This window comes from Stegostoma tigrinum, chromosome 8 (genome assembly GCF_030684315.1).
Source record: "Stegostoma tigrinum isolate sSteTig4 chromosome 8, sSteTig4.hap1, whole genome shotgun sequence".
NCBI classification, from domain to species: Eukaryota; Metazoa; Chordata; class Chondrichthyes; order Orectolobiformes; family Stegostomatidae; genus Stegostoma; species Stegostoma tigrinum.
In genome coordinates this window covers 45,381,583-45,493,908 of record NC_081361.1, presented here as the reverse complement: position 1 = coordinate 45,493,908, position 112,326 = coordinate 45,381,583, and the positions used below count along the sequence as shown (strand labels likewise).

At 41.0% G+C, this 112,326-nt stretch overlaps 1 protein-coding gene across 1 annotated transcript; it reads right to left on the bottom strand.

The window, feature by feature from the left end:
• Positions 1-14,340: 14,340 nt before the first annotated feature.
• On the bottom strand, positions 14,341-81,683 carry LOC125456316 (laminin subunit gamma-1-like). Its single transcript, XM_048539346.2, has 23 exons — positions 81,354-81,683; positions 61,645-61,833; positions 58,745-58,865; positions 57,002-57,100; positions 55,732-55,868; positions 53,417-53,539; positions 50,141-50,330; positions 49,535-49,647; positions 48,080-48,301; positions 43,919-44,086; positions 42,130-42,363; positions 40,890-41,065; positions 38,225-38,381; positions 37,203-37,408; positions 34,141-34,217; positions 33,881-34,018; positions 30,433-30,577; positions 28,905-29,054; positions 26,562-26,676; positions 25,246-25,445; positions 21,284-21,442; positions 16,787-16,886; positions 14,341-14,595 (listed from the first exon to the last, which is right to left on the bottom strand). The coding sequence occupies exons 1-23, from the start codon at positions 81,454-81,456 to the stop codon at positions 14,342-14,344; spliced, it is 3,576 nt and encodes a 1,191-aa protein (XP_048395303.2). The 5' UTR covers positions 81,457-81,683; the 3' UTR covers position 14,341.
• Positions 81,684-112,326: the final 30,643 nt, after the last annotated feature.

Sequence of the window (112,326 nt, the reverse complement as noted above, 5' to 3'; positions counted from 1 at the left end):
CACATTCCTGGAGCTCAGAAGTCAAACTTACTTGTTTTTGCAGCCTCGTCCAACTATTGCCTGCACAGCTGGAAGCTGAACCTGTCAATCATACTGACTTCCAAATAGCAAACTTATCAGAGCTACAATTCAAACTGGTTGAAATAGAAAATTAACAACATGTAGGTGATTGTGGACTTCCTAGTTTTTCATGTGCTACCTGAACCAAATCCAACCCAGCACCTCCAGCTCTCCCACTGGGTCAACAAGTTAAAATTCCACTGGATAACAAAATGTGAGGCTGGATGAACACAGCAGGCCAAGCAGCATCTCAGGAGCACAAAAGATGACGTTTCGGGCCTAGACCCTTCATCAGAGAGGGGGATGGGGAGAGGGAACTGGAATAAATAGGGAGAGAGGGGGAGGTGGATTCAAAGACGGAGAGAAAAGAAGATAGGGAGAGACGACAGTGTAGGTGAGGAGGTAGGGAGGGGATAGGTCAATCCAGGGAAGACGGACAGGACAAGGAGGCGGGATGAGGTGGTAGATAGGAAATGGAGATGCGGCTTGAGGTGGGAGGAAGGGATGGGTGAGAGAAAGAACAGGTTAGGGAAGCAGAGACAGGCTAGGCTGGTTTTGTGATGCAGTGGGGGGAGGGGGCGAGATGGGCTGGTTTTGTGATGCACTGGGGGGAGGGGACAAACTGGGCTGGTTTTGTGATGCAGTGGGAGGAGGGGAAGAACTGGGCTGGTTTTGGGATGCAGTGGGGGAAGGGGAGATTTTGAAGTTTGTGAAGTCCACATTGATACCATTGGGCTGCAGGGTTCCCAAGCGGAATATGAGTTGCTGTTCTTGCAACCTTCGGGTGGCATCAATGTGGCACTGCAGGAGCCCCATGATGGACATGTCATCTGAGGAACGGGAGGAGGAGTTAAAATGGTTTGCGACTGGGAGGTGCAGTTCTTTGTTGCGAAGCGAGCGGAGGCGTTCTGCAAAGGCTTGGGGACGGCTTTGCAGAACACCCCCGCTCGGTTCGCAACAAACAACTGCACCGCCCAGTCGCAAACCATTTTAACTCCCCCTCCCGTTCCTCAGACGACATGTCCATCATGGGCCTCCTGCAGTGCCACAATGATGCCACCCGAAGGTTGCAAGAACAGCAACTCATATTCCGCTTGGGAACCCTGCAGCCCAATGGTATCAATGTGGACTTCACAAGCTTCAAAATCTCCCCTTCCCCCACTGCATCCCAAAACCAGCCCAGTTCTTCCCCTCCCTCCACTGCATCCCAAAACCAGCCTAGCCTGTCTCTGCTTCCCTAACCTGTTCTTCCTCTCACCCATCCCTTCCTCCCACCTCAAGCCGCACCTCCATTTCCTACTTACCACCTCATCCCGCCTCCTTGACCTGTCCGTCTTTCCTGGACTGACCTATCCCCTCCCTACCTCCTCACCTGCACTCTCCTCTCTACCTATCTTCTTTTCTCTCCATCTTTGAATCCGCCTCCCCCTCTGTCCCTATTTATTCCAGTTCCCTCTCCCCATCCCCCTACTGATGAAGGGCCTAGGCCCGATATGTCAGCTTTTGTGCTCCTGAGGTGCTGCTTGGCCTGCTCTGTTCATCCAGCTCCACACTTTGTTATCTTGGATTCTCCAGCATCTGCAGTTCCCATTATCACTGATAAAATTCCACTGGGCTCACTTTTATCATAGCGAAGGTGCATATCGCATATTGGTTTCAAACTAAAGCCTGGCAGAAGTACATTTAAAAAGATTAACATGCTTCGGTTTTCTCGTGACTCTTAAACAAGAAATTTCACAATTAAGTTGTATTCTGATCTAAGGTGCTGATTTATATATGTTTTAGTATCATTTAGTTTTGGGTTTGAAATAATAACATCTGAATTTTGTCTGTATGGATGAAATGATTCATAACTGATTTTAAAACGCATACTGGTTTGAAAAAAAAGTCATGACTGCAGAAATACTGACAAGTTAATTATCAAACCCTTTCATACACACGGACTAAAACCCCCATGCCACTAGTTTAAAATCCAATGACTGAAAGAAATAGTATTAACATATAGCAAACTTTGCTTTAATTGGCACCTTATGAACCGGCATACTCAATAAATCAACAAAAATTATATACCTGAAATCCCAAGCTTTTACTGAATTACCATGATGTCTGAGTTTTCAGTTGAGGGTGCGAGTGAGAAGGCTTTCTGCTGGTAAATTTTATTTAAGGCAAAGTTGCTTTATTAAAGTGGTTTATGCTGTAAATAAAGTGATGCGTATACCCTGCATTACATTTCTATTTCCTAGTTTTTGCATTGATTATGTGGATCTTTTGATCAACTGCAATATTTGATCAACCAGCATACTCCTGGTCCTATTGATGCTAGTTAATAAAACGTTTATTGTATATTTATAACTTCTACATGTTACATCGCAGCTGGGCTTCGAAAGACTCTTGTGTGGAGGCCAAACACTGATACCCATGAAAAGCACAATCAACAACGATATGTGCACCAGAATTGTAACAGAGTAGACAATCAGGATGGTGAAAATGCAAATTAATTGCTTGTTCAGATTGGAAGGCCCTCTTTAATACCATATAGCTGTCCAGGTATTCAGAATGATTCTGTGCACTGTGTGCAGCACACAGTAGCAGAGAGAATAGATGTGCAACAAGAGAAAGGTGTTGAATGCTTTGCTCTCCAGAAAAGGAGCTAGAAAGCGCCAACAAAGGAGACACCACACTCAAGGATGACCAGAACATCTTGATTCAGACGCAGTTCTGTTAAAGTGAGGTGATGATGGAATACAAATTCTGAATTCTGTGTGATACACAGGCCCACAATCATTAATCTATCACTTTCGTGAAGGCACATTGCTATTCTTTAACTCTGAGTGCACATTTCTTCACAAGGCAAAGGATCACCAGCAGGAAACAGGTAAAAGTTAAGAAGAAGAGACAACAGAGTGGTGAAATGATCATGAAACATTTAAGTTGCACTAGAGCATCAATGTTAGATTCACAGATGAATTCCCCAGTGTAATTAAACATTCCTTATTTTCATTTTTTTGACTATTCCTACATGATGCTCCTTCTGTGGCAGGCTGCTCACATCTCTGCTCTGACTGCTCAAATTCTTTTGACACTGTCTTCTGAATTTGGGAAGTCAGAAGAATCCTGTCAAATACAGTCCACCTGTAACTTTACAGAGCTAAACTAAACCTTCAGGACAGGAGTAACCTCTGATGCTGTGACCGAATGATTACTAAAGGGTAAGAATTACAATGGCTTCCAGCCATTCCACACTTTCCTACTTCTATGTCAGCTTTCTCCACCTTCTGTCACAAGGCCGGCCTGTATTTCTTGGCTAGCCAGGAACTAGAGAGCATTTTGCTGCATTTCAGTGAGATACCAAATGGCCAAGGTAAGACTTCTCTCCATCCTGACAGTGCAAGCCATTGGTTAATGTTCTCGACTGGCAAACACTTCTGATGCTCCCCAAAGAGGCTGTGTTTTCCTTGAATGTAGGTATCAATATGAAGGCCTGAAACATTGTGGTTATCATGCTACTGAAGGACTTCTCTGATCTCTCCCCAATCATGTAGTGCTGCAGACATGTTCACACATCCAGAATAATCCCTGACCTCCAGCATCTGCATCCATTTGAGCAGAGTTTGGGGAATGTCCTGCACCCTCTAACTGAGCCTCTCCCTGCCTACTGCAGCATGCTTTCACATGAGTCTTATCTACCTGTATTGGCAGTCCCACCTAACTCTATCTTTCTGAACAGAGGGTGGGTGTGCTTGAGTCCTATAAGACCAAAAGAAATCAGGAAAGGAGTAAGCCATTTGGCCCCTCAAGCCTGCTCTACCATTCAATAGGATCATGGTGAATCTGACATTTCTCATATCCACTTTCTGGCCATTTCTCTGTGCAACCATGCATCATCAGAATGAGTGAACTCCTCAGAGCAGTCTTTGTCTTCCTCCTCCATCACTTTTGAGGGACACTTCAATGGCTCTTGGGAGATGAGAAACATGAATTGGAACATCATTGTGCACATTATTATATTTTATTGCCTGCTAACATTAAAACAACCTGTGTGAGGGTTACACACCAAGTAATGGTATGACATTTAATTCTGCCATCCATCAGGTACGTGGAGCACAGTAATCACCCCACCTCCAATAAGCTGGCCTGCCAAGACCCTGGTAGGTTTTTCAACCATCGAAGAGAGTGCAGTCAAGCCAGATCCATTCATTGCCTCACATCGAAATACACATCAAAAAGGGGTCAAATGAAAAGAGAAAAAATAAACAAATTGGAACTCCTAAAGCAATGGCAAAAAATGGTGGCGACAAACCATAGGTCAGTCATCATTCTTAATGACAAATCATAAGTTACAATTTTAGATGTAGGACAATGTTCAGAACTTTATATCTGATGATAATTAAGTTGGTTTGCAAAATGGAAGAAGGAGTAAAAATATTCTAGTAGATTGCACTTAATTTGTAATTAATAGTTAATCTCTAGAAAACAAAATGAATATACCTAATAATGCACAATGTTAAATAGTTTTGGGTAAAGCAAGCAATGAGAACAATGACCTTGAATACAAAGCTGAACTATTCTAGGACCCAAAAGTAAAAACGTTTTAGCTGCCACTTAGTTTGGTTGACAAAATAATCCAACTTTCGTTTTGCTTTAGCAATACATGTCATACTCTCAACAGAAATAACAAATAGAAAATCTTGTACCAAACTATTCCAAATTGCTGTAATATTTTTCTAAATAATCGAGGCTTTCTGAAACAATATGTTTTCAGAAAATAACCCTTAAGCATTAAAACAAATGTAAACTCTCAGCTGATTTAGCATCTAGTTAAAGAGTATTTCCCCTAATCAGTCATTTATTGTCAGCAGTTAAGAGGCTAAAAGCACACACAGACACACAAAGCAAGATTTATTGCATTAATATTATACCATAAACAAAATTTATGATTTTCCAGCACTTTTACTTGTATGCAAAATAAAGTGAAATCTGCTTCAGGCATTGATAAACAGCAACCATCCTTTGTTCTTATTCAACCAATAGGCAGTGTACCTCTGCCTATAAATAGCCAATAGCCTACTATCCATCTCACACAAGCTCCCATTGTCAGTGTGGTATTGCCATTGAACTGTCTGAGACAAACTAAGGGCAAATCGAACAGGGTAACATTGACCTCCATCACCACGTGGAAAAAACTTATTAAATGGATTAAATCAAAAATGCTAAACTAGTCCATTAAAGTGTAATGTGATAGTTTATTGTGCAACTGTAACAGAGCAAAGAACAAAAAAATCCTACACAAAGCATGTAAAACTGTCAAAGACAACAAATAACCCGTATGAGACTTCTGTTTTGCAGTCTGTGCTCCTGAACCTCAGTGACAGCTTGTGAAATTATGAAGGAATAAAGAGGGTGCACAGTCATTGAAATTGGTCTTAAATATCAGGATACTGCAGATTTTGTTTTTAAAACAGCTAGTAATAAAATTTACTTCCCCAGGGATCACCATGGTCACCACTTTTTCTCATTAATTTCTTATTGTGATGTTCTTGTGACTGTGTAAAGTTCTATTGTCGGTAGTCCTGCGCACAGTCTTGCCCACGTGTCTATTCTTTAATAGTTTAGATTATGAGTAATGGCCAGCCGAGGTTCAATTATCAGTGACATTGTCGGCAAGTCTGATACATCTCAGCAAATCAATAATTAAATATTATAAAATCTGGAAACATGAAATAAAACAGAAAATGTTGGAAACCCTCAATAGGTCAGGCAGCATTTGAGGGGAGCCAAGCAGAATTAGTGGCTTATGTTCACCAATCAGGATTGGAAACTTTGGAGTGGAATCTTAACAGGCTCTCATTGCAGAGCAGTGAGATCCCAAATGATGTTCTTCATTGCTTGCTGAATAGCTTGTTAACAGTTCCACTCACCATGGGCGACAATCTTGCTAAATTCGCGAAACAAACTCACCCGCAATAAACTCGACATAGAAACCACAGCAGGTTCTCAGTGGGATCAACCTGCCATTTGACCCACCAGCGTTGGCAGCATGTACCCTTCAACTATGGACATTGGCACTCCACTTTCAGGGAGGCATTGCCACAACCCAGGCATCCTCCAAGTCACTGGCACTGCACTGTGCAATAGCAGACTGGTCTAGGAGGGCACACCACTGTCCCACAGCCTTTGGCCTCATTGGGCAGTAACTGCACAGGGAAAGGAACCCATTTCACAGATTTTGCCAGGCTGTGTTCCTTTGCTGTCTCAGCACACATTCACTTGGTTTCACTGGCATGCCAGCAGCCTACAGACTTTGCACTGCCTTGCCATGCCTTGCCCTGCCCCATTGGGCACAGTCAGACAACCAGGCAGTGGCCGTGCTGTTCAGTAGCCTGCAGTCAACAGCGTGTGCATCTCACCTTATGTCAGTGTGGCGTGTCACTTCAGTGTCCGAATCACTTGGCTCCCATACTTGTGACAAACACACAGCGTCTGCAGCAGGCTGAACAACATTTCTGTGTAAGAGAAGTGAGGGACAGGGGCCGTGCCCAGCCTGTGAAGAGTTAGGGTGCCAAGTGAATGAGGAATTAAGGTGCCAGGTAGTTGAGGGGTAAGGTGGAAGGTGGATGGGGAGTAGGTGGCAGGTAGGTGAGAGGTTTGAGTAACAAGCAAGCGAGTAGTGCTTAGTGTCTATTTGGGGTTCCAGTCATGGGGTTGAATTTGGGACACACAGAGGGGTCCTCCTGGAGAGTTGTCTCGGGAACCTGGAGGACTTGGAGCCAGGTCAGTTTAAGCTGGGAGGAGGCTCGGTACAAGGGGAGCTATTGGGCAGGGGTGTGTTGTTTGAGTCCAGTGAGGAGACTTTGCTGTCCATGGGGTGTCTGACTTGGGATTCAGGGCCAGGGGTAGTCTGATCTGAACAGGAATCAGGGGGAGTTAGGTCGACTCCAGGCCAAGGATTGTTGAGTGCCCACAAAGAAGTCAGGTGAAACCAACCCTGGGCACTGGGTTGTGGAGCAGGTGGAGGCATTGATTTATTTATTGTCATGTATATTTTGTTACAAAATACAGTGAAAAATATTGTACAGTATTGTCACTCTCTGGTGCCATTATAAAACACTGAAAAATAAACCTAAACGTAGAATATAAAGACAGAAAAATGAAGAAATAGAGGGCCATAATGGGCTATAGGCCTGCTGGCCAGGCACAAGTCCTATTCGCCACGCTACCCCTCTTCTGCACCATCTTACCTCCACCCTCTCCACTGTGAGTCCTCAATGGACCATGCCAATTCAGACGCAACCAATACAACCAGGTGCCACGCCAGTACAAACCTGATTCCATTGCCACCATAATTTCACCTTGGGCCCACCTCACCCATACAGCCACTGCCAATGTCACCGGGATCTTATTTGGCTCGAACCCACCTCTGCTGCCACCTCTATGAAGAGCATTGGACTCAGACGCCACCTGGAACCCAAACACACCTCCAAAGCCATTGTCAAAGGACCATGCTGCTAGGCCTACTCGAGTCCACGCTGGGCTCACTCACTGCTGCCAATGCTGTTGCCATGATTGGGCTGTTCAACTAGAACATTACGGCACGATCATCATGGCCAATTCTCTATCTTAATGGCATATTCCCACTCTCTCTCCATAACCTTTTAATGACTAGAAAGCTACATCTTTTTTTTTAAGTATATTCACTGACTTGGTCTCCTATGGTACAGAATGGAATTGAAGGAGGGACACTGTAGGAGCTGGTTCATGAGACGGGTTTGGTAACAGACAGCAGGGAAACCCACGAGGCCCTGTAGCAGGAATAACTCAACATGACTCAATTTTGGCCAAAAGAAAACAGTAGACTCAACCTAACGTATTTCCCAAGCCAAGCCATTTTCCAACAGATCATCAGCACAGCTTTTTAGAACAAAGCTGTATTCCAAAGTTGAAATCAAAATGCAGAACCTGGTTTTTAAATAATTTTTATTTGAAAATTATCAGGGACGTGAGAGTAATTAATTGTTTGCAAATGAATGGCTTCAAATACTTCAAAATAAAAATGGTTTCAAAGCACAAGTTAATACTGAAATATTTAAATAAGGCATATAGTCTTCATGCAGAAAACACAAGTTAGATTCCAGCAGTGCAACATTAACTATTTGGTTATAAATTAAAGATATTGCTACATATCTGTTACAATTACAGTGAAAATATCATTCAACAGCCGCTTTGTTTTGACATAATGGCTTTAAAAAAGTCTACCCAGTCATTAGAAGGTCCATCTTTGCTGAGAAATTCCTATTTTGGTAAATTAACATAATGAAATTGTTACAATAATATACTGTTCATACCTTTATTTATGTAATTTGATGTGACACTGTATTTTGGCAAACAAACAAAAACACTTCAAATTGGTTTACTGAAAGACTAAACCTTTTTAATGTGACTGAAACATATGAAGAGTGTCCAGCTCTCCAGACTCATAACTACCAAGGTTTTTAATTAATTCAATAACACAAAACTAAGTGATAAGAAAGCATACTGATTGTGCATCTTAAAATAAATAAGAAAATCTCTGAAAATGTCTCACATTTTACCACAAAATATCACAACTTTCCTGAATTTAATTTGCACTGAAAAGTTCCAGCTGCTGATGAGAAAAAGGAACAGTGCTGGAGGAGAAGAATTCCAGCTTTTCCAAGCCTGATACAAAAATAGGACATCAATATCTAACAAATAATTGTTTGTGTGTAAATATCCAGATTTATGCAGCAGAGTTTTATTATTTCCATATGGAATGTGTTCCCACTGAGAGCGTAATCCCTTAGCCATAAAACATGTTTGGACATCCTAAGGGTGTGCATTAGTGCAAAAAAATGCGCATGTTTCTTTTTGTTGCATTGCACAATTGAAAGGCAGTCAGTGAGATAAAGTTGATTCAGATCTCTAGAATCTATTAACAAGTCTCAGAAAATCATACATATCAAACCACCCATGAGAGAGAAATCTTTAAGTGGTCCCTGGTCATTGCATCTGAGGGAAGTGAATAGGAAGTTGGTCTAAACACAAGATGTGAGCTTAGTTCTGTAAAAGGAAATAACCTATTCAAAACCAATGCTAAACAAGACAAAATTAGACAAAGCAAATTATTGTATTTTTGTAAGAAAATATACAACAATCAAGTTGTTCATTTATGATGTCAGTTGTTGAATTTAAAAATTACAAGAGTTTCTTTTGATATTGGCTCAGATCACCGGAAGTGGCTAAATAATTACATTTTGTATTGTGGCTGAATTTATCCGAAGAATTTTAATTAAAAGAATGCAGAATTTTGGTTGGTTTGAGAGGTTAAAGTGTTCAAAATCTGAATCCTAACTCTCAACCTTCTTCAACTAGCACATTTCCAATTTTGATGGAGGTGGGGCTTTGGAGGTGAAACAGATGTTATAATGCAGAAGTTGGTCTTAGATTTTGATTTAAAATGTAACTGTGTCCGGCTGGCTTTCCCTGATTTCTGTAAAACCTGACAGTGAGGGCAAGAGAGGATTGCTGGATCCAGGAGGGAAGGCTATTTTAATTTGTCTGCTGACTTCTGACTATAGGCATTGCTAAATCCTCAAGATTGGCCACTCCATGTGACCTGTCTGATCTCCCCTAAAGCCTCCAGCCTTGTCCACGAGGCTTTCAATTGCCCATATCACACCACCTTAATTCCTGATCTCGCACACACCTCTAATCTTCTAATCCAACTCCCAGCTTCGGATTGCTCAGGTATTAACTCACCTTCACATCCCCACACAACCAAATCCTGGCCTCTGATCCGACATTCTCTCTTTTATCCTCTTTGGTAACAGATTTGGCAAAGGCCTATCTGCTGTTAGCTACATAACCCCCCCAGTTGGTTTAGAACGGAGAAAATAAATTTAATAGGGCATGAATGAAATGCATTCTTCCCAGTTTCCCAATCTTAATCCAGATCCCCTGCTCCTACCTGACCACTAACTAAAATTCCAGCTCTGAAGGAATATTAGCATTCATCACCAAAGAAGGTCATCTGACCCCTTGTACCTATGCTAGGTCATTGAACAAACAATCATTCAATCCATTGCCATGCCACTGCAAATCTTTACATTGCATATAATAATAATTGTGTTTTCTTTCCAAACTATGGCACTGGAAGACAAGCAGGTAGATGTTAAATGACTAAATGTTGTCAAGAGAGGAATAACTCTCAGAACTGTGGATAACAACATTATAAACACGTCTACAAAGTTACTAACATACAATACATTGGTCTATCTCTCTAACCAACCCCTGTTACTTCCCTGCTACTGAAGACTTGTCATATTTTCAGTAGTAAGGATTTAAATAGTTATGACAGCAAGAGGGATATCGTCAGTACCTCAGACTATGAACATCTGGGAGATGGGCTGGACAAAATGTAATGTTAAGCTGTGTGGTGGCAGCACGAGAATATACTACACTTCAGAATTTGATCCACAAAGAAAGCTCAACTCTTTTACAAATGTAATGAATTTGTTTTTTTACTTGTGTACAGAGAAGACAATTTTGGACGTTTAGTTTCTAATCTCTCCATCACTAGAGTCTTCCTCATTATTTCTGCCTTTGCTATAGGTAGTAGTAGATTGAGTTCTTTAATTAATGATTAACTCTACTATCATGATATCATAACACTAGACAGTAAACTAGATGTAATCAGCCATTTTCCATCTTACAATTCTTCTGTTCTAATTGAGTTCAGTGGATAACGTGTGACAGAACACATTTGCATTGATCTTGAAATAACAAGGCATAGAGCTGGATGAACACAGGAGGCCAAGCAGCATCAGAGGAGCAGGAAAGCTGATGTTTCGGGTCTCGACCCGAAACGTCAGCTTTCTTGCTCCTCTGATGCTGCTTGGCCTGCTGTGTACATCCAGCTCTACACCTGTTATCTCAGATTCTCCAGCATCGGTAGTTCCTCCCATCTCTGCATTGATATTTATCCAGCATTGACCTAAACTTTCTAACAAAACATGCGCAGAGCAGTAAAAATAAGCAAAATACAAGAATTTCTATTTGCTTCTGCATATAATAAAGATTTGATAGATAGATACATTCCCAAACAATTGTCCCGATTTGAAACATGCATTACAACATGCCATATGTTCAATCATTTTCTGGTCTGTTTAAATATCTAGAACACAAAACCTGTATGACTTATAGATGATATACTAGCTTTTGGCTAGGGTCAGGCTGAGTTTCCATGTCTGTAATTTATGTTTCATCTCACTATCGAAATAAAGCATTCATTCCTATATCTTCCCACCATATAACCTTGTTTGATATTTATTCATAAATTAGGTTGGAGTTCATGTTGCACAGCATGCAATCCCAGACAATCTGCAGGAAACCAAAGTGAACTGTTTCTTTGCTTTCAAAGAAATAAGGAAACGAAAAGGGAACTACTGGGGCAGTGAATGAAATGCAAAAATAAACATGCCACCAAATCTATCTTTGCATTGGGGATTTAAGATCTCAGAAGGATGCTTGAGGAAATATACCAGCTGAGATTAATGTGCTTAAAATGCTGCCCTTCAATGATTAGTTAGTTTTTATTTGATTTCATAAATTTAAGGAAAAAAAACAAACCTTTTGGATAAAGATTAAAGCAATCAGTCTACACAAGGTTTAAACAGCGAAATTTAAATAAATATGCCCATGTAGGGCAAAACGTTTTCCCCAATTTTCCTCTCTTGCATTTTCTCAACCCGACTCCAATGTTGCTTTTTGGCTGAATTTCATTTGGCAGCAACTTCCTAGGAAAAGTAGATTTCCTGTAATTCACTTAGGGTGGCTACTCTTCCACGTGTTAGTGTGGGCAGGGACCCATGGGGCAATGGCATTAGGCAGCAGATGTTGGCTTTGACAGCAGCATCTACGTCTCATAAAGAATAAAACAAATATGTAAATAGGTAGCAATCAGGAAAGAATATCTTGGATGATTTCTCTTCCTTCCCCTTCCCCTTCATCACCACATCCCAACTAATCTAGCTGGCATCCAGTACAAGTACAGTAGTTTTCTAGCAGTTATTTTGTTTGTCTTTGCTAAATTGGTTTTTAGTACTGGTTACTGTTAGAATTCACAGAGACAACACAATAACAGCAGCCATCTGAGCAGCCAATTCTGTACAAATGATCCGTAGGCCACCAAGAGATCCATACTCATTTCAAGCTAAATATTGACTTTCTGCCAATGTCGAAAGGGGTAGATTCCGAACATTAATGATAGTATCAGAATAAATGCACAGTATGGCACTGAAACAAGCAATACAGCTTTGTATTGCCTTCATACATTGTAGACTCAGCAACAGTAAACTATAGAACATAGAACATAGAAAAGTACAGCACAGTACAGGCCCTTCAACTCATGATGTTGTGCCGTGGAATAATCCTAATCCAAAAATTAAAAAACCTAACCTACATTCCCCTCAATTCACTGCTGTCCATGTGCATGTCCAGCAGTTGCTTAAATGTCACTAATTACTCCGCTTCCACGACTACCACTGGTAAACAATTCCATGTGCTCACAACTCTCTGGGTGAAGAATCTCCATCTGACGTCTCCTCTATACCTTCCTCCTAACACCTTAAAACTATAACCTCTCATGGCAGTCAATCCTGCCCTGGGGAAAAGTCTCTGGCTATCAACTCTATCCATGTATCTCATTACCTTGTACACCTCAATCAGGTCACCTCTCTTCCTCCTTCTCTCCAGAGAGAAAAGTCCGAGCTCAGTCAACCTCTCCTTGTAAGACAAGCCCTCCAGTCCAGGCAGCATCCTGGTAAACCTCCTTTGCACCCTCTCCAAAGCCTCCACATCTTTCCTATAGTAGGGCGACAGGAACTGGACACAATATTCCAAGTGTGGTCTCATCAGGGTTTTGTAGAGCTGCGGCATAACCTCACGGCTCTTAAACTCGACCCCCCGTTAATGAAAGCCAAAACACCATATGCTTTCTTAACAACCTTATCCACCTGGGTAGCAACTTTGAGGGAGCTATGCACTTGAACACCAAGATCCCGCTGTTCCTCCACACTGCCGAGAATCCTGCCTTTAATCCTATATTCAGCATTTAAGTTCAACCTTCCAAAATGCTTCACTTCGCATTTATCCAGGTTGAACTCTATCTGCCATTTCTCAGCACAGCTCTGCATTCTGTCAATGTCTCGCTGAAGCCTGCAATAGTCCTCGATACTATCAACGGCACCTCCAACCTTTGTGTCATCAGCAAACATACTAACCCACCCCTCAACCTCCTCATCCAAGTCATTTACAAAAACTACAAAGAGCAGAGGCCCAAGAACAGAGCCCTGCGGGACACCACTCAGCACTGACCTCCAGGCAGAATACTTACCATCTACAACCACTCTCTGCCTCCTGTCAGCCAACCAATTCTGAATCCAGACAGCCAAATCACCCTGTATCCCATAGCTCCTGATTTTATGAATGAGCCTGCTGTGGGGAACCTTATCAAATGCCTTGCTGAAGTCCATGAACACCACATCCACTGCTCGACCCTCGTCAACCTGTCTCGTGACTTCCTCAAAGAACTCAATAAGATTTGTAAGACATGACCTGCCCCTCACAAAGCCATGCTGACTCCCTTTAATCACGCTATGCTTTTCAAAATAGTCATAAATCCTATCCCTCAGAATACTTTCCAAAATCTTGCTGACCACAGACGTAAGACTGACTGGTCTGTAATTTCCAGGGATTTCCCTATTCCCTTTCTTGAAAAGAGGAACAACATTTGCCTCCCTCCAATCTTCCGGTACAACTCCCGTGGAGAGTGAGGAAGCAAAGATCTTCACCAACCGTAACTTGCAATGCTGCAGCATTTTGTATGTATGAAATATTGAGCATGAATATCTGGCCCAGTTTCTAAAAACGGACTTTATTTATGAAAAAAAAATTATTTTCTTTATTTTGCGACCTAGTTAGACAAAAGTGGGAATAATTGAAGCTAGCACTATAGCAATAGTGCAATGCATGTGACACAGAATAAGTAATGGAAAGGATGTGGTGAAATTTGCATCTAATTCAATCAATTACCAATTTAGAAGTAATTAGTTTTGCAAAGGCTGTTACTGTGTTCACATTCTATCTGTCTGTTTGATGCTGATAAAGTGTTGCATAGAATGCCTTTTGCTGAGGCTTTTTTTCTTAAAACAGAAATTTTTCACAATTAGTTTTAACAGTACAACTTCTGTCAAAAGGTGTCAAGCACTTAGGGCCTTTCGTAGGCTGCAGTGTTGAAGCATCCAGGAGGTAAAGTGTCTCTAATGTTTTCTAGGTTTTTAATAGCTCCACGGATGTCCTCAATATCATGATCATAAGCTGCTATTGCTTCTCTTTGTTCTCTGGCAGCTTCCTGTAATTCTAGTTGCTTTATTTGAAGTTCATTGGTCAATTGGTATTTAGAGATTTGCAAAGAATCTTCTATACGTTGTAACTTAGTCGCATCAATCTCAGCTGCATTACCTGCAAAGAAAGGGCATCAATTTGAACAGAGTTTTCATGACCATAATAGTTAATTAGATGAAAGGACAACTGTGAGGAAGAAAAATATCTGTGAAGTTACAAGTACTTAAGCAATAATAGTGGAGATTATCAAATCCAGATTTCACAGGGTAGTCTTGAACATGCTAAAAATCAGATGTTGAAACATTCTGCAACTTTGAGGCTGTCATCTGCATAAGATCCATGATGGCTTTATTTCATACAGGGTAGCAAGACCAGCATTAAAACTAATCGATACATTTCTGTGTGCCCGTGCTCTGAATCTGCATAACTTGTGTTGAAATTGAACCTCCACAACCAAATTAGCACAGTGCAGCGAAATGCTGGAATTCCTGAGCCTATCCAAAGCTGATGCTGAACACTTTCCCATTTGGATACGGAAAAAATGTCGATGAGAGATTCAGAATGAAACTATTAATGGGCATGTCCTGATCTTGGAATTGCGTCAAAGGCCTGCAGCAGACTGTGCATTGGAATGTGTACAGCAGACATCAGGGCTGAGGCATGTGATTAATCCTGCCCTAGATGGAACGAAAACTCAGGTTCAGGTTTCTAACAGGACATTGTGCAGTGTGTTAAACCTATATGGACACTGCCTCAGTTAGTGACTTATGTTGTATTTTCAGTTAGTGAATCATGCTGCATACTTTTTATATGTAGTGCTACATTTCAGCTTAGTTCATTTTCTATACTCGTTACATATTAGTGAGATATTATCTTCCTTCTGTCAATTCATTTAAGCCTAGCTTTTATGAAAACAAAGACAAACCCACAGAGACTTGGAAATAGATTATCATGCTTCTGACTGCTGGGTTTGGGGGTACAGATTGGAAGTTAAAAACAACATTGTGGTCCCAATTCTGGATTCCCATCCCCATTCCTGGCACACGTAACTTTCAACAGGGCAGGATAACAGCCCAAGTAGTAAGGCTGCACCTTGCAGTCGCAACTTGGCCTGCTCCATTGCAGGGATAGATAGGTCCTAATCCTCTGAAATTATCATGGAGTTGGGTCAGTTTCTAAATGACTCTTGCTTCACAGCTTCCTCGGGGGAGGCAGGAACAAAAGTCTAGATTCTGGAGTATTTAAAAGATAAGATGAAAAGATCATATCTGCACCCTTCCATGCCAACTCATGCCTGCACCCACCCCAAAAGCCCCCTTATGCCCTCCATGGCAATTCATGGCAATTGCATGTTCATTCCCCTCTATACTGGACTAATCAACCCTACAGTAAACATGCTATGTGTTGAACTGAAAAAAAAATTCATACATTTCCTTTAAAAATCTGCCTTTGCTGCAACTACGTGTCCTTCCACCGTACGTTCAATGCCAGAAGCTATAGCGTATGAAATCTCTATCTTATGAAAATAAACATTGAGCAGTTAGCAAAACAGATCACTGAAGGAAAAGCTTATTATAAAATCATAAAACTTTTAATCAGACGTTGATTTCTTTTCTTCCAAACGTATCAAAAATTTTTAAACATTTTATGGGAGCCTGGTCTCTCAGGCAGAGATGCGTAATGAGGCTTATAGCTTCCGTTTTTCATTGTTTGATTCTTTTACCAGGTTGCAGTGTCAGCAGTTTTCAAAAAGCTAATTAGTTCTGCACAGAATGTACAGAGGGTGAATGAATATGGAAGTTCCATGAGTTGGTATGAACGGCTTAGTGGCTATTCGTGGGGGCATGTCTTGCTATTTGGTGTATGAGAGGCCAATAGTAGGCAGGTGGGGTAATGTATCAGCATGGAGCTGGCATGGGTATGTAAGATATGAGGACGAGAGACTTTAAAGTATACCAAATATACAAAAACAATGAGAGTGAAGTCCCAGCAAACCGAAGTGGATGTTTTTAAACTCTACCTTGGCACTCCAATGAAATGTGATATCTGACTCTATCCAACACCTATCCCAATCACTCCCAGAAGTCCCAGGATTAAACTTGGATCTGATCGAGCAGGTTCGATTAAGGTCTTTGGAGCCTTCACCTGTCCCCTCACTAACACCAGTATTGGTAGAGTTTCAAGGATTAAAAAAGTGATGTTTTTCACAAAGTTTTTGATTATTCTTTTTGTTTCCAAGTACCTAACGTACACTGAGCTTTCATTATAGTTACAGAACCTTGTCAATTCTGAACTGTGTCACACTCACCCATAGAAAGCAGTAGGTTGCTTATCAAGTCCATTGTTTTTTTAATGGAATCCTGTGTACTGGCTACATTCATGGTCGCATCGTTTACATTGGCTGCGATCTGGAACAATAAATGGAAGGATAAACACATTGAGCCATGTGATAACAGGTACAGAGTACAACAGCTCCTAATTTGATTAGATGAGCTGTTCTGGTCCATGGGAATGATGAGTGTGATGTTAGCACAATGGGGTTTATGGAAGGAAAGCTAAACTTTGCTTCCTGCTCTTAACCAATATCTGCTACCCACTCCAAATAAAAACTGAGAAAAGCAAAGATAGAGCCAGGTTTCACCATCCAATGTTAAAAATCCTGTGAATAGTTACTGTTTGGGGTCATTCATGAATATTGACGTAACAATGAACACCATCTGTTACAGAATAATCCTCCCATAAGAAATCTTCACCTTAATTCCATCAAAAGGGAAATGTGGGAAATTAAAAAGGTAATTCCAGAGCCTGGGTGCATAAAAATGAAGCTGATATTCCAAAGTAGAACTGAAGGAAGATCAGAGGCACTGTCTTTGATTGACACAGCACACTGTTCAGATGGATGTAAAAGATCCCATGACACTTTTTCACAGAGAAGCAGTGGGGTTATCCCAGTGTCCTTGCTAATATCTATTCCTCAATCAACACCACAGCACATAGACTATCTGGTCATTATCCCATTATTAGCCACATTCAGATTTTGAAAGATATTGATGGAATAGAAATGTTAGACTGTGGTGTTGAGAGAGAAGAAAACAGAAGCAGGACTAAAATGAATAGTAAACACTTTGTATTGGTGTTTACTAAAGAGGAGGATGATGATGAAACATTAATAGAGGCAGTAGATGGATGGTGGCGGTAAAAGTGGTAGGCAGATGTGCTGGAATCACTGGCCATGTCCACATTGAGTGGGCCATCCAGGCTAGGTAAATTTCATCCCAGGCTATTATTTGCAAAGAGAGGATGGAGAAAATGAAGGGCCTTGCCACAATTTACAATCTTCCTTGGATAGCAAGAAAGCACTAGAGGGTTGGAAAGCAGTAAATGTAACACCAATGTTTGAAAACCATGTTAGGTCACTCTAAAATAATCCAAACTCTTCAGTTTAACATCCTGATGTCAGAAATAGGGAAAATGCTTGAGTTCAATATAAAAGAATTAATAGCTGACCGCTAGGAAAACTTTGGCAGAATCATTTCAAGTCAGCATGGATTTACAAAAGGGAAATAATGCTTGAAAATTCATTAGAAGTATTCTTTGAGAATGTAACTGGTGGAGTTGATGAAGACATGTGTGCATTTGGACTTCCAGAAGTCTTTTGACATTGTTTCATGTAAGAGATTAATGTGTAAAATTAAAGTGCAAGGAATTGGAGGTAGTTTATTGAGATGGATAGAAAAGCGGCCGGCAGACAGGAAACAAAGAGTAGGAGTAAATGGTTTTTTTGCCAAATGGCAGTCGATGACTAGTGGGGTGCCGTAAGGATCAGTGCTAGGACCCCAGCTATTCATAAAATATACTTGTGATTTAGATGAGGGAACTAAATGTAATATCTCCAATTTACAGATGGCACAAAGCCTGGTGACAGAATGAGCTGTGAAGAGGAGCAGAGATGCTTCAGTGTGATTTGGACAGGCTGAGTGAATGGGAAAAGCATGGCAGATGAAGTGAAATGTGATAGATTATTATTTGAATGTCTACAAATTGAGAGAGAGAAGTGTGCAACAAGACCTGAATGTCCTCATGCACAAGTTGCTGAAGTGACATATGAGGAAAGATTGAATTGTTTATGATTTTATTTGCTGGAATTCAGAAGGATAGGGGGGAATCTCATAAAAACATAAAATTCTAGAGAATTAGCTTGGTTAGAACCAGGATGTGTGTTCCTGATGGCAGGAGAGTCTACACAAGGCTTCAACAGTCGAAGGATCTAAGGTAAACAATTCAGAATTGAAATGAGGAGAAATTTCTTCACCTAGAGAGTGGTGGGGTTTGTGGACTTCATCATCACAGAAAGTGGTTGAGGCCAAAACATTGAATGTTTCTCAAGAAGAAGTTGGAAGCAACACTTGGAGATAAAGCTATTTAAAGATATGGGGGAGAAACAGGAGCCCACTAATGAGCAGGGTGCACACAGCAGGATTAAAGGGCCAAATGCCCTGCTCCAACTCTGATTTTCTATGTTTCTGTTTCTATGCTTCTACAGTGGGAAGGTTTTAGTGACTAAAACAGATATTTAGCCTGAATAGTTACGCAGGTGGTGAGGGTGAAAATGGTGCTAGAAGTATGATTCTGAAAATTCCCTCTAGCCCCACACCACCACACCCAGTCCCTGCCATTCTCACAAAGAAGAATGAGGATGGCTTGACATTAACACATTCATAGTACATGGAGTTCACTTTGACTGCTCATGTTAAACAGCGCTTCCCTCTACATCTGGTTTTTGCTGGTGGTGTGTGCAAAATATGACTTTTACACTTTAAATCTGATAGAAGAAGGTATAAAATTAATAAAGTCTTTAGAGGGATAGGGTGTCTCTTTCTCAGAAATAAGGTACCTCTATGATCCCAAAACACCTTTTGAAGAGGTCAAATGACCTTTGGGATTGTTAAAGGTCGTCATGAAATTATATAGAACTAGATAAATTTATTAAAACAATGGAGCTGTCAAAAGAGTTGTCAAGGCATTTAAAGCTCTAGTCCTTCAAATATTTGAAGAAACATCTTGATGTTTAAAAAAAAATGGTCATTGCTGTGTCACTCTACCAACGAAATAGGCTTGGGATTTTAGTCTTGCATGACAGATCTTACAATTATTACCCTGTGAATCTGCAGATTTATTGAAAACGTCAAATGCTTGTGAAGTCTTTGAAATGCAACGGTAAATACAGATATTTGTTTGTATACAGTATTAAGTATTTGAAGGAAGTTAATTCAAAAAGTTTTTTTTTATAAACTTAGCTTTTTTTTGAAGTAGTGAATTCACCAAAAGATACTGAGTACATTTAGTTAATCTCAAACTGGTCCATGACATCTGCCCATGTCTTGATATTGGATGGGTTGGGATGGAGGATGTGAAGGAAAAGGTAGTGTGTGAGGCGGCAGCATGGGGTGTTATAATTCAGCACTAAGTTGCTGTAGGAGTTGTAAAGGCCATGGGTTGGATAGCAAGGGCATAGGCTGGTTGGGGTAGTACAGGAGGCCATGAGGGGTGAGTGAAGTCATGATATGAACTGTTAACCTTGACTAATTGGCCTTTTAAAGGACTATATAAAGTTGTTCTTATTGTGATCTGTTATGTCAACATTTCAATGATTTTGGATAAAACTAAGATCTGGGAAGCGCTTGAAACTTCTGACATTGTTGCATTAAAAGTTATGTCTGATTGACATTTTAATAGGAATAAAGGAAAATAGCTCTTGTTTTTCAAAAGAATATTGGTTAATATGAGTTCTATTTTCTCTTAGCAAGGCCACATATGCTATTGTTAGCATATAACTCATTGGTTATTGTCTCATGTGTTATTGTACAAATGATGTATGGACATAACTTGGTATAGACATTATGTAGGGCCTTAGTGTGTGGGTGAGGTTATATGAGGAGTGAAGGCGGAGGATCTAACATATTGTAAAACAGCTAGAATGAAAACCAGAGCATCGAAGATATGCTAACAGTCCACCTCATCATTTGCCTGTCCTGTGATCTCCACTATGCTGGCTTCTGGATTGGTAGACCTGATGTCCTTTACCCGATAGCCATCTTCAGCCCAGATCAATACTTGTATATATTGTGTGTATTTTACCAAGAGACGTTTTTCACAACTTGAGTTACCCTCCCGGGTAGCCAAAATCTAGTACTATGACTGTAATCCACGAGGGGGAGCATTAAGAAGAAAGTCTTCAGCTTCAAAAGATAGATCAAGTAGGACTAACAGGATAACCAACATGTGCCACAATATAACAATAAGCAGGTAGAGCCAATTCCCTGCCCTTACTCTTCGATGACAGAAGTAAATTCTTTTATAGTTATTCTTACTTTCTGGTTTCGATTTTGATATCTTTGCTCCAGTAACTGCTATTCCAGAATGTTAATTTCTTTTATCTATCACACCTTGGTCTTTTCAGCAGGCTGGATACATAATTTGCATTCCTTGCTTTCACCAACTTCCAAAACCACTGCACTTCAGAACGAAGTATATATTTATACTTCCTGCAAAGCAAACCATTGCTTTTGCAATCCAATAATTTCCTTCTAATAGTTTGGTGCTAAAATAGGAAGACTTACATAGTTGTGAATGTTACATTGTCCTTTCCTGAAGTTACATATCTCCCTTTCTTTGGCAGAAACCAATGACTGCCCCACAAGTCAACAATTGGGCAGATTACGGTAAGTATATTTTTAGTGCTACCATTGAAAGAAAAACAAACCTTTCAGTAAATTAGAGTAAGTAGCACCGAAAAAGATCTCACCATCTCTGCCATTGCGGTATCTCCATGCACTGATCTCAGTTTGTTCTCCATGTCTGTCTGCACACGTCCTAGCTGCTCAAACACATCTTGCACGTCTCTATCCAGTAGTCCAACTTCAGTTAGTGTCATATCTGTGTCATCTAAAGATTTCACAGCCATCTGTTAAGAGAATTGGAACAAGAGCACAAGGTCATGCTGAAGTTCATGGTCAACATTAAGATGAGAGATGCTGTTGGACAAAAATTTATTCAGGCTGCAACAAGTGATAATATAAAGCACGGCGACCCATTCAATAGGGTTTTGCAGTGATAAATGATACTGTGCAGAAGAAATGAAAATTAATGCCTTATTACCGTTCACATTTGTAGCAGATATAATTGCTTTTTTTTACTCATTTTTCAAAAAATACAGCTGAATAAATATATGCTCAGGGAATAAACAGGAATTTAAAGATAAGTCACAGACAGAAATGGTTACATATTTTAAGGAGCATGATGGTTCTTGTCCTGCTTTAACCTTGGAACTGTCATCTATGAAATACAACTAGCTAAGATTGAGTAATGCAGATTGTAGGTTGGTTTGACATCCTGGAGTTTTGCCAGATTACTTTCAGTTGCAAGGGAGATATTAAAAGAAAATCCTGTCTGCTGAAGGAGGTGATTTATGCTGAGAAAGAACCACACAAGGCTCAGTGATGAGTATGGCAGTCAAATCGACTGTGAGGGATAGTTCCTTATGCTGTCTTCACCCAATATCCAACATGAAATTTTCTATCAGATTGAACTTGCCTTCCAGCAATTGAAGGATCAGAGATAGTGCTGTTGTAATGACAATCTCACTGGAACTGTAATCCAGATGTCCAGGATATTGGTTCAAATCTCACCACAGTGGGTCAGTTGGTGGAATTTATGTTCAACTATTAAATCTGGATTTTTTTCACTCTATGATGGGATATTGGCATTCCTGACAAAGAACCCTGGGATCTGTTGTAAATTCCCCAACTACCCTTGAACTTTCATACTACATTGCTGCGTTTGGAGTCATACCAAGCAGGAATGGCAACTTTGATTCTCTTAAGGACAGCAGAGTACCAGAGAGGTTTTTAAAGCAATCAAATCTTCTTGATGTTCCAGTTCTGAAGAAGATTCATACTGGACTCAAAACATTAACTCTGTTTCTCTCTCCACAGATGCTGCCAGACCTGATGAGTTTCTACAGCATTCTTTGTGGCTGACTCTAAGCTGCCCTCTGAAATAGCTCAGTAAACCACTGAGTTGTATCAAACTGTTACAAAGTCTGAAGAAAGGAATTAGATGGAATGGATACCCAGGCATTGACCTAGTCACTGGAAGTAACAACAGTAAATGCATCCCTGTCAACCCTGCAAAGTCTACCTTACCTCTCTCTAGGGGCTTGTGCCAAAATTGGGGAAGTTTCACACAAGTTAAACATGCCTCAACTTGACACAGGCATATTCCTAGATCATATCATAAGGACAATGTCGCAGACAACTCGGTCACAATGTTTGAGTATGTCCCATCCCACCAGTATATCAGACTCAGACACAATGGCATAGAGGTTGTTGATTTTCCCACTGACCTGTCTTGTTTTCATTGAAACGTTTCGTCACCATGCAAGGTAACATCATCAGTGAGGCCTCCAATGAAGCGATGTTGTTCTACTCCGCTGGTCTATTATGGCAAATGTCGTTTCTGTTTTTTGTTCTGTGTGGGTTCGTATGCAGAAATGACACTACTCACCATAACGGACCGGACAGTATAAACTCCAAATGGAGTAGAATAACATTGCTTCATCAGGGGCTCCACTGATGATGTCACCTAGCATGGTGATGAAACGTCTGAATGAAAACAGGTCAGCTCAGTGAACAAATCAACAACCTCACCCACAACCCGAGCTACAAATCTTTGCTAAAACCTTAAACAATGGTGTACCATTAGGAGAAAGTTGGCACAGGAGTCCTTGACATTGACTCTAAACATTATGAAATCTCATAACATCAGGTCAGACACGGACAAGAAAATCTCCGACTAAATTACCACTTAATGCCCCACCCTCCCACAGCCAATGAAAACGGTATACCTCCATGTTCAACATCAATTGGAAGAGGCACTGAGGATGAAAAGGGGACAGAACATACTCTGGTTGGGAGATTTCAATGTCCATAACATTCAAGTTGATGAACTTAATGCATTGCAGCAACTAAATGTCTCAAATTAGGTAAAAGTTCCAGATCAGATCTCCAAAGAGCAATCAAAATTCTGAAGAGCAAGAAATTTGGGATCAAAGCGACACCAGAAGCTCAGTGAAACCTATCAAAAATCATAGACCCATTGTACAAGACCTGGACTTCAGAGAATGTCCTGGATGATCAGAGGTGGGGAGTAATCACTAATCTGCCTAAGTCAGGAAACCTCAGCAACTTCAGCAACTGGAGAGGCGTAGCCCTGCTCTCAGCACCCGGCACGGTCTTCATCACTCTGCTACTCCACACATTGGAAGCCAAAGTAGATGGTTCCATTCCTGAAGAATAGGCAGCTTTCTGGAGGGGTTGGTCATGCTGTGAGCAGGTCTTTATGCTGAGAAACATCATGCAGAAGAGCCACTTGTTCATAAATTTAATGATTTCAAGAAGCCTTTTGATAGTATCCATTGGTATCACTCTGGTACGTCACAAGGCAGTGTTCAATTCTGGAGCACTCCATTAACACCTTCAAAGCCTTATACCATGAATCCAGCTGCTGCATCGAGGCCAGCAGTGGCACTATGCACATCATCACTTTAACACCATCATCAGAATACAGCAAGACCACATACTCTGAAATAGCAAGAGCTGCCGATGCTGGAGTCAGAGATAACACAGTGTGGAGCTGAAGGAGCACAGCAGGCCAGGCAGCATCAGCATACTGTATTGGTTTTTGATTTCATCATGAAGAAAACAATAGCCGGTGCTGATGTTGGCATCCCACGGCAATGGAGAGACCTGGATTTGACAGACAAAATGGCTTTGCTGTTGCAGAATCATGTGCGCAGCAAAACACAATCCCAGATCATGAGCAATGTCAAGGCTGGTCTCCTCACCTGCTGTGAGAAGACCAAGGTGAGGATGATTGGATGGTAACAAGGCACATCCCCCTCACTGCATTACCAATCGGTAACAGAAACCTGAGGGTGTCACTCACTTCCCCTCCTTGGAAGTAACCTCCTCAGGGAGGATAATGTACAGATTGATACAAATACAAGGTTCAGCCAAGAAGTATTAATCTCCCAGTGACTCCACAGGGTGTCATCCAGAAACAACAAAGCTGCCTCAAAGCTGTGACTCTCTAAGTCCATTGGAATACCAGCTGCAGCCTATGTCACTATGGCATGGAAGAGAAAGGTGCCACATGTGTGGGATGTCTCTCAACAGTGTTACCAGTACTAGAAGAGAAAAGGTGACAAATGAAGAAGTGTTAGAGAGGACGGGTCAGAGGCACTGACAGAAGTTGTAACAGAGAGATGACTGGGGCTGGGAGGATGTGAATCTTGTCTCCCAGACATATAGCCCTGCCAGAGTGGTAGTGGGATAGACGCTACCAGATAGGAAAAGAAGTATGGGCCTGGCAAAGAAAACCTGGCGAAGTGCATTCAGTGGAGATCTTCAAGAACAGAACACCATACCGAATGCAGCAAAAGCAACATTGAAATGATAAAACTAATGGCAGCTGGTGAAATGATTGGATGACTTTTGTAATCAATAGAATATTAAGTATTCCTTTTGCACTTCTGAAGATTTCCATGAAAGCTGGCAACAACCAAAAGGCTGAATAAGGAGTCAACCAATCATGGACTCAAGATGACACCAAGAAACAATAAGTCGCAAAGCAAATTGATGGCTAAATTTGCTAACTTTTGAATTCATGCTGCTTATAGAGTTGAAAATGAATTTCAACAAATTGTACCTTCAGAACATCAGCAGCAATAATATTTGCTTCGCTTGCTTTCCTCTTTGCCTCATTGGCAGTTGCTCCTGCATTTCCCAGTTGATTCTCAGCCTGGTTAGTTTTCGCATTGGCACCATCAATGGTCTTGATGATATCAGGTATTTTACTCAAAGCATTTTCGGCAGCTGTTTTATTGCTGATCACTCTTGTGTTAAAATCTGCAGTATCAAACCAAACAGTGTCTAATGAGATTGGAATAGTTCACATCATCACACTTAATAAGAACATAATTCAGATCTAATTCAATATTTTACTCAAACAAAAAGAGTCACTGAGTTCATTGAGATTAAATGCTCAATCTTCCCTCTGCTCATCTTGTTTTGTTTTGATAAATTACTTATTTCTGATTTATTTTCATGTATTGCGAGATTTAAGATGCTAGTTTTGGAGAATGGGACATTTTCCAAGCCATGCATCTAATGTCAGCATCAAGCGAACCCACACAATATGTGGCAAATGCCTGTCAGTAATGTATCTTCAGCCCAAATCTCAGACACTTCCCACCAAACATTTTGACTGCCCAGAATACCAATTATGTGAAATTACTGAAATTGCAGAATGGGAAAAAATAGCAGCCAAGAAAGACATTTAATCCATATTGCTACAAATGGAAGATAGCGTTGTGAGTATATGAGTAACAGAAACTATCAGATTGCAATAGCTTTCTCTTTTCCTTTCATTTGGAAAGTGTGGTCCACTTCACACCTGCTGACAGGCTTACACACTTTGGGGTCTGTTGGAGTATCAATTTCTATCCTTATTGTTCTCAATCTCAAACTTCCAAGACTGCTAGCCAAGAGGCAGTGACAGGGATTTTAACACAACACTATCTGTAAAGTGTGGGAGGGGAAGGTGTGTGAGGTTGTGGGGATGTGGTGGCCTCTTGAATTATATCTTTGGAATGAATTCTTCAACTACAGTCTAATCGGAAAATGTGTACAATTGTAGCTTAAGACAATTAGGTTTCTTGTTCTCTCAAGAATACTCAGGATTCTTTCTGGATTTGCTAATTTTTACACATACAATCAACGCTAACCATGATATTTATATTGTCATGAGCATAAGGCTTTTATATGCAGACAGTTGCATTTTGAATGGAGGCAAATCTGTTCTTTATATTTTGAGGCAACTAGGAAATAGCTTACAAGAGAAAAACATGGAATGATGGTTAATTAAATGGCTGACGTAAAACACACAGTAATCTTTTCATGTGGATGAAACAGTTGTTATCCAAATACAATTTTATTCTAAAATTATTAATGCCGGTTACATACCTCTTAAGTTAGCTAAGATACGATCAAATTGCTCCAATGCGGATGTGCCCTTTTTAACAGCATCTTCAGCCAGGTACTTAGCAGCATTTGCTCTGGCATGTAACAAGTCAGCAGACTACAGTGAGAAGAAATTTGTTAACTTTATACAGACAGTAAAAAGTAAACCATAAATTAAACTTATCTGCATGCTTGAGAGAGGATTAAGCTTCAGTAGATATCAAGGCAAAAGTACACAGCAGCAATGTGGAAATGAAGGACAGAGACTGGCAGGAAGGGGGAAACAAGAATAAACCTGAGATAAGAGCAGACTAGCTGTTACAATGATATCAAAAAGACAAAACTAGAGGTTTTGCATCTGAATGTGCACGTCATTCTTGACAAATTAAATTAATTCATAATGCATATTGAGACTAATAAATATGATCCAATGTGGCCGCATGATGATAAGCATTAGATCCTGAATGTTGAGAGTTATATGATAATGATCAAGGTTAGGAAGCCAGGTCATGGTTGGGGAGGAGAGCTCAGTTAATTACGGGTAGTATTGGTGCAAAAGTTACAGATGGACTTGGTTCAGGAGAACGTGATATAAAATTGGTTTGTGCAATCTAACAGGGCTAAACAGGGCAGATGCAGGAAAGAAATTCCCAACGACAGTGAAGTCCAGAACAGTTTAAGGTTACAGGCTAAACCATTTAGGACTGAGATGAGGAGACATTTCTTCACCCAGAGAGTAGTGAGCCTGTGGAATTCACTACTACAGAAAGCGGCCAAGACCAAAACATTGTATGATTTCAAGAAGGAGTTGTATATCACATCCGGGGTTAAAGGGATCAAAGGGTAAGGGGAAAAGCAGGAACCATCCATTAGTTGGATGATCAGTCATTATCATAATGAATGGCAAAACAAAAGGCCCAAATCATCTCCTCCTGCTCCTGTTTGTTTTGTTTTATGTGAAGATGAGGAACAGTAAGGAAAAGAAGAGGCAAGTGGTTATGGTCTACAAACCGCTTAACAGTAAGCACTCATCTGAGTGAATTCTACATCCAAGTTGACAGGGAGAAAAGTGAGTCTAAGACTAGTATTTAAATGTAGACAAAGTCAATTATGTGGGCATGAAAGCTCAGCTAGGTGAAGTGAACTGGAATGCTAGGTTAGGGGATAGATCAATTCATTAGCAGTAGTGTAATGGTAATGTCCATAGACTAGCAATCCAGAATTCCAGGCTAATATTCTGGGAAAATGGTTTTGAATCCCATCATATTAAACAGTGAAATTTCATTCAATAAACATCTGGAATAAAAGACTAGCCTCATGATGACAATTGTTGTAAAAGCCCATCTGGTTCACTAAAGTCCTTTAGGGTTGTAAATCTACCACACTTACCTAGCTTGGCCTACACAAGGAGGAGTGGCACCGCTAATTAAGGATTGGTGTAATAGTTTGAGATGAGCTTGGCCCAGGAGATCAGGGCGCGCAATTGTTTTGGTGAAGATGAGGAATAGTAGTGGAAAGATATCATTAGTGGGTGTGATCCGCAATCCTGCTATCGATATAGGATGAAGTTTGTGAGAAGAAATGTTGGGTGCTTGTGATAAATGGACTGCAATGTGGTTGACTCTAAACTACAATAAATTCTGGCTAAGGCAGCAAAACTACATCCATGGATGAATAAAGAACCAGAAATATATGTTGGGGATTTGGGCTTGGTGATCAATATGATCTGAGATCTATCATTAATGTCAATGATCCACTGCCCTCTGCATCCACATTTTGCCTATCAGGTTCCAAGAGCTTTAAGCAGGAGTGAAAACTTACGAGCTACACCCTTTAATATTCCATATTTCAGTTCTATAATTGCCAGGCACATGCAGAAATGGGGCATTCAGTATAACCATTGCAACAAGTTTGATTGAATAAAACTATAGCTGGTGTGAGAAACTGCCAACGGCTTGAGTTTCCAAAGGTAACCTGAGAGTCAAACAGAGATTTAGTTCTAATCTTTTATCGTGGCTATTCTAACAGAAGACTTACCGCTGTTTAAATGGAATATTTTATTGTTTCAATGTCAATAGCTCATGACCTGCAAGAATATTATTACTTCAATTTACCTCATGAACATGAACACACTATTAACAGCTTTTGTACCTTTAATCCCGGTGAGGGAAACCAGCTGTACAGCCAAGCACAGGTTTTATCACAATATTATCTCATACAGAACAGCACAACCTTTATTTTTTGAACAGTGACATAGTTCTCTGATCAGAGTGAGCAATAATCACACATTAAGCAATCTTCCAGAGTAAATGCTTTCACTTAACAGAGTTGTGGTGAAGAGCTTACCCTTTGCTCTATTTCTCCATTGTCTAAAATTTTCCTGACGTCTCTCTGGAAGTCCATCACATTATTCTTCAATCTTTCATATAATTCAAGTTTTCCATTCAGCTCAAGACCAATGGCACTTTCTTTGAGTTGGAGTTCATTTACTTCAGCCTGAGGGGTATAAACAGATATAAACTTTGCACTTTGATTGCACCAGCAAACCTCAGAATGTTCATTATTATACATCTAAACGTCATCTCTAGCTGTTCTGTAGTTATCCCCAATTTCACAACTACCCTTCGGTCATCTAGGCTCACCTCACAAAGCAAGACAAGATGGACAGGATGAAAGAATCTCATAGAATCCCAACAGTGTGGAAGCAAGCCATTTGGCCCATCAAGTCCACTCTGCCCCTCTAAACAGCATCCCACCAATCCCTGTAATTCCCAAGACTAATCCACCTAGCCTGCACAGAAGAAACCCACAAAGACACAAGGAGAATGTGCAAACTCCACACAGATGTTCACCCAAGGGTGAAATTGAACCCAGGTCCCTGGCACTGTGAGGCAGCAGTGCTGTCCACTGAATGTTTACCACATTTTTGTAGTTACTTGGAAATACAAGGTTTCAATATACACTGAGGTTGTATGAGACATTGGTGAGGCTCTAGCGAGTTGAGAAGATTTGTAGCTCAGGTTGAGGTTCCGGATGTGAGTTTGCTCGCTGAGCTGGAAGGTTAGTTTTCAGACGTTTCGTCACCATTCTAGGCAACATCATCAGTGAGCCTCCGACGAAGCGCTGGTGTTATGTCCCGCTTTCTATTCATCTGGTTAGGTTTCCTTGGGTTGGTGATGTCATTTCCTGCATTGATGATGCCATTTCCTGTTCTTTTTCTCAGGGGATGGTAGATTGGCTCCAAATCAATGTGTTTGTTGATGGAGTTCCGGTTAGAATGCCATGCTTCTAGAAATTCCTAGAAGCATGGCATTCCAACCGGAACTCCATCAACAAACACATTGATTTGGAACCAATCTATCATCCCCTGAGAAGAAGAACAGGAAATGACATCACCAACCCAAGGAAACCTAACCAGATAAATAGAAAGCGGGACATAACACCAGCGCTTCGTCGGAGGCTCACTGATGATGTTACCTAGAATGGTGACGAAATGTCTGAAAACTAAACCTTCCAGCTCAGCGAGCAAACTCACATCCATTAGTGAGGCTCCTTTGGGAGTACTGCGTGCACTGACCTAATGAGCTATTTCAATAATAACAGAGACCCAAGAGCCCCCATCTTAGTTCTATGTAAGGAATTAAGTTCACAATCATAGTTGACGAATGACTATGTAATTATCATAGAGAAATTATGGATATTTATTTTCATTTGCCTTCCAGTATCTACCCTATTGCTTCCAAAGTTAATTGGTACCTCTTTTGTTTGAGATTAAATGTTTCACCAGTTTAAGCGGCCACATAAAATCATAGAACTAATTCTCAGGATCAATCACCTCCCACTTCCAATAAACAGACTTGCAAATATTACTTACCTCAAGGACGTCTATATCAATTGTAGGGAGGTTGTTCAGTTCATTGTAAATCCGCTGAGCCCTCTCACTAACTTTCTGCGCTTTCGCGGTTATTCGGTTTGCTTGTTCATCCAGTTCATCTGCCAGGTCACTGATTTGTTTAGACCTAACAAAACAAAATTTCTTACAGTCATGCTAATAAAATGTACACGCAGTGGAGCTTAATTATATCTTTATACAAAGCATTGCCCCATTAAATAGCCTACTAATACATTAATTTAAATTACACTATTTCTTGGATGATTTAATGAGACAGCTTTCCTTTTCTTGGTTGCATTAGACTTGTCTTCACTCTTATACTTAGACCTTACTGTGTCATATTGTGTTACATCTTGAACTCTATTCACCATCTGCAAATTTTCCAAAGTGGATCGAGGCTGTCTCCATTGCCAGACAAATGTACAACTGCACTGTTTATAGTACTTTTGCCGATAGAGAAACAATTGCAGCTGCTCCTTCCTTAACAATGTTAAATAATTGGCACATTGCTTTATGGTTCCACATGGATTAGAAGACAGCATGGAATACTTAACAGAATAATCAACACATGTTCCATTGGTGATGAACAACATTCAACATATCAGAGTTAAAAAATCAAGCATATGCTGCTCGTCTCAGTTCTATGTGTTTGGACTAGAACCGATTACTGCATTGTAAGTGCCTTGCTCTTCTTACTATCCACAAACAGAACTGTCCTGGCAGACCCAAAGTTTCAGCATGCTCCTGTTTTGTGCTCCTATATCTTATGTTCATATGAGCTTATTTCTTCCTATCAGGACTCTCTTTAATCATCTCTTCTTAAATCACGCAAGGATGTCTGTATCAATTATATTCATGAACCTTTGGTGCTTTATGATGATCTACAAATGTCAGCTTTCTGGGCATTGTCACTTCCTCTTGACTATAGATGTACAATCCCTCTACACATCCGCTCCCCATCAGGACGGTCTGAAGGCTGTCTGCTTCTTCCTTGAAAAGAGGCCTGCACAGTCTCTACCCACCTCCTTCACCTTGTTGGATTCATTCTCACTTTGAACAACTTCTCCTTAAAGTCATCTAATTTTCTCCAAGTCAAACGCGTCACAACGGGCATCGATCCACAGGGTCCCCAGTTATGCCTGTCTCTTTGTGGCGTATTTGTTGTTCAGATCCTACTTGGGTTCCCACCTACAATGCTTTCCCTGATACATCGATGATGTCTTTAAAACCACTTCCTGCTCTCATCTAGAATTGGAAAAATTAATCAGTTTTACTTTCAATCTCCATCCTTCTCTCACCTTCACCTGGTCCATCTCTGACTCTTCCCTTCCTGCCTTTGACTTCACTGTTTCCATTTCTGGCGATAGGTTGTTCCCTGATACTATTACAAAGCCTACTGACTCCCACATTTATCACATGCTGCTTCCCGCAAGGATTCCGTTCCATTCTCCCTGTTTCTCCATCTCTGTCATACCTGTTCTGATGTTTCCACCTTCCATTGCCTTTTTCCTCAACGGGGGATTACCCCTCCCATTGAGGTTGATAGGGCCTTCAGCTGCTGCTGACCCATTTCCCACACGTCTGCTCTCAGCCCTTCCCAGAACAAGGATAGTGTTCCCCTTGTCCTCACTTTTCACTCCACAGTCTCGTAGTCAAAGGATCATTGTGCACCATTTCACCACCTCCAGCAGATGTGACCACCAAACACATAGAACATGGAACAGTACAGAACAATACAGCACAGTACAGGCCCTTCGGCCCTCAATGTTATACTAACCTATTATCCTACTAAGATCAAACTAACCTGCATACTCTACACTTTACTAACATCTTCCCCTCCTCTCCACTGTCAGCATTCTTCAAGGGCTGTTCTCTCTGTAACACACTGGTCCACACCCCAATTGCTCCTAATGCTTCCTCGCTATCCCCAGGGCACCTTCCTATGAAATTGAAGAAGGAGTATCATTACCCATTCACCTCTTCCCTCCTTGCTGCCCAGGACACCAAACACTTTTTCCCCTTCACTTTGAATTCTACAGCGGCCATTCCATCTGGGACACTCTGGCCTAGTGCTCTATCACTCCTAGCACTCACTCGGATACCCATGGCACCTTCGTATGCATTCACAGAAGGTGTAACACTTGCCCATTCACATCCTCCCTGCATGCTGTCCAAACACACTTCCCAGGTGAAGCAATATTTCACTTGTACATCTTTCAATCTAGTCTACTGCATTCACTGCTCACAATGCAGTCTCCTTCACAGTGGTGTTGCCAAACTTAGACAGGGCGACCACTTTGTGGAGCATCTCCACTCTGTCTGTGGGAATGGCCCTAACTTTCCAGTTCCTTGCAGTTTCAATAAAAATCTTGCACTCATACTGATATTTCTGTCCTGGGTCAGCTACAATGTTCCAATGAAGCATGACATAAGCTCACTTGATTTTCTGCTTGAACACTTGCATCCTCGAGGTCTCAATATTGAATGCCTTAACCTCAGAGCCTGGCCACATGACATCTGTTATCTATTTTTCCTATATTCTCTTCCCATTCATTCAATTCACCCTCTTAATTTGTTTGTGTCTTTTTTACTTTGCTGCCAATAGAGAAAAAATGGTTTCTCCCTTTCACTCCTTAATTTATTTCCGTTTTACATCTCTTTTCTCTTCCACCCCCATTAATAACCATTTTGTCTTTTGCACTGGGCTCCCACACTATCTGTTCCCTTTGCCCCTCCTCTGCCTCTGTCAAATATATCAAAAAATAATTTTCCAACACTTTTCAGTTCTAAAAAAGTCATGTTGAACTTGAAACATTAACTCTTTATCGCAACACCTTCTGGTCATGAACCATTTTAACTCCCCCTCCCACTCCCTGGGTGACACGTCCATCCTGAGCCTCCTCCAGTGTCACAATGACACCACCCATAAACTGGAGGAGCAGCGCCTCATATTCCGCCTCGGGAGCTTACAGCCCGATAGCCTAAACGTGGATTTTGCTAGTTTCAAAATCTCCCCAACCCCGGCCTCATCCCACGACCAACTCGCCCTCTCATCTCCATCTCCTTGACCTGACACAACCTGCCCATCTTCTCTCCCATCTATCCACCCATCCCACTTCACTGATCAACCCCCACCACTCCCTACTTGCACTCACCTATTACCATCCCACCTACCCCAGCCCCAACCGTCCTCTCTCCATTTATTCCGGAGCTCCCCTCCCCCTCCCCCATTTCTAATGAATGGTCCCAATCCGAAATGTCAACTTCCCTGCTCCTCTGTTGCTGCCTGGCTTGCAGTGTTCTTCCAGCTCCACACTGTATTATTCCTGACTCCAGCATCTGCAGTTCTTGCTACCTCTCTATTAAACAAGCATTCAGTATTCAAATTAGTGTCCTTAAATGTTTCACATCAAAATTCAGTCTCACTTACTGCTGATTTAGCAGGTTGATGGACTCCATGGTTTTCTGATCATCTTTGATTACCTGGGTAATTAATTCAAGGGCTTCAAACGCTGACTGGTTGGCAGTTCTGCTGAACTGTTCTATGTCATCTGCATCTCTTACATGCCTGAATAAAACAAAGCAAGTGTGAAAACGTTCTTAACTTTTCCATGCTATGATGCTGTGAGATGAAATAAGAATCAGAGAAGTGCTGGAGGGCAGCTTGCAAATAAAAGAAACCACTCTTACTTATCTGCCAGTCTTCGAGCCTCATCTGCTAGAGCCACCAGGTTGTGGCCACCAACAGGACCCGTAGGTAAAGATGGCTGCAAGAAATAACATTGCACATATTTAGTCTGGAAACTAGCTCTCATTTATCCAAACATTTAAAGTTAACAAAACAAAATTCTCTTCTTTCCAAAAAATGCTGAACTATGCTTTCACTGGGAGCAAGCAATCCTTTGTTTCTCCGATAAGCCAATGTTCATTCCTCTTAAACACATTTTCCTGCAGGCTTCCTTCTGTATTAATAAGAATGAAATCCATTCATTCTCTGAAGCTAATCCAGTGCTACATGAGTTAATGATGACAACAGGCTAGCTGACATCAGCAAATTCAGTATAGAACCGGCCTTAAATTTGTTTACAGTCTTGGTATGTGTGACACAGTTTCACAGTAAGCAGTGCAGCATTTCACGTGAAGCTGTGTGTGACTCTTTGACATGTGTTTAGGGGAAGCAGTCTGCAGCATTGTCACATAATTTGATGTCACGTCTCCACAATTTGAGACTGGATTTTACAACCTTGGGGTTGGGGATAGAACGGCTTGCATCTCACAGCTCCTAACCCAACAGCCCCCACCAGAGGAACGTTCACCTGGATACAGGACTTTTAAAAGCCAGCACCAGCGATGAACAGTCTAAACAGACTGAGGATCAGACTCCGAGACAATGGGAACTGCAGATGCTGGAGAATCCGAGATTACAAAGTGTGGAGCTGGATGAACACAGCAGGCCAAGCAGCATCTCGGGAGCATAAAAGCTGATGTTTCGGGCCTAGACCCTTCATCAGAGAGGGGGATGGGGAAAGGATTCTGGAATAAATAGGGAGAGAGGGCGAGGCGGACCGAAGATGGAGAGAAAAGAAGATAGGTGGAGAGGAGAAAATAGGTGGGGAGGTAGGGAGGGGAGAGGTCAGTCCGGGGAAGAAGGACAGGTCAAGGAGGTGGGATGAGGTTAGTAGGTAGGAAATGGAGGTGCGGCTTGGGGTGGGAGGAGGGGATGGGTGAGAGGAAGAACAGGTTAGGGAGGCAGGGATGAACTGGGTTGGTTTTGGGATGCAGTGGGGGAAGGGCAGATTTTGAAGCTTGTGAAGTCAACATTGATACCATTGGGCTGCAGGGTTCCCAAGCGGAATATGAGTTGCTGTTCCTGCAACCTTCGGGTGGCATCATTGTGGCACTGCAGGAGGTCCATGATGGACATGTCGTCTGAGGAATGGGAGGGGGAGTTAAAATGGTTCACGACTGGGAGGTGTAGTTGTTTATTGCGAACCGAGCAGAGGTGTTCTGCAAAGCGGTCCCCAAGCCTCCGCTTGGTTTCCCCAATGTAGAGGAAGCCACACTGGGTACAGTGGATACAGTATACAACATTGGCAGATGTGCAGGTGAACATCTGCTTGATATGGAAGGTCATCTTGGGGCCTGGGATGGGGGTGAGGGTGGGGGGGGTGAGGGAAGAGGTGTGGGGGCAAGTGTAGCACTTGCTGCGGTTGCAGGGGAAGGTCCCAGGTGTGTTGGGGTTGGAGGGGAGTGTGGAGCGGAGAAGGGAGTCACGGAGAGAGTGGTCTCTCCATTTGGCAGACAAAGGTGGGGATGGAAAAATGTCTTGGGTGGTGGGGTCAGATTGTAGATGGCGTAAGTGTCAGAGGATGATGCGTAGTATCCGGAGGTTGGTGGGGTGGTGTGTGAGGACGAGGGGGATCCTCTGGGGGCGGTTGTGGCGGGGGCGGGGTGTGAGGGATGTGTTGCGGGACATGTGGGAGACGTGGTCAAGGGCGTTCTCGACCACTGCAGGGGGAAAGTTGCGGTCCTTGAAGAACTTGGACATCTGGGATGTGCGGGAGTGGAATGCCTCATCCTGGGAGCAGATGCAGCGGAGGCGAAGGAATTGGGAATAGGGGATGGAATTTTTGCAGGAGGGTGGGTGGGATGAGGTATATTCTAGGTAGCTGTGGGAGTTGGTGGGCTTGAAATGGACATCAGTTTCTAGCTGGTTGTTCTGCACCTACACAGGCCCTAAAGCCCACCTCTTCCTCCGTTACATTGATGACTGTAACGGCGCCACCTCTTGCTCCCCGGAGGAGCTCGAACAGTTCATCCACTTCACCAACACTTCCAATCTCAACCTCAAGTTCACCTGAGCCATCTCCAACACATCCTTCACCTTCCTGGACCTCTCAGTCTCCATCTCAGGTAAGATGGAGATGATCTGACCCTTCAGGACTGTTGGCCAATCAGATTGGCAGGCACACTTACAGTCTCAGCAATGCCAGTTCACAGTAGTGGGAGCGAGCAGTGCCGCAAAGAAAATCATGCCATCTACACCCATGTAAGTCCCAAGCAGGGATGGCACCTCGGGAGGGGAGCAGGAGGTTTGAGCAACAGGGTTAAAGCCAGAAAGGGAGGTACAAAGTGAGTTAAAATCATAGCGGAAAGCACTTCTAATGATCAGAGGCAACTCCCCAGCTCTCAGCAGATGTAATCCCTTCCCTCCCTGCTTTTTCAACAATCATAATTGGGCAATATTTGACTACTTGAGGCCTTTGTATTTAGTGGGTGCCTTACAGGTCTCATCTACATGATGAAGGGAGGTTGGGTATCTGGTGGGCTATCTACCTGATCTATTTTATATGCGCTCCTTCTGAGCACACACACTGCATGGGAACAGAATATCTAGCTATGCACTAACACTCAAATGGCTCAACATGATATGAATTTCAAACATAATTCTTCCATTAAGATTCCATCATAATATAAAACAGTGCAATACCTACAGGCTATGACATTTATGAAATTATATCTCATTCACAGACTGTGTAATAACTAGCATGCCTCACACATTTACCATTGGTATAATGTTCATTAATTATTAGAATTTTAAAATGCCAGGACTGCCCTGGATCTTTCACTACATTGACAAAATTTGTGTCCTTACTGTTGTTCTTTCTATTTTATAAACATGTAGGCTCCTAATTCAGTTTTTAACCTTCAAATTAAAGAAAAAGTGCTCATTTTGACTCATGAGGGCTTACCATTCGGGTCAGTTCTGTCCTGCTTTCCTGGATCTTTGTCCTGACATTGCTGAGCAACTTCTCTGTGTTCCGAATGCGATCTTCATACAATACTGTCAACCTCCGAGTCTCATCAACAGATTTCCCTATATTGTTCAGGCGACTTGTCTCAACACCCAACTTCTTGTTAAGATTTTTCAATTGGTCGAGATTGTTTTCATCATCCACTGTAAAAAGAATTTGATCTTTACTGCTGCGGCCAAATGTTGTTCATTCTTGAGTTTATCTTCTAAAGATCTTCCCATTTCATTTCTTTCTGGTAACTCTAATAGCTCATCTTATTTCCTTTTTCTATCTAGACAAAGAGATCCCTGACGCGATTCGTCTCACATTAGTTGCTCTGAACTTATAAGAGTGTCGTAAGATCACAGCAGCCTGTGAATTCAGCCAGTGAGTACAAGCTGGGTACAACCATACTGGAAAAATGATAGATGTTAAGTGGGTATCAGGATTGGGCTTGGCTGTATTATGTCTTATGGCAAACTAGCTTAGTGAATCTACCAAGGATAAGCTGCTTGAGGCCAACTAATGATTATGAGCACACAAAAATGACTAAAGAAACATCATGCCTCTGTGCTTACTATTCTCTAGCACCACAAACTCCATCACACAGTGATGGTATCTCCAGGGAAAGGCGATTTGTAAAAAAAAACTTTGTTAATAAGGTGAAGCAAAATAAAAACTACCTCCGTGCTAGCTTAAGCTAAAGAAGGATCCAGAGAATTACTCCCGCAAAGTAAGAATCCAAGATGTATTTTCATAAGAAAGTTGACTTGCATTTTCATATATGGCTACAAGGAGATTTGACAGTGCCCTGGAGCAAGTAACTTTTCAATCAAAGAAATCCATTTAGATTGGGATCAAGAAGGGAAAACATAAGGAGACCAAATGATAATGAAGGGGGGGGGAAATTGCTTTATGCTTGTATTTTATTCTAAAAATCTTACAACCTTTAAAGACACCAAGCAAAAATAAGAACTTACTTTCTGTTTTTTTAGCATCAGTTATCATTCTGTTGAGGACTACTGATGTTTTCTTCAATCTTTCATCAAAGTCCTTGTCATTCGATGGATTCCCATTTGTCTTCACTTTTGAAATTAGAATTTCCAGATCTCTAACCACATTCTTATGTTTCATTACCTGAGCAGCAGGAAAAAAAACATAAAAAGCATTTAGTAAGAAACCAAAGAAAAATTCCAACAATCTTCTTAGTATCCAAAATTACAAATCACTAAAACTGAGGTAAAGCTTTCATAATTGTTCTAAACCTCTGAAGGGATGAATGAATGAATGAGTATTTATTGTCATGTGCATTCTACAGTAAAATACAATAAAAAGTTTCCATCGTTGCCATAACCTGGTACCATTTTAATAGTTTAAGAAGAAGAGAAAATGGAAAGACATAGTTTAAATAGAAATCCATCAGTGGGCGAGTTCTGAGCTGGTTTGGAACCATCACTGTCTGAAAAGCAAAAGTAGCCTTAGCCTCAAAGAACCCTAGCCGGTTCTCTCATTAGGGAGAGATGACCAGTGATGAATTTAACCTGAGGGTCATCACACTTCAAGCACAGTGGTGGGACTGCGGAGGTAGGGCCTTCATAGTGACCTCAGCCAATATGAAAATCGCACCCTATCTATTGGCATCACTTCTGCACTCCTAACCAACATGCCTGGGAGGATAATACCAGAGAGAGTTCAGCAATAGCTTTAAGAGGGCTGGCTTCTCATAATATCAGTAGCTGTGAGGGTAGGAAGAGCTGGAGTAATTGTTTAAGGATGAATTGCAGACATTCCATAATCCAGTTCAAGCCCTTTTTGATTTAATGTATCTTCAACTTCAATTCTAAGGGTTGTTTGCATGCCTTCATTTGAAATCTCCAATTTTTGCTGCCTCTAAGTTATAAGGAATTTGCAAACAAGTATAGGAAGAACACAGATAGCATTTTGTTAGAAATAGTAAGATTTTTTTGAAAGTCTCAAATACAAATCACTTTCAATGCACTGTTTTGTAGAGCAATATGGATCATATGCTAACAAAAAATAGCTAACAAGCTCTCCGAGATTTGCCATTTAAACTTCATCTGTGAAATGTTCAAATAAATTGAGGGTGATAAAGTAGGTTGGTTACGCAATCTGAAAGCCTGTACTTTATTTCTCATGAATGGCCTGATAATATATGAATGATTAAGATAATCGATGGAGTGAGAGGGGATAGTTCCCTGTGTTCCTTTGTAAATTGTTTCCTCTGAGACCACAAGAAATGCAAATTCCAAACTTCCAGTTTAGTAATTGAGATTTCACATGTTAATGTTATCATCTTTTCTTTACAAAACCTGTTTCTATCATCTCCTTGTATTTTTCAATTCTTTAATTTCAAAAATATACTTTATACATAGAAAATTCTTTGTATACATACAGTGACACAAAAGCAGACATGTTGGTTTGGGATGCAGAATTGATGCCAACAGAGAAGGTATAATTTTCATATTGGCTGATGTCACTTTGAGGGGTCTACCTCCTCAATCCCACCCCTGTGCTTGAAGTGCCTTCATTTGAAACCTTATATAGCATACTTCCTCAAGTAAGGTGACTGCCAATGTTTAGAATGTGATAATGATGACACCTTTTCAAATAAGCAATACAGTGTCATTTCCTGGAAATATATATTAAAGGGTTCAGAGTGTACTTGTCCTAAAAGCTATAATGAAAAGTAACAAGCAATTCGGAATGCAAGCAGTATGTTGGCATTCATCTCAAGGGGATTTCAGTGCAGTTAATGAAGGTATCCTGCAGTTCTGTAGAGACTTAGTGAGACCCCACTGATGCACTATATCCTTATCAAAGGAAGGATATACTTAACCATAAAGTTTAATGGAGAATCACCAGATTAATCCCTGGGATGGGGAGAATGTCTGATGAGGAGACATTGTTGAAACTGATCCTATATTCTGTAGAGTTTCCAGGAGTGATAGATGATTTCATTGAACCTTAAAAAACTCTTACAGGACATGGCAGGGTAGACATGGGTAGATCGTAGCTGTGTTCCCCCTGACTGGTGACTCTAAAACCAAGGCATAATCTCAAGGTGAAGGGTAGATCTTTGAGAATTGAGATGAGGAGGGATTCCTTCATTAAGAGAATGGAGGATCTGGAATATTCTTCCCCAGAGAACTGTGGCGCATCCATCACTGAGCATGTTAAATACAGAAATCATAGATTTCTGGAGATTATTGACATAAAGGGGTAAGGAATTGGCATTGAGATAGATGATCAGCCATGACCTAACTGAATGGTGAAGCAGGCTCAAGTGGCTGAATGGCTTACTCTTGTTCCCATGTTCCTACATGACTCATTACCAAACAATTCCTCTTTGTTGAGACTTTCACTACATGTTTTCCTATTTGATGCTTTCAGACTAAAAAGGAAACTGGTAAAGAAAAAGTACAGAGGTTCCATGCTTTCATCAGGTCCGAATACTCAGGCTGATTCTCTTTTGTTTATTCAGATTTTGGCCCCAGCATATGTTAATGCGATCATTTGGGATTGCTATAAAAATAGACATAAATTTTGTGAGGAAATTCTGCTCTTACAATTTCAAAACAAAGACCAAGATAGCTTTCCCTTAGCCAGAGGGTATCAGGTACCTACCTTGCTTTTTACTGCTTGATAGCATCTTGGGCATTCCTGGCAGCCTGTGGTGCTATTGTAATAGGTATCCCCTGCACACTGGTTACACTTAGCTCCAAAGACTCCTGACTTGCAATCACATGTTCCATCATCCCTGCACTGTAAGGACCAAGAACCGCTTGGGTCACAGTTACAAGCTGTAAAAATAATATAATCATAACATGAAAATGTACAGCAGGTCTCAGGTTCTTTCATCTCATGATTGTTGCTTAAGTATTGAAACACATTAATCCTTACAAGCAATTCCAGTCTAAGCATCAAATTTCATTCTAGGAAAGATCATTGGACCCATAACGTTAACTCTGCTTTGTCTTCTCAGATGCTGCCAGATCTGCTGAGTTTCTCCAGCAGTTTCTGTTTTTGTGTGAGATTTCTAGCATCCGCAGTTCTTTGTTTTATTTAAACATCAAATCTATTTCTGAGCAGGAGTTCGGGTAGAATTGGGCCTGCACTTTATTGCACAGTTTACTTGAATTCAGGTGGGAGAGCAGCAGAAAAGGTTTGGATGAACTTTTGTTGTTGAGACCGACACTGTTTCATTGCTCTCTCCTTGGTCTTTCTCTTTGCTCATTCCCCACCTCAAATCAAATACCAGGCAACCTCATCAGATTTTCAAACAATTTGAAGTTACCACGACTTCATTGGGCCACCATGTGGAAGGGAGCGGTGACCCTATTGAAGTGATACAAGTGAACACACAATAGGGGAACAGAAGATTTTGCAGCAGCTATATCTTCTTGTTGCTACATGTTGCCCCAGACCAAACTGTCATCATTAATTTAACAGTGAAAACCTGCAACTTTGTGGATATCTACAAAACTGATTTATATCTTTTTTCCTTCCTTGTTTGGAGCTGCAGCAGAAGTCCCATTACAATGCTGTTGGGATTGCGCAACCAGGAACTAAAGGCTTCTATCTCAGCAATGAAAATCCATTGGGACAGCTACAATTCCCAGGGTGAGGAATCCCAAAGCAGCAAACCAGAAAATAATTCTTACTCAGTGTCTCTAAAATACTTTTAATGTAAGCAAAACTAAATTTGTATTTTAGAAACCATTGATAAACATTGAGGACAAATTACAATCTTCTATAATATTGAACTGGATTTGCTTTTTGCAGATTACCTGCGATGAAACTGTAAACTTTATACCATGGAATTTGTCTACATATAGGATATGTGAAGTTCAAAGACAATTCTTACGTTTGCACTTTTCAGCAGGATTGGAGGCAAGTGCATTTCCATAAAAGCCATCTTTGCATCTCTCACAGTGATGTCCTGCAGTATTGTACAGACACCCGCGACATTCCCCAGTCCACCGATCACAATTACTAACTGAATTGGGATCCACATTGTTGTTACATTGGCAAGGTTGACAGGATCTACCAGTCTGTGGGTTACCAAAGTATCCCTCCTCACACATTTCACACCGGTTACCTAGGGAATTTTTATAATAACGTCAAGGAATAGAAGAAACATGCATTAGAGTCTCAAAGTTTACATTAAATAAACAGAAAGCAAATTTCATCAAATTGGTGATATTTTTTCTCATACTGATATACCCTGTCATGTTCAAAAACTAAATGTGAAAACCGGAGAGGCTAATTATTCAGCAAATTGTATAACTAGGTGTCCACTGGAAAAGGGTGTAGTTTGCCAGAATTCAACTTAACAGGAAATGTGGTGTTATGTTTGAATTCTGTGCAGCAATAATGAGAGGAAAAAATTTACTGTGCTAAATTCTGATGAATTTTGATTGGGCAAGGCCTTTTAAGATATCACCAAAACTCAGATAAAGTTAGTTGGTCAAGATCGGAGAGGAAGAGAAGCTAATGGATAGCAAGATACTATGGTTCTTCACACAGGAATGCATGTGATAGTACCTCTTAGACTGAAAAGTCTGAATTCATAATGAACAAAAACATGGCTGGAAAATTTGTTATACTGCTGGAAAAATATCCACTCAGAAATGCCTCATTGTGAAAGGCAGTTCTGAGATCAAAAGTTCCCAGGAAGAAAAAGGAACATGAGTAAGCTCATGGAAGCTAAGAATCACCTTGAACTGGTTCCAGGAAAATAGAATATCTGCACAAAGCAGATGTAAAGTATATTTGTCAAGTGTGTTTTCAGCTGTGTGTAAAGGAGAAGGGGCGTGTTCAGATTTGTGGTTTAAGGTATGAACTGCCTATAAAGATACTAATTCTTCTTTACAATAAAAATCTTAAGCTGTGATATCTTGGGTGATATCATCCTTTCAGCTACTAACTGGGTTTTCACATTTCTTTTCATAAAGTTTTTTTGCACAACGTTATAACATTTAAAAACGTTCTGGGGTATCTTGAACATATGAAAAGTGCTTGGTGAACACTACCACATATTATTTCACTAGATGACAGAGTTAGTATATTTAGTTAGTATATTTACTCAAATTTGCAGTATGCTTTTACATTTAATAGGCCACATGGGGCTACATTATAAATAGTTTCAGACATGATATTGTTAATTCAATATCTTCCATAATGAAAAGAATACTTGATGAATCATAGAAGTTGGAGGAGAATTAAGTCTCCAAAATATGACTTTATGAGGAATTTATAACATTTATAACAATGATTTCCAACATCCTGTAGCTATAGCAAAAACATTGCAGGTTACAAATTAAGCATTGTGTAGGTTAATTCACTGTGCAGAAGATGAAATACAATGAATCAAGACTTATAGTTGTGCAATGAGGCATCTTCTCAAGTAAAGTTTTATTTCAATTTTATTCTGATGTATTTCCAGGGATGCAGGTCATTGGAATGTGGATAATGAAGCTATACTGTACAGTTTTCAATGATGGATGCATTTTCCACAAGTACTCACAAATTTAAACAATTCCAGTAAAAACTGAAAGAGTTAGTTCTAAGTATAAAGCTGCTGAACAGGCCTGTTTCATGTAAAAGTGACAGTGTTGTTTCTTTCCGTTAGTATTATTGCACCCAAGGCTTACCCATTGTTTTTGCTGGACAGCCCACACACAACACCTCTGTTGTTCCCGGTGTCACAGTGCACCCTGCACCTCCTGGACAAGGACAAAGCCTACAGCCTCTTGGTTCAGTAGAATCAGGGTAATAACCATGTGGGCAATTCCTGGGAGGGTCATTGGAGAAGCAGGAACCTGATGAACAACATAGAAGATCACTTTATTAGTATCATGCTCACTCAACACACAGAGATCCAGTTTTTGAAGAATCTACTGATATTGAGCCAACTACCAGTTAGAAGCTTTCAAATGTCCACTGTTCTAAGGGCAATGTTGTTTTTACTGAACTCTAACTTTGCACAAAACTTGTGAATTTTATGCTGTGCTCTCTGGAATTATGTTCATTATCCACTATAAATACTTACTTATCTCCACCTCACATACAATTATATGTTGAACAATGGTATCTCCAATCATCTCAAGTTACTCAATCTCCTGAGATAATGGGAAATGCAGATGCTGGAGAATTCCAAGATAACCAAGTATGAAGCTGGACGAACACAGCAGGCCAAGCAGCATCTCAGGAGCACAAAAGCTGACGTTTCGGGCCTAGACCCTTCATCAGAGACGGGGATGGGATGAGGGTTCTGGAATAAATAGGGAGAGAGGGGGAGGCGGACCGAAGATGGATAAAGGAGAAGATAGATGGAGAGGAGAGTATACGTGGGGAGGTGGGGAGGTGATAGGTCAGTCCAGGGAGGACGGGCAGGTAAAGGAGGCGGGATGAGGTGGTAGGTGAGAAATGGAGGAACGGCTTGAGGTGGGAGGAGGGGATAGGTGAGAGGAAGAACAGGTTAGGGAGGCAGGGACAAGCTGGGCTGGTTTTGTGATGCAGTGGGGACAGGGGACGAGCTGGGCTGGTTTTGGGATGCAGTGGGGAAGGGGGAGATTTTGAAGCTTCTGAAATCCACATTGATACTATTGGGCTGCAGGGTTCCCAAGCGGAGTATGAGTTGCTGTTCCTGCAACCTTCGGGTGGCATCATTGTGGCACTGCAGGAGGCCCCAGGATGGACATGTCATCTGAGGAATGGGAGAGGGAGTTAAAATGGTTTGCGACTGGGAGGTGCAATTGTTTATTGCAAACCGAGCGGAGGTGTTCTGCAAAGCGGTCGCCAAGCCTCCGCTTGGTTTCCCCAATGTAGAGGAAGCCACACCGGGTACAGTGGATACAGTATACTACATGGGCAGATGTGCAGGTGAACATCTGCTTAATATGGAAAGTCATCTTGGGGCCTGGGATGGGGGTGAGGTAGGAGGTGTGGGGCAGGTGAAGCACTTCCTCCGGTTGCAGGGGAAGGTGCCGGGTGTGTTGGGGTTGGAGGGGAGTGTGGAGCGGACAAGTGAGTCACTGAGAGAGTGGTCTCTCCGTTTGGCAGACAAGGGTGGGGATGGAAAAATGTCTTGGGTGGTGGTGTTGGATTGTAGATGGCGGAAGTATCAGGGGATGATGTGTTGTATCTGGAGGTTGGTGGGGTGGTATGTGAGAACGAGGGGGATTCTTTTGGGGCAATTGTTGCGGGGGCAGATGCCAAAAGAACAGTCCCTCTTCCGCACCTACACTGGCCCCAAACCCCACCTCTTACTCCGTTACATTGATGACTGTAACGGCGCCGCATCTTGCTGCCAAGAGGAGCTTGAACAGTTCATCCACTTCACCAACACCTTCCACCCCAACCTCAAATTTACCTGGGCCATCTCCAACACATCCCTCACCTTCCTGGACCTCTCTGTCTCCATCTCTGGCAACCAGCTAGAAACTGATGTCCATTTCAAGTCCACCGACTAGTACAGTTACCTAGAATACACCTCCTCCCACCTACACCCTGCCAAAATTCCATTCCCTATTCCCAATTCCTCCGCCTCCGCCGCATCTGCTCCCAGGATGAGGCATTCCACTCCCGCACATTCCAGATGTCCGTGTTCTTCAAGGACCACAACTTTCCCCCTGCAGTGGTCGAGAACGCCCTTGACCACGTCTCCCGCATTTCCCGCAACACATCCCTCACACCCCGCCTCCTCCACAACCGCCCCCAGAGGATCCCCCTCGTCCTCACATACCACCCCACCAACCTCCGGATACTACGCATCATCCTCCGATACTTCCGCCATCTACAGTCCGACCCCACCACCCAAGACATTTTTCCATCCCCACCCTTGTCTGCCAAACGGAGAGACCACTCTCTCAGTGACTCACTTGTCCACTCCACACTCCCCTTCAACCCCACCACACCCAGCAACTTCCCCTGCAACCGCAGGAAGTGCTATACTTGCCCCCACACCTACTCCCTCACCCCCATCCCAGGCCCCAAGATGACTTTCCACATTAAGCAGATGTTCACCTGCACATCTGCCCATGTAGTATACTGTATCCACTGTACCCGGTGTGGCTTCGTCTACATTGGGGAAACCGAGCGGAAGACTGGGGACCGCTTTGCAGAACACCTCCGCTCGGTTCGCAATAAACAACTGCACCTCCCAGTTGCGAACCAGTTTAACTCCCCCTCCCATTCCTCAGACGACATGTCCATCCTGGGGCCTCCTGCAGTGCCACAATGATGCCACCCAAAGTTTGCAGGAACAGCAACTCATATTCCGCTTGGGAACCCTGCAGCCCAATGGTATCAATGTGGACTTCACCAGCTTCAAAATCTCCCCCTTCCCCCACCGCATCCCAAAACCAGCCCAGCTCCTCCCCTCCCCCACTGCATCACAAAACCAGCTCAGCATGTCCCCGCCTCCCTAACCTGTTCTTCGTCTCACCTATCCCCTCCTCCCACCTCAAGCCGTTCCTCCATTTCCCACCTACCAACCTCATCCCACCCCCTTGACCTGTCCCTCTTCCCCGGACTAACCTATCCCCCCCCCCACCTCCCCACCTATACTCTTCTCTCCACCTATCTTCTCCTCTATCCATCTTCGGTCCGCCTCCCCCTCTCTCCCTACTTATTTCAGAACCCTCTCCCCATCCCCCTTTTCTGATGAAGGGTCTAGGCCCGAAACATCAGCTTTTGTGCTCCTGAGATGCTGCTTGGCCTGCTGTGTTCATCCAGCTCCATACTTTGTTATCTTTACTCAATTTCCTGCATAGGTTTAGCATTTTGCACTTTTCTTATAACTAATGGTGGAATTAAATAAGGGCTGCAGGAAGGTCCAATGCTCACCACTGAAGTTGGCAGCACTCCCACTGAACCAAGCTGGGAGCCCGAGAAGATTCTTGGTTGGCAACGGGAACTCCAATGCCAGGACTCCTGGCTCCATGGGAGATATTGAATTCCAGGACATCCCCTGGTATGGTCGAAGTCCTGTCATCAAGTACTGCCAGCTAATTGGAGGCTTACAAATTTCCATTACATAGGGGCCAACTGCAAGTGGTGACTGGGGCTTCACCACTCATTAAATCCCTGGAGAAGGGTAAGTGGGGGTATGATGGGAGTCACAGTGAGAAAATCACCAGCAGGTGGTTAAGTAGGTTAGAAGAAAGGGCAGGACAGAAGCTCTCAGTGGGTTCTCTCGTTCTAAATTCTAGGCCTGTCGTTCAGACACTATGTTCCCATGATGAAAGGAACCCAGTTACACTTTTCTTGCCAGTCTTCCTACCTGGTGAGTCCATTGACCTGTTGAATTCAGTGGAGAATGAGGGTCTTGAATAGGCATCGTTTGGCGCTTGGGTAAGAAGGCCATCCTCAAACTCTTCCACGCCAGATTTAAATTTTCATTCGAATTTAATTAATTTTAGTTTCTACTTCTTCATTGCTTGTTCATGGATATGGGTGGATGTTTACTGGAGGAGCCACCATTTATTGCCCCATACTTACTTGGCTCCTAAAACATTCACTTCGCCGACCTCACAATTATATCCGGAAGATACAGCTTTCAACAAATGATAGGTAAACAATTTCACTTGATGCTTGAATAATGCTTGTAAAAATTGCCAAACTGTAAACTGCTTTTTTAGTACAGAGGTAAATCTTGAGATCTAATTGGATATGGCATTTCATCTAAATTTTTTTCCATTATTATTTAAACTGCCTCCATTTTCACCCAGCATGCCACAAACCTTGCTACATTGTTGATCCCAACCTGACGTCTCAAGCCATAATCTGAGCTAACATAATGACAAACTCACCAGTTTCTGGGTCACAGGTGCCACTAGAGCTTTGACAGGCACATGGCACACACTTGCTAAAACTTCCAAGTTTGCGTCTTTGCCTTGTGAAGCCTCTTGCACATTTCTCACAGAATCGTCCCTCATAACCTGTTGGACATGTACATTTCTCCACCCACTGAGCAGGACTTCCAGTACCAGGTCGGGCTGTCTGGAGAGACACATTATCGATGTGTCCAGCACCTTTAATACAAAGCATCAAGGTTAAGTCCAGTGTCATGTTACTAAACTGCTGTCTCATTCACTACTGTAACAATAGGAAAAAATAACAAAATTCCATACTTGCTGACTGTAAACTAAATGTCACTTCATTACAATGGTCATATTCATTCAATCCTTTACTCTGCTGTATCTAATGTATCTATAACCAAAAGCAGTTTAAAAATGTCCACCTGTTTAACTGTAGAATAGAATTCAGGGATGCAAAGTATAAGAAAATTTCAAGCCATACTGATGATCGGCCCCAAATAGACAAATTTTCTTTTTCCCATTATACCCATAGACTAGACCCAAAGTGCATTTCACACACAATGGTCTAGAGATGCCTGTATTTTGAGGTTTGTACCTACCACAAGGCCCTAAAAGAGAGACATGCCTGGTAAAGCTGGCAAAAATTAACAGCTGGAAATGCTGCAAGTTAGCAGATCTTTGTGATCTGAGAACTTAACAAACAATGGAACTTGTTTTTAATGGCTTCATTTTCAGATATCACTCATCCCTGTTCAGCACCACCAGCCTGAACCCAACTGAATATAAAGCCTAAGGCCTGTGACTGAAAGTTAATTCAAACAGATCCCCACTGCCTTTAGTATCTTTTGAGCAAGACACAGAAATATTCACACAAGTTTGGATGAAAAACATTTGCACCATTTGAGGCAGTAACAACTGAGCTGGAGTGGTAATGTAGTCCGAATAACTCCTGTTCCTTTACCAAATGAAGTCTGGGGCATTACGTTGCGGCAATGATATGGAAATTCTATAATGACATTCTGAAGTCTTCATTTAGGAATTTTATACTTTTTTTTGTCCAGGGAGAAGCTCGCCTAGGACCGTCACACCTGGTATAACTGAATAAAAACAGCATAGCCTCCTTTGAAAGCAAGTGGACATCCAAGACAGGGAATAAAGGCTAAAATGGAGAAATTCCAAGCCTGCAATTAGTCCAAAAATCAATCATTTATCATATTCTGTCATATTTGCATCAGAACCTTCAGGACACAGATAGGCCTGAGCAGTCACCTACATACCAAACAGAAGCTATGGAATACTTCAGATGATGAACATGGTCAACTTCACTTGAAAGGTGAGCAAGAGAAATATTTCTTCCCCTTTTATCTTATGTTTCTCAGCCTATTTCTTGCTCCATTTCATTTATCTTCTATAAGCTTGGATAAAGTGTATTCTCAGAATGCTTACTTTGCCTGTTATATGAACCACGGATTTTGATGGCCTTGAGGTTGCTGAGCACTCTCTGGAAGTCATAGGAAGTTAAGAATGGTTTCCATCCATACTCCAAACCTTCATGGAGTCTATAAGGCAAAACAGGATTGTTAACATTTTCCCTTCAACCTCCACGGTGCTAATAAACAAAATCAAAATACTCTACCACTAAGAGTCAGTTAGGCAGTTATGTGATACAGTTTGTGTTAATGTGAAGCATTTATCTTGCAGTGCATCATGGGGGTAGGTCTGTCAATAACTAGTTAAATAAGATACTCAATTTATTCAAGTATTTTCTCAAAGCCTATGATAAAGTTGGCTTTTTGGAAAGATAAATCACTGAAAAGTTAACATATCTTGTTAGACAATAATTTTTGGATGCAATGTTAAAATATTTTCATTTAGTACAGATCATGTATGTGACAAATTTAGCATTCATTGGGAGACATAAATCCTGCACAATGTATCCTGAAGATGGAATGATCAACTGCATTAAATCCTTGTTCAGATCAAAAAATGTGTTCCAATTGCAGGTTAACCAAAACAACGGTCAGTTGAACTCAAAGCATCTATTTTATCTACCTGTAGTTGTATGTCTGCTTTGTCGTAGAAGGGATTGGATTATTTTGTGCATTCACTTGAGTAGTCAGTGTCTGACCATCTCCTTCCAGGATCAGATCTTCTACTGATGGGTAGGCACTATTGCTTTCCACGTAGAATGTGAAGGAAAGGTTCTGTCCGTAGCTCAGCACTTGATTTCCCAGGAACTTGGCTAAAGATGGGAAGAGTTGAACATTAGTAAGGACCATGGACACAACCTATCATCCTTTGAAACACAGTTTATTAATTTGAAACAGACCAAAATATTAGCCCTGTCTTTGGCCAATTACCAAACATCAAAGATAAGTTTATTTTCTTAACAACTTCCTTAATTCTTACAAAAAAGCTGAGACATAGATCAATTATCATGGAATTGAAAAAATTGAAGGGCAATTATGTGACTTACTTAATCATTGGTTTCAAAATTTAGATTGTATAATCATTTTATTAAGTTATTTCTTGCAGTTCTTGTGTGTTTCTCTCATTGAGGTTATGTTGACAAGGAACATAGAGATGTGATAGAGATAATGGGAACTGTACACCTGCATTCCGCATGGAGATGGCCTCAAGGCCCTCCGCTTCTTCCTGTCCCGCAGGCCCGACCAGTCCCCCTCCACCGACACTCTCATCCGCCCAGCTGAACTCGTCCTCACACTCAACAACTTCTCTTTTGACTCCTCCCACTTCCTACAGACTAAGGGGGTGGCCATGGGCACCCGCATGGGCCCCAGCTATGCCTGCCTCTTTGTAGGTTACGTGGAACAGTCCCTCTTCCGCACCTACACAGGCCCCAAACCCCACCTCTTCCTCCGGTACATTGATGACTGTATCGGCGCCGCCTCTTGCTCCCCAGAGGAGCTCGAACAGTTCATCCACTTCACCAACACCTTCCACCCCAACCTTCAGTTCACCTGGGCCATCTCCAGCACATCCCTCACCTTCCTGGACCTCTCAGTCTCCATCTCAGGCAACCAGCTTGTAACTGATGTCCATTTCAAGCCCACCGACTCCCACAGCTACCTAGAATACACCTCCTCCCACCCACCCTCCTGCAAAAATTCCATCCCCTATTCCCAATTCCTCCGCCTCCGCCGCATCTGCTCCCACGACAAGACATTCCACTCCCGCACATCCCAGATGTCCAAGTTCTTTAAGGACCGCAACTTTCCCCCCACGGTGATCGAGAACGCCCTTGACCGCGTCTCCCGCATTTCCCGCGACACATCCCTCACACCCCGCCCCCGCCACAACCGCCCCAAGAGGATCCCCCTCGTTCTCACACACCACCCTACCAACCTCCGGATACAACGCATTATCCTCCGACACTTCCGCCATTTACAATCCGACCCCACCACCCAAGACATTTTTCCATCCCCTCCCCTGTCTGCTTTCCGGAGAGACCACTCTCTCCGTGACTCCCTTGTTCGCTCCACACTGCCCTCCAACGCCACCATACCCGGCACCTTCCCCTGCAACCGCAGGAAATGCTACACTTGTCCCCACACCTCCTCCCTCACCCCCATCCCAGGCCCCAAGATGACATTCCACATCAAGCAGAGGTTCACCTGCACATCTGCCAATGTGGTATACTGCATCCACTGTACCCGGTGCGGCTTCCTCTACATTGGGGAAACCAAGCGGAGGCTTGGGGACCGCTTTGCAGAACACCTCCGCTCAGTTCGCAAAAAACAACTGCACCTCCCAGTCGCAAACCATTTCCACTCCCCCTCCCATTCTCTTGATGACATGTCCATCATGGGCCTCCTGCACTGCCACAATGATGCCACCCGAAGGTTGCAGGAACAGCAACTCATATTCCGCCTGGGAACCCTGCAGCCATATGGTATCAATGTGGACTTCACCAGTTTCAAAATCTCCCCTTCCCCTACTGCATCCCTCAACCAGCCCAGTTCGTCCCCTCCCCCCACTGCACCACACAACCAGCCCAGCTCTTCCCCCCCACCCACTGCATCCCAAAACCAGTCCAACCTGTCTCTGCCTCCCTAACCGGTTCTTCCTCTCACCCATCCCTTCCTCCCACCCCAAGCCGCACCCCCCGCTACCTACTAACCTCATCCCACCTCCTTGACCTGTCCGTCTTCCCTGGACTGACCTATCCCCTCCCTACCTCCCCACCTACACTCTCTCCACCTATCTTCTTTACTCTCCATCTTCGGTCCGCCTCCCCCTCTCTCCCTATTTATTCCAGTTCCCTCCCCCCATCCCCCTCTCTGATGAAGGGTCTAGGCCCGAAACGTCAGCTTTTGTGCTCCTGAGATGCTGCTTGGCCTGCTGTGTTCATCCAGCCTCACATTTTATTATCATAGAGATGTGATAGCTGACCAGAATAATTGTGATTGGACGAACAGAAGGGTGAATAATATCAACAATAAGCACATATTATACTCCCTGGATGTTCCATGGGGTTGCAATGTTGTGGTGATGTCAATGTCCCAGAGCATGAAGATTTTTTAAAAATTGGGAATTGCAGAGGCTAATCATTTTTCAAGACTTATTCATAAATTGCCCAAAGAACTAATTCTGAAAATGAAATGATTTCTATTAAAAACATCAAATCTTACATAAAGTTGTTACAGAGATAGTAGGAACTGCTGATGCTGGAGAACCTGAGATAACATGTTGTGAAGCTGGATGAACAGAGCAGGCCAAGCAGCATCAGAGGAGCAGGAAAGTTTGACGTTTCGGTTCGAGACCCTTCTTCAGAAAATCTGAAGAACGGCCTCGACCCGAAACGTCAAACTTTTCTGCTTCTGTGATGCTGCTTGGCCTGCTCTATTCATCCAACTTCACATCGTGTTATCTCTTACATAAAGTTAATGTTTTCCTGAAGTGAAAACATATGACACAGCATCAGAAGAGATCAGTGTCAGTAATTGAGTCAAATTATTAAATATCATATGTTGTAAATGCTCTAAACGCCTGCTAAATCAACAATTTAACCACATATTCCAAATCTTGATTATAAAGCCATGAGTGCTAAGGTAATGACTTGCAAGCCACCTGTGTCTGTATTAAACAGTAATTTCCCAGTTCTTGAAGAGACTCTGAAATGGGCCAGAAACTGTTGAGTCTGAGACAGACAACACTGAAAGTACACTAATTAAAACCAAATGTTAAATTGCTTTCATATGGACAGGACATCAAAACACATGTGGCCAACTTAACATAAATATGAATGAACTTGGAATACCAAAGTGGTGGGCTAATACGTTAATGCCCATAATTATTTTAACTCACCTGGAGCAACAAAGAATATTGGGTATTCATCTTTGGCTTCAACAACAATGTCACGTGATAATGATGACCTCATCAATGGAAGATCGCCACCCCTCCGATGCTGTGCTTTCCAACCTTCATAATCTGCTCACAAGTACAGATCAATAAAAAAACACAAACCTTCATCTAAGATAACAAAGTGTGAAGCTGGATGAACACAGCAGGCCAAGCAGCATCTCAGGAGCACAAAAGCTGACGTTTCGGGTCTAGACCCTTCTAATCACTTACAATTAGCCCTCTAACTTTGAGAAGAACTCCAAATTAGTTGCAATTAGTAAGTTAAACAATGCTACCTTTAAGCTAGAGGAGGGTATCACTCTCTACGACAGTAATACTCAAATGTGGAGGGAGTTCATATCAAATTCTTTGTTCATTACATAATTTTAATATAACAAAGATGGATTTGATAGTGGTGTGCTATGAATTTTATGTGGTAACTGATAGCAATTGTTAAACAGTACTGTTTACTGGCAAATTGGTTGTGTTGGACTATTGGCAATGAAATGCCTTTTAGCCATGTTGTGGTATATTCATTCATCTTCTAAAATATTTCAATTTGGGGTAACTTTTTTTTAGCAATATTCCAAATAAGGAAATGATATGTTTCAGTTGCAGCAGCTTCATCACAGCTAGTGTTAACAGGTAAAGCACATGCAGACTGAAACGAGATTGAAGTTTTATTAGAGTTCTTTGACGATGTAACAAAGTTTGGATAGGGGGACATTATTAGGTGTGCATTTAGATTTACATAAAGCATTTGATAAGGCGCCACATGAAAAATAAGAGTTCCTGGTGCTGGGATGATATATTAGCATGGATAGAGCATTGGCTCACGAATAGGAAAGTGAGTGTCAGGATAAAATGGAGTGTCACATGGATTAATGCTGGCTCTCAACTACTTTCATGCCATATTAATGAGTTGGATGAAGGGACCAGCAACATTGCAATGAAATTTACTGACAATATAAAGGTAGGTAGGAAAGTAAGTTGTGGGGAGTATACAAAGTCTGCAAAAGTATGCAGTTAGTTGGTGATTGGATCACAACGTTGGCACCTGGAGTATAATGAGGGAATGTGTGAGTATGTCCACTTTGGGAGGAGAAATACAACAGAAGAATATTATTTAAATACAGAGGGATTGCAGAATACTGTGTGCAGATGGACTGAGATCCCTTGTTCATAAATTGCATAATATAAACATGAAACTACAGGAAATAACAGGAAGACATATGGAATATTGGCCTTTATTGCAAGGAGGAATGCAAAACAAACATATGGAAGTCTTGCAACAGCTGAACAGTTCATTGGTGAGACCACACTCAGAGTGCAGTTTTTACGCCCATGCTCAAGAAGCTAATGTATTTGCTTTGGAAGCAGATCAGAACAGGTTCATTAGTCAGATGCCTGGGATGAAAGGTTGTCTTACAAGGTAAAGTTGAGCAGTTTAGAATGATACTCTTCAAAATTTATAAGAAAGAGAGATTATTGAAACATAGGATTCGATGGGATAGATGCAGAAATTCTGCAGATTAATTGTAATAAGTGTCCCGTTTAAGACAGAGATGATGAGGAATTCCTTCTTGCAGAGAATCATTAATCTTTGAAATGTTTTCCATGGATCCAATGGAGGCTGGGAATACTTTTAAAGCTGAGCTAAACTGATTTTTGTTGGGCAATGGAGCCCAAGACTAGGCAGGAAAGGAAAGCTAATGCTACTGTCGGATCTGCCATGATCTTATTGACTGACAGGCAAATGCATTGGGCTGAGTGGCCTACGCCTATTACTAATGATCTTATGAAGGTAACACTGCAACATCGACTTATAATTCGATAACTCCTGTGAAGTAACCTCAGGAAGAAATTAACATGCCCCAAAATGCTCTTTCAGCTCTTAAAGGCTATTACCATCGAGTCATGGGAATATCAGAGCTAGAATGAGTAACAAACAAAAGGGACACTGTTAGTTTTTCTTTTTCTAATAAGGGTGCAGACTCCAATCATAGAATCGAACAACATTATTAATGTTTTTCAAACCCGTCTGGCAATAACATGTTATTCCATGATCTTTACAAACAAATCTTTCCAATGGTTTTTCTAATCAGATTACTAAGCAATTCTTTCCATCCTCAGGTTTAATCGTATGGACTGACACCATCATGAGATTTGGTCTATGTTCTCCTACTGTCAATTTGAATGACATTTGAATTAAATTTTTGGTTGATGGCCCCTCACTTATGAATGAAACCTCAGTTCATTATAGCAAGTTGCTGCTGTACCTGTATCAAAGGTAGAGGTGATGCAAGCCTTCCTGTAACCATCTTCCACCTTGCAGACTGACGAATGTCCAAAGCAGAAACATGCTGAGCACCCCATAGGGTTATCTGGATGGAGGTTGTAATAACCTGACTTGCACCTGTAGAAGGGAATCAATTGAGGAGTTATGATGGTTGTCCCCTGTTTATGCCCAGAGGTTACTGACACAATACTCGGATACAGATCCTTTAAATCATTTTGGGGAGGGCTTCGGGGAAGCAGCTATTCTGATGGTCATCCTACAAACATGACCTTAGAGAGTGATTGTTGACAATCTAAACAATTTGCAGTGTGTCGCAGTCAGGCCTTTTTCAGACCAACAACAGCATTTTTAGCGCAGGTCACGTCTTCTCCATTTTCAAATGGCCAACATTCCAAGGGAGGGAAGGAAAATACTTCAAAGGAACTCATAAACTTTGCTTCGTGCACAGATAATACCAATTGTGTGGGGTCTGCTACCAAGTGAGCAGGAGGATGAAATCATGTCCATCAAGCACCATGTTTTGATTCACAGTGTTTTATTGATGCAGGAAGGAAAAGAAAACAAATTCTGCACCCTAGATCCCACTATCTTTCAGATATCCTGCCACCTGTTCCCAGAAACCCATGTGTTGGGAATCAGCCTGTAAAGCAAATGAAGACCCATAGAAAAAGCTTGCGATCCTAAGTTGGTATTAGCCTTGAACAGAAGGACAGCTTACAGAGATACTGCAGCAATCCTGTTCTTCCTGATACTTACCCATGCCCTTCCCACTCCAGGCAGCTTTATCTACAAACCCAGATTGTCTGCCTATAAAATACAGATGACTCCAGCTGCCAAGTATCGGCCAGGGTGGAGGGCATAATTTATACAGATATGGTCTGGGCAATTAGTATACAAATGTTTTCTTTCAATGTCCTCCATTAAAAATTAAACCTGAATAAACACCCAAAGACACAGTTTGCTTAAACTGGCAATAGCAATTAACTATGAAGGTTATAAATGGTGCTATAGTTTAAAAAAATGCACCTATAGGTGCAAGCTCGCAGAAAGAAGGGCTGAAATTACATAGAATAAGGCACGCTATTGAACAAAGATCATCAGTAACACTAATTAGTTTAAAATACTTCAAGTTCTACCGATATCTAAGTACCTTTGATACATTTATCATTATAACTTCAATCACAGTGTATAAAAGCTATAAACCTGAACCAGACAAGTTAATTTCAATATAGTTGTTACAAAAAACTTACCGGTTACAATTTGTCCCTTCTACATTATATTTACAAGTGCATCTTCCTGTTTCAACATCACAGATATCGGTGACACCAGCCATATTACATGTACATCGTCTGTGAATACCAAATAGAATTTCATAATTAATGGTAAACCGTATACCAAGCAGTGATTCACTTCAGAGGGACATTGAAGCAGAGCAGGTGACAAATATTTTCCCTGTAATTTCTTCCGATCCTGTCTAGAAGGCACTAATACTCTTGGATGTAATTCCATTCTTGCTCTTTCTGCAAGATCACAGAAAATCCATTATAATGAAAATATTCAGCTTATGTCTGTGTGTCTTTTTATTTGCCCTTGTCCAGGCTTGGAGCACACTTAAGATAGTATGGTGAGCTGCCTCTTGACAGCTCAGCAACTCCCTTGCCCATTCAGAGGGCAGTTAAGATTCAACTGCAATGCAATGGATCTGAAGTCACATTAAAGTCAGAACATATTTCTGCCACTAAAGTAAATTATTGAAATAAATCCGTTTTTCAGCAATCTAGTGATTTCTAATAGGTGTTAATGAGTACAATATTTCATTTCAGATTTATTAAACAATTTCATCTAAACTACACCAGCAGCCACAGGCAACTCTAAACTCAAATTTCCAGAACATCAGCCTGGGCCTCTGATTACTAGCTTTGTTCTAACATTGCGCTACCATTCTCCCAAAAGATCTACTTTGTGACATACCAAACATTGTGAAAGGATATGAGCTCCTAGCCATAGTTGGGATTTTACTGGCTGGCTTATGCATACCAAAAACAATGACAGTGCTTTTGTTTTTATTCATTCATGGAATGAGGGCATAACTAGGGCTGGGCCAGCATTTATTGCCCAGAGGTCGGCTAAGAATAAACAACATTGCTGTGGGTCTGGAGCTACATGTAGACCAGACCAGGTTAGGATGGCAGTTTCCTTCCCTGAAGGACAATAATGAGCCAAATGGGTTTTTCTAGCCAGCAACAATGGATTCGTAGTCATTTTATTAGACTCTTAATTCCAGATATTTATTGAATTCAAATTGCACCCCCTGCTATGGTGGGATTCAAACTCAGGTCGCCAGAACATTATCTTGGTCGCTGGATTAACAGTCCAGCAATAGTACCACTAGTTCATTGTCTCCCCTCATTGACTCATTGACTTATTGAATGGCTTGTTTCTGCAACATAACATTTTGTTGAAATGCAGAAGTGAAATTATAAGATAGCTTCAAAGTGTTAAAACATGCAAACAAAACAGACATTTCAATCAAACAGTAGATCCATCAGAAAGTGTTGGGAAAACTCAACAGGTTTGGTGGCATCTGTGGAGAGAGAAACAAGAGTCAATGTTTTGAATTTAATATGGCCCTAATTCAGAACAATTCTCTAGATCTTAAGAACAGCCATTGTGGTCTCAAACTGTAACTCTGTTTGTCTCTCCACAGATGCTGCCAGGCCTGCTGAGTTTCTCCAGCACTTTCTGTTTGTATTTCAGATTTGCAGCATCCACAATATTTTGCCTTTATTAGCGGATCCGTCAGCATCTCTACAGGGAAAGTGCCTGCATGAAAGTACGGAATTGACTAGTAATCAACACCCAAAGCACTAGCCTGCCTTTTCTCTTTCCAATACTGATCTCCCAAAATCTTCTGTTCTTTCCAATACAGTTTATGTAATATGTCATCAATATTAGCTGGGGGAGAAAAGAAAATGCCAGTCAGAAGAACTTACTTGCAACCAGTGCTGGATAATGAATAAAAGCCAGGCTGGCATTTCTCACATTTGTCTCCAATTACACCTTCAGGTTTACACCTACATCGACCGTACTCATCACAACTACTACCAGTTGAACCTAAAAGGCAGAGAATATATCAAAGCAAACAGCATTTTACTGAGGGCACAAAATGCAGTTTATATTCAGTTAACAAAATTAGCCACACTTTTACCTTTTTTACCTTTGTGGGTTAAAGGATTTTAGGATCACAATCCATTTTGATCTTCAGGGCAGTCTCCTCCCTTACAGTATAAATGTTTTCCCATTTACTTTAGTATTTCTTCCAAATTGTTTTGATGAATGCAAGATGAAAAGCTTTGACAGAATGTACCTTTTTTCAGCTATTCTCAAATTCTGTACTGACTAATGGCTACTGAAAACATGCTTTTACATGATCATACATGTACAGATATGAAATAGATTAACTTGGTACTGTATGTAATGGTTATCTAGTTAAATGCAAACTCCCAAATAGAGCCCTTGTATGGGGTTACAGTAAGACAAACATCATTCCTGTTTTTCAATGATGCTGTCCATTGTCAACCTAAAAGAGGAATGGGGAATTAAAAGCCAGTGCCTATAGCCGTTGCCTCGCTCATGCTCACATGAAAATATCCAGTTTCCACAACAAGTAAAACACATTTATACAATTTACACAAATACTTATTCATGCAGTGCCATTTTAAAATCATGTTTCACCGGCTGCACCAATTCTCTGAGAGCACTCAAAAAATGCTGTAATCAACAAGCAGAGGAGTAAAATGCAGGGTGGGCGCTGTTAGACGCAAAATCTTGCAGGGCGTACTTAATGAGTAACTTGTATTGTTGTTACTAAGGAAGAGGAAGCTGACAAAATATTTGTAAAAGCAGAGATGCAATAAGTGGGGTGAAAATTAATAGACAGAATGTACTGGAAAGTTTGGCTATGCTCAGAGTGGATAAGTCACCCAGTGTGGATGGCTTACATTCCAGGCTGTTAGATGAAGTAGGATGAAGATAATTAACATGCTTGTCGTAATCTTGCAATCTTCTCTAGATGGAGGGGACGTACCAGAGATTTGGAGAGTGATGAATATGATACTTTTGTCCAACAAAGCTGTAAGATCTTTTCTAGAAACAGGAATTAACAGGTTTAACAGCAATGCCAGTTAAAATTTTAGAAACAATCGTTGGGAAAAGCACTTGGAGAAATTTGAGCTATTGATTTCCAGCAAAGATTTCTAATGGCAAAGTGCATCCGAATACGTGCAACTTGCATACGACTAATTTACTTGAATTTTTTGAAGAGGTAACAGAGAAGGTCAATGAAAGAATGCAATTGATGATTTTTAATTAGAATTTTAAGGAAATGAGTTAGATGCCTTCAAGGCAGAGATCGACAAATGCTTGATCTCAGAAGGAATCAAGGGCTACAGGGAGAGTGCAGGGAAGTGGAGTTGAAATGACCATCAGCCATGATTTAAATGGCAGGGTGGACTTGATGGACCGAATGGCCTTACTTCCACTCCTATGTCTTATGGTCTTATGGTCTTAAGTGAGTGGCAAAATTCCCCGTAAAAGGCTAACTAGCGATATTGAGGGATCACAGAATAAGAGAGTCAGCGCCACTGTGGGTGTAGCATCCTCCTCCTGTGAAGAGGAGCTTTCCCCTCTTTGCAAAAGAAGAGGATGCTGTCCGGGCCATGGTGACAGAGAAAGAAACTGTCATGAGAAGGGTTCAAAATGAATTTGAAAAGAAGCCTGTGATAGATTGTTGGTACTTAAAGTTGACAAGGCACCAGAATTGGATGAGATGCATACAGAGGATGTGGAAGAAAATGAGGATAGAAGTAAAGGAGGTTAAGAGGAGATCTGATCGATATGTAAGAGATTATGACCATTTAAATATGGTAGACAAAGTTGTTTGTGCAAATTGATGGCATAAGTGGCATGAGAGCAAGAGCTACAGGGCGATGTGAGGAAGAGCTTTTTATGATGTGAATGATAATAACCTGAAACTAACTGCCTGCAAGGATAGTAGAAGTGAAGACAATTAATTATTTCAAAAGGAGATGTTGAGGGCAACTCAGGGAAACAAACTTACAGGACTATGGTGCTGGAATAGGGAAGAGCAAGGGGATGCAACTGACAAGTTTTCAAGACAGAGACCCTGTAGGATTTGATGGGCTGAAAGGCCTCCTTGTGTTCTGTAATCTTTCTACCAGTCATGATCTATATCAGATAGTGCTGTGGGATGCTACCTATGTTATCAACATGTGTCCCTCTATCGATATGGTTGAGGAAACCATGTGAACTTTGCAGGCCGCAGACACGAGCACTGTTTGGCCCCAGAGAATCTATACACTCTGCACTGCACTGCTTTGGAGTTGTGCTATGTAAACAAATTATTTTCTCCCAAATTATATGTGCCATTTCTCTTCTGGTGAAAAACATCATTTTTATTGATGTAACTAACTTTGATTGCAAGGTTATTCTTCAATAAGCTAGACTTGGAAACATATATAGTTGCAGCTACAGAAATGGAATACAGTTCCATGACAAAGTGCATCTGAATACTTGACATCATACTCAGGCTTCACATTGCAGCAAAATGAGTGCAGGGAATTCTTAATTGTTTATATTCTCAAACAGACTGACGTCGCCAAATTATCTATGGAGATTGATAACAAATATGAAAGGTAAGGAAAAGAGTCAAGAGCTCAATCTAAATCTTTTAAGTTTGAATATAAATGTCTAAAGATGCAATTCTTCAACTACATTAGCTTAGCCTTAATCCCTTTAGGTCAAACGCTTTGACAGACAGCCCAAACAAGTCTAACATTATTGCAGGGCATGCATTCTATTTTCATGAGCTTACCTAGAGGGTTGCATCTGCAAGGCTGACACTGTCCTCCTGGTCTCAGAGGGTAGTGATTTTCCTTACATTTCTCGCAGTGTACTCCCTCCGTATTGCCAACACAGTTCAAGCAGCGTGTACCACTTCCAGTCTGTTGGTATAGTATGGGATCCCACTCACAACGATAAGCCCTGCGATTACAGTTGCATTCTGTGGCATGACAAAAAACCAGCATGAACAATGGTGTCTGCTAAGACCATTATCATCACTGCTAACTTAGACCGTTATATTTTTCATTTATATTTTAATAATGTCATCATGACAGTATCCATCAAAATGTAAAGCAATTCATTCGCAATAGAGGTCAAAGTTCACTTGACTGATTAAATACAAACATTTCTACTTGCACACGGGTTAGCTATTTTCTTGATATTATTTCAAATGCACAACATTATGTATAATAACTTGCATCTGATCATATAACTCCACACAGAAAAGATTGCGGTCGAATGTGTGACCTTTGACCAGTAATCCCACTGTATTGGCAAATGATCTGGTACAAAATAGTACGTTGCCTAATCATATAAATTTCATATTTAAGAAAATTAAAATTATGACAAATTACAAGCAAAACCCTAGCAGAACACTCCAGAAGTAATGAATTTTAAACATTATATTGAAAGTGAAAGAGGGTGGTCAGCATAAGACATCAGATCAACCTCACAACGAAATGAAATGACTTGGCATCAGCTCAGTTAGATACTCACATATCATTTTATCACAGAACTTACAAACTCAGAATTATTCATATGAAAAGGCTTATTATAAGTTAAAATAGAGTATTGTATCCAAAATGTATAATTTTAGAAACTGCTATTTTGTTTTTATTAAGAAACAACTTACACATTACTTTATCAAGAGTGTTTTATTCAAGTAACTGATTAATGCAATTTTTTTTAAAAGAATGTACAGTTTGTCTAGATAACAGTAATTGCAATTAAACAGTTATTCATTGTATGGAGGACTTTGAGACAATTTAATCATGTAATTAGGTCAATGCAAATATAAGATGGTAGGTAATGGCCTAGTGGTATTATTGCTGGACTGTTAATCTAGAGAGGCACGTAATGTTCTGGGGACTCAGGTGTGAATCCCACCATGGCAGATGGTGGAATCTGAATTCAATAAATATCAGTAAGTAAGAGTCTAATGACGACCATGAATCCATTGTTGATTGTTGGGAAAACTCATTTGGCTCACCAACGCCCTTCAGGGAAGGAAACAGCCATCTTTACCTGGTCTGGCTTCCATGTGACTCCAGACCCAGAGCAATGTGTTTGTCTCTTAACTGCCCTCTGGGCAACTAGAGATGGGCAATAAATGCTGGCCTAGCCAGTGACACTCCTCATCCATGAATTAGAAAAAATTCTTTATTAGATCCTTCTGTATTAGGGTTCAAATCAATCAATTTCCTGTTCCGTCATTGTTAGTCTTTATCCTATGATCAGTCATTCACTTTCTTTTTGGTCCTTAAACAATTACTACCGACACATTTCTCACTTTAGTGCCAGTCATCTATAAGATTGCACTTCGCACTGATCATCATATTGTGTGAGCTCTCTGTTGGAGATCTTGCCCACCTTTTCTCATGGTCGAGCTGTGGTAGAGGAGCACTATTTGGGAGCTGATCGTCAAACAATCCAAATGATATCATCCAACTAGATAGTCGTTAAGGCCAGTTAATATCCTTAATACCATCGGACCAGCATTAATCCTTCTAAATTCTTACACTCTTATATAATGGTCAGGACAGACAAACTGTGCAATGTCTTTGTTGCAGTTTTGGGACACTTTCAGTCAAGAAATAACTGCCTTACATTTGAAACTTAATACGATAAATGTACCGAACATTTCAGATTAGGGAGTTTTTAGCACATGCTATTAAGAGTGCAAAATAATAACCAAAAGGACTGCGGATACTGGCAATCAGAAACAAAAACTGAAATTGCCAGAAAAGAGCAAAAACAAGGTTGCTGGAAAAGCTCAGCAGGTCTGGCAGCATTTGCGAAAGAAATCAGAGATAACCTTTCGGGCCTGGTAACCCTTTCTCAGAACTGAATGGACCCAAAATGCTTAATCTGTCTTCTCCGGGCAGATGCTGCCAGGCCTGCTGAGCTTTTCCAGCAACTTTGTTTTTGCTGTTTCCTTCCCAGCATTTTCTGGTTTTGTTACTATTAACAATGCAGTTTTTTTTTAGTTATCCAATTAACTTACACAGAGATATCATTACATATCCTCCCCCGGAACAGGTGGGACTTTAATCCAGTGGTCACCCAGACCAGGAGTAGGGACACTACCACTGCACTAGTGCAGCTTATGTCAGCAATACTCCAGAAGATGACAGGGTCAAACTAATGTTCAAGGTAACGCCCGCAAGATGAGGAGATGGAAAGGACTGCAGATGCTGGAAGTCAAAGTCGATAAAATGTGGAGCTGGAGGACCACAGCAGGTCCGGACCTGAAACATCGATTGTCCTGCTCCTCAGACATTGTCTGATCTGCTGTTCTTCCCCAGTTCCATATTATATCGAGAGTGCCCACAATGTGGCACTATTTCTCTTCCAAATCAGAAACTCATTGTCATCGCAATATCTTTCACTTTTTCTTGTTTGCCTTCAGTTAGTCCCTTCCCACTTTATCCTTACTCCTCCTGAAGGCACTGCCTCATTTATAGATATAAACCTACTCACAGCATTCATCTTACAGCACCTAAACCATGCAACAATTCCTCACATGTGAAAGTAGGTACCAATGCCAATAAACTATTTGTCATGAGGGAATCAAACCTAAATCCCAGCCTCTACTGACCAACTTGTTGCATATATTTAACATTATGTTAAATCACTTTGTCTTCAATATTCAGGCACATAACACATCGGATTCAATTAACTAAATCTTGCTTCTTTCTAAGGGCTTTCTTTTTATTGATTGATTGATTTATTTATTATCGCGTGAACCCGAGTACAGTGAAAAAACTTTGTTTGCGTGCAGCACAGGCAGATCGTAGTAAGCAAGGATGTAGAGATCAGAGGTTGTAAAAAGACTTAGAGGCACACAGGTTACATTGCACAGGGGGTGCACTAGACAAGATCAGCGTTAGCAAGATCAGCATTATTTGAGACTATAAGTTTGGTTTTAATGATCTGCGTTTTTAAACAGTAACATTTGCAACATTGGTGTGAAGTTCTGACTGATCTTGCTTCAATGTCATTTTTTTATTCATTCATCAGATTTGGGTGTCACTGGCAGGAATAGCATGTATCACCCATCACTAATTACCCTTGACAAGATACTTTGTGCCAGATGTTGATCGATAATTACCATTAATATGGCAATTTTCACTTAGGCATATTATAAAACATCTGAATTTATCGCAATACAAGGTACCATGAGACTTAACCCTTTACTTTGCTAGTACCTTTATTGTACTTAAACTAAGGTGAAAAACTTTGCCCCTCCAACATGACTATCCCAGCATTTATTTCAAAGAGAAGATACTTGGGTAACATTTTTATGGCTCAAACTTTTACAGAATGAACAATGGCGGTTAAGATTTTTTTAACAATTGTAATGAGTAACTTGGTCCAATTAATTAAGTTAAATTTTTTTCAGAACTGTTCAAATGATTTGAGTGATGCATTATCATCAAAACTTTGCTTGGTGCTAATTGCTGTACTATTACCCACAGGCTCAGGAAACAACAAAAACACCAGTTTCTGAGTGATAGAATGCTCATAAATATTGTTGTAAGAAAATCTTTTCCAACTTATTTTTTCCTAATGTTTGCAATTTAAGGGTTGCAGTGACGTACGTCTATTAATGATTGAATTAGTAGTGTTACTCATAGCTGTGATTTGTAGCTTGAAACTTTCAATGGTTTTGTTTTGCATTCTAACACTGTAATATTACCTAAACATTTTATTCTTTATTTAGTATTTGTGTAACACATCACACATCAAAGCTCAGTGATTAAATGTCATCATGCTATTATTTAGCTGGAATCTGGATTTGGTATCTCAATTGACTTGGAAGTAATGCGTTTTGCAGTTTGTGACCCAGCCTTATTGAAAAGCAACCATGCAATGTTTATTGGGCACCTCAATGAGACACGAGACATGTACCATATTGCACACTGTTTAAATTGGACAGATCAGTTCATTAAGCACAAGCACATGCAGACACAAATAATACTCATCAATCTCAGAGCTCTAATTAGTAATTAGCTTCACTTTCTACATGCATTGATTCTCACTGTCCATCTTTAGAATGAATTGCCTGCCTTATGTTACTGACATAACATGGTGTAAAGCTGGATGACCACAGCAGGTCAAGCAGCATCAGAGGAGCAGGAAAGTTGACGTTTCGGGTCAAGACCCTTCTTCAGAAAATTATATTTGTGATACTTGTGTTTGCAGAGTAAGTTAATAACTATTAAGACAAGGAAGCTGCATTCTTATACATCTTTGCAGAGACCACTAAAATAGATCAAAATTACTATGGAGGAGCATGTTAATTGTCATTTGGCACTATTCTTTCAAATTGGTTTCAGTTTTAATACATGGTCCTAATGAAATTTAACCTGGCTTTTGAATTTCTCTAATGTATGATTTTGTGCTGCAAAGAACCAATAGCTAAAGCTTCCCTGCCCCTGGCTACAGCCATTCCCAATTACTTTCTTCAATATTATGACACGGTGGCAAAATTGCCCTAGATGAAGGCACGATTGTCAGTCTCAAATTCCGGTGCTCTGCCAACTTCCTATTGCACCATCAGGCCTTAACCATTCTTCATATCAATATGGCTAGTAATCACCCTCTGCATAAAAGTTGCCTAGATTAAAAAAGTCACTTCACACTTCTGACCCAATTCAGTCTTAGCCTGCATCATTGATTTATTGAAAAGGATCTTACTGTAAGGTTCCCTCAAAAAAATCTGTCAGCTGCCCAGATTGTCTATCTGTCTCCGTCCTATACTTGAAGAATGATCCCCAGTCTCAGGTTCTGGTGAAGTAGATGCAGGGAGGTCTGAGAGACACTTACATCCAAATCTCATTCCTTATCTCAATTCAACTGAATACTTCTTCCTTTCAATAAAACATTTCACAGATATATAATTGGATAAGAATGAATGAATAAGATAGTAGGAAATATTTGACCAAAATGTTGATCAAAGAGATGAGTTTTAAGAATGGCTTGAAGGAGGAAAAGAATGAGGAGGGGTTTTGGGAGGCAGTCCAGACCAAGGTTGATAGAGGATCATTGAGGAGCTTCCTGGAATGAAATTGACTGGGTTCCAAATATACAAAGTATGTTCTGCAATATTATCATGTAGACACTGAAGATACAATATCTTACCAGTCACATTCTGTAAATATATCTTAAAGCTAATCTGAATCTCACTCACAGTAAAATTATTGGGTCAGCTGGTATCAGGAATAAATGTGCTTTAATTTCTAGGTTTGCAAGTTGACAAACTTTCCATCCAATAAAATCTACTACTGTCTCCCAAGTATGTTGATGCATAACACAAAGAAACTAATCTTCAGCATTAGAAGGCCCTTTTATTCATCAGAGGATATGTAATAGCTGGCTTTAACCCTGGATTTAAAGCTGGCTTTAACTGAAAACCGTCCAGTCCTGACGAAGGGTCCAGGCCCAAAACATCAACTGACCTATGCCTCTGATGCTGCCTGACCTGTCGTGTTCCTCCAGCTCCACACTGTATTGACTTTAACTCTGACCATCCAGTTGGTAGCGTAAATGGCCGTATGGAGTTTGCATTCATAATCCTAACGCCTCCCTGAGGGAAAAAATCTGAACTGTGCTTTTGCTATAGGCACTCACCAAAAAGCAATGTGTAACTTCTTTAGAAGAAAAATTTGATTTATACAGCACCTTTAATGTGGCAATATGGCCCATGAGCTGCGCAGGAGAATTATCAAACTTAAAATCAACACAGAGCCACACACGTAACCTGTTTCCGAAAGGTTGGTTAAAGATATAGGCTTGAAAGAATACCTTAAAGGCGGACAGTGTATTAGAGGATCAGAGAGATTTAGGGAGAAAATTCCAAAGCTTTAGACTGAGGAAACTCAGTCAACAAAAACTGAAAAGGGGGATCTGATAGAGCTGGAGCTGCAGCACCACTGGGAGGTAGGGCCAGAGGCAGGTGATGGAGCAGAAGTGTGCTGGGGAGTGGAGAAGCACCAATCTACATCCAAAAGGCAGACTTTGTCCTTAAAACTCTTGCAGTTAATTGCAAGAAGGTGGCAAAAATGTACTATGGTCACACAAGCTTCTATAAGTAAGATGAACCACATACTGTAGCCCATGAATACACATAGAAATACTGCGGAGTACTGCAGAAGATGCAGACATTTGTTAAACATGTAGCAGTAAACAGCTAGCTCGGATCTACAGGGAAATGGTTGGAAATGTAACTGAATCTACCTCATTCAATTTCAAATTGTCAGTTGTTTGCAAAGCAAATATTTTATATATGCCACTGTACATAGAACAACACAAATCATATCACCACATCCAGTTCATCTATTTCTACTACAGCAAAAAAGGGTACCAAATGGTTGGCAAATTGAATTGGTCAAAGTGTTGCAATGGAGACTCCAGACTCCCCAATTTCTCAGATAATTCAAAACAGTGAACAGCTTGAGCACATCCCTTTTATTTGTTGAAAACATGGTCCCTATGTACAAATGCATTTTACTTCTAGCAATCATAAATAAGTCACGATCAATCTATTTTTCTTCCCTTATCTAGTCCTCTCCCACAAATATCCAGGTGTGGATTTTCAAAGTACCACTCAGTTGTGAGGACAGTATTGTGTCTCATTACTTCATGTATAGGCTGCTTCACCCAGGTGATATGTCCACAATACCGGCTTTTAAACAGAAAAGTTAAAAATTTATATCCTGGAATTGTTAAGGAGAAAGGTAACATATCTTTCCCAACGAAAGTTGTATACCTGCAAAGCCTCAAAAATTATTGAGTCCATCAAATGGAATTCACCAGTCGATAAATGGATAATATAAAAAAACTTTAAGTAATCATTAACCACGTAAATGTTTGATTGAAATGACTCCTACTCTGACATTCATCCTATTTTTAACATGGGCGTACAACAGGGCAGCTGTATGGAGATGATGACAAGTTGTATGAAAAAATGTTTACATTTGCCAGTTGCAACATTCAATCTCACAAAGATAAATTCGCATCAGAGTTTACTGCAAAGGTCAGTGGAATCCCTCGCAACGAGTTTAGTTGTAGATCAAAAGCAGTGTTGTGGATGCCCAAAGCACATCCTATGCACGAATAAGTTATTTAGGAGGGACATGTTTTCAGAACAATGGCTCTAATCTGATAGCATGGGAATTGGCACAGCATATAAATCAATTTTAAGAAGGGATTGTGTGAAGGGTCTTCCCTTGGATATTGTGACGACTAGCATGGTTTCATTACTGGATACAATCCCTGTTTAAGATACAGGCTCATTAAATACAGACATAATTACCAGTTAGGAAGTGGCTTATTAGAACATATTAGGCAGATAAAATAATTCAGTTACTTACACTATTGAGTTTTAGATTTTCAATTAAATTCATAGAGTGAGAGGTCAATGAAAATATTGCTCTGAGACGAACTGCTTAATAGTGAACATTGAGAATTCTGAGGCCTCTGTCCCCATTCTGCAATTGTCTAAGTGGTTATGAAATAACAGCACAATTAATTTAACAAACTTGGTCTTACCATTAATTTTAATGGAGGATGGAGCTGCAATAATTAGCCATTTAACTTACTCAGCAACTATCCCTACGGAGCAGTGGAAAAGTCCCATGAAATCATGTCATTGTCATATGTAATGACGCAGTCACATGTGACATCATATCCTAGGATTTCCACTCTATATTAAGGGTTAAAGCCTAGATTTACCATTGTCACTGTTACCATTTTCAGCAATGCCAGCCCCACTGGCCAGCAGTCAGCTTCCACTCAATAACAAAGTCACTAGATTAGGCAAAATAACAGCATGCTTTAGACAGCATGCGTGAGATGCTAAATTCTGAATTTGATGATGATTTGAAATGGATCTGTGTGATGACAGTAACATTTCATTCTCTAACATATGCAGCAAAAGACATTTCATACAATAATAACCCATACATCAGTTTCTGTCCAGTTGGGATGAAAAAAAAATCAAAAGAACTGTGGATACTGGAAATCTGAAACAAAAACAGAAATTGCTGGAAAATCTCAGCAGGTCTGACTGCATCTGTGGAGAGAATTGAACTAATATTTCTGGTTCAATGACCCTTCCACCAGTTCTGAAGCAGGGACACTGGATGCAAAATTTCTGATTTCTCTCCACAGGTGCTGCCAAACTTGCTGAGCTTTGCCAGCGAGTTCTGTTTTTTTTCATATTTCAGTCCAGTGGGAGTTTATTGAAAAGCAGCCTACTCATATGTTATCCTGAGTTTGGTATGTTTCTCCCCAGTTCTTTGCCTGGTAAAGCAAACTTGAATTGTCTGGAATTTAAACTGTTTTTTACGTCCATGAAAGATAACTTTGATTAAATGTTTTGTGTGCTGTAAAATGAAAATTACAAATATTGGCTGAAAATTGGTAATATCCCTAAAAGCTATTTTGCAATGCCAAGGTAGTCAATGAGGTTATTAATGTCCAGAACTCTTTGAGAATTATGCTTTTGCTTAAAGATGACAAAAAGCCCAATAGATAAAGTTAGAAACCCCTATTTAATATGAGAACTTTATGGAAGGAAGTAACAGCAACTCTTAACATACAACAATGTAAGGGTTTTAAGATCCACTCGGATGGACTCATTGGCCGTTGGTTTATTTTCCGACTTTCACCTAAATGTTTTCCGGAGTCAATAACAGTTTACAACCTCAAATTAATGTCAATGAGGCTTGAACTCTTAACTGTCTGGCCCAGAGGAGCAAGCGCTATCAACAGAGTAATTGCTGCAGATTATGTTTTTGAGACTTGTTCTAATTTTCTCCCAGCCCACCAATGGTGTAACTTTTATCTTGAAAGATACAAACAAACCAAATAAATACGGTAATCAGGACTTCTGTGTTGATCAACTGAATGTGGTTGTAAGTAGGTTAATAATGTAATGTTTTATTTTTTACACTTGCAATCATCTAGTTGTACAAGAAAGGATTTGCTTAAGGCATCTGGTTCTTACAAATATGACAAGCTGGAATCAGAGTCAATGCTTGCACTCAATACTTGCAAAAACAAACTACAGCCAAATCTCATGAAATGCTGCAAATGCCCCCTTGCCTTTTTATTCGGGAAGCCTCTGGACTTGTTTCTGCAAGTGATGGCTCTGCTGTAATTATAGGATCCTGCCCTACCTAGTTTCAAAGGCTACTCAGGGGACAGGGCAGCTGCTCAGTCATTACAGGCATGGCTCATTTACTATTCATCCCAGACGTGGTCACTGTTAAGAAGAATAAACAAATTCTGTATGTTTGACTCCAATTGTGCCGACCGCCCAGAGATAATGGGTATCATTACAAATATGTTCAAATGCTTGAATATGTTCATGCAAGAAGATATGCATGAAAGACATTAAATACAACGCATATATTTTAAAAGAATGTCACATGGGTCGCTGTCCTTATGAAGAAGTTTTTCTAATTAGGAAGAGAAAATCCTTCAAAAGTATGTACTATATTCAGTTTACATGTATACTTCCTTACATATCTTTGGCAAACTTGGAAAGACTACTCTCAGTCTTTTCATCTAAGTCATCAATACTGATTGTAAGTAGCTGAGCGCCCAGTACTTGTCCTTATAGAACTCTACTAGTTACAGACAGCTAATATGAAAATGCACGGTTTAGCGCTACTATTTGCTTCCTGTCTGTGAATCAGTCTTCCATTCATGCTAATGTATGAGCCCCAAATCCATAAGTCAATATCTTGAGAATTTATCTTTTATATGGCACGTTACCGAGTGCCTTTTGGAAATCCAAATAAACTACACCTACTCTTTCCCTTTTAGTATACATATTTGAGCAACTCTTAGTGCATTTGTCAAAATAATTTCCTTTTCATTAAGCCATAAAAGAATTTGAAGACAGTGATATATTGTGATAGACAACGTAAGACTTCAGTTATGATTTTAACTTATTCAAAACTCATGCACTTTACATTGAATTAAATGAAGCTAAGTCAGACTTTTGAACTTCAAAGGGGGGCAGAGACATGACTGATACAATGAAAGCCCTATGAGTAAAGTAGATCTGCAAAACCACTTCAAATTAAGTTGCATGTGTAGGACAGAAGGGAAGAAAACAACTTTAAGGTTAATACTAGGAATGCACAATTCACACAAAAATTGATCAAGACAAGAATGAACTTTCTGTTCCAGCAATGAAAATAAAAATCCTGATCCCAGTATATTGATATTGCACAGTGTATCGATTGTCAATAGGATCCCTCCAAATAGGCAGTGTGCGCATTCTCATCCCAAGCTCTTAGCTAGGGTGGCAATACTATCAGCTCAAGTATTCTTGGTCAAAGGTAATAAGAATCATTCCAGAATTTTGATCCCAACCATTGTTCATAATCACTTTATACTGTAGACATCAGCTAAGAACAATAATGACCATGCATAATGACTCGTTCTATAATACCTGTTAAGAACTTTGGAACAGGAATAGACACTCAGGTCCTCGAGCCTGTCTCATCATTAAATTAAATCGCAGCAGACCAATTTTACATCTCCCACCACTTTAATGTTTCAGTCCCATACTTAATTTGCCAACTGAACCCTAAGTAAAGTCATTCAGTCATACAGATTCTTTGGCCCAAACAGGCAATGCTTACCATAATCCCAAACTGAACTAATCCCATCTGCCTGCCGACCCATAACCCTCCAATCATTTCTTACTTGTGTACTTATCCAAGTGTCTTTTACGCATTGTAACTGTACCCACATCCACCACTTCCTCTGGAAATTCATTCCACACATGAACCACTCTCTGTGTAGAGAAAATTCTTCTCATGTCTTTTTTTAATCTTTCTCTGTTCACCTTAAAAATATGCCTCCTGGCTTTGAAATTTCCCACCCTAGGGAAAAGACATGTGCCATTCTCCTTAGCTATACTCCTCCTGATTTTATAATCTCTATAAGTCACCCCTCAAACTCTTATATTCCAGTGAAAAAAGCCCCAGCCTATCCAGCCTCTCCTTAGAACTCAAACCCTCCATTTTGACTGTTACGCTATTTGGGTTTCAAATATCCACATGAAGAAACCTAACCGCTGAAGCAATTGACTTTCATTCTCCAATATTTCTTCTTGTATATTTTATTTGCAGCATGCATGCAATCTTATGTCAGCACATGTTAGTAATCCGAAAAGAGGAAATTGGAAGAAAGAAACTATGATATCTTTCTAATAACATAACGGTTACAGAATAAGATTATAAACAACCAACAGAAATGCATTTGTTTTTCTCTACAGATATATAAATATAACATTGAATGTTTACTTCATGTCTGTTTCCTCAGAGCAATTTGCTGTTGGACATATTATTACCAAAAGATATTCCAGGTGCTTTGATGCTGATTCAGCTTTCAATTCCCAGACTGGTATGTGTCTGGGCGGTTTGTGACCGATGTTGGGATAAGTGAAGAGAAATGTTGCTTACTCAGTTCCAAATCAGCAAGTAGGTTTTGTAAGACATGTTTGGAACTGCTGTTGCGGCCCAGCTACCTGATGTCTACACTATTAGCACCGTCATCACACAGAAAGGAAGGGGAGGATAAAAACAGGGAGGCAGAATAAATATTTTACAATTGTTGTCAAGCCACTGGATTGTTGTGGTCCATATTACCTCACTACTATGGAAATTGCTAAATAATCAGCCACACCCATTGAAAACAACACATTTTCAGCACAATAGTATTGACAATGAAATCACCAAGGAAGGCATGCCATCACTGCCTGTGAATATATAGGTAATCTACAATATTATATATTACATAATATATGAAATACCAGGCCTCCACCTCAATATGTCGAAAGTCAAGAAATTCAGAAATTGAAGTTTGGGCTTTCATAGCCTAGAGTGGACAGCAGAATTACATTGAGTGCCTTCTTTTATGAGCATAGAGTTACAAGTAAATAATTAGCAATTATTAATTTTTTTGGAAACCTTGAGTGCTACATAAAATGGGCATGATCAATTCTCATGCCTAACAGCATGGAGCTCTCTTTCTCCCACATAGAGATTACCTGGCATGTGTCATTTATTGGGTGTGGCTAAGGTTCAGAAACCAAAGCGTCAGCAGTTGTATGCCTTGATTTGCAATTGTTCAGAGCACAACACAATTGGGCTTTAACTGGTCGCACTCCTTTTATCCTTAATTATTTGGAGGGATTTCTATTTAAGTGATTATTTTTGCAGGAGTCACATCTTTGGATTGGAGACCAGTAGTTAGTGATGCAAGAGATTTTCTTGAAAAGAGCTTTAGTATGGATTTTAACTGGCAGGTGGACACATAAGAGGGAGCGAGGGGGGTAGAGATAGCAGCATAACTGACATCAATGAAGTCCGCAAGGGGAGTCTGGACAGTTTTACCATCCCTAAAAGCCAATTGGCTATCTGAAATGCAAATTCTATAGCTAGAACCAAGAGAAGATCAGGAAGCCCATAAAGCAACCAGCCACTTAGGTAAAGTTGTGAAGTCAGATGAATGATGCACAGTCATTTAGGGGTGAGAAAGAGAGCAGAGCTGTGGGGGTAACTGCAACCATGAGGATATCAAAATTGCTACTGGGTACAAACTAAGCCAGTGGTCCCATGCACATTCACCTAGAGTTCATCTATGTCAGGTGGGTCCCTTAACCAGCAGCATGAAAAAAAGTTAACATTGTAATGTAAATTAGTTCAAATTCAACTGCCCTCTGCCTACCTTGTATCAATGACGTGAAGGTACCAATGTTGGACTGGGTTGGACAATGTCAGAAATCACATGACACCAGATCACAGCCCAACAGGTTTATTTGATCACACAAGTTTTCAGAGCCTCAGTCCTTCTTCAGAAGAAGGAGCGGGGCTCTGAAATCTAGTGTTTTCAAATAAACCTGTTGAACTATAACCTGGTATTGTGTAACTCCTTATCTCAAGCAAAGGAGTAAAATTTGCTTAAAGCCAAACAGAGGTACGCATCAAATTCATTCACTAAATTGACTTCACTTAGGTACCTGCATGCCCTTCCATTGTGGTGCATAATTGCATTTCATTGTGCAATGAATTTTACTTATTCTACACATTTTCCTACTTTGTCAGTCAGAAAGGAGTTTATTGTCTTTTGGCCTGTAATGCTCTTCTTCCTTGATTTCTTACTTGAAACCAGGGTTTTATGATCCACCAATTTTTTAATAGAGTATTCAACCAATGATTTGGTGCAAATTGGCTGTGAAGTGTATTTACTGGCAGGAACTTTTGCTTGATAGACCAGAAATGTTCCTGACTAAATACCATTCAATTTAGATAAATTGCAAATATGATAAAAAAAAGTTCACATTCACTGTGAATTTTACAGAATAAGAAAATTGTGATAAATAGCTTCAAAGTTCAGAACTAGGAGGTCTGAAAATGTTCAAACTATGTTCCAGTAATCATATCACTAAGCTTTTCGATAACCTTAAACTACCCTAAGTTTACCTCAAAGACAATTTTATGAACTTCGGTAGAAAATCTGAGATAACAAGGTGTAGAGCTGGATGAACACAACAGGCCAAGTGGCATCTTAGGAGCAGGAAAGCTAACGTTTTGGCCCTAGATCCTTCATCAGAAAATGGGTCTGGACCCAAAACAAGAGCTTCCCTGCTCCTAAGATGCTGCTTGGCCTGCTGTGTTCATCCAGCTCTACACCTTGTTATCTCGGATTCTCCAGCATGTGCAGTTCCTATTATCTCTGATAGAAAAGCCCGTGTTTCTTGTTCATCCCTAGTTTTGTCAGCCACCATCTTGAATTGCTGCTTGAGGTGTATGTACACCCACAATATAATGTACACAGCAAATCTTGTTTAAATCCCTCGTTTCTAAACATTCTAGCACTGAAAATCATTGTGCATATTGTTTTCAATCCAAATCTCAGTGATTTTCCAACATTTGTAAACTCTACCTGTACGAATTTCCTACGCAAGTAATTAAGAGCAAAGCAGAACAGCTAAACAGGTGTCTAGCCAAGCATTAGATTCTCATTTGACTGTCGCTCACATTCATTTGAATTTTCTCAAATATACACCACTGAAATCTAAAAAAAATCCCCAATGTGATGTGAAAAGATAAAAGGGAAAAAAAATTCTGCAATTTCTCTGTAGACCTCTGAGTTTTCAGGAATATGGATATGTGGACACTGAGTAATTTACTGCCGTCTCCAACAGTTCTATTTCATGTGACAACTTTGCCTGGAGTATGCCAAGCTACAGGTTATGGACTCAGCTACATATGAATGCTTTCAGCAATAATTAGTGAACAATAGGTGATATGTCAGGAAGGATAAATTAAATTGGAAAGTTGCATTATATTTTATCTCTTATTTCTCAGATTCATTTTCTTTGATTCCCTTTTGCTATCTTATGTCAATGTGTGGCCTAACTTTGATATTGCTTCTAATTGATCCATAACTTGAGTATCAAGGGATTATTGATTATGGGAGGTAAGGGCAACAATTCTAATCTGCCTTTTCTGTGCCGCACACCGGTTGTGATTACTAGGTAAGAACTAGGGACTGGAACCTTGTGGATTCTCCTAGTTCAGGGGCATTGAGACTAATTGTAACAGTCTAACCAGGATTCACACCCAAGACCACCAACTTGCCAGTTACAAAGCATCAAGTGTGAGTTTGCTCCATATCTTGTCAGATTGGCAAGATTCAACCCTAGTAAGATTACAGAATAGATCATATCCATCTACACAATATATACAATGTAACGAAGCCACATTGTACAGCTCATAATTGTCTGACCGTTGAGTAACAGTCTATAATTTGAATAATGCACATCTGCTAGTCACTAGTCATACATTTAAAAAGGAAATCACAGGTAATTTTGAGACTTTTTTTGATCTAAACTTCTTTCATGTGAATGGCTGACATCAAGCATCGCAGATTGGAACTCCTGGCTTGCTTCTCTTTGAGAGAAATGTTTGAAAAGGCTATTTTCAGAGTCTCTATCAATGTTTGCATCTTTAACTGGTCAAAACACTCTTGAAGATAAACTAATTTATTTGACAAATGGCAGGTAGATCTATTCATAATATTCCACCTTATTTTTAATTTATTCATTTTCTAAACTACTTGAATGAACATTGATGTGACGGGAAACCAGTGCAAAGTTCATGAACTCTGTCCTAGTCGTTTATTACACCTCCAGGCAACTTGCCAGAGTTTTGTAAAGCATTAATGCTTCAGAGCCCAAGCAGCATAACATTAAACATGATCTGTTCAACAGCTGCCCCAGCTCATTTGAAAGGTGCCTGGTGCACTTCATCCCCCATTCGATGTACAGCAGGTGCAAAGGAAGCAGCACTGCTTCACTTTCACAACCAGCTGTATTCAAAAACTGAGAGACGTGGAATGTCTGCATGTTTCTGATCGGATTACCCATCTTTAAGACTTCTCTAGGTAGACTGATGAACCACAAAGATATGGGCTTTCAAGAAATCACTTTGTTTCTGCTGTCTGCTCTCTTGGAGTCATAGAGGAGTAAAAGAGGCATGATGGGATGTCTGAGGCTGTGAATACATCTTCAGTTGTCACTCCCTAAATTAACCACTGGCAGATCAGCTGAGCCAGACAACCTGGGCAGCAGCTAACAAGAAGAACCATCATCGATTGTTTCTCAGTTGGAGGTGAGGCCACCTCAAGGCTGGCAGTTTCTGCAGTCGGTTTTCATGTGGCTGAACAGGTTGATTCTTGGCCTGTTGACTTTACCCATGAGTATTCCAACATTCCAAGGCGCACAACTTAAAATGTTCTGGCTTTGACCACGAAGATGGTGGCACGGAAGGGTTATTTTCCCCAGGCAGGAGAAAGTAGGACAATCTAGTTTTAAGACACCTTTTCTAGCACCACACCCCCATTCCCTGTTTGGGGTGACAGGAAGGTATGCTGAGGACTGTTCAGTCACAAATGCTGCTGTCCAAAGACAGCTCTGTCCCAATGTATATGTCAAATAACCTTCATGAACCTGTTGCCTGTGTGTACAATACTGACCAAGAACTCTCAGGTTCACCAACCTCTATCACAACTGGAGTCAATGGGAATCAGGGGATAAAGTCTCCGCTGTTGGATTCATATTTGGCACAAATGAAGACGGTTGTGATTGTTGGGTGTTAATCATCACAGCTCCTGGACAGCTCTGTGTGAGTTCCTCAGGGCGGTGTCCTAGGCTCAACCACCTTCAGCTACTTCATCAATGACTAAAACGCCATCATAAGGTCCGAGATGGAGACTTTTCCTGATGATTACACAATGTTCAGCACCATTTTGAAACTGCCCATCTCCATATGCAACAACACTTTGAAAAATTCAGGCTTGGGCAGTTAGGTAGCATGCAACATTGATATCATCAGGCAATGACCACTTCAAATAGAGAGACTCTAACCTTTTCCCCATTGCTTCAAATGGCATTCCCATTGCTGAATACCACACTTTCAACACCCTTTGGGTTACCATTGACTAGAAACTGAACTGGACCAGCCAGATAAATAATGTAGCAACAAGAGCAGAGATTTCTGTGGGGAGTAACTCAAATTTACTATTATGAGGGGGCATAATTTTAAGGTGATCGGAGGAAGGTATAGGGGAGATATCAGAGGCAGGTTCTTCACACAGAGAGTGGTGAGTGTGTGGAATGCGCTGCTGGCAGTGCTAGTGGAGTCAGATACTTTAGAAACTTTTAAGCGGCTCTTGGATAGGCACATGGATGGCAGTAAAATGTAGGGTACATTGGTTAGATTGATCTCAGTAGGATAATAGGTTGGCACAACACCATGGGCTGAGGGGCCTGTGCTGTGCTGTACTGCTCTATGTTCTATCTTTTTTAACTCTTAATCCCCAAAGCCTGTCTTCTATCTACTAGGTACATATAAAGGAATAATACCCTCCATTTATCTGGAGTAATGGAGCTCCAAAGACAAACAAGAAGTGATGTCATCCAGGACAAAGCAACCTGTTTGATTGGCACGCAATCCACAATTTTCAAAATTCACTTCATTCATCATTGATGGACAATGATGCCAGTCTGTACTATCTACAAGATATACTGCAGCAACATAGTCAAGGCTTCTCAGACAACAACTTTCAAACATGCAACTGCTATTACCTAGAAAAATAAAGACATCAGATGATCAGAAGCACCACAACCCATAGGCCACATGCCATCCTCAGTTGGAACTGTATCACTATTCCTTCACTATTGCTGGCTCAAAAGTCCTGGAAATGCCTTGCTACCAGCACTGTAGCTGCACTGACACCCTATGGATCGCTGAACTTTCAGAGGGCAGTTCATTAACACTTTTACATTGCAATGAAGGATCACCTAACCAATATGCCCACATCCAAGAACAAATCAAAATCCACCCTGGTCCCATCGTCAGCTCTCTATTGCTACAAGTCTTGACAAATGGACCTAACAGAACTTGTTCATTACTTCATTTAACATAAGTTCTCTCAACGTTCAAATGATTCTGTCTAGTTTGTGATCCGATTTCAGTGATGTGTTGAGCCTCAGTTACAATGAGCTCTTCGAGGTTTCAGCCTTCTTCACCTTCACAGCCAGACTTCCTTTGTCTGTTCTGTCATTGAGGACATTTGGACTGTACTTTGCCGAGCACCTTCCCTCAATCTTGCTGTCATGGGTGTCCCATAGGAGCAAGGAGCTCCCGAAAGCATCACTCAAGCAACCATTGAATTATATAAGCCTCTCCACCATGTCAAAATGGAAATCTAAAGATGGACCAGTGTGCAATTGTGCACTCACAGGCTTGAGTAACATGAAGCCTCAAGCCAGGAGTAGCCCCAGAAAGTGATTCCTGCTCTGCATCTGTCCTAAGAGCAATCCCATCGCCTGCTTTTTTCTGACAGATACATCTACAATTCCTCCTGCTATTCCTCTGCCCACACGAAACCTGTACCCTGATTGAGTTTACTGAGGTTGATAATGCAATAAAAATGAGAGGGGGGAGAGCTTCAAATTCCTTGCAGTGATGATAGCTGACAACCTGCCCTGGATTTCCTGCGTAGATGCAATGCTCAAGAAGGCACACCTCTTCTTTCTCGTGTAGCTTGGAAAATGTGGCATGTCCAAAGGCCCCATACTAACTTCTACAGATGCACAATTGAAAGTAAACTGTCCGGGTGCACAATGACCTGGTATGGCAACTGCTGTGCCCAGGACCGTACGAAACTACAGAAGGTGGCATGCACAGCCCAGACCATCACAGAAGCCAACCTTTCATCTATGGACACCATTTACCAGCTCACTGTAGTGGAAAGGCTGCCTACATCATCAAAAACCCATCACCCCCTGGTAATGACCTCCTACAACCTCCTCCATCAGACAGAAGATACAGAAACCTGAACACATGCACCAGCAGGCTCAGGAACAGTTTCATCCCAGCCTTTATTAGACAATGAATGAACTCACTAGCCTCAAATAATGCTGATCTTGCTAATGTTGATCTCACCTATCGCACACCCTGTGCAATATAACCTATATGCCTCTGTTGAAGTCTTTTTGATCCGTGTACTATGATCCGCCTGCACTGCTCATAAACAAGGCTTTTCATTGTATTTTGCTACACATGGCAATCAATCAATCAATCAATTAATGAGGAAAAAGTAATAGGCCTGGTAATGTAGAGAAGTATGTTGTGACCTGACTAGTCACAGATGAATGATATTTAAAAGACAGTATCAGTGTCTGAGACAGCCCTTCCTTGCAGTGTTTATTAGCCATCCAGCACTGGGCTTGTTCACTTATTCAATTAAAACAGTGTATTGGGCCTCTAACGTTTTGCACATCCAGGAGGTTTTCACCTGCCTGCAATGAGTGTGTACGACTGACAAGATATCCAGTTAAAATGGCAATGGGTAGGAACACTTAAGTGACATGGACACCATAGTCAAATGACTGCTGTTTTGGACATATGGTCATACTCTTGACATTGAGGAGGTACGGTTAGGACCAGAGTTCATGTAATTCAACTCCATATCATTTCAGTAATAATTGGGAAAGCAACGTGTCTGCTTATTTTATACTAAACAACTAATTACACTCCAAGTTTATCTGTTCAGATTTTTCCCTTCTATTTCCTTGCATTTTAGCTCTTCCAGCTCCCAGATACAGAAAATGAGAATCTGGGCCGCTCCCAGTACTGAGTCATGAGGCTCCCTTTCGAGTGTAAAAAGATCCTAAACAATGTAAAATCCTAACATGGAATGACTTCATACTCAGGTTGAATATATTATCAAGCAAGGTCATTGTAAAGCAGAAGGAGTACAGTGACATACTCCTGAACTTTATTTTGTTCACAGATCATTCACAACTCACTCAAGATTTTGAATTTCTAGTTGAAGTACTGAAAGATAAGTATAGAGACCTACCTATATATCTGTTACCATTCCAAACGTAGGTGCCGGACACTGAGGATGCAATAATAATAATAAAGCTGTAACCAACCAGTGCTCTTGAGAAAAATGTATTCATCGTTAACAAAAAGCTTCAATCTCTGCAGCAAGTTAATAATCGACGTTTATTGCAGGAGAGGGAAGGTTGACTCTGAAAGTGTTTAGACTGTCAACTTATATTACTTCTCTGCTTGACTAATTCTGACACATCTAAGAATCCCCTGCAAGCAATCCAATGGCAACCAATGTGAATCAGACATTAACAAGAGCCAAGCCCTCACTAATCAGACATGCCTTACTCCATCATTCAGAACCGAACTTGACTCTTGTGAAATATCAAGCCCTGCCCTGCCTTGCCTACCGTTTCTGGAAAAATGCCAAGCATTTGGAAGATACCAATTCAGAAAAAGGTAAATGCTCCCAATGTTGTCTTTGCTAAAATTTCAAGCCCTGTCTCCTTCAAATATAACAATGAAAATATATTTGAGTAATTGCAGTAACTTACTACCTATCTGTAGAAGTGGCCTTTAAAAGGAGAAACAATTAAGGTTAGTTCAAGAAACAAAGTATTCATACAATACGTGTTCAAATAACATAGGTAGGATTTGGATTCTGGCCAAAATAAGAATTTCTTTTCTTCACTCTTTCATCCTGAGGGCACTGATTCATGTGTAATACGATTCACAGGCATTAGACACCTTTCTCTATCTCACCAAGCAGCCAATATGTGAATGTGGAGAATGAATGCTGACATACGGAGAGGATAACAGTGGATGGGGAGGCAGTATCTCACCTGAACACTGTCAGAAGTAGCTATTCTGCTTTATGCCTTCTCATGTAATGGATATTAAGGTTGTTCTTTTTATTAGTCAGTCTTGGGATGGGGCCATTTATTGGCAAAGCTGACCTTTGGTAGCCACTCTGAGAAGATGATAATGGTGGATCATCTTCAATTTGATCCCATTTAATAGATCACTTGAGCATTTTTCCAAACTTATTCTGGCTTTGTTGGCTGGATCAGCATTTGTTGACCATCCCTAACTGTCCTTGAGAAGGAGGTGGTAAACCGCTGCAGCCTGTTTGCAGTAGGTACATCCACAATATTGTTAGTGAGAAAGCACCAGGATTTTGACCTAATGACAATGAAGGAATGGTAATATATTTCCAAGTCAGAACTGAGAGTCACATAATCTGATGCGGCACAGCGGCCACACACAGGATAAACCGGATAAGAATAGTAAATTTTCCTCTTTGTCAAACTCTACAGTGCCAGTTGAGGTTTGTTTTGAAGAGCTAACAGCTTCATGCTACTCTTTTCTTTTGTCCTTTTGGTGAGATGTTAAATAGAAGGCTTCTCTCCTGCTGCAGGTGGAGCTGACAGATCTATTGACTTTGATTTCATTATCTGAATTATCACCCGAGACTGCCATGGACTGAAATGGCTTTTAAAAAGGACCTAAAACACTAACTTAAACTGGCCACAGGAATCAGCTGACCTACACAGGTTTATCACGTTTCATGAAACCAATATGGTTTAGACAAGAACAAAATACAGAACTGTGCATGCTGGAGAAACAAATAAAACAAAACAGTAATTGCTGGAGAAACACAGTAGTTTCCAGCTCTCAGTTCTGAACAAGGGACTTCCGGCTTGAAATGCCAACCCTGTTTCTCTCCACAGGTGCTGCCAGAGCTGCTGAATTTCTCTTGCAATATCTGTTTTTGTTTGAGTTAGACAAGAGACAGTCTGAGTTATAATTAACATTTTATCAGAAGGCAGTCAAACATCCTCTCAGGGAGAAGTATATAGGCCATCATTTCCTATCTAATTTGCACTGTGATGAGAATCTTCACATGTTGGAGATGAAGTATCGTTTGCAGATGGAAATACAAAAGCGAGCCGTTATTTCAAGAAGGTCTTTCTGTAGCTGAAGGAAGAAAATGGATTTTAGACTGTGGAGCTGGAAGACAGTTACAACACAGAGTGGAAAGAAAAGTCAGGAAACCTAGAACTTTAAAAATAAATACAGCCTTCACTACTGTTGACTGTCCAAAAAGCAAACTGACCAGCCGGGTTTAAGGCTTAAACCTTACAGCTCAAAGACAATCGAAATATTTTAAAGTAGATTCTTCTCTACACTATTCTGTTTTAGGCGTATATGTGCATGTGTGCCCAAAGGCTATAAAACTGATATCACTGCTTTAGATATGTATTGGTTTTTCACAGGTCTGAAGATCTACTATTGCTCTCTTTTAATACAATAGATTACTGTCAATGTCTCCTTACTGCTAGAGCAACAACTAGTTAACAACATTTCCGTTGGAGAAAGATATAGCCACATGCTAAAAGAGTGAGTTAACCTTTGGTTGTGACCATGAGTCATTGAAAAGAGGGGAACTGATTCACCCCTCCTCATCTACTCATTGTAGATCTTCAATATCGTTTGAAAGAAGATTAGGGGAGTTATCCCAGTACTCTGACCAATCGATCGACATCGCAAGAACAGATGATCTGGACACTACCTCGTTATTGTTTGAAGGAGTTTGCTGCGCTTTCTATATTGCAACAGTGACTACATTTCGAAAGTACTTTAGTTGCTAGTAAAGTGCTTTGGGATATTCAAGCATTCATGAAAGACACCATTTAAATACAGGCTTTCCTTTTGGAATTGAACTTGTAAAACAAAATCTTTTGTGTTCCAAATTTTTAAACTTAATTCAAATTTGTACTTCCTGAACAGTGTCCGTACTAGGATTTGTTGCATTATTGATCCGTGTTTATATACTACTACTCCAGTAATGTTACTGCACAACCAGTTACATTTTAATTCCTGATACCTATGGTCTGCATTATTTTGATTTTTTTTTACAAATGTGTATGTTGTTGGCAAAGCTAATGTTTGTTGCTTATTCTGAACTGCCCATAACTTGCGTTGAGATTTTAAAGAGCAGTTATGTGTCAACCATATTGTTGTGGGTTTGGAGTCACATGTCGGACAGAACAGGTGAAAATAAAGCAGATTTTCTTCTTAAAGAGCATTAGTGATCCAGATGGATTTATTCAACAATCATTGAAATTTCCTATAGATGCTATTTTTATAATTGACTTACAGATTCATTAATTGAATTTAAATTCCACCAGCTCCTGTGATGGGATTTAATCCCTTGAACCCTGAACATTAATCTGAATCTCTAGATTACTGGTGGAATGGCATTGCTTTTATACCATCCTATCCACCCATGTAGACTACATTTGCCAAGCAAGTGAGCGGGCTATACAGTGTCATGCATGCTTTAGGTAAAAGACAAAATTAATCAAAGACGTAATTTGCCTGAACAATGCATATTGTGGAATGTACAATTTTACAGCACAGAAGAAGACTCTTTGCATCTGTTCTGTCTGAAAGACCTACGCACTCAGTGCCAGACTCCCAGTCACCTATCCTTTCCAGAACACCTTTTAAAATTTATAAAAGCAAAATACAGTGGATGTTGGAAGTCTGAAACAGAAACAAAAAATGCTGAAGAAACTCAAGAGGTCTGGCAGCTTTCGTGGAGAAAGAAAAATAGAGTTAATGTTTTTAAGTTCATTGTGACTCTTTTTCAGGACTCCAGTATTTTAAATCTTTCTTTTTAAAGAAGTATTGATTTCCCTTTTAAATGATATAATGCATAGCCATAAAAATTCTGCCAAATAAATGCTGAAGCATTTCGATAATCAATGTTATTGATTAGATCACATTTAGAGTACATCCTTGGATCCCTTCATATAGCAATCAAAAAGTGGGGCTGAGATTTCTCAGATAACAAAGTGTGGAGCTGATGGACACAGCAAGCCAAGCAGCATCTTAGGAGCAGAAAAGCTGACGTTTTGGGCCTGAAGGCTCTAGGCTCGAAACGTCAGCTTTTCTGTTCCTAAGATGCTGCTTGGCCTGCTGTGTTCATCCAGCTCTACACTTTGTTATCTCAGATTCTCCAGCATCTGCAATTCCTATTATCTCTGAGATTTCTCAGCTTCTGAACGATGTGGACAATGCAGAGTCAGGTGGGAAAGCATGGCAAAATTCGAAAAATGACATTCTCAAAGTTGAGAAATAAGTGTCCAATTGTGCAAGCAGGTTTTCAACAGTGAAATAAGAATCTCACTGCTAAGAGCCAGGAAGCCTGCTTACATGCACTTACATGTCATTAACACCTAAGCTTCCTTCATGCATATGCAATTCCCTATTCTCCCTTTTGTAAAAGGGAAATTAGACAGCAAGGATTCCTGACAATGGAAAACAGAGGGCATTCCTAGCAGCTCCAGATCACTGCTTGCTTGTCCAGGCTTCCGCTTGGACAACAGTTTCCAAATCTCCATGGGCATTGACACCCTGCAGAACCCCATCTCCAATCCATAGAGCTTGCACCAGCCTCATCAACTTTTCATGGCATATCTCACTCATGTAGAATACAATCCTCCACCTCAAAACTGCACCATGGAGCACACCAGTACCTTTCATTGCTGCTACCAGGGCACTTAGCACACAGGAACAATTTGGGGCATTGAGGACTCAGAGGTTTCATATCACTACCTGTTGGGAATGAGCCATGGTCAGGAACATTCATCCATTGCAACTGGTCCAGGGATTCATGAAAGGTCAGTAAGGGAGCTGCACAGGGATCGTTCAGGGACCCACTTACTCATCAGTTCAGACAGTCAGTCGTGAGGGTTTACTCAATGATAATCAAGGTGGGTTATTGGGGCCATTGCAGTAGTGAGAAGTTGGTGAAGTCAACAATGATGATTGGAAACATCTTCTGCTTCACATTTACTGGGATGCCTCTGCATCCCAGCAGGTTGTTTCCAATTTCCCCAACTTCCCCACCACTACAGCGGCCCTTTTTAACCTATTGTGATCTTCATAGAGCACAGCCAATCAGAGACCATCAGTACAACCAGAAGTGATGACACTGGGAGTAATGTGGGTCCCAGGGTGTAAGGGTGAGTGAGGGTATGAGATAGGGGTCATTGGAAAGAGGGGGGAATGAAAACCGAAGCAAGGACAGAGGGTTGGCTTTCAGTAGGGTTGCCCCTTCCTGATATCGGGTCCCTCGGTGAGCCAATGAACACCGCTGAACAACAGAGCCCCAGACTTTGTTTCTCAGGCTCCCAGCACAATCATATCCTCAGCCACTTTGGGACATTAATTGGTGGCTGGACAGGAAGTCATCCGTGAGTCTTCTATACACCTTAATAAGGCAGGAATGGGGAAGCCAAGCATGGGTCAGGTCAGTCAGGTTCCTTTTAAAGAAAACTGCTGGCTTCTGGGCTGTCTTTCTAATTTACTGATTCACCCCATGCCAATGTGGTCCACCACCATCAGAGCTAATGGCAGGAAGCTGAAGACTCAGGTCCCCATCCTACCTAAGACGTTGACTCCACGATTATGCTACAGGATATTAAAATGTATATGAGATGGAGCAGCCTTGCTGTGCACTAAAGGTCACACAGTGTAATAAGCATCACTGTGTGAGAACATTCACCTTTTTTAGGACCGGGGCAACATGTGTAGATAAAAGGTCTTTACAGGAAAGGTTTCATCATGCAATGAGGAGCTGACCAGCTGCAATCATTCATTGTTTTTTCAGCCAGAGGAGTTGTACAAAATAATCCCAGAAAACTCAACCTGTTGCAGATCAATTGTTCACCACCATTTGATTGGGACGAATCCAGTGAGGAACTTGGTAATACAAGGAGCCTACAGACCTCATGCTGAAAGAAAGAACTAAAGCCAACTGACTGCAAAGCAGAGGTCTACCAGCCTTCCAGGTCCAAGAGAATAGCAAAATCTTTGGAGTGCCTGAATTTGTAAAGGCAGTTCCTTGGGGGAGATAAGGTAGTAGGAAATGTAATCACATGAATCTACAACTTTAATAATGAAAGAAAACGCTTGAGGGGGGAGATGTTGCATCAGTTTGTAAGGGTTTGAAAAGGTCCATAAGGATGAGTGCTACAAGCACCAACCACTACTATGATGTCACATGGACTTGTGGGCAGAACAGATAGGATGTTGAAGTGGTGACACCTAATATCTGTTCCTCCTGAAAGTCACTGTAACACTGTCTATCACATCATTGCAACCCTGCAAGTAGCTGTTAACATGTAATAAACTATTACTTGCTCAATAAAATAGGCACTTTTAGTTAGTTCATTAAATGGCTTTCCTCTCCAACGCTAAACTGAGCGGACCCTGTAGATGACTACACTTAAAGAGGACAGTGTTGACAAACCTACCATATGGTAAAGTGCAGATTCTGTTCAACAGCACAAACAACAGGAGGGACCTCCCAATGGCAATGGTGTCCTATGAACACCCTCACCCTTGTCTCTCAGAGAAACCTACCAGGTTTTCATATGTATCTTGGCCAGCCCCAATTACCCCTTAAAGGCTAGCCAAACGAGATTTGGGAGGAAAATGTCATTAATTAAAAGGTGAGGGACATTATTATACAGCCACAACCAATACAATTGACATGTCGAAACACTTTAAACTGTGCACTGATAAAGAGATTATTTACTCCAAGAACGAGGGAAAGTGCTTCATTCTTTGAGCCCCGACTAGAAATAACAAATGCTATGATACAGCACTCAACATTGAATGTAATATTCAGCAGAGATTTGATTACAAGGCAGCTGAAAGCCCAGAAAATATCCATCTGCGCATCGCAGATCTGCTGCCTCTGTCCATTTCTAAAGGTGGCTTCCGTTCGGGATGATAGGGTACTGAGCTACTCTCTCTCTGACTGGACTGACTGGTTGTGGGTTGCTTTACTATCCTTAATTGCTATCCTTGGTGCCACTGTCTTCCAAAAAAAAGATTGCCTTCTGTTTTTGACACTGATGGTGGGACTTTGAAATAAGTGACAAAATTCGGACCGATCTCTCAGGGTAAGTGTTGAAAAACAAAGCCTTTCACGCAAGAATATACAAAAGCAGCCCTGAAGTTTTAGTGCTCATTAGCAAAATTCCTTGTTACATCCTCAACCACCCTCCACCAAAGGCCTTTTCTTGTAGTCACTCATGGGACATGGACACCACTTGCTGCCCAGCATTTATTGCCCATCTCTAGATGCTCTTGAGGAGGTGATGGTAAGCTGCCTTCTTGAACCAAAGCAGTCCATGTGCTGTCAGTTGACCCACAAAACACTTTGTTTATTGGAAGACCGATTAATGCTTGAGTTTCACCCAGAGACAGTGAAGGAATGGTGATATATTTCTAGGTCAGGAATGTCAGTGGCTTGGAGGGAAACTACAAGGTGGTGGCATTCCCATGTATCTGCTGCTCTTGTCCTTCTAGACGGAAGTGGTCATGGAATGGTGCTATCTGAGGACCTTTGGTGAATTTCTACAATGCATCTTGTAGATAATACACACTGTATCTACTGAGCTTCGGTAGTGAAGTGAGTGGATGCTTATGATGGACAGGATTGGTGAGTCAGGAGATGAATTACCCACTGCAGTATTCCTAGCATCTTGTAGCCACTGAGTTTAACCTTCAGGATGTTGATAGTGGGGAATTCAGTGATGGTAACACCATTGAATGCCAAGGGGTGGTGGTTAAACTGTGTCTTAATGGAGACGGTCATTGCCTGGCATTTGTGTGGTGCAAATGTAACTTGTCACTTGTTAGCCCAAGCCTGAATATTGTCCAAATCTTGTTGCATTTGAACATGGACTGCTTCATTATCTGAGGTGTCATTAGTGTTACTGAACATTGTGCAATCATTGACAAACAACCCCACTTCTAACTTCATGATGGAAGAAAGGTCATTGACGAAGCAGCTGAAGATGGTTGGGTCTCAGACTCTACCCTGAGGAACTCCTGCAGAGATGCCCTGGAGCTGAGATTAATGATTTCCGACAACCACAACCTCTTCCCGTGTACCAGGTATAACTACATTGTGTTTTCATCTTGTCCTTACTTGTGAATTGAAGTGGATTAGGAACCCTGTGAAATCAAAGGTAAATTGCAAGTTAATATTGCTCTAATTGAGTGAATTACATATTAACAATCCACCTCTCTGTGTACACATATCCTAACATGTTGGAATTAAATCTGGAAGTCACAGTTTAAAGTTGGCTTCCCTACCTTCTGTCAGTCTCCTCAGTTTTAAATAACAGCCACTTCCAAACTCAACACATTATGTGTTAAGTTTCATTTCAGTCCTACTGATTTTGTTTGGCAACGCACTATTAGAATTCATCAGTAAGGTATTCAACATGGAGTGAAATGAAAAAGGAAAGAAGTCTGAATAGTTGGATCCGGGAACAATTAGTTTAACTGAAGCTACAGGAGAAATTTTTCAAGTTGCTATTCAAACGTAGTGGATGGCCTGCCCATTACAAGAACTGCCAAGCTGCCACTCCTGTTGATACTTGTTTTATGCAAGGATGGTAAGTTGAAAGTTCATCTCACAAATTTTTAAATACCATACTACAGGCATTTGCATCAGAATGTATCTGCTAAATGTAGGTAGTCTACTGCACAAAACTCACACAAGCGCACTTTGTTTATTGGCTGACAAACTAAGGCTTGGTGTTGAATGTCAGCAGTTTATTCAATTATAGAAAGTAGCACAACGAAGGCCTGTTGCCAGCCAAATAGTGATCTGAGTAGAATTGTAGCTGATGATTTTTCTTTCACTTTTGTCCAAACGCATTGAAGCCAACTGCAATTGACTAACTGTAACCCTGGCTGGAACCCACACAGGCCTGAGCCATGAACTTGTAACCTTCTGATATGCATGCTACAGTACTGCACCAAGCAGCAGCCCATATAGTTGTTATTCTGCCATGTATATCACAGGTTTATAAGTGTGGTGTAAACAAGAGATCTAATAACAGTGTGAGCTGTTAAGCATGTTAAATGTAGCGATAACTTCTTTTTAAGTTGCTGCTTTTTTTCTCACTATTCTTTACTTTCTTGTGTCACATATCACCTCCTGCACTCTACTTGGAATGGAGTGCCAGTTGGAATATAGTGATAAATTCCTTGGACGTTGTGATTTTTGCTGATGAAAGAGCTATGGGCTATGTCTTGCTTGTCCATATTTCCTATTCTTTCTTGAACCATCCAAGTAAGCATGTGAGACCATAACACATCTATGGTGATTTATGGAGCCTAGAATTAGTTAGTTCAATGTTGTCAGTTGTATTAATGAGCCTGATGGCATGAGCATAAACTGGGCAATTCCTATTTACTGATTTGTTTTGCTACAGTTATTAAGAGGAGGAATTTCTCTCCCACCCAATTATACAAACCCAAGACACCAAAAAGGTCACTCTGATTTCATTTATATCAGATTTTGACAATAACTTCACTTTATTCAACAGCAAATAAATCCACTTTTATAATTAGATTTCTAGTAATGGTAGAAGTCGATAGGATAATTTCCTGCCTGGAATCAATCATCATGTCTTTGCAATGTATGATAAGCTATTATAAGTGCTTAATAAACATGTGATACAATCAATATTAGACCCATGTAGAAATTATTCCCAAATTTGTTTAATGGCATTTCAAGTCTGGATGTGGCAATGATCTATAGAAAATAAATACAAACAAGGTGCCTTTAACATCAACACACTACAGGGACATTTCTTTTAGATAATCTTTTGTAAGCTATCAATTGTAAACGCTATTCTTCAAACTCTACTTCTTTCCATCACATGTGACTCATATTAGCTTATGGTTCCAACCAAATATTTTTCTGTACTTGACCCAAGTGACCATTCCACATGTTAAGCAGAGACATTGCAAATCAATGGTTTACCTGAGTTCTCATGTCATCAGAGTCAAGCCTGACATACAAATGACTAGTCTTAGCAATGGCTTGGAAGTCCAGAGAAGCTTGGGGTCCAATACAACGCTGAAGTTGTGGATTGTTTCGTTTATTTTCACACATTGCCAATTAGAGGGGTGAGCCAGCTTGAGAGCAGAGTTGGGTGTGAGACCAAAAACTGTGGCTTCAACTTTCCCAATATTTAATTGGGCAAAATTTCTTCTCATTCAGTGCTGCTCGTCAAACCATCTGTCCAATTAATTATGAACAATGGAGGAACCTGGAGAGGAGATGGTGAGGCACAGTTGAGTGCTTTCATTGGGTATCTGAAATCCAACACTGTACTTCAGGATGGAATCAAAGAACAGCAGGTCAATAAGTAAAAGGAGGGGCTAAGGATACATCTTTGGGGGGCATCAGAGGTACAGATGTGAAGCCATTGCAAGTGATACTCTGGACAGGGTTAGACAGATCTGAATGGCATCAGGCAAGTGGAGAGGCACTGGAGGAAGTTAGAGTGCTCAGCCATCTAGTCAAGAAAGAAGAAGAGGGAAAGTTTGGCTTTGTGACAGTCACATAGGAGATCATTTGTGACATTAGCAAGTACCATTTCTTTGGCTGGGTGGAAACCAGATTGAAGGGATTCAAACTTAGAGATCTGGTTAAAATTGCCATAGATTTCGAAGTTGTAACACAGTCAAGAACATTGTGGAAAAAAAATGTGTTGGGAGGTGGGACATAAGCTTTCAGGGACATTGGACCAAGAGTTGTGTATTTTTAGGAAGTGCGTGAAGGCAGTAGATTAAAGAAAAGAGAGATCTACTATAAGGAAAATACAAAAGACTACGTGAAAGAGAAAAGATTGATGTGTCAATTGGTTCATTTGCTTTGCACACTTTTTAAATTTCTGTTTAAATTTATTTGTCATTTGTTTGCATGAGTATCATGTCTACTCACCTATGATATAACAGGAAATGGGTGTACTCATAACATCATCAGCTTAGTAATGGGAACAGCTCATCAGTTTAACAAGATCTTCTACTGAACTTGTTTTCAGTTGTTATTGAATAGCCTCAGGGCTTTAAATTTGATATATTTAAACAGTGCGTGTGTTCACAATGCAGGCTTACATTCAACAACGTAGCCTAGAACTATCAACACATGTTCAATTTCACCTGCACATGCAAATAACTTACTTGGCATTGATTGCATTTTGTTTCTTTAATAAATAGTTAAGCAGTTGTCGAACATTGATTTCTTCGAGCTCCTAATCCAAGTAGGGTCATCCTAAAAGAAATTGAGAATATTGTGGAAAGCTTGAGAACATGACTTTGATTATTAGTTAAGTAACAACTTGCAAGTCAGATCTCAACAGGAATGATATTACATCTCTCCTAAAACAACGACACTGCATTTTTATTTTACACTATACCTGCAGAATGTAACCCTTTGTCTGGCATACAATCAGTCTCGATATTTCGATGGGCAGTTCTGTCTCACAAGTTGAAAAGCAGGACTCCAATTTTGCTAATGCACATGTGATGTTTCATCTTGAAGTTGCACTGACCACAAAGACAATCTTTTTTAAAATAGCTGTTTATAATATCTTTTTGATTCTCTCACGAATCTGATAGTCTGTACATAGGGACTCCCCCATTAGATTGGCCTATGACTCCAAGGGTACATCCACTTAGGTCTTGACAATGAGTTTTGGTGCACCATTTGTCCATGGAAATTGAATACTTGCCTTTTCCGGCAGGGTCACCGCACAACATTCAGATACTGGCTGATCTTATATTTCTTTACCAAGCATTCTTCAACTAAAGCAAATTTTAGCACTCACACTACCTAGGCTGAAGTCAGTAAATTTAACAGTAATCAGGGAAAGTACTTGCCACCTTCCTGCCTCTAGTGGAGTGTTGAAAATAGATAGTAGTACTGCAGTACCTTTAGGATGCCACAGAGGAAAAGTAATTCAGTGGGATAGGTGGTATCTAACCAAAAGCATATTTATAAAGATTCTCGTATAAAGATATCCCTCCTTATTCTGTTTTCTCAATCCTAATTCCACAAATTTCCCACTCTTATATCTGTTAAAAGAAAGATGCCCAGAGGCAATCTGCTGAACCTGGATTTGCTATCATTGCCTGTTCAGCTTTTCATAATCACTAGAGCTCTCAATACAGACTACACCTCAGAAAGCAACCTGGGTGTGTTCATCCACTTGAATGTGACTAACAGATGATCAACCACAGTGATCGGAACTTACCCAGTGGCAATTGGAAAAAATTCATCCCCTGAGAACTTTCTATTCAGCGAGTTATGCTCTGGTACAGAGGTATCGAAGGAAATCAATACACTGCAGTTCATTCTGACAACGATAATTGTTTAAAGTCTGCTTTTATCTGCTGAATAAATGTTCAGTTTATAGCTGTTCAATAAGATATTAATCATGGTCTCATCTGCCTAATCCAGTGTGCACGTGGATTGAAATGACACATGTCACTTCTGAAAAGAGCATCGCATACAATATTCTTCCCTCAAACAACTTCCTGAAAATGGTAGTTCGATAATAAGAAATTAACAAAATACGGTAATGATTTAATCACAAAAAATTCAGTGAATGATAGAACAAATAGAGAAACACCAAGAATTGCAATCTCCCATAATTTCAAAGGCCCGTTTCCTCCCAATAATTTATTGGAGACATTGAAAGAGGTGTGGGACTTGTATTGAATAGGTATGCCGTCTTCAACAGAATATCTTAAATTTGACAAGAGATCACACTCACTAGTACGGCATATGAGCTCTGTTGTTCGCTCCCTGTGTTGCCTTGGTGAGGAAAGGTGGCATTAGCCTCAAATTCAGTTCTTTGCAATTTATCCATCTCCTTGCAAATCTTTCCTGAGAATGTCAAGGACTGTGGGGTAACAAGAGATGAAAGTGTTGTAAGTGTTCCCCTTCTGTGTTAACATGCAGGAGGTACAGAGCAGGGCAATCAGCATTTCACAGATCTGTAGATAATCCAGCTCAACCTGGCATAGTTGTTAGAGTAGTTATGAACCGCCAGGAGTCTGGCTGGTAAAGTGATGAATCAGAAGTCGGTTTAATAGCTGTGTGTCATTAACAGGATTCCTGTGAGTTCACAGCTAAATGGTTGTGTTATTGCAGCTCCAGACAGCATGCCAGTGAACAAACGTAAATTGAGGGTAATTAAGTCCAGTGGGAGGTAGGGGATGGGGTCAGTCAATTGTTGTTATAGTAGGGAGTGTTCAGGCAGCAGTAATATAGAAAAGTACTTTTAGACTTGCCTTTTTTTTCAGCCTACTCCTTTTCATGGAGAGATTTCACTGAGCAGAGTGATGTGCATGCAGAAGAAAGCCATAACTGTGAAACTCCATTTGGTTCTGTTGGTCCCCGAGGCAGCTCTGTGGAAGGTCCTGGGTATAATGACAGCTACAGCAAAGAAAATAAAGGCAAACTGAGAAATGCAGCAAAATGCATTTTAACAGAGATCAAAAATAGATTTACTCTGTGGTATTTTATTATTACTTCCTTTTCCATCCTATTATAAAGTTGAAAGGAAAGAAATAGGCTTACTGGGATTTACATTTACATATTGACTGATGGCATTACAATCTAAGGATATATTCATTACAGCATTCTGTGAAGTAAAATATAAAATCTGATACAGCACTGAAGAAGCTCATGGAGAAAAAGTCTGGTCATTAACTCTGGAACGCTAGTATATTTTTCTATTTATCACACAAGGGGCTGCTCTTCTTCAGTTGGCAATGGTCTGCATTGGAGTACTGAAAAGCAAAGGTAAAGCCACCATACGGGGGGTCTCCCATAATACGTGTTCCAGCAATGTAAATTGGCTATAAAGGGATTGAAGAATAGGGAAATGCTATTTCTAAAATGTGAACTTGTGTTGGCTATAATGCAATACAGCATTATTTAAAAATTCAGCTCATTTAAATAGAAGAATAGATTCCAATCCTAAATTGATGGTATAAGTAAAAATGAAGCAATTTCAAAATAATATGAGTGCTGTTGTTTGTGTGTAAGATTTTGCCTAGAATCTGTTACATATTTAATATGTAAGGGCTTTTGAACTTGCTCATGTAAGTCATTTATACCAAAAATTCTCTGTGGAACAACCTGCTCTTTTCCAGCACTATTTTGAATACAATGTTACTCAGGTTTACAACACATTTTATTCCTACAATTAACTTCAAGGCCAATGGTCTACGTATGAAAGAAATGTCAGATTCCACTGCTTCACGTATCAGAAAAAGCCTGTGCCAATGGAATGTCAGGTCAGATCAGCATTTAAATGGAGCAGGGGATTTTACTAAAAATTGCTGACATGTCAGTTTTGGGGCAGATTCATGGAAGGTTGCTGGCTTGGAGCTCTTTCTCACTTAATTTTGCACTGCTCACTTCTTTTGGATCATGCTCACACTATCATGCAGGACTGACCATTGCTGGGACCTCCAGCAGCAGAATTCAATTGAAAGCCCAGCTGGCACTTCATTGCAACTACAAGGTCAAATTAGTAAATGTGATGCCTGTTTGTAGCATCACCTGTCTGATAAACTGTCATTACAACTACAGCTATAAGAACAAAGATACGCAGGTGAGGAAGCATTTGGGAAAAAATAATTGTTTTGTGTCCCTTGTGTCCCAAACCCTGTTTTTTCCATAGGCCCTATGATTTATATAGCATAATTTTCTATAAAGTGATGTTGTGCTGGAAAGCAACTATTGCATTGTAGGAGAATCCCCTGTACTCATGCCAGACCATTAGGGAGAGATGATTGGTGGTTATTCAATCTGATGGTCACCAAGCCTCAGGTGAGGGGAGAGATTGAGAGAAGGAGAATCCTTCATGGTGACCTTAGCCAGAGCAGGAACTGGACTCACGCTGTGGGAAGCTCTCTGTATCACAAACTGTCTATCGAGCTAAATGAGCCAACCAACCCTACAGGTTACATCATAGTAATTGGGCATTCCTCACCATCAGGTCTCAACCACTAAATGTGAGTGGGAAAACTATCAGAGTGACAGTCTTCTTGACCTACTGGCTATGGCATACCATTCTGCAGAGGATAACCATAATATCTTAACTCCAGGAAGAACAAGAATAGCAATTTCCTGTCCATCTACATCACTTAATCAGAACCCAGGACAGAAATGGGATTGGACCCTTGCTGGGATAAACTGAAGAGCACACCCATTCAGTCGAAGCTCCAGAATTTCATTCTGAGGGGATTAATGAAGGCTCATACCACTGCATGGCTGGTATCATTTTCCTCTCCCTCAGTCCTAGTCCTGACTGTTGTCAACTGCCAACTCTTCAGTGGCACACTAGTCAGCATATGAATTGAGTGATTTATTGTTGCTTAAATTTTTGCGGCAATAATACAATAAAATGTAAAGTTCCGTGCATAATCTTGTAAAAGGCTATACTAAAGCCCAAACAACATCTACCACTCTGCGATAATAGGAACTGCAGATGCTGGAGAATCTGAGATTAAAAAGATGTGGAGCTGAATGAACACAGCAGGCCAACCAGCGTCAGAGGAGCAGGAAAGCTGACATTTCGGGCTGAGACTCTTCATCAGAAATGGGGGAGGGGAAGAGGGTTCTGAAATAAATAGGGAGAGAGGGAGAGACAGATTGAAGATGGATAGAGGAGAAGATAGGTGGAGAGGAGACAGACAAGTTAAAGAGGCGGAATGGAGCCAGTGAAGGTGAATGTAGGTGGGGAGGTGGGGTGGAGATAGGTCAGTCCAGGGAGGACGGACAGGTCAAGCGGGCAGGATGAGGTTAGTAGGTAGGAAATGGGGGTGCAGCTTGAGGTGGGAGGAGGGGATAGGTGAGAGGAAGAACCGGTTAGGGAGGCGGAGACGGGTTTGGCTGGTTTTGGGAAGCATTGGGGGAGGGGAGATTTTGACATGTCAGTGGAGTGGGACTGGAAGTTCTGGAGGAGGTGAATGGCTTGGGCCTATGTCTGTGTCACCACCCATGCCCTCCACCTCCTCCAGAACTTCCAATTCCCTGGTCCCCAACACCTCATTTTTACCATGGACGTCCAGCCCCATACACCTGCATTCTCCATGCAGATGCAAAGCCCCTGCACTTCTTCCTGTCCTGCAGACCCGAACAGTCCCCCTCCACCGACACTCTCATTCTCTTAGCCGAACTCGTCCTCACCCTCGACAACTTCTCTTTCAATTCCTCCCACATCCTATAGGCAAAGGGGGTGGCCATGGGTACCTGCATGGGCCCAATCTATGCCTGCCTGTTTGTAAATTATGTGGAACAATCCCTTTTCCACACCTACACTGGCCCTAAATCCCACCTCTTCCTCCGTTACATTGATGACTGTATCGGACCTGCCTCCTGTTCCCATGAGGAGCTCGAACATCCATCCACTTCACCAACACATTCCACCCCAACCTCAAGTTCACCTGAGCCATCTCCAACACATCCCTCACCTTCCTGGGCCTCTCTGTATCCATCTCAGGCAACCACCTAGAAACCGATATCCATTTCAAGCCCACCAACTCCCACAGCTACCTCGAATACACCTCCTCCCACCCACCTTCCTGCAAAAATGCCATCCCCCATTCCCAATTCCTTCGCCTCCACCACACCCGGTCCCAGGATGAGACATTTCACTCCCACATCTCAGATGTCCTCGTTTTTCAAGGACTGCAACCTCCCCCCCACAGTGGTCAAGAACATCCTCTACCGTGTCTCCCGCATTTCCTGCAGCTCATCCCTCACACCCCATCCTCGCAATAACAACCAAAAGAGAATCCCCCTCGTCCTCACGTACCACCCCACCAACCTCAGGAACCAACGCATCAGCCTCTGACACTTCCACCATTGGCAATCTGACCCTACCACCAAAGACATTTTTCCCTCCCCATCCTTGTCTGCTTTCCAGAGGGACCACTCCCTCTATGATTCCCTTGTCCGCTCCACACTCCCCTCCAGCCCCACCACCCCTGACACTTTTTCGTGCTACCGCTACACCTGCCCCTACACCTCCTCCCTCACCCACATCCCAGGCCCCAAGATGACTTTCCACATCAAGCATATGTTCACCTGCACATCTGCCAATGTGGTATACTGTATCCACTGTGCCTATTGTGGCCTCCTCTACACTGGGGAAACCAAGCGGAGGCTTGGGGACCACTTTGCAGAACGCTTACGCTCGGTTTGCAATAAACAGCTCCATCTTCCGGTCGCGGACCATTTCAACTCCCCCTCCCATTCTTTAGATGACATGTCCATCCTGGGCCTCCTGCAGTGCCACAACGATACTACCTGAAGGTTGCAGGAACAGCAACTCATATCCCGCTTGGGAACCCTGCAGCCCAATGGTATCAATGTGGACTTCACCAGCTTCAAAATCTCCCCTTCCCCCTACTCATCCCAAAACCAGCCCAGCTCGTCCCCGCCTCCCTAACCAGTTCTTCCTCTCACCTATCTCCTCCTCCCAGCTCAATCTGCACCCCCATTTCCTACCTACTAACCTCATCCCGCCACCTTGACCTGTCCGTCCTCCCTGGACTGACCTATCTCTTCCCTACCTCCCCACATACACTCACCTTTACTGGCTCCATCCCCGCCTCTTTAACTTGTCTGTCTCCTCTCTACCTATCTTCTCCTCAATCCATCTTCAATCTGTCTCCCCCTCTCTCCCTATTCATTTCAGAACCCTCTTCCCCTCCCCCATTTCTGATGAAGGTCAAGGCACAAAACGACAGCTTTTGTGCTCCTAAGATGCTGCTCGGCCTGCTGTGTTCATCCAGCTGCACACCTCGTTATTTACCACTCTGCTCTCATCAATCTTTTTGTTTACTTCCTCAATCAAGTTTGTGAGACACAGGTTCCCTCGCACAAAGCCATGCCGACTATCCTTAATCAGCCTTTGCCTCTCCAAATACATGTAAATCTATCTTTCAGAATCATCCCCAACAACTTACCTATCACTGACCACTAATGCAGTTCATGCTCATATCCTTTACCATACGGCACACAACTGGCCATGGCCTCCTAGAGCAGGGGCAGTCTTTGTCAGTCAATGTCAGTCTGACATTGGAGGTAGATTATCAATTGACCACTCAGCCATTAGGTACCCTCAATCTCCATTCTGTCGTCCTCTGCCATTTCCCCAACCCAATGCCAGGAGAGAGATAATTCCCAGCACTTTTAGCCCACTAGTCTTCTCTGATAGGGTCTCCTCCTTACTAGAGGAACTCCCTCTGGAAATTACATTTCCCATACCACTTGGATATTCCTGCCTAAAGAGCCAATCCTCTGATGGCTATAGAAATGCTACATGGGCTAACCCTCTCTTTCCACACTTAAGTTACCCCAGTGGCTGTCCTTTTCCTTCTTCTGACAAAAGTGAAAGACCTAAATGGTCATCTGTTTAGTGCAGCAACATCAACAGTAGTGGCCTCGTTGCTAGCTCAAGAAGGCTGACAAGGTTTCATTAGTTGTCCCTCACCCCAATTACCTCACCCAGCACCTCACTCAGTCACTGCTTACAAAATTCATAAAATAGGGCATTTATCTCCTCAATGATCTTAACTGACCCATGGATTCTCATCTAGCAACTGCAAACAGAGGCCACCCTTGCTTCACTGTGCTCCTGTAAAGACTCCTGTGGGCTTGACCCAATATCATTTCCTGCCTAAAATTTGTTTTGCAAAGCTATAATTCTAGCCTGAAACTCCTAAACTCAAAACCCTACTGTCTTTGTATTAGACTATGTGTGTCAAATGAGTACACCAAGCGTGACAGTGGGTAGAATTTTACAGGCCTGCACAAAACTGGAAAGAAGTCAATGCTGGTAAAATCAAAAGGGAGAGGCTCCTCAACAATATCTTTTCAGCCAATTTTAGAAATGTTTGCATCTTTCAGATTTCCACAATCTGCCCACAGAATGCAAATGTTTGCCAGTAATTCTCAAAGTGACCATTGTTTCTGTGAAGTTATTAAAGTTCTAGAGGCTCCTGAGTTGCTAACCCCTTGCTTGAATGGAACACCAACTCCAGTGACAGCTACATAATTGATTGTCACCTATAAGAAGTCCAGCAAAGCAAAGCCCGCCAATTTCCTGCCAATTGTGGACACTGACAGATTTCTTATAGTCCTGTCCAGTATGTGTAATAGTGATAATATGCATGATCTATATACCGAGTGCAAGATCCATGACAGCAGGCATGATGCTTAAGTTGTGATCACCACTGTCCTGTGCGCATTGGGGCTTTGGGCAAACAGAGAATAGGTGGGACAATTAATGGGTCCAGTTCAGAAAGAAGAGATCTAACCTATCAGAAGGGCCATTTCCAGTTCATCAGAGATGGAAAATAGTCTTAAGCTGTTCTCGTAATCTAAGTAGGCAGGACTAGCAAAAGTGCTGAGTTTCTTTTGAGTGTTTAGTGAGTTAACTAGTTTTTGTATCTCTCAGAGAGACAGCAATGGAGAGAATCCCATAGAAATGCAGTACAGCACATGAACAGGACCTTTGGCCTCTGTGTCTGTGTCTACCATCTGCCTATACACGGTCCATATCCCTCTATTCCCTGCTTGCTCATGTGTCTGTCTAAATATCCCTTAAACCTGGCTATCGGATCTGCTCTACCACTCCCCCGGCAGCATTTTCCGGGCACCTAGTACCTCTGTGTAATAAACGTCACTCACACATCCGCTTTAAACTTTCTGCCCTCATTTTAAATTTACGACCCAGGAAAAAGACTCTGACTCTCCGCTCTATCCATGCCTCTCATTGTTTTATCTATGTCCGTCAGGTCACACATTCAGCCTCCAACACTCAAGCAAAAACAATCCAAATTTGTCCAACCTCTCCTCATAGCTAGTATACTCCAATCCAGGCAACATCCTGGGAAACGTCTTTTGCCACCTCCCCAAGATTCCACATCCTTCCTATAGTGTGGTGACCAAAGCTATGCACAGTACTCCAAATCTGGTCTGACAAAAATCTCAAATAGTTGTAACATGACTTGCCAACTTTTCTACTCAATGCCCTGATTGATGAAGGCAAGCATGCCATATGTCTTCTTTACCACCTTATCCACTTATATTGCTACTTTCAGGGAGTTATGGGCTTAACCCCAGATCCCTCTGTACATCAATGCTCCCAAGTGTTCAGCCATTCACAGTATACTTTCCTCTTGCATCCAACCTCCTAAACTGCAGCATCTCTGGGTTAAATTCTATCTTCCATTTCTCCACCCAATTTTCCAGTTGATTTGTATCCTGCTGCATCCTTTGATTTCCTTTGATAGTCTTCCTCACCATCCATAACTCCTACAAAGTTGGTAATCTGACCACCGGCATTTTCATTCAAATCATTTATATATATTCCAAACAATAGAGGTCCCAGAAATTATCCTTGTAAAACTCCACTTGTCACAAACCACCAGTCAGAAAAACACCCCTTTCTAACTACCCTATGTCTATAACCAACCCAATTTTGTATCCATCTTGCCAACTCACCATGGATTCCATGCAATTTGATCTCGTGGACAAGTCTATCATGAGGGATCTTGTAAAAGATCTAGCTAAAGTCCATGCGGTCAACATCCACTGCCTTTTCCCCAACAATCACATTCATCACTTCCTCAAAAATACTCAGTCAAATTTGTGAGACAAAACCACCCCAGCATAAAGCCATACTGACTGCAAAAAATGTTTATTCTTTACTAGATGCAAGCAAATCCTGTCCCTAAGAACCTTCTCTAATAATTTCCCAGCCACTAAGTAAAGGACACTGGCATTTAATTTTCTCAGTCCCACTCTGACTGACACCAGCCATACTCTGACAGAGCTCAGTCCCACTTTGACTCTTCTCAGTTCCACTGTGAATGCTCTCAGTCCCACTCCTCATATATTTATCCAGTAGCTCCTCCTGCTGTTCGTTCCCAGGCTCACTCTGCTATGCTGTGCTGCCACATCTGGTGAATGTGCAGATAACCATCAAAAAAAATGTTTGCAATCTCACCAGTTGGATAAGAAACTAAAGAGTAATGGTCGGGTTGATATTTTGCTGGGGTTGAATGTCTGTAAAGAATACTGCTAGAAGAAAAAGGCTGAATCTTTCTTTTCACTGTTTATGGTAAGATCTATCCAAATTGTTTTACATATATATATCTTTGTTTGTGCCTTGTGTTTGGGTATTAAACACATGTTCCTTTGTTAAAAATATATTGGCATAGAACATAGAACAATACAGCGCAGAACAGGCGCTTCGGCCCTCCATGTTGCGCTGACCTGTGAACTAATCTAATCCCCTCCCCCTACACTATCCCATCATTATCCATATGCTTATCCAAACACTGTTTAAATGCCCCTAATGTGACTGAGTTAACTACATTGGCAGGCAGGGCGTTCCACATCTTTACCACTCTCTGAGTAAAGAACCTGCCTCTGACATCTGTCTTAAATCTATCACCCCTCACTTTGTAGCTATGCCCCCTTGTACAAGCTGAAGTCATCATCCTCGGGAAAAGACTCTCACTGCCAACCCTATCTAATCCTCTGATCATCTTGTGTGTCTCTTGAGAATATGTACATTGACTGAATAGGCTAGAGCCACTTTCCCTGTAGCGTAGGAGGCTGAGAGGTGGCCTAATAAAGATTTCTAAAATTGTGAGGGGCATGAATGGGGTGATTAACCAAAGTCTTTTTCTCAGGAGAGCGGAACCCCAAGGCTCAAGGGCCTACGTTTAAGATGAGAGAGGATGACCGACTATAGCAGTAACCAAATTCCAAAATAATACTTTTGATTATCTAATCAGGTTGCACTCTGGGATTTGATTTGTCCAGGATTAGCATCAGCTGGAAGCATTACAGCGGAGAATTGGTCAGAATCATTTCTGTTCAGATTTTCTACATGATATAACTGCTCTATTTTTGCAAAGTCAGGCGATGGGATAATGTTGAATGGATGTGATGGTTTTTGAATATTGAATATAAGAGTAGGAGTGGCCATTCAAGTCTTCAAGCTTGCTCCTCTATTCTATAGGATCATGGCTGATCACCCAACTCAGTAGCCTGTTCCCATTTTCGCCACACACCTTTTGATCCCTTTGACCTAAGAACAATACTTAATTCCCAATGTTTTGGCATCAACCACTTTCTGTAGCAGAAAATTCCACAGACTCACCGTTCTGTGGGTGAAGAAATTCCTCCTCATCTTAGTCCTGAATGGCCAACCCCATATCCTTAGACTGTGACCTCTAGTTCTGGACTTTCTGCTTATCAGGAGCATCCTTTCTGTGTCCTGTTAGAATGTTATAGGTTTCTGTGAGATCCCCCCTCATTCTTCAAAGTTCCTGTGAATATAGGCCTAATTGATATAGTCTCTCTTCATTTGTTATTCCTGCTATCCCAAGAAACCTTTGTGCATTCCCTCCATAGCCAGAAGTCCTTCCAAAGATAAGGTGACCAAAACTACATACCAAAACTCCAGAAGTGTAATCTCACCAAGACCCTGTACATCCAAGATCCTCATGATACGGAGGTCAACAAATCATCTGCTTTCTTCATTGCCTGCTTAAGCTCAGTAACTGGTGTACAAGGACACCTTGGTGTCATTTCACCTCTCACCTTGCCCATCTATCACCATGAAGATAACAATCGACCTTCCTCTTTTTGCTACCAAAGTGAACAATCTTACATTTATTCCCATTATACTTCATCTGCCATACATTTTCCCATTCAGTCAACTTGGCCAAATCATATGAAAGCATCTGTTCATAGCTCACCCAGGTTTGTGGCATCTGCAAATTTGAAGATATGACTTTTAGTTCCCTCATCTAATTCATTAACATATATCGCAAATAGCTAGAGCCCGAGCTCTGATTCCTGTTGGACCTCACTGGTCACTTGCTACCATTCAAAAAATGACCTGTTTATTCCTATTCTTTGTTTCCAGTCTGCCAACTAATTCCCTGTCCATGTCAATACACCACCCTCAATCTTTAATTTTACAAACTCTTACTGAATGCTTTCCAAAAGTCGAAGTAAACCACATTCACTACTTCACTCTTATCAACTCTACTGGTTAGCTTAGTTGATTGAAAGGAATGACGATTAGATTAAGTCTATTTCGGAGAGACCACTTTGAACCCGTTTAAAGTAAATGACAAATTAAAATGGTTAAGTACAATTTGTCTCATATCAATGTTTTGAATTCAAGAACTATCAAGAGAAGTATCCTCAGGTTCCCTGGTAGATGACACCCACTGCCCTCCCTTTGTCTCCTTTTGACTGTACAGCAGCATTCCTGCATACAGCAGGGTGTTTTTGTGATTGGTCTTGCATGAACTAGGCCTGTAGTTAGAATTTTGCACCAAGAAAGCCAGCAGCTATGAAACACCGTTAAACATAGCTCTATCAAGTTATCTTTATTTCAACATTTAGATTTCAACATGGTGCTCCACAGCACCAGTGTTTTCTGCAGATTTCTGACTGACTGGCGACAAGAGAAGGGATTCTGGATAAAGGGCAAATTTTGGAGGACAAATGGTGCCTTCCTGAGAGGGGCTAACGATGCTTATGATCCATGTTGTGACCCCCAGGATTGCATTGCAAAAGCCTGAAAGCCCCTTTAAACAACAGAGCCTTTGGCCCTGATAGCTGCAATCTGAGACTACATTGCAAGACTGAGAATGCGGTGTGTATAATTCTTTATAAATACAAAGAACCTTTCCACTTATTTTACTGTAAAGATAGTAACTGAATGTAGCTCAATATTAGGGGATTTTCGGGAAACAATGTACATCACAATGTGACATGATACAGGTTTATGTCCATATTAACCATATGGTCTTGTTGTAAAGCAAGATTGTCAAGGCTTGGAGTGTAATTAAAATGGAAAATGATTACACTCATGCCAGTGAATAGTTTTCTGTCTTGTGGAAATGATGCAGGATCCTGTGATGTTTGTTTTCTGTCTGGAAATAAGTAACGCAGATGTTAGAGATCAGGATGCATGTCAAAGTCCAGTAATACAGTTTGTCATAATTAGGTGTTGCTGTTTAGCAATACAAAAATGATTAACTGGTTGTAATAATTGCCTTCTTTTTCAGAAAACGTATGTAAAATGGAAATTAATGAGAACACGTCATGACACTAGTACATGTGGAATCATGTGGCAAGGAATTTCACTAATGTGCCGTCTCACTTTACCTAGAAGCAGTAAGTATTAATGTTACAAATTCTACTTAAACTTGAGGAGATCAACTTGCATAAATTTTCTTGCAGAAATAGGGATAGCTGGAAAAGGCAGTCAAGGGCTAATACTGTTTTATACCACAACTTTAATTTGTGATTTCAAGAGCTTTTATTTCTGTACCAGTCTTATTGCTAGAAATTATCAATTGATATTGAATTTTATATTGCACTAGACCAGGGTTAAAATTGCATTATATATATATGTGCGTGTGTGTGTGTAGTCATTAATTGAATTGAATATTTTAAGAAGATTATACTCCCTCAATGATCCATTCAAGGTAAAGTAAGGGTAAAGTTGCCATAGTCCCAGATGACCATAGGGCTGCTCCACTCATTAGAGACAGATGACTGATAGTGAATTTAACCTGAGGGTCAGCACACCTCAGGCGAGGGCTGAGGTTGAGAAGTTAGGACCTTCATGGTAACCTCAGATGGACAGGTGGGTAACTAAATGATCCCAATGCAATCTCCTCTGACAGGGCAGGCGCTGATATTGCTTGTAAAGAAATAAACAGCCCAGTTTCCTGTTTTTGATCACAGCCCAGTGATAGCTGTTGTAAAGAGGTCAACAGGAGCAGGGCCTTCATGATGAAGTAATCTGCTCCTGCTCAATACCTGAGCCATTGTCCATGTACCCATTTAACAACCCTCAAAACAGCACACCCTAAAAATAAATGGATGATAAAACAATGTCCACAGCTACTGATTAGCAATATCCAGCTGGAAAAGAGGTGGAGACTTAAACCAGATATTGCAGCAATGGGACAACTGTTGGTTAGACTAACAATTGTATTTTAGGTAAGGTATTCTGACCACAAGGCAGCTGCAAGTAGAAGCTAATAACATCATGACAAGGCCAAAAGGTCACCTGTGATCTCAGTGACCAGTGAGACAAACAATGCATGTTCTTAACTATTAAAATTATAGGGTTGAAAAATAAAGAGAGTAAGGTCTAAGACAGAGAATGGTTAGCATGGGGATTTCACCATGAAATTAGCCACAGAAAGTGAAATAAAGAGAGGGAAGGAAATATTAGACGAACCAAAAAAAAGCAAAATGTAAAATGAAAAACATATACTTAACTTTAGGACTCTCTCAGTTTTTGTTTCTGATTTCCAGTATCTGCATTTCTTTGTATATATTAGTGTTGAACTTTAAAGATATTTAAAAGAGAGTTGATGCTAAAATTAAATATTTGAGGATCAAATTCAATACTTCAATTGCTTTTTCTTGTCCCCAACTTTTCTTTCTTGTTTCGCTACTTTGGAGACAGCATTTCAGGGAAATATGTTGAAATCCATATTAATAAATATTAGAGAAAGTGAGATTTATTTGTTTGAGATAATAACTTTATAATGGTTCAAATATGACCTATGTCAACTTGTCAGTAACTCATATTAATTCTTTCAGAAAACGTTAATAATTCTGTAAATGGAGAGTGGTGCAATGCTGACAAAATAACAAACATTATTGAATAATAAGAGCAGATAACATTCTGGTTATATCACTATCCACTAAGTATTTTGCTGTAAACAACATATGCTGCCACAAAACGTTAGTTATGTGATATGCATGCTTTCATGCATAATGACTTGGAGGAAACAACAGCCAATATGTGCACAGAGGGCCATAAGCCAAAAGACTCAGTGCAATCACGTCATAAACGAACAATATATAAATTTGATAAAAACAACTGCTGTACTGGAGGGCACTCAAGGTAGTTAATCTTCAGGCTCAGATAACAGCCACCAGCTTTACAAAGCTAGTCTCTAAACATTTATGATGCAATATGAATTCCTTCTAGATATCACTTATTTTCCGCTTAACTTCAAAGTGCATGAGACAGGGTTCATTATACATAAAGAATTTATCTCACTGGCTCACCCAAAATCAGCTGGCTGGTTAGTCACAACTTTTCTTATAATTAGTAATTAACAAGTCTTGTACACAAAAGAAAAGAAAATCCATTGCACTTTAATTAAACAAAATAAATACTATACCCAGTGACAGAGCATTACGTTTAATTTGATTTTAATTTAAGTTTTTATCATGTAAATTACAATTCTGAAAGTTAACTTGCCTTTAAAATCTTGCATCATAATACTTAGTAGCTGCAATGGTTCACTCATTGTCTTCCCCTTCACATGACAGGAGACGGTGTTTCTTTGCTCAAAGTGAATCAATGTGGGGAGGTGATGGCCTAGTAGTATTATTGCTGGACTAATCCAGCCACCCAGATAACATTCTGGGGACCCGGGTTCAAATTTGAATTCAATAAATATCTGGAATTAAGAATCTCATGATGAGTGTAAATCCATTGCCAATTGTCGGGGGAAAACTCATCTGATTCACTAATGTCCTTTAGGGAAGGAAACTGCCATCCTTACCTGGTCTAGCCTACATGTGACTCCAGATCCACAGCAACGTGGAACTGCCCTCTAGGCAATTAGGGATGGGCAATAAATGCTGCCTCGCCAGCAATGCCCTCATCCCATGAATGAGTAAATGGAAAAAAACGGATGGATTAACTGAATCCGTGAGCCTGCTCCCTGACTCAAGAGGAAAACTTTACATCCATAGTGAGGATAGAGAGAAACTTCCTGCACATAATAGGATTGAGATGAAGATCTGGGATTAATTGCCTGAATTGTGGTGGAGACAGGTTCAATCAAGGAATTCAAAATGGCTCGAAATAATTATTTAAATAGAAACAATGTGCACACTTATGGTGAAAAGGTAGATGAATACCACTGAGGTGTGATTCTCATGAAGATATGATGGGCCAGATGATCTCTTTCTGTGTCTTTACAGTAGTGTGATTTGGAGATAGTCGTTTCCACATCTTGTTCAGCACATTGAGAAGAGGTGCAGAAGAGGCTCAGACTGCCCTCAGCCAGATGCAGACAGATTGTTTCCCCAGGCTGGGGATAACTTCCCTGGAGTGCCAGAGGCTGAGAGGTGACCTTATACAAGTTTATCAGATCATGAGGAGCATGGATAGGATGAATAGCCAAGGTCCTTTTCCCAGGGTGGGGGAGTCCAAAATTAGAGGGCATGGGTTTAAGGTGAGAGAGGGAAGATTTAAATGGTACTGAAAGGATGACTTTTTATGCAGAGGGTGGTGCATGTGTGGAATGAGCTGCCAAAGGAAGTGGTGGAGGCTGGTACAATTACAATATTTAAAAGGTCTCTGGATAGGTATTTGAACAGGAAGGGTTTAGAGAGACATGAGCCAAATGCTGACAAATGGGACTAGATCTATAGAGGCTATCTGGTCAGCATGAAGTGGTTGAACCGAAGTTACTGTTTCCATGCTGTACAACTCACTAATTGTCTGACTATATAAGTGTGAAGTAGCAGAGAGAAGACGGTGGCATTTTCTCTTCTTTCCCTGCTGCACATGCCTCATGGTGGTAAACTTGGACGAGGCTGGCAGAATCTGCTGGTGAGATGTCCTCCTGTGGTCTTGAGGAAAGGACATCCCTGTTGTGCACCAGCCAGTCCATCATGACGTCCGGGTGCCTGTCCATTAAGCAAGACTCCAAACTCCCCCTTCTCAGCAATGTTGGGGCTAATGTCAAGAACCACGAAGGGCAGCTCTGGACTGGTGCACAACAGCCTTCTAAAGGTGGGATGGGTGCTGGTTATTCCAGGATATCCTGGCAGTATTGAGTTATTCCGGATGTGGTGAGCGGTAGAATCCAGCTAGTGTCAGAAGAAATAGCACAATAGGGCAGTGGTAGGTAGGTAGAACTCAATGAAACTGAAAGAAATTGACAGAATAATATACGATCTAGCCACTTGCAATACAATCTCACCTCGTAATGGAAGCATTGAGAAATTATCTCAGAATATCTAACAGTGCAATGAACATTGGTAACCACCAGTAGTCATTCTCCATTTCATATAGTGTGTATATCTGAAAATATCAAAAGTTAACGGAGAAAGTTAAAAAATGACTGTAGTCAGGGCCTTCTGTTGATTACTAGAGAAAAAAAACTTTAACCTTCTGCCAGTTTACGGAAATAAATGTTAGAAGTCAATATGCTTTCCTGAACCTTCAAAAAAACAGCAGCAGGTTAACTAACTAGAAGGTTAACTCCGGGACACCGTGGTCCACACTTCTTTCACTCCCAACACCTCCCCACAGCCCTACAGTACCTTCCCCTGTAACCAGCGAAGGTGCAACACCTGCCCAGTTACCTCCTCCCTCCCCAGTATCCAAGGGCCCAAACCATACCTTCCAGGTGAAGCAACACTTCACCTGCACTTGTCTACTTGTCTACTGCATTTGCTGCTCTCAATGTGGTCTTCTCTACATTGGAGAAACAAAGCGTAGACTTGGCGACAGCTTCGCAGAACATCTATGTTCTGCTCACAAAAAAGACCCAGAACTACCCACTACCTGCCACTTTAACGCACCACCCTGCTCCCTGGCCAATGTCTCTGTCTCTGGCTTGCTGCAGTGTTCCAGTGAAGCCCAACTCAAGCTGGAGGAACAACACCTCATTTTCGGCTTGGGGACCCTACAGTCCTCTGGACTCAATATTGAGTTCAATCATTTTAGGGCCTAAATTCTCCCAAGTCCCAGCCCCCTACCCCACACACCAGGCCTTGTTACCACATTGCCTGCCATTACACACCCCTTGTTGTTAGTCACTAACAGTCCCCATGAACAACTATTCACCCTCCCAGCCTGATCGTTAGCAGCTCCTTTCTCTGTCCAACTGTCTTTCTCTCTCTTTGGGCTTTATTCTATCATTTACTCCCTACCCAACCACGTCCCTATTTTCTGCATATAAACGGACGTTTTCCCAGCCCCATCGGTTCTGAGGAAGGGTCACCGGACCTGAAAGTTAACTCTGTTTTTTCCTTCACAGATGTTGCCAGACCTGCTGAACTTTTCTCGCAACTTTGTTTTTGTTCCTGAGTTACAGCATCTTTTTACAGGTTTTTTCAGTTTTTAACTAATATCTTATTACTATTTTTGAAATAGTCATGCAGGTAAAATTATTTATTATTTGCTAAATTGTTACAATTCCCATGGGGATCTGTAAATCATAGGAATCAAATTTATCAAATGACTGAACCCCACCCCCACCACAAATGAAGATACTACGTGACCACACTTCACTCTTTATAACTTTTTACTTTAATATTAAACAAAATTATGACATAAATTATCAGACAAATTATAGTTGCTACAAGCCACAAGTTAAAGCTGGAATAGGATATAGAACAGAAATATTGCATTAACTATTCAGCAGTCCACATTGTCAATGTGGCACCAAATTCAATGAAAAATTTCTTCTAACCTCAAGTTTTCTTGGATAGAATTCCAGTCCCATTCCTTTAAAATTCTTAAAGAATTCTGTACAGGCATAAAATTCCATGAAAGTAGGGTATTGTCCTTTCAATCTTTGATACTATGGAGCACTTCTTTCAGGAAACTTCTGAATTCTCACCTTCCACAATTATAGAAGTGGGATCTACTCAAACCAGCTGTCCAAATACTCAGGTATCCAGCTCTTTAACCTGGTTATAAAACAAAGAACTGCAGATGCCATAAATCTGAATCAAAAACGGAAATAGCTGGAGAAAGCCAGCAGGTCTAGCAGCATCTGTGGAGAGAAAGCAGAGTTAACAATTTGGGTCCAATGATCCTTCTTCACCTTGGTTGGTTGCATGACCATCTCTCTCTAACTCTTTACTTTACTCATTGCCTGTCACACAGGTTCCTTACTGTAACTGTATTCCTGTTGGTATTGCTTCCAGATCACAGATCGCCAACCAGATGGGCAAATATTTCTTCCTACAATTTATTCCTTTTAGAAGTGAAACAAACTTAAAAGTCATCTTCAAACATTTCTTTAAAAAGTATTTATAGATTTCCAAACATTTTAAACTAATCACAAATTGTCCTTATTGCTACTGTGTCAGGGCCAAAGGTTGTCATTATATTTGCTTACACATGAACAGTTACCTCACTTCAGAGCAATTCTTTATATTTTGAGTTGTGATATGCAATAGATATGAAATGCAATAAAGTCCAACATAATCATAAATACATTTTTCCATTTAAGTAAGTTTAGCCTTGGCTGTATAATATAAGCTATGTACGCAAAGTGTCTATTTCTTTTGTTGTGACACAAATATGAAGTTTCTGAATTCTAAATCAATAATACAATGACCTAGAGTTTGTATGTGATCAGCTGTAAAGTGACAGTGGTCTTCACTTATCTCAAGAAAATCTATTCATAAAGGTATAACAAACTTAATAGGAATGCCAACTTCCTCCATGTTAATTTCATTCTGGTAGTAGAACTAGAGGATCACCAACATCCAACAACAGTGATACTATCATTCATGAACATCAGCTGATCACACTGGAACACCGAAGTTGCAAACTGCATAGTTAAAAGCTGTAATTAGCTTCCACAAACTTTTAATTCAGAGAAAAATATGGAGATTAAAAATAATTAATGGGATTGAAATTTTAGCTGATGTATAATAAACAAATATTTGTTATTTTAACAAGGAATTATAATCACAATGAATGGGAAATGAAATTCCATAACAGTACAATTAGTTTTTCAGGGTCATAGATGTTGTCCAATTGTATGAACTTAGCTCACCAATAAAGACTAAATTGTACTTCATTCAATAGAATGTAAGTCTCTGTTATTTTACAACGTGATTAGGGTATACAAAAATAGAAATAGTCATTTTGAGGGATTTCCAGGAAAACTATCTACAAGAACTTCAATAATGCACCATGAGGAGGAATGGGGAAATTGTTGGTAACAGCCCCAGATTTCCATGTTTAGTAGCAGAT

What these genes read in the sequence shown, in the direction of transcription:
- LOC125456316 (XM_048539346.2), bottom strand. Translation starts at nt 81,456, where the DNA reads ATGAATACATTTTTCTCAAGAGCACTGGTTGGTTACAGCTTTATTATT. An exon ending in AATATTCTTTGTTGCTCCAG is followed by an intron (nt 50,331 to 53,416) that starts GTGAGTTAAAAT and finishes TCCCATCTTTAG; the next exon opens with CCAAGTTCCTGGGAAATCAA. An exon ending in TCCTGCTGAAAAGTGCAAAC is followed by an intron (nt 41,066 to 42,129) that starts GTAAGAATTGTC and finishes TTATTTTTACAG; the next exon opens with CTTGTAACTGTGACCCAAGC.